Source organism: Silurus meridionalis, chromosome 11 (assembly GCF_014805685.1).
Source record: "Silurus meridionalis isolate SWU-2019-XX chromosome 11, ASM1480568v1, whole genome shotgun sequence".
Taxonomy (NCBI): domain Eukaryota; kingdom Metazoa; phylum Chordata; class Actinopteri; order Siluriformes; family Siluridae; genus Silurus; species Silurus meridionalis.
In genome coordinates this window covers 16409825-16554003 of record NC_060894.1, presented here as the reverse complement: position 1 = coordinate 16554003, position 144179 = coordinate 16409825, and the positions used below count along the sequence as shown (strand labels likewise).

Sequence of the window (144179 nt, the reverse complement as noted above, 5' to 3'; positions counted from 1 at the left end):
AATTCCTAATTTAACAATCTGAGGATACATCCAGAATGCACTCTATCTCAAAAATATGTATAAGGATTATAATATAAAATGGTGAAACACCATATGATACTAGTAGCCTATTGTGCTATTCTGGACATGGACATTACCACGTCTGCAATCCCATCATGTACAAGCAAGTTAGAACAAAGAGCAAATGTGAAATTCTGCGTTAAACAGGGCAAATCTGGCACAGAGACGCTGCTGCTATAAGTTGTTTGAGGTGTTTTGAATGGCATGTGCACTTCAAGAACCGAAGAACATCGCTGGAAGACGACGAGAGGAATCAGGACGACCTTCATCAAGCTTAACCCCAGAAAATGTCGAAACCATTCAGAAACTTGTACATGATGATCATCACCCACCTTACTTGCCGGATTTAGCTCCTGGGGACTTTGCCCTCTTCCTGAAAATGAAGATTCAGCCCAAAGGTTGTCGTTTTGACACCAAGGTACTTGAAATGCTTCGAAAAAAAGACTTCCAGGACACATTCCAGAAGTGTCAGGAACACTGGGTGCGCTTTATTGCTGTGCAGGGGAATTATTTTGAAGGTGATTTTTTGAAGGTCTATAAATGTAGATAAATGAAGTAAACAGAGCTAGTCTTGAAACATTTTGCAACGTAGCACACTCCACATTAAATGACATTAAAATCACTGGACATTACAGTGCTGGTATCTTAGAATAAACAAGAGGACATCCTCCTATACAAAGCCTTCTGAAAGTTCTGACATAATTGCCATGAAGTCTCCCACCCCCTCAGGAGTCTAGACAGAGGGCGATTTGACCAAGCTTTCCAAACTTTTACTTATAATGAGGCAGGGGCCACCAGAAGAAAGGATGAGTTTAATCATTCAGTAAAGCAGCAATTCCCTTTGATATTTCTCTATGGGGACAACACAGCCACTCTTTTCCTCCACTACAGGTAGGGAAACAGTTGCTACTTGCTCTTTTAAAGAAGATTTGTTCCACCAGAAACAAAAAAAATGAAGAGAAGAGGAGAGCAGACTTCTCTAAAAGCTGTTCATTGGTTTGTGGCGGTGCTTTTTTGACTGGCGGTAATAGTCTCATGTGCATCATCTTCCCCAAGCAAAAGACATATTAAAAGCTAGAATAACAACATTGCTGACACAACTCGTAAGCTTTTTCTTTCACAATTCATGGTGATATAATTGGTGTAGTACACTGTAGTATACAGATCACACAGAGTAAAAAAACAAGCAAATATAAAAGCTATTTCTGGTGCTAGTGTGAGATGGAGCATATTTACTACATACATACTTCTGATGTTGTGATTTAAAGCATCAATGCTGTTGGACATGCCAAAATCGTATAAATCTTATGCTCTAGAATTAGCCTTAAGGTTGCCAGGGATGCAAATCTTTGCTGAGATTTAAGGTGCAGCCACACTACACGTTGTGTCCCACTGACAAAAGAGAAACTGCCTGGTTTGCAGTGTCACTGCATGAAGGAACAGATGTCTGGTTACCAACAACATTTGCTGCAGGTCTCAGAAGAAATTTTGCATGTTTAAAATCTATTGTAACCATAATTATTACTGTGAACAAGGTCAGCAGGTGTTGCTAATTATTGCTACTTAACTGCAGAGATGGAAAATGTGGGGAAACTATTTAGTCGATAAAAATACAATTAAGCACCTGAATAAATTAAATTAAATAAAAAATACACAAAACTTTTCATGCTCTGATCAAGTAAAGTAAAAAAGCTGAACACTTAAACGTACAAAACATATACTGTAGCTGTCAGGAATTAGATGAGAATGCAAGAGTAGACACCTGATGGTTTTACTCAGGACAGAATTGTAATCTAAAAGCAATGACTTGAATCGGGCAAATGTCAGGAAAATCAGCAAACAACATGACCTTGTCTAGGCAGAATCACAAAATGAGCAAACATGAACTAGGTTAAAACCAGGAAGGCAAATGGTGAGGAATTGGCAGATGCACAATAATTATAAGAACTAAGAGTCTTTTTAATCTAGGAGTGTGTTGGGACGACATTAAATGAAGTCCAGATGTGTGTAATCAGTAATTTGGTGAGTGGTAAGAACATACAGTAAGTGGTTTGGGTGTTGTATTCAATGGCATCCATGTTCGCAATTTGCGCTATTTGACAAGACACTGAACAATAGAAAAAAACTGCACACTACATTAATGCTTCTTTCACCAAGGAACATGTAATGTACAGTTAGCTTAAGATTATTGTAAAAACATTGACTGAAAAGGATTTCATTCATTCATTAAAAAAAAAAAAACTGACTGACTAAAGCTCAAATTTTACCCTTTTATTTACCATTGAAACTGATTAAATGGCATTGATCTGAAATATTAATTTAAAGTAGGTATAGAGTTATATTTTATATATCTGCATGCAAAAAAGTATTGGTTAAAATGTTTGCCACAACATCTGTGTTGATGGCAGTAAAAGAGGAATCCTCCTTCTACAATGGTTTTTCCAGTTAATTTCAATAGTTTAATTAGGATCTTTAGCCAGATCATAACTTACTGATTATGGCCACGTGTACAGTAAACTTCATATAGTGTCAGTTTTCCAGCATGACCCTCAACAATGAGAACATATACATCTATATTTATATCTAGAAATTCCAAAGCACTTAACTAGAAAAACGCATTCATGTCTGAACATTTACATGACAGATGCCATGAAAGAAATCTTTCCCTAAGAGCTACACAGCGAGTGAAGCAGAAGTAATTATTTTCAGTGCAACATTTCCTAACATGACTCATCCTCAGAATAATAAAAAATATATTCAGGCTATGAATAAAAGTACACGTCGAAGGAATACTGGTGTGTGTATGCGTCCTTTATCTGCATGTATATTTAGGCTGTATACAGACAGAAACACAATACTGCCCTTGAGTTTTTAACACAATGTTCAAAGGAAGAGATGATACCTTGTCATTTAATTGAACTCCCTTTATATATATATATATATATATATATATATATATATATATATATATATATATATATATATATATATATATATATATATAGTGCACTGTATATATACATACAGTGCAACCTCAATACTTGGGGGTTATGTCCTATGACCCCTCGCAAGTAGCAAAAAATTCCTCTCTTTCCTTTTGATGGTTTTGATGGATGAAGGGGAATTGTACATGTACTGTAAACGTAACATAATTTGTGAATTACTTGTCATAAATGTTTTATTTACTACTTTAAATGAATAATACCATAATCAATTTTTTTATGTCATTTATTAGTACAAATGTACGATTTTATTGATCCAAGACAATCTTATACAGCTAATATATGTTTATGGCTACCCACCTATGACCAGGTAGGCTTAAGTGGGTAATGTAGATTTTAAATGAAGTGTAGAAACAACAAAAAAAAAGGATGTTGAAATTCAGCGTGTTTCCTCCTCCAACTTCTTGACCCAAAATATTTTAAATATTTTCGATAAAGACAATAAAGGGGAAAAAGTGAAGCTTTACTGGACATTTAAATCCTGTTTACATCAACAAACAGCTGAATTTATTGAACAAACTGTGATTGGACATGGTGTGTCCATTTTTATTGTTACCTTATTTTTAATCATCTGCATATGCATTTGGTTTCATCAGCTTGAGTTAATTTTATAGGATGCATGATTTTGATGAGCTAAATCATCAATGAGTACATGATTCTCACATCATTGACTACATGTGTTTAATTCAGTAGCTAAATTTGTTAAATGTCACCTCAGCTGCATTTTCATCTACTACATCTGCGATTAAGTGCAAAAAATATTATCCCCATTAGGCTGCCAAGTGCACAGTGTGTCCTCCCAAAAGTTAACGGAATTCAGCAAAAAATAAGCAGCTGTGTAAATAATTAGTCATGTTTCTTTTCTTTTGCAGATAGCAACTCATAAGCCACTTATGGTTGAAAATTGGTCTTGATTAAACACGTTCAATGCCTCATGCGTCACTGGAAAGTATTGAGCGAGATGAAGCATGCAGCCATGACTGACTCACTCCGTTTATTCAGCTCATACATTTAGTCATTGTTTACTAATTGGGAACTTAATGTTCTGTACATAATATTAAGCATTAGAGTAGGACAAATGTTTTTTATATCAGCACAAATTTAAAAACTGTCAGAAGGAATTTAAGAATTCAGAAAAAGATTTACAGAGATAAAGAGGTCATAACTACCTATAAGTTTATACTAACGAGCAAACCAGTGGCAGGGAAAAACTCTTTGAGATAGTATGATGAAGAAATCACAGAGTGATTTCTCAAATTGAAGATTTGAAGAAAACTCCATCCAGAGGTAGGGCATCTAGATGAATATCTAAATATCCAAATAAATATTTCATATTTTTAACAATGAAAGACAATGTGATACACAAAATGTTTGTAAAAATGTGTTTAAAAACTGAAGTGAAATGAATGTAACAAAAACTAAACAAACCGGAAAGATGCTTTAGTATCGGAATTGCTCACCTATCCTGGATATGTGTGTTAAGGTGATGTGTTGTATATATGAAGCTTGGTCACATGGATTATGTGCATGGATTATATTTTTCCTCAACAGTACATTACAAAAGTGTTACTCTACTTATACCACAGCAATTTGCCAAGGAAGCATCTTAATATAATTACCAAACAGCAAAGCCACTCAGGTTCTTTCTCAGTCTCATTTCTAGACTAGTCCACTGCATACCTCTGATAGATATTTGACTTCTGCAGCTGATTCAAAATGCAGCCTCACATCTTATTTTTAACCTTCGTAAGTTCTCCCAAATGGCTACGGTTCCTCCAATGGCTCCCTGTAGCTGCCTGCATCAGATACAAAATGCCGATGTTTATCTTAAAAGCACTGCACCATACTCTGATGGCTCCTCTACCACTGGTCAAACAGTCCCACCATCTCTTAGGGTACAAGTCAGCTGAAGATTCTTGTCTGATCTGGCACCTTGGTGGTGGAATAACCTTCCATTTAAGTCCAAACAGCAGTTTTCTAATAGTGTTTAGAGATCTGCTGTACCACTTCCAAAAGTACATATTTTAGCACTACTATTTAACTAAATATACATTAAAAAATTACTTTAAACTTTAGTTTCTCTGTAGTTTTGTTACTGAATGTCTATTAGTAAAAATTATTGTAAAGGCGGATTTATATAATAATCTATTATTAGCCATTGTTTATGTAAAATGTCACCATTATATCATTAAATTAATTCTTACTTTAGAAACAATATCTTAATGAAACATAGTTTTTTCTTCAAAAAGTGCAGCATGATGGTTTCAACATCCCTAATAAATATACATAGTTAACTGTTAGCTATATTCAATCTAATGCTATCTGTTGTCTAATTAAAGCTGTGTTAGCTAGTGTAGGTTATACAGTCATGAACTCAATCCTCTTAATTAATCTTGAAGAAAATAAAGGAAGGCACATATTTCAGGCTAAAGACTGAGAATGTGAAATGAGAAAAGGAGGCGGGGTTTATTTAACATCAGAGATTTTAAAACACTTGTTCACAACTGTCAGTCAATCCAGACATCTTTGTTAGATCCTTGTGTGGTATTTATTCTGGTGGAAAAAAAGAAGACTATTTTTTATTTATTTTTTAAAGTATTTTGAGTGATGACTCACAGCAGTGTACTCAGACGACAACATGTGCAGTTCCTCAAAATGGAAAATGTGTAAAGGTTGACAGCATGCACTTTGCCCAGTTACCTTCAAAACACTAGTGTTGCTGCATTGTTTATAATAATCATTATTTATATTATTTATCTTGGTATGAATCCCAAAAAGAACAAGGCCCTTTTTACATTTTAACATTTTACATTTTATTTTCTCTTCTAAAATCATACTTATTTCGCACATTGATACATCCTGAATTCCAAAAACATTTGTTCTGTTTGTCTACAGATTTAATGTTTTTGGAATTAAGGATGGTTCAATGTGCGAAATAAGTATGATTTTAGAAGAGAAACTAGCCACATTTCACTAATCCTTTAGGTTCTTGTCAAGATAAAAGATACTCAGTAAAATGATCAGCTAATCCCCTAGACAACAATTTTACCTCATCAAACTAAAATGAAGCAAGCAATGGGGATTGGGCCCATTTATTTTAGCCAGCAGCAACCGGTGTGAGAGTGAGAGAGAAATAAAGATCAGGAAACGAACAAAAAAACAATCCATATAAGACGTATATCATTAATAAAGATATTTGCACTAAACACAAAAAACCCTAACATGCTTTGCTGTATTGAATGATCATACCTAGTGTAGATTGCTTGAGAATGTATACAGGTTTTAAAAATAGGAAGTGTGTGAGATGAACTAGGGAGGATATGTTCACAGTTGGATGAGAATTCATTAAATCACAGTGTCAAGCCCAGCTGTGGAAGGTTGTTTTGGGTCAGCCTGGGGACCCCCATGAAGCTTTGCTGTCAGAGCACATCACTATGCTCTCGGACAAAGACCATAATTACTCAGCATGAGGAACGACAACGCGCTTCAGTGAGTTCAGATCTCTGGAAAAGAAAAACGTGAGTAGATTCCAAAAGTCATCAAACAGTGTGCACGATGACTCGCACATGATAATACTGTTTATTCAAAATCAAAATTAGTCTAATTAAATATATCACATTCATTTTAAATGTACACATAATATGTGTACAAAGCAATAAGAACCATGTTCAATATCATGCCAGTAATAAAAATAGCATCAATGATTAATAATAAATTAAGAATTCTAATAAAAAGACTACATTTCAGACACTAGTTTGGTAAGGAAGAGCTCCTTAGCTTTGAGTCCCTCCCATCAGGGAGGGGTGGGGGGGTCAAATTGTTTTTCTAAGAAGCCTCCATCCCCCACGCACACCAAAACCCATAATCATTCCTCCACCTCGATCTTTTCTCTCTCTTTCTTTTAGACATCGACCTCCCTCATGTACACACTTAGACACACAAAATCCCTGTCATCAACCCCCCCCATCTCTGTCCTTTCCTCAATCTCTCTCATTGTGCTTGATTATAGCTGTGTAGTGGCTCCCCTAGCATTGAGATTTCTCCGGCCCCACCACTCAAGCACCATTTTTATACACATATGTTTTCTTGCTCTCTTTCTCTCTCTTTCTCTTTCTCTCTCTCTCTTTCTCTCTCTCTCTCTCTCTCTCTCTCTCTCTCTCTCTTTCTCTCTCTCTCTCTCTCTCACACACACACACACATACACACACACACACACACACACACACACACATGCACACACAAACACATGCCTTACTGCCAGCAAAAACATACCTGCCTCATTTTTAGTAATGATGAAAATCAAAAACTGAATATATATTTTTTTATCTTAAAACAGGTACTATGTTGATAGAAGGCCCATAATAATCACCTGAAATGCTAAGAGATATGTAACTCCAAGGCAATATTAATGCGCATGAATTTAAAAAATACATTACTATATAACACAAATCTACATTCTGTAATGCCAAAGGAAAATTTGTGCTGGTAAAGACCTAGCAACTAAATCTACAGGAAAAGTGATGCATAAATGCATTGGTTTTAAAAATAAATAAATAAATAAATAAATAAATAAATAAATAAATAAATAAATAAATAAAATACTTTTAAGTTTCTAGGGTGGAGTAAGCAAATTACATTTGGGCTGTCACTTGGGTCGTCAACAGTGCCTTAAACAGATATAATATCAAGATATTTAAAGTATTTGTTAATGTTTTAATATTGTTAGTACTACAGGATATCGCTGCTGCTGTATGTTCTGCAATCCGATTGGTCAAAAGGTTATTTATTAAGAACAGCACAACTTGAGAGCAGTGTTTTATGTAATGTTATATGTTCTAAGATGTTCTCATTCACATAGTAACAACTAAATCACTGGGCATTTTATGGTGAATTCTTAACATAATGTGATAAATGAATAAAGAAATGAATGTAACATGCTGATAACCGAATATTTGAATCATGTTAATAACCAATTTTTAAATATGTAGACACAGAAGAATCATTACATTTCGGGAATTACAAAAATTTCAATTCTTATACAGAGCAACTGTCATGTAACTAATTTTATAAAGCGAAGCAGATAAGGGGTTAATTATTTTTCTCCAACAGTGGCTTTCTCAAACAGTGTATCTTTGATACACTATATGTTTGAAACACATATAGTGTATCAAAGATAGTGTGCCCAAACCTGTTCCAGCATGACAATGTCTCTGTACACAAAGAAAACTCCATGAAGATATGCTTTGCATATATGGAAGATCTCCTGCTACAGAGACCCGACCTCAACCCAGTTGAACACCTTTGGGATGAATTGAAACACTGACTAAACCCCAGGCCTCCTCACCTCATCTACATCAGTACCTGACTTTACTGACACCCTTGTGGCTGATGAACACAAATGTCCCCAGAAATGTGGAGAAAATTATAGGAGCAAATTGGGACTAAATGTTCAATGCGATTCCAAAAAATCCACATACCATATTTATGACCATGTGTCTATAAACTTCTGACAATATAGTGTCTAAGCAACTTTTACTCTCTACTACATTTATGATTCAATATCTTTTACATTTTGCTCACTATATTTTAATTGACAATGATCAATATTAATTAGATTTTGCATGCAGCTTTATCTGCCGTGGCTTCTTTATTCTGCAGATGAGGCAATATTTACTTTTATTTTAATTTGTCCTTTGAATACTAATGGTTTTTCTACTTTGTGACATGATACTGTAATTTTATTTGTTAATTGAATATACCTTTTTGAAGGATTGCTGTATACTTTAATTTCTTTTTTTTATAAACTTGTTTGATCTTTGTTTCATTCTGGCATGTTGAACAAGCTGCGGTGTTGATCTTGGTTATTGTAGTGTTAGGTGTACAATTTGATTTGTATTTTAGAAAATAAAAGCTTTCATTAATGTGTGTCTTGTTGAGGACTAGTGCATCTTTGAGAGTACCATAAATATGTGTGAAATACTCAAGTATTGTCAAGATAAGATACTCTTAAGACTTTTACTCAAATCGCATTGAAACTGGCGACTGAATTAATCCTAGCCGGGATGCCGGCAACCACAATGGCTCTTTGGTGCAGGTGTTAAATGTTTGCAAATAGAATAAATTAAAAGGGACAAGTGTAATCGTGACAAACTATATGTCATTCTAAAGGTATAAGCCTTAAGCATCGATGTTAGATCGCCTTTTTTCAATAAAACATGTAATAGAGTAAGTTTTGAGGTAAGGTATCTTTACTTTTAATTAAGAATGATTTTCAGGTACTCTTTACACCTCTGGATTGGGGGGAAAGTGGCTTAGGGGCAACGACTGTACTGCAGCTGTTACTAAGTGGGCCTAAGCTGTCTTGCAGATGTTATATAACATTATGTTCTATGCAACATTTGCCAGATGCCCTTATTCAGTATGACTAACAGCCATCAAATTTATACACTAAGCAGTTGAATAAAGGCCTTGCTCAAAGTCCCAGCAATAGTGGGATTTGAACTCACAATGTATTACTATTAATAAAATGTATTATGATTGATTATTCTCTTATAACAGCAGTCTTTTTTCCATGTTACAGTATGTTCCATATAAAGATTATATTAACATGCAGTTGTTGCTCCAGTGCTGCTTCAGTGTTGTAATGATTACAATAATTGCTGATTGTTACCATCGAGACAAGGGAAATGGTATAATCATAGAGACTGTAACACGGTGTTTATGAAACACTACAAACTGCAGTACATACAAACTTTCTCATGGCTCTTTGGGGATTTGACCTTATTAACTGATCAACCTAAAACGACATCAGTATTTTAGAACAGAGCGCAAAGAACAGATTTGAATTTCAAATGTACAGTACTTCCTTGTTGTCTGGTCAAAGTATATCAAATGTCTTACCCCCTAAATGTCTTTCATGCTAATATCACCTGGTTTTTGGTATAAAACTGAGCGTAGATGCTGATTTCTGACACCCCCTCCCCATCACCCAAAGAAAGAAAAAAAATGCAGCAGAAACCTGACATTCTGGTGAAACAAATTGCCTTAATTTCGGTGTACTTATATCTGTCATAGGTTTTGCATTTATAATGTAACAAGTTGCAAAATTAGCATTTTTCTAATGCATTTAAAACCCAGGCAGTGAACACTGTAATTTATGATTAGTCAGAGTTCTTAATTGCTTTAAGTCATTTGGCTTGAGTTGTTTATCTTAATTTGGTTACAGGATGTAAATGTTAAATGTAAAAATAATGTTCCCACATCTTAAATTGACTGCATAGACTTAATTGGTACGAACTTATCACCTGTACAAGTTACTGCCTCTGTGTATTATATGTGCATGTTCTCCTAGTTTTTGTGTTGTTTCTGCCTGTAGCTGCATATAGTACCACTTTTCCACTGACGTGATTATTTCAGTATACGTTTTTACTCTTATTTGATATAAATGTCAATTCTTAATCTGTTCTATGTGTTTGCATTACAGAGAAACGCCATTAGAACTCCATAAGCAGATGTGATGCAAGCATGGTGGAAATAGTGCAACAACAGTTTCCTGAACAACAATAATAACAGTTGCTGGCTACGGTACTAACAAAAATTTATTTGTCTGGAATTGTTCTTTGTCAATAGTTTACAGAGGAAGCATTTATTCAACTGTTGATATGTTCTTCAATGATGATCCGAGCCAAAGTAGAGATTTCAAAAAGAAAGACAAAGGAGATACTGCAAGAGATGCTCATAAATGGATGATCGAGTAAATCATAAACAACTTTATGATACTTAAGAAGGAGTACAGGAATCAGAAAAAAGAGATGAGCAAAAAGGCAGTTCAGTTTAGTTCAGTTTATTAAATTATACCCGCAGGGGAAGTGTGTTTGTAGCATACTCACACAGACATTTAACAATTCACAACTGCCATGTTTAAAAATAAATAAATAAATAAATAAATATTTAATTTAACACAGATAAATAAAAATTGAAATAACCAGTCTAGCTGACCATCTGTTACCACCCAGAGGAAGAAGAATTTAAGAATTTATTTGCTTGGGGTATAAAATTTATTTTGACCTGTTTACTTGCTATTGTTACCACCTAGGAAGCCTTTCCATATCAGCAGTTCATGTCATAATGCTTTCAATAAAATCCCTGTAAAACATAAAAAGCATTCTAATTTCTTTAAGACATTCTTTGTTGACACTTCTTACTTACATAATCAGTCCATGCATTCCACCTTAGTTCATAGTCCATCTTAAAACGTACAAAGTATTTGTACTTTGTTACCAATTGTATTTGCAATGTAGGAGTTCAGTTTTGCTCTCTCTCTCTCTCTCTCTCTCTCTCTCTCTCTCTCTCTCTCTCTCTCTCTCTATCTGATAAAGTCAGCTACAGACCATATAAGAGGGGTCTTTCTGCAGACAAGCAGATTCTTAGCATGTAGATTGTGGATTGCCATCTCCTCCTCTTTGGAGTCCTCTGGTCCTCAGTTTCTTTGCAGGATATCTGCAAGGCTGCGGCTGGTCCACCCCTCTTACCTTCGTCAGGTCTTCAGCCTTGACCTTAGCACCACTCCTGGCTCCTCAGTCCTTTGACCTAGCTGTGACCATCCACACTAGGCAGGGATTTGTTGTACTCTTGTTCCCAAAGTGTTGACACAACTCGAGTTCCCAAAGGGGACCGTGTCTAGGTTAGGTATGTAACCCTGGTTCACCAAAGGCATGAGACGCTGTGTCTTGGTGCCACACTCCCTGCATCCCTGCAAGCGCTTCATTCCCTCTTCGAAGCTAGCGCCGTCTCCACTGCATGTGCGTTTATAGCTTTCTGGAAAGACGTTGCTTTTTACCAGAATCTGAAGTAATATTTGAGTGCCATTTAACGACATTATTTTTGCAAACTTTTACATTTCAAAAAATGTATAAATAAATAATCCAAGGAACGGACTATGGGTGGTATAATTAGCATAACTGGGAGTTTGTAATCCTGTTCCAAACATAATTCAGAGTTTCATTTGTACTTTTAAAAATGATTACAGCTGTGTATTTATAAGTTGCAGGCTCAGGACAGAGCAGTCCGCTGACACAGAGACAGATGAAGTTATCTAACACAGTAACACTGTCGTAATTATATTTTCTGCTTACTCAGTTTGCACTCTATTGGCAAGCTCTCATCACATCAACCCAGTGGGACAGTGCTCATCTAATTAAGAACAACATCAGTTATGCTGTAATTGTTTGATTTAAACATGTGGGAATTGCATGATAGAGTAAAATGGGTTAAGACTAACATGGTTTCAACCAAACATTCACAAAAGCACAATTTGATTTGGAAGTGCAAAGCAAAAAAAATCAGCAGAGTTCTGTGACAATGTACGTGCATTGTCAAAACAATTGGCTTAACACTTATTCTCAGCAGCACAAATGGATCAAATGGACATTTCCCAACAGCTCTCATCAAACTGAAAAAAGAACAAGACAGCATGAAAAGCCACACATTACGAACAGAATAATGGAGAAGTGTGAGTAATGTACACTGCACAGACTAAGCTGTGACAAGAGTGTTTTGTTAAACCTTTCCTCCATATGTGCGTTTTAAATTATATATTATTAATATCAGTGTCGGCCTGTACATTTCACACCTAGGCCTTAAGTAGGGTCCTGCCTGAATCAATCCACCTGTTAATACCATCATTATGAAGCCATGGTTATAGAAACCATCCACATTATAGAGAAATGCACTATAACAGAGCACTGCATCACAGACAGATATCTCATGCAGTGAGAACGAATGCCATTACTAAAGAAAGAAATGCAATTAACAAAATTCAACAAGTCTTTTTTCACTGCAGCCACAGCTATACCACCTGCATACATAATCTCTAGCAGATGCAGAATATTAACTACATAAATGACTCCAAGTTTTCTGTGTATTTTTGTGCACTTTTTCCATTCATTACAGTTTTTCTGGGGATTTGAAATCAAGACAAATTGTGTGTTTTTGTACAAAGACTAAAGGAAAGAAAATGCAAATGTATAAATGGTTTATAAAAAAGCTTTACAACTATTTTAAACTGTTTTGATCTTTCTCTCAAAATGTCCAACATTTCTAGAGAAATCTGTCTTCTTAAATGTATATCTGCGACCAAATAAATTTCTTCTCCTCTGTCAGCTGTTGTGGAATCAAAAACAGCTATTAAATCCACACCAATATATTTGAGCTTGTGAAGTTTGCTACAGATGCGGTTTGTGAGCTCTGACTAGTGCGCTTTCTGACCATCCAATCAAAGGATGTGAAAATGCTGATGTTATTGGATGCCTGCTAGATGGCCCCAATAGCACCAACTGTAAATCTGATTAGTTAAAGCAACAGTTTATTTCTCATGAATTTTATGCTACCAGGGGCCGCAATGCCGATTTCTGAAGGCCTTACAGCAGGGATACCTTTGACCCCGGCAACACGTGTGTGACAGCTGAAATCTGATGGGATAGAAACTCTAATGTACACAGACACTTCTTGTAGCAGCATACTAGAGAAAAACACTATGAATTAAAGAGACTAAACTAAATAATAGTAATAATAATTAAATAATTATTTAATACATATTTATTGAAAAAAATATATTAAAACGTAAGTCTTCTGATTTTAGATTTTAGACCAGCTCAGAAGGCCTTGCTAGCCCTGATGGCCCACCAGTGAAATGTATATATATAATATATATTACATTATAAAATATATTTTTTATGTGTACTATCTATCTCAGAATAGGGAAAAGACAGCAATCTATTTCTTAACGTTGTTTAAACTAAAGAGATGATTGTGTACTTCAGGAGGACCATGCCTAGCCAGAAAGGTCAAGTCGCACCTCAATGTCCTGTGGAGCCTGATGGGAGGCAAAAAACCCTTACCCTTGCAGAAAGTGGTGAGAATGGATTCTCACCACTTTCTGCATCTTCTATAGAGAGCATCCTGCCCAGCTGTCTCACCATGTGGCACAATAACTGCACAGCCTTTCTACCACAAGGCACTATAGCAGATTGTGAGAACAGCTGAAAAGATCATCAGAGTCTCTCTTCTGACCATCGAATAGCAACCGCTGCAGAAGCTGAGTCACAAGCACTGCGGAAGACTCCTCTAACCCCTCAACCCCATCACTGATCTTGTGGACTCTTTGCCCTCCTGACATCTGGCAGACTCTGGAAATGTTTCTTCCCTGAGTTGGTCAGATTAATCAACACCCTGTCAGCATTTACCTGGACCAGTAGAACTCAATACCACTGCATTTTCCAAAAAGCTGCATAAGACACTTTATGGATCCTATAACTGTTGTTGCTACAGATACAGTTCTTGCAATTACACATACTGAACTGGTCTCACAATGTTGTGTATTTGTATAGTATGCATTTTTTGTGCATTGTGTTGCACAAAGGGCATAATAAAGGATATTTCATTCCAATGTATACAAGTGACATAAAATAATTGCAGTAAAAAACCCTATTGATTGACTTAATATAAGATCATAATGTTCAAAACACGGCCACTGCTAAATTGCTAAAGATCAAGGTTGTGCGTTCAATTCCCAGCCACACCAAGTTGCCACTCCTGAGACCCTGAGAAAGCCCCTTAATAAAGGCGTTTACCAATTGTCATAAATGTAAATGTAAAGATGAGTTAAGCATAAGGGGCTTCAGAGGAGTGAGCATCTTAATTGGAGACATTAGTTATTTATTGGAGCAAAGTTTATAGATGAATTCAAAAACACTGATTACATGGAAGTGAGCTTTCAGTGTAGCAGATGCGCAAAGGCTCAGTCAGATTATCCATCGGCAAAGTTTGAATAAAACGCCTACATCCTGCACACACATTAGAATTCCACGATGTGTCATAGCAACCTTAAACTGTATGAATGCAAAGCAAAATAATCAGATGTCATTTTCTAAGCTAATGAATACTGAGGGCGTAACCCATTTCGTTAAACTAAATTTGCTAATTTTGCTCATTACGACTCTGTCTTTTCATGCAGAAGCACAGTGAGACTCTAATTCCTGCCACTTCTCATACTTCTTAGATATTATATCAGTATTATTTATGTATTTATTTCTTTTCATTTGAATATTTTTGCTTACGTTCTATGCTACAGAATATTGCATTCTTTACTCTGTATTTTTGATACCTGCGGGAATTCTTTTGCCTAAAATCTATTTGTTTTAAAATCTATAGTATATGGAAATATGCTATTTCTATTCAACAAACAATCTAGCAACCTTAAAGTAGTGAGATACATGAAGATGATCTAAATGCTGCACTCAGACCCTGTAACCCTTCTCTGAATATGTGCATATTGACAAAACTTTTGGCCAATCTATGTTGCATAATTATGGTTAAATTTGAATATTCTAGTATATCATTTGTGAGCCTTCAATGAATAAGTATTTCAAGAAATTGCTAGCTGCGGGCGAAAAATTCAAGTCTGTGTTTTTGAAATTCGCAACACATTTGGGCAGCCTATGGCAAAAACATTTAATTTACATTTATAGCATTTGGCAGACACCTTTATGCATAGTGACTTACAATTATCTTATTTATACAAGTAAGCAGGTGAGGCTTAAGGGGCTTGCTCAAGGACCAGGTCCAGCAGTTGGGTCGCTGGGATTTGAACTCGCAAACGTTCAATCATAAGTCCAATGTCTACCACATTTTCATTCAATGAAGCAATCACGTCTGTTTTTGGAGATTCATAATGAATTTTGGATTTTTGTCACCTTTTATTTATTTATATAAAGTTATTCTTTATGTGCACAAAGAAAGTTGAACATGTTAGTACTCTATATTGGCATAAGTTTGGAACACAATCTAGTCATGAACATGGCATGTGGTTTTTGAACATCACATTTCACATTTAGTCCAAATTTGCTCTTATAATTCCCTCCACTCTTCTGGGGAACATGTTTCACTAGATTCTGGTGTGTGCTTGTGGAGATTTGTGCTCATCCAGACACAAGGGTGTCAAAGGTGTTCAATAGGGTTGCGGACAGAGCTCTATAGCAGGAAATCTTCCACTCCAAACAAGGAAAAGCATAATTTCATGGAGCTGTCTTTGTGCACAGAGGCTTGTCATTCTGGAACAAGTTTGGGTCTCATAGTCCGAGTGAACAAAAGGTTTAATGTCACCTAAAGCAAATTTGTGTTAACAGTTGCAGGAAGATTTTGGAACAACAGTGGAGAAAGCAAATAACATTAACAACAATCAAGTTCACTTACAGTATGTTAGTTATATGAGCTATAACTTTAACATTAATAATAACCTTTTCACCACAGCAATTAGTGTGGTCAGTGGTATAGATTTAATCAAGTACTGTGTTTGTGTATTAATTGATTTGATTCCAATATTGCAATGAACTACTTTGAAAGCAAATAGTTACAGTGTACACAGAAAAATTTGCCTTAATGTCAATCGAAAAAGGATTAGGTTAGGATTCAGTGCTCTCACCGCCGCGGCCCGGGTTCGATTCCCATTAGGGTTGCACAAGCCAAATTAACCATCACGAATACTGATGATCTGCTGTGGTGACCCCTAATGGGAGAAGCGAAAGAAAGTTTTAGTTTTAATAATGTATTAAAGTTAAGTTCTAGGGTTTAATTATCATTAAAAATATCACTACAGTGAACAAATATCTATAACAGAGGTATATGTAGTTCATTTTTTTCCAACTCCACGTGGCTGAACAACGGGATTCAGTCAGGCAATCAGTCAGTGAGAAAAAATTGCTTTGCTTTACATTGCCCTGAATTTGTGACTACAAAGCCTATTACTCAAAAGGAACTTTGGTCCATAACTCTGGATGATGCAATATGTGTAAAAAGTGTGCACTGCTGCACAAGCCTTGATACCTCACGACTTGACACCTCAAATCCCTGGCTTTGTAGCTGTGACATAAAATTTATGTAAAATATGTTTACTGATTGTTTTTTGTATCTGTAAAGACTGGGTGACAAATGTTCCCATTATTGTTTTGAGTTTGCATTTTTTAACCTTGATAATGTTTTAGCCCTAAATGACCATGAATCCAAATAGAGCACTGAATGGCCCTGCTTTTGAGCGGGAAGAATGAAACTTCTTTTCTCATTCCCATTAGTTTAAATAACACTTGTTATTTGCCTTAATTGCATGTCAAGCCTTATATTTGCCACAGGACATTCTTACATTTTTAATTGGCATATTGTGCTGCCCTAGCAAACACCAACACTAGCATATGATGAGCATATGTAAGTTCATGCATATGCAAGAGAGTAGATAGCATTTTCTTTCAGTGTGTTCATCTTGGTGTCTGTTATTTAAGTGTAACTGTGCAGATTTCAAAATTCTAAACTAATACAGTGTTATGGTGCAGATTTTTTTTATTCTAAACTATTAGTGTGATGGTGCAGATTTCTAAGTTTTAAATGATTACAGTTTAATGGTGCAGATTTCTAAATTCTAAACTATTACAATGTATTAGTGCAGATTTCTACATTTTAAACTATTACAGTGTAATGGTCTGGAGTACTGAAGACTCTGGTATAAAATACTCTGATGAGTAAATCTACCAATATAGAGATCTAAATTCTAAACTTTTAACAATTAAGGTGCTGAATTCTTAACAATTACATGCATAGTTCTTAATTCTAGAGTATCATAGTATAAAACCAAATAGGTAAAAGTTTAAAGCATGTTCAGTGTATCAGTGCATAGTTGCATAGTGCAGTGCACTTAATTCTACAATATTACATTTTGTAATGACATAGGGGGAACTTAAGAAACGTAAAAACTTAATGTACTTACACAATGCTTGCATAAAAAAAGAATATCAAGAACTGTATCATACCATACCATCGCTGACCCTGCGCTCTGACCCCAGCTTTGTGACAGTCTGGAATATGCAGAAGGGGCAATGGTGACTAAACAGTTACTAAACAATTCCTCTGAATTACTGAGCAGAAGGTTGGGGCTTCACAGTTAGGCTCTTGGGCAAGGCCTTTAACCCTATCTGCTCCAGTGGTGCTGTATCCTGGCTGACCCTGCGTTCTGACCGAGGGGTTTATTTACTAGCCTTTCTCTTGAGAGAAAATTCTTGACAGTTTACAGAGAAGGTCTTTTGCCCTCAAGATGTTCCTGGAATGGAACAGTTAGAAAGTGCTGACACTTGAGACATCTTCCATAAATATTAAATAAATGTCTCCTTGCAGAAAACTTTACTATATTAGAGATTACGTGTTTTCCCCTGTTAGATAACATGATTTGTTTTCTTTATGTTCTAATCAATAATCTTTGATTATGTATTTTTTTCATGAAACTACTTCCTGTGAATGAGTTGACTACAGAACAATAAACATTTTTGAACTATCGCAGTAATAAAAGCTTGTAATGTGAATTACAGTCAGTGCTACTGTCAGAAGTCATTTTATAGATAATTAATAAAACCTTCTGACTAATCAAAATTTTAAACATTTTTAAAGATTTTAAAAATATACAGTAGCATAAACCCTTTAAAACAACTTCCACCTCACTTGGCCAAACTGAATGTAGGAAGATTTGGTACTAATATAAATACACCTAATATAACAGAGAGAAGGCTAATACTTTCGGACAGAATGCAAAAGTAATGTCTTGAATAGTTCCCTTTTATGAACATGTGATCGAACTTGACATACTTCTTGCACAGCCAATTGCTTTGCAACTTCATTTCCTCTAGAAATTTGTGTATGACTTTATTGAATCAGTGTGTTTGATTACAAAGGAATAGATGGATTAAATAGACGGACAGGTATTTCCACATATTGCTGTATTTACAATGTGCACTCAGAAAACAATCAGTATGGAAAATGGAAATTTTCAAACGTAAATTGGTGAAGCAGTCTACTGCACTTAAACAACCCTGGCCATGATGTGGCACACAGCTGGCGGTTTAGCACTTGGCTTTGCGTTGTGCCTCTCCGCCGAAAGCGGCGATAAGTCTCTCGAATTTTGGAGCATTGTCAACGTCATTATCTTCTTATTTTCTGCAGATGAGCTCACTGAATTGCTACACACTTTCACGGCGGAGTTATCATAATAGCGCCACTGTCTATGGCGCCCCTTACGCATTCTACCATGAATAAATTAAGTCAAGTTGAATAAAGCCTGTTCAAAACCAAACACTTGGATCAATTTTTCAGCCATGCTTATCAGTCAGCTCTTTTACAGAATATAATTGAATATGAAGGATTTTTTTTCCGCTTTTGGAATGTTGTGGAAGACTGTAGGCATCGTGACAGCCAATTCTACAAAATGTTATTTGTCTGAAAATATGGATGAGTTACTTACTGGTAATTTCTTTGTACATGCACACTAAAACAAAGTTTGCTGCACAATTTGAATATTCTGATACAAAAAGTTAGGGCGGTTTTTACCCTTTCAGGTCTGGCAGATCTATTAACAGAACGGTGCCTAAGCTATTAATTACGTACACAATGAAAGAAGCTTAAAGTGCTCTCTGATTATACTGAATGTCACTTTGAATAAAGCAGGCCTAAATAACCATGTGTTATGTGTATAATGGTGAAAGGGAAAGAAATAAAAGTGGTTGTGAACACTGAAGACTCACAGCAAAAAAAAAAGCACAGCTAATCAAAGCTGAGATTTTTTTTTTTTTTTTTTCGGTGCAGTGATATCCCACAGTAGATAACGTGCCTTAGAAAACTCTCTCTGCAATCAGCTTGGTGTATTGTTCATGGATAATACTAGGTTAGTGTTTCACACACACACACACACACACACACACACACACACACACACACACATACATACACACACACACACACACACACACACACACACACACACACACACACACACACACACACACACACACACACACACACGCATGGATCATAAAAAGATAAAAGGAGCATATTTATTGTGGTGTGTCACTGTCATTAATGTATGTTAGTCCCTCACAATTTCTACAGCTTGCATCATTTCTTTGTAACTAGCAATTATTTTAATCAAATTTATTTGTGACTCTTTCTGCTGCTGCCTACAATAATCTTGCAGCTTTTTGTCTTTATAATCAGTAAGAGAAGCTTTAGTGTTGTGCTTGTCACCTCTATTAATAGATAAAATGTTTTGTTGACATTCTGCCGCAGTTCCACAGAAGTGATTGTGCATTAAAGTTCATTACACCATGCGGAGATTGTGAGATTAAATCTCAACAATGCCAGTCACCTGTTGCGAGGATTTCATAAGAGCAAAATTCTCCACGAGGGTTCAATCATCAGCCTCACTGAGTTCATATGGATGTATATGGACTGCTAGAGAGTTCTGATCTCAACATCTAAACTCTTCTCTGTTTCCAATCTAGCGAATCAGTGTTGATTTATTCATTGATAGAGATTTAAAGCACTTTTGTTTGTAGCTCTGGATAAGGGCATCTGCTAAATGCTACACTAGTGAAAAAAAACAGCATCACAGTCGGACAGTCAAAAAAGCATTTCACTATATGTTGAAATCTGTATGAATGAGTATATGACAAATAAAATTTTCATTTGAATTTGAAATCTGAACACATTTGGAATGCTGACTGCACCCCAGACCTCCCTACATCAGTCCCTGACTTTACTAAAGACCTTGCGGCTAAATAACAAATCTCCAAAAGCACACTCCAAAATCTAGTGGTGTAATAGCAAATGGAGTCTAAATTTTAAATGGGATGCTCAGCAAGCAAATTCGAAACTCATCATCAGGTGTCCACGAACTTTTGTCCCTGGAGTGTATAAATGTAACTTTTATAGTGTAGCAGGTAAAGTTCCTAAATTCTAAACTATTATAGCACAAGATATAAAATGAACCATTATAACAGTGTAGAGGTTTTCAATTAATGAAGTATTTACAACTTAACAGTGTAGAGTTCTGGATTCTAAACTGCTACAGTGAAACAGTGTTGATATCTAAACTATTACAAAATCACAGTGTGGAATTCTAAATTCTATACTAATAATAAAAACATTAATATTTGGCAGTAAAAATTTTTTTTATGAAGCTATGCTGTAAGATTTACTTCAAAACAATAGGGGTTTTAGTTTTATCTAGGTAGAAGTATCTTCTCTATACAAAGAAGAAGACAATCAAGAATAACTCATTGCTGTTGTTCAAGATTCCATTCTAAATATTTCATTACATTTATGGCATTTGGCAGATACCCTTATCCGGAGCTAATTACATTTACTTAAATCACAACTGAGCAGTTATGGGGGTAAGGGCCTTGCTCACGGGCCCAGGAGTTGCAGCTTGGTGTGGTTAGGATTTGATCCCATTACTTTCAGATCCAAAGTCCAAAGCCTTAATCACTAAGTTACTAAGCCTCCTCACATGTTGTTTGTCTTTATTGAAGCACCCTGATAAAGCTTGGAGACGTGTTTAATAAAGTATTAATTCTATGTCTTTCTCTAGTTTTCTGAATAAAGTGAAGATCCAAATCTGTATTAACTTAGAAGATGATAGGTCAGATCCCACCTCTTCTTCTGCTTCCTTTTATGGTTTCCTTCTTGTGTCATCTCAGGCAGTTATTTTTTCTTCCAACTGTCGCCTCCGGCTTGCTCATAGGGGATTTGATCTTCTGGAGCTCTGCAAAGCTGCTTTGGGACAAAGTCTATTTTTAAAAGTGCTGTACAAATAAAAAAAATGTAATTCACTGGTTTAATAGTTCATCTCCTGCATTGTGTAGAGAAAAAAAATTACACTTAAGATGACAAACAAGTAAGATGACAGACATATACATTAGTAAATATCTTCATGAATATGCAAATCAGAGGAACTAACAACTTGCAAGATACAGAAAACAAAGATGTACAGATCCAATGGTTTCTGACTACTAAAATCATCGTAACAAATTAAATCTTTGCAAAGTCTTACTGCATAAAACATCTACTTACTTTACTGTCATGAACCTTCTACCATTGATTTCAGATTAAAGTTTTGAGCAATGCGTATAAATTAGTTGTTAAAAGCCAAAGCTAGTTCAGTTTCCTTCCAAGAAAGTGCTACTGAAATGGTTATTGGTGTGTGGATCCGATCTGCTCTAATCCTGTCCTGCATAAATCTTTTATATATATATATATATATATAATTTTAGATATCAAAGATGATTTCATCTTCATCATGCAACCCAGAATCCATAATTTTGTATCTGAATGTTCATATCCACATACAAACATATAGAATCCCTTTTTTGATTAATATACTTGTATTTGTGTCGATTTTTCTTTGGGTTCTTTGGTCAGCATGCTGTGATGGTCAGAAACAATAATACATAGTTTCACTATGTTTTTGTTACACTTTTAGTGGAAAAGATGCCAATTATAATCCTGTTTAAAAGACAAAAAATGGTTGATGCTTTGATACTTTGGTGTTTTTAGATAATCTTTCTTCATCACAATACCAACACCATGATTGGATGGTGTCATTAAACACTGGATTCTGACTGAAAGGTTATGAGTTCAAATTCAAGCAATACCAAGATGATTACAGTAGATACAATTGTTTGCAAGGATGCTTGTTCTAACTTCAACACTTTGCTCCTAAGTATGAACTAGGCTTGTGGAGGCACTGTATCTAAAAATAAGCCAAAGAGGCATTCCTAATCAACCCCTAAATATGAAATGTGGCTTAACTAAAGATTCCAAAAGTCAATTACATGAATTATAGACTATTCCAAACTATTTAAAAAGCCAGCCAACTTAATGCATGTAAGAGTTTGACTAATTTATATTTAGAAAATCAAATCTTAAGTAAAATTCTGAAACAAAAAATAAAAAATAAACATCTAATTGGTTTGTTGTAAATCGACACCTAATGTGAAAAAAGTGAAAGGCTTGAAAATCAGCTGGTAAGTTTCTTGAAAAACTTGCTGCAGCTTATCTGGAGCAGTTTGGTTTAGAATTGTGCACAGGACTTACTTTTAAATAATGATCATAATAACCCACTGGTGACTGGGAGAAAATTCAAGTTATTTTTACTAGTATTTGTGACTTTCATTATTATTTGCAGTCAGTGAGGAGCAGGTAGTGTGAAGGATGTGGATAATAAGCACAGGTAGCTTGCATTATAGAGAATTTGCTTGTGGAAAATGTATTTAATTTAGTTTAATCAGGGGCAATGTGAGAAATGGTCAGCATAGCAACGCTTGAATATTAATGAATATTTGCAAATGGCACAATTCAACATTGGTCTCACAGAAATTATTCGGGTTATAGAAGAGAAATTAGCATATTCGCTTACAAAAGGCAGAGATAATATGTGTTAGTTGGGCTGATGAACTATTGATTGAGATTAATGCCTATGCTTTTGGGAAGGAGCCATAAAACAATAACCTATTACGTGAGGTAATTGCTCGTATGAAAAATGTATTATATTTCTATCCCTTGGTCAGAGCAAATGACTTTGTAATATTTATCAGGACTCTCTGAAACAAAATTTATTAACTGAAAGTACAAAGTCTTCCAAAAATGAAGTTGGAGACTAAATGTATTATTATAAATGCATAATATTATTATATAATAGATTTTTATTATATTACAATAATGCGCTATGGACTTGTCCGTGCATTTAATTGGTTTATTTCATATAAAAGAACATTTTGAAAAACTTAAGAGATCATTTAATGGCAAACAAAATGTGATTTCGAAGATAGTGTATTGTAATCAAGATGTGATGTGATGAGATGTGAATACTGAGTCATGTCTAGTAGGCAGCACTGTGTACGGACAATGCAGAAAAGGTGTTGAAGTTTTTTATTGCTTATTTTGGCACCTGTTTTCTCGACTGAAAAAATCGATCTGGATTGGTTGAACAGGCAGAATTGAATCGAACCGAAAGTATTAAATGTGATGTTGACCTATGGGAAAGTACATTAATTGATCCGGGCGCTTGTCCTCGGTTATTCTTTCTACGTCAATAAATCCTCCCAAGACAGGCTGGAAATCTTTTAAGGCAACATGTCCTTTGATTATTTGAGGTAGATCAATGCATGAATGTTTGCATATAAATTCTTGAACATTCTTCAAACCTTGTTTGGTGTGTACAAACAAAAAGGCTCATCCATCTAAGTAAATGTCATTTCTAAAGACAGCCATAATAGGCTCTGATTGCTTTTTTTTTTATGTCTATTTAGTGTATATCAATGCTGTTCACTCATGCCCGACTCACACACAGCTAATTTTCACATCAGCTGTTACTTCTTAACTGCATTCTTGAATTTTCATCATTTTCAAATCAGTTGCACATATGTTGTAAAAAAAATAATAAAAAGCACCTAGTGCTTCTCTTAAGCTCATTAAATCACTACAAATAAATACATTTACACACCTGGTGTAGTTTAGTTCACATTCTGTAGTATACAAAACTGATCTAGAAACAAAAGTCCTAGATCCTTTATGGATTTAAATAACTGTGTAATAAAATATAGATCGGATCCTGAAACCGCACACCATCAGTAGAACTCTGGTCTCACATTCTTTGAATATCTTTGGCTTTATCATTCTTTATGTGATCACTCCAGATTTCAGCATGGGACCTTGATATTTCCTCCAACAAGCCTTTGGCTGTTTCCAAGGTTACTGAACTCCTATTCTGTTTTATTTTTGGAAACAATTAGCTTTCTACATAAAAGTGTTTATTTCTCAAAAAAATAATTCCATCATTTATCCCAAACTTATTTGACATTATTTAGAGACAACTACCCCACAAATTGTATACACTGATGTGCCCAAGAAAGTAAGAATCCTTGTGCACAAGTAATAAAGTTTATTTTTGTAAAGATGTAAAAGTTTCTAGAACAATGAATGTAACAATGTTATATAAAAATATTATTAAAAAAAAATTTATATATATATATATATATATATATATATATATATATATATATATATATATATATATATATATATATATATATGACATATAAAAAATGCTTCCATCTAGAAAATGTCTTTTTCAGGGACGGCCTTGCATATTTTAGCAAGACAATGCTAACAGCATACTGCATTTATTACAATAACATGATTTCATAGTAGAATAGTCCAGGTGCAGAAATTATTTAAAAACATTTGGCACATTATGAAACAAAAAACACAACAAAGGACACTCAGAACTGTTAAGTAGATAGAATCCTGTAACAGACGCATATGGGACAACATTTCTCTCCCAAAACTTCAGCAACTGGTCTCCTCAGTTCCCAGATGTATACGGACAGATCTGATGCTACACAGTGGTATACATAGCCCTGTCCCAACTTTTTCTCAAATTTAAAATAACCTTATTTTTTCGTTAAAATTTTATATATTCTCAATTTTAACATTTTTTTATTTTACTTAATTGTGAATAGAAAATAGTATATTTCAGCCAATCAACAAATTATGTGACTGCAGTGCAAGGCAGGATATCACATAAATAGTAGTTAATCCTCTTCTTTTTCTTTCGGCTGCTCCCGTTAGAGGTCGCCACAGCTGATCATCCATCTACATACCTCTCTACCCTCTACATCTGCCTCTTTTAAACCAACTGCCTGCACGTCTTCCCTCACCACATCCATAAACCTCCTTCTTGGCTTTCTACTTTTCCTCCTTCCTGCCACCTTCATCTGCAGCATTCTCCTACCAATATACCCCATGTTCCACCTCTGCACATGTCCAAACCATCTTAGTTGTGCCTCCCTCACCTTGTCACCAGCTCCTTATATACCTTTTCTGTTGCTTTAGCCACATCCCTCTTTACCTGCTGTTGCATTTTCTTGTTCTCCTCCCAAATTTTCTCATCACTCTGCCGATCCCAACTCTGTGTCGTAAACCTCTTTCTTTTTATGCTTTCCTGCACTTCCTCATTCCACCACCACGTGTCTTTGTCTTCCTTTCTATTTCCAGATGTCACACCAAGTACCTTCCTAGTTGTCTCCGTTATCACTTCTGCAGTAGTTGCCCAATCATCCATCACCTCCTTACCACCACCGAGCCCCTGTCTGACCTCTTCCCTGAATCTCACACTATAGTCTTCCTCCTTCAGTTTCCACCATCATATTTTTTTTCGGTCCTCACTCTCCTCCTCTTCTTCTTCACCACTAAAACTATCCTACAGACCACCATCCAATGCTGTCTAGCTACACTGTCCCCTGCCAGCACCTTACAGTTTCTAATCTCTTTCAGGTTGCATCTCCTGCATAGAACATAGTCCACCTGTTTGCACCTTCCTCCACTCTTATACGTCACCCTATGCTCCCCCTTCTTGAAATAAAATTTACCACTGCGATTTCCATCCCTTAGCAAAATCCAACACTATTTGCCCTTCCACATTCCTCTTTTTAAGGCCATACCTACCAAATGGCCATTGAAATCTGCCCTAATCATCAATCTTTTTTCTTCTCCTCCATCTCACAACCCACTTATGGAGCATAAGCACTGGTAACATTTATCATCACCCCTTCAACTTAAAACTTCACATTCATTACTCTATCAGAATCTTCACCTCCACTACACTCTTATCGTACTCTTCCAGAATTACCCCTACACCATTTCTCTTTCCATCCAGACCATGAAAGAACAGTTTAAACCCACCTAAAGTTTTCCTGACATTACTCCACTTTCTACTTGTTCTCCTGAACACAGAACATATTTCTCCACTCCATCATTTCAGCTAACTCTCTTCCTTTACCAGTGCTGTAGTACCAACAATTAAAGTACCAACCCTAATCTCCACTCTTCTACGATTCTCCTTTCCCTGCTAACTGTTTGGCCAACAGTAGCCCAATTTCCACCGGTACCCTGTTGGCTAACAATACCTGTGGCTGTGGTAACCCGGGCCTCGACCGATCCGGTATGAAATTCAGGTTTGTGATCCGCATGTTTGATTTGGCACATGTTTTACGCTGAATGCTCTTCCTAACACAGCCCTCCCCATTTATCCGGGCTTGGAACTGCCATTAAGAGTGCACTGGTTTGTGCAACCTTAATGGCTGGCTCCAGTTAATGTTCACGTTAAACATCAGAGCTTTTTCACCATGCTATTTTTAATGATTGCTTAGACTTTTTCCACTATTGCACTGTTTAGATTTGTTGAGCTTCAATTTGCTTTTGTGTTCTTCTGCTGTTTAGCCTAAAGGCCAGACATGCTGTGTATTCCAAATTGCTTTTCCATTCAACCAAAGTTGCAAAGAGTGATTATCTGAGTTATTGTAGTTCTCTGCCAGCTCAAACCATCATTTCACAATAGTTTCACTAAATTCTAGAGACTGCTGTGGGAGAAAATCTCAGATGGTCAGAAGTTTCTTAAATATCCAAACCAGTCTATTTGGCACCTCATTTTCCCCACATTTTTTAGAACACTTTATCGCTCCCACTGTACACTTTATTGAGCCTATATTTGTATGTATCTCCCAGCGAAGTACAGTAGGAAGCTTGGGTCAGAGCACAAGGTCAGCCATGTTATAGCTCCCGTAGAGCACAGAGGGTTAAGAGCCCCAAGAGTGGCAGCTTAGTGAAAAAGGAGCATGAACCCCTGACCTTGTGAGCAGTAACCCAGAGCCTTAACCTCTACCACCTCTGGCATTAACTGAGGAGACAGACATATGGGATATTTATAGATTGTACTAATGTCTTATGATTAGCTTTAATTGGATATGTGCATTAATTAGAAGGAGTGATTGTATTCTTATTAAAGTGGCCCATGGGTGTATTTTTACATATCTTTAATTACATCAGACATTTATTTTAAAACAATTCAAATCAACAAGACATAGACATCTAGACATGCTGAACATTTATTCACACACAGAGACTGTTGCTGTATGGATAGAGCCTGGTTTGTTTTTCTTATTCTCACCCCCCCTTTTTAACGAGATACGTGAGTTACATTTAAGACCGCATCATGGCCAGGAAGGTGACAAGGTGACCTTATCTAACACAAGTGTCAGGCGCTTGACCCACTCTGTTATGCTTGAGCAGTCAAGGATTACAGCTCCTCACACATCCCAAAATTATATTTTTGAAGAACCAGATTGAAAGTGAGTCAACAGTTTAGGACAGTTCCAATAGAAGGCTTAAACATACAATTAGTTTGTCGGATTTTTGTCTGTATTTCACATGACAATTAAATTAAAATAAAATGTTTTCTGGATGAAAGCATTTGTATAATATATATTTATATATTATTAATTACAAAAACAAACGAAACAATGCATTAACTTGAATAGTTAGTATTTAAGCACTCTTTAGACTAGCATATAGTCAAATGTTTTTGTAATTTACATAAGATCTAAGATCATATAACTTTTCTGACTGCAGAAAAGGTTTAAGCATTAAAATGAAAATCTTCATGATGTGAAACCAACTTCCTTGCCATGATATAAACACTGATTTCAGACTCCAACTTTAGGATGTAAGCAAAATTACTGCTAATGTTCTAGGACATAATAAATATTTTTACCAGTTTGTCCTGATAATGTGTATATATTACACTGATGGTATATTTTACACCTAGGCTTTCAATGGTGTCCTTCTTGAATCATTCCACCTCTTAACACCATCATTATGAGGTAAGGGTTATAAAAAAAGCATAAATATGACACATCAGACAGGTCACTCAGGCAGTAAGAATGAATGCCATTACTAAAGCAAGAAACCTAATTACGCAAGTCAACAAGTCTCCTTTCACTGCAGCCACAGGTGCACCACTCAGTTACATCATTTCTATTAGAAGCATCAATATTAACCTCATAATATTACCCCAGGATTTCCATGCATTGCACTTTACTATTCTACAGAAAAGAAAACACAAAAAGTATTAATAAAAATAAAAAAGCTTAATAACTGTTGATCGGATGCCTTTGATTGGCCAATTCAAAATCCAATTGGTTAAAACAACAGCTTAAAGCAACATGGATAAATGCTATGAAATGTATAGAATAGGCTGATGAAAATAATTGAATACATATTCATTGACAAAAAATATATATATTTAAAAAGCCACTAATTCTGATAGAGTTTAGGTCAGAGCAGGTCTTGCTGGCCATGGTAGCCTGCCACTGATAATTTAAAACCCATATTGTTTGTTTAGCAAATTGTATTAAAGTGTGTTGACTCATGATACTTTGATTAGCTGGGTTAGCATCACTGCTGTAGGAGAAAGTCTTGACGAAATACAAAATCAATCAAAGGATGGGAAGGTTTGCACTTTATTCATTGACTGATCATTTTTGCCAATCTACTTTGCAGTTGATACCCAATTTAAAATGTGGAGGGTTAAAGGCATTTGCTTAAGTTGGAGCACAAGTTGCGGCTTGGTGGTGCTAAGTAGAACTGATGATCTTCTGAAAAGCAGCACAGATCTGGTGGATGACCAAGAACAAAATTTTTTTTTTTTTTTTTTTTACTCACTGCAAACAATTTGTTAATTAGACATAGGGTTGTATCAACAATTTTGATCAAATTTATTTAAAACACACTGTTTTATGGTCTTTAAAGGGTTATTGTTAGAAGCTGGTACATGTATACAAAATTATACGAAGAGCCAGATTGTAGTGTTATGATCCTAAAGCTTGTGGCCAGGAAAATGTATCAGCATCACAGATGCATTCTAAGTACAGTATCTGAAATTGAGACTGTTATTCTTTTGCTTGTGTGATTTTATGTACTAAACATAACTAAACCATTTCGAGTGCATTGCTCTTCAGTGGTTTGGTTTCTACCTACAAGACATTTTTAGAGCTATATTTTTTAGAGGTATAGCTGAGATATTCAATCATTGTTGGTTTGATGAGTTTCAGCAGGTGGTATGACAATAAAAGGATACACATATTGCTCATGATCTCGCCTAGACTACAAACACTACAGCATTGGTAAAGAAGGCACAACAGCACTTCTTTAGGATTCTCAAGAAAAAAACGTACAAGAGGATCTGTTGTTGCCTTACTATCGCTGGTCCAATTAAATCACTTTTGATGTATTGTATCAATGTATAGAATGCTGGAAAAGCCCTTCAGAGGATTACCAACACCTCCCAAAAATCATCAACTGCTTATGTGATTCCCTCATTAATCTAACTCATTATAAACTAACTAACTAACTAACTCATTATCATATTTTTTCCCCCTAAAACTGTCTTATTGCCCCTACATTTGGTACAAAATGGGGCTGCCAGGGTTTTAACATGATCAAGAATAAAAGATCACTTGACTCCAATATTAGTGTCTCTATAATGGCTTTCTGTGAAAATCAAGATTGATTTTAAAATCCTGCTCTACAACTCCAAGACACAATTTTGGTTTTCTGTGGTAGGTCCTAAACTCTGGACCACTCTTCCTTTATATGTAAGATCAATACTACAATTACCATTTTAAATCTTCCTTGCAGACGTTTTTATACTTTAGCTCTGTCATTATTTTTTACTGTTATATACCGTATTTAAAGTCTACTTGGGTTTTGATTGATTTGTAAAGCACTTTGGGTCAACTTCAGTTGTTTTAAATGTGCTCGATAAATAAAGGTTGACATGACTTGACTAAACACGGTGGTTCTGAAACGTGCCCCGAGCACAATGGCAAATGACACAGTGACGTTTACTGTGAGCCTGTATAGTAAGTCTAGTTGTGCTCTGTTGGCATAAGGAGCCACACTGGGTTGAGCAAGCTGCTGAGTGTTGCAGTGCTCCAACACAGACTGTTTTTATTCCTAGTCTGTCCTCAGCTATACCGCAGCAAGCCTCTGGGGTTCTGCAACACGTACCCTTTTAAATGCCATTGTGCCTGTAGAGGCAGAGGATGCCTGTGGCATGTTTCTGAAGAAAATACAAAACACACACATTTGTCTTGTTGTGAGGATCTTCCACTGACATCATTATTAATGAAGCTAATTAATGTTATGTCAAACCCGAATTCTAATCCTTGTGATGCCCCCACGACACTCAAAGCCAAATGTATGCAGAAGACACCCTCACACACCCTCACGCAGTTCAGGAACCACTGTGACATATGAAGCTGACTTTCAGTCTCTCAGCATGCATATTGCATAGTGCATCTGGGCAGCACAGTCATTAAAAAGCAACAGATGTTCTGCTTAATGCATTGCTTCTTCAGAAAAGGAAGATTGAACTGTAAATATGAAAGAGGACAGAATAAGGCCATTGAACTATGGAAAAAATATGTCTTGCTTCTATTGATGCCTTATAGATGTAACAAAAGTTTTTTCCCTATTTATTTATATCATTATCAGTTTTCACAGTGAACAATACAGAAGTCCTAAGAGGCCATGCATTATAATATTTTTAATATTTCTTTTTTTCTCATTATCACAACCTCATTTTCTTGCGATCTCAACATAAGAATTGTTTTCCCATGATCAGAACAACCGTCTCACGATTACAAAAGTTATTTTTTTCGTTATCACTACTTCATTTTCTCATGATCTCAAAATAACAAAAGCTGTTATCACGTTATCAAGACAAATATTGTTTCCTCAAGATCAGTAGATAATCTTTCCGTGTATCCGGCAGTATATTTTATTTTTTAGAGTATAGAGTATGTTTTAGAGGCAGCAACATCGCAGCGTTCGGGATGATCGCATGATATGCATCAGAAACATTCACAAGGTTTGAAATTTTCTTGCAATTCAATTCAACTCAATTTATTTTTACTTGTATAATGTTTTAAAGAATGAATATTGTCTCAAAGCAGCTTTACACAGAGAAAGTGGTGATAAAGAATGAATAAGATGGTTTTATGTGTAAGTTTGTCCCTGATGAGCAAAGCCGGTTTATATGCGATAAAATCACTTTGTGAGAAAACAGGTTTTTACATTGAGATCACAAGAAAACTAAGTCAACATTTGTTATCTTGAGATCACAAAAAAATAAAGTTGTGATATTGAGAAAAAAACTTCTGTTATGTCGAGAAAATTAAGTCATGATCACCAGAAAAAGGGAAAAATTTTGCATTGCCTCTTAGGTCTTCTGTATACCAATATAATAGTAGAAGAACTTTTTTTTCAATCTCACCATGTTAAGAACTATGTTAATAGAAGTTTCATTTAATTATTTTTCATATTGACAGTAAAGCAGGTAACAGTGTCAGAGTCCCTGAACTCAAATTGCTGTTTTTGTGCATGTTCTTTCCATGTCCACATGGATTACCTTCACCTTTCTGGTTCTCTCAACCTTTTAATATTAAGAGAAAGACTCTTTGTTAAGCAAAATTGCCTCTAGGGTTGATTGAGGGTGTGAAAGTGTGTGTATGTGCGTGTGTGTGTGTGTGTGTGTTTGCATCTTATTATGGGTATATTCCCTCTTGTCCAGCGTTTAAGATCCTGACAGGTTAAAGCAGTTACTAAAGTTGAATAACATTTTCTGCACATTTTTTCATAAAGTTCATAAAGGCTCTTACTGCAACATTTTTAGATGTCAGTCATGTTACAGCGCACCTGAAACACAGAGGGTTAAGGGCCTTGCCCTAGGGCCCAAGAGTGGCAGCCTTTTATTGGGGGGTGGTAGCTTAGTGGTTAAGGCATTGGACTTTGGATCTGAAGGTCATGAGTTCAAGTCCCAGCCACAACAAGCTGCCACTCCTGGGCCCATGAGCAAGGCCCTTAACCCCATAGCTACTCAGTTGTATAAATGAGATAAAAATGTGAGTAGCTCTGGATAAGGGCGTCTGCCAAAATGCCATAAATGTAAATATTGGGGCTTGAACCTCACCCTTCTAATCAGTAACCTCACCCTTCCAATCAGAGCTACCACTTCCCATACAAATCTAAATAATTAACAATAAAAATAATAGAATTATTAATTCTAATAATAGGCAGTAACAATCACATAATGACAGTAACTTCAGCAAAAACCTTTAGAATGTTGCAGGAATGATATTTCTAGAATTTTACACTTTGACCTTTGTAGACAATTTCTAATGTCATTTACTCGAAATTCTGATATAATGCATGAAATCTAAAAAGGTGAAGGTGCTTTATACTTGTCACATTACAGCATAGTGAATGCATGGTGGCTGCATATTATCATATCGAAACACACACAAGCACGTGGCCATGACAGAGCAGAGCAGAGGATGAGCACAGAGTGTCTTCAACCTGTGAGTGGCTGTAAACAGGCTGTCATTCCCTTTCACTTTAGCTCTTGTTGATGGACTGCAAGGTCAGCGTCTGCCGACATCACACCTTTTAGATAACACAGACACACACACACACACACACACACACACACACGGTTGTGGAGCTACTATACCCAGTTAATGCATTTAGACTCAGAAAGCCTGTTTGTGTTAGCAGTGACCCAAACCAGCATTTTACTTTCACTTAACATTGCGAGGACACTTTTTTTTTTTTTTTTGAGTAGAAGTGAGGGCACCCTTTGTGTGTTACTTAAATCTTAAAGTTCTGCTCCAGGTGAATAGATTTGGGAAAGGCACAGCTTTTTAATTTGCCCATCTGTCTTCATATAGAGGTCTCTAAAACACAAGGCCAGCAGTATCGATCTTGTCATAAACCCAGCGAGAGCACAGTAATTTGGGTCTCTCTACAGTGCAGGTAGTTTTCACCTTTCATTTTGGTTTGGGGCTGTAATATTTAGCAGCAGTAATCAAAGTCTCCAAGCGGTGGAGCATGACGAGGACCACTGCTAGCTATCTCTCTCTCTCCTCCCTCACTCTCTCTCTCTCTCTCTCTCTCTCTTTCCTCTCCCACTCTCTCTCACTTTCACTAGGATTAGGGACCCATTACCACAGCCATGTCGAACCAAAGCAAACAGGATCCAAGATTCACCTCACAAGCACCGCATCCATCTTCACACCAGCCCATTGTTCTGCATTCTTGCACTCCAAGCGTGCATCAATCTAAATTGGACAGTACTAAGAGACCCCTCACTATGTTCGACCTCAGCTTTGCACTTGACTGGACTGGATACAAAGAGAAACAAATTAGGGATGAGAGAACATAACTGTTTGTCATTTCCCATTCCAACTCTGCTCAGACCCAAGCTCCTGCTGTGGCCTTAGAGAAAACAGAAAAGCAAGAGCGCCTAAAATCAGCCATGCCAAACACACACAGACACACACAAACGCACACATGCACACTCTCTGAATGCAAGCATTATGTGTTAGTCCAATAATTGGATAATGGGCTGAATAGCTTAAAGAAGCTTTCAAGTCTTGGTTGAAGCCAGCATTTCATAAGTGCTGTTGTTTGCAATTAGATATTTGAGAGGTTTGAGAGCAGCGGACTGTCTCATGCTGGAATGAAAATGGGAAACAGTGACAAATTGAATCACATGGGCTATCAACATTCATATACTTTTTCTTTAATATACTTTTAAAAATAATCAAACATTTAATTTTGTACATATTAAACTGACAGCTGAACATATGTCAGTCATGCTGCAGTGCATCTGGAGCACATAGTGGTAATAGAGATTTATTATATATATTAGGAATGTGCATCTCCATAACTGAGGCCGATGCGATTCGCATCTCAAAGCATAGCCAACGATACGATACATTAAACATACATATGAAGCGGCTACCGATGCGATACGATTCACCCCATTATGATGCAGTGTGATCCGATTTCGATTTGATTCAACACAATGTGATTCAGTGGAAAAGAAATATGATGCCAAGCAATTTAATATGGTACAGATAATTCGCTTCTATGTCTTTGGTTCAGACAGAAAGCAAATTCTAAATTTACTTAAGTGCCTTCTGACTTCTAACACAAACCTTTGTAGTGCAAAAAAAAAAGGAAAAAAAAAAAAGATGAGATAAAACCAGATGTTCTTTTTCTTTTTTGTCTTCTGGAAGATGCAGCTCTACCTCTGCCATGTTCATCTATATTCTATGTGACTTTCAAGACACGCCTCGGTCTCCATCGTGCTGTGATATTTCATATTCACATTGTTTAGAGAACGCTCTTGAGAAACAGTTTAGTGAGGTGAAATCAGTCTACACATAAAATATTGGTCACAAGTAATATTTTTTTTAATTCAAATAAAACGATGCATCATTGTGTTTCAGCGAATATTACCATTCCTAACATATACATGTGTGTGTGTGTGTGTGTGTGTGTGTGTGTGTGTGTGTGTGTATGTGTGTGTTTGTTTATATTTTAGGACTGTCAAAGTTAGCACATTAATGCAATTTCATTTTAATGCCACTATTTTCATTACCACACAATTAATGCAGTGCACATTTCTGCTTCATTTATATTAATAAATAAATAAATAATTAAGACAGTCAATGCCACACACATTTATTCACGGATCCACAGATCCACAGATATATATATATCTATATAAAAATCCACTGATAAATAATTTTTTATCAGCAAACATTTGTTTTACTGATGCACCAAGTCTCCGATCAAGAACCATGACGCACACATCCGGAAATTAAAACCGTCCGTGTGCAAACATAGCATAACATAGCATAGCATAGCATAACATGATTAACGTCATTTTAAACACAGTAATTACTTTAAAACATTTACAAGAGTATTTCTTTGAGCTGCTTTGCCATCTAAAATTGTGAACAAGCTTGTCTGTTTGAGCAACTGGCTCAGTTCAAATAAAGAGAAGTAATGGGAGTCTTTAGTTTATCTATATGTGTGTTTTATAGACATGAAGTTCTTTGAAAAACATGTCAGTCTATGAAACATGTTCTTTATGCTCTAAGTTGATGGTGGTTTCAATAATAATAAATGTAATAAATATCATTTTGCATGTTAAAAAGAAGTGAACTGCTCTGTCGTGTAAAAATGTAAACAGGTTAGTGTAAGTAGATCGCTCCGTGCAAACAAAGAGAACCTGCTATACTATGTTTTCATTCCAACCAAGCAAAATCAACACTAATTTCTACCTGTTTAAATCTAATGATTTTCATGTTCAATGACTATCAGGTGTTCCCTTGATTGGTTGGAATGTAAACCTGCACCCACACTGACACTTTGTGGAAACGAATGGACACCACTGGCATAAAGCATCCATATTTGTCCATGCCTATGTTGATTTGAGTATTAAAAACTTGAAAAGTATTAAGTTAAGGTATATTTAGAACAGTAAAAAATATGTGGTTAAGTTGCGATTAATCACAAGTTAACTCTTGACAATCATTTACTTTTATTTTCAGTGCAACAAGCTCATCTACACAGCGTAGTTCCATACATCCGGTCCAGCACAGAATTAACCCTCTTCCACTGCCCTATGTCCACTCTAATCGAAATTCATATATTTATTCAGATAAACATGTGTGAGTATAATTATTGTATGTAACTAAATAGGGGGAATTCATTTTGCAGAAACCTAAAAGTGTGTTTTGGTGGGACCCATCCACCTAAATGTAACTCAACACTGACCCCATGTGGATCTACAAAATGTAGCATCTTAGCCGGGAAAATGTATTAATAAATAGTCAAATTACAATATCTTGCATTATGAGATTACAGGGAAAATAAAAAATTTAAAATAGAATTTAAAAAAGAAAATATATATATATATATATATATATATATATATATATATATATATATATATATATATATATATATATATATATATATATGTATATATTTTCATAGACATTTGTGTTTTACAATTTTTTTGCTCTTAGTCCTGTAATATTGACACAAAAATAGCAATATAACTATAATTTCCAATCAATTATTTATAGAAATAAAATGTAAAACAATATACAATATTGTTATTTTTGTATACGTCATGTGATTCATTTATCTGTGTTTATTAAATTGCACTTGAATTGTTTTTATTTTATTTTATTTCTTTGCTGTTCAGATATTAAACATTGGTTGGATTAGCAAAATTCACTTTACAACCTATAATACAATATTAGCTGGGGAAGAAATGAAAACAGAAAGTAGATATCCAAACAGCCATCTCTCACTCTCTCTCACACTCACACACACACACACATACACACACACACACACACACACACACACACACACACACACACACCAAGAAAGTGCTTGAGGTGCTGAGAGCTTGAGCTTGTAGAGAGAACAGACTCTCTCATGCCTCAAGAGAAGAGACTAACACATAGTAGAGTTGAGTACATGAGAGAAAGAGGGACTAGAATTTGGCCTGAAGTAACTTCATAATTCATTTTTTCATCTCCAGTAATCACTTTATCCGATTCGGGGTTGCTGTAGATCATGGGAATCCTGACTGTCAGTCTATCCCTGGGTACTAGTCAGACACATTTAGAGTGCTGAGCAACTTAGCATAGACAGAGTGCCTTCTTGCATGTTCCTAGAAAGTAGGAGGAAACTGTAAAACCAGGAGGAAACCCAGGAGCTGTGGTATAGCAAGTATTAACCTTTTAAATGAAATCAACTGAAATGTTATTACTTTAAAATAAGTGTTTATTTTCCAAATCAACCAAATGATCAGTCAGCAAATGGAACAATGATGAGGTCTAAGTACTTCGAGGAATACAAGAGGCAAAAGTTAGAACATGGAAATGGCAGCAACATAGTAGAATAAGTGGGAAATTAACTGTATGACTCCAAACATGGGACAAGGCTGCATTTAGAGGACTTTTTAAAGAGGTTTATCCTCCTTATTATTGCTGTAACTACTAAAAAACATGTCTCGCAGTTATTACTTCTGTCTATATGTAGAATGTGGCTATATATAGAATTCTCTCCACCCATAGCAGCTGACATCTAAAAGACCAGCTATGTAAATAGAATAATTTTATATCACATTGTGTATTCACACAAATCAGGCTGTTTATTTAAATACACCATATTGGCAAAATGTTGTGAGCTCCTGACTATGATTTGTATCTGCTTTTTGAACATCCAAATCCACATTTATTCTCCATTTGCTGTAAAACTTCTCTCTTCCGAGAAGATGTTCCACAAGGTGTGGTTGTAAGAGTTGTGCTTACTGATTCACAAGGGTGTTATAAAAGTCATGTACTGATGTCTCCTACTAGAGTTTGGTCTCCTAGTTCAAATAAAGAGAGAGTTTAATGCAACTGCATCCAAAGAAAACCTATACAATTGTGTGCTTCCAGCTTAATGGTAACAGTTTGGGGAACAACCGCATAGAGCTGAAAAAGATAAGTGTAACAATACTTTTGTCTGTATATTATATGTGTTTAAAGAGGACAGTTAAGTCACACTTTGTGTGTAAATGATATACAGTAGGATGTTTTGGAGCGTAGGTGGAACTTACTCAGAATTCTGTGAGAAAATATCCTGTCCACCTTCTGAAATGCTTTCACCACTTATGTCTTCACCACGTTTGAAACTGTCATGTGTTAAAAATGTGTTATATAATTGCTTGCATAAGAAACAGATCTTTTCTAAAAATGTCACACTGCAGTTTCTCAACAGGATGTCTATTGTGAACTATGTGTGCTAAAAAAATCTTACCAGGCTGCATGGAGTGGTTAATGAATTACACACACACACACACACACACACACACACACACACACACACACACATGTTCAAAATTATTCAACCCCCAATGCTGTAAATGGTTTTAGGGAATTTAGTGTACATTTGTAATTGTATTCAGAATGAAATCCTACAAGGACTTCTTAAAGAACCATATGCAACTAAAATGACATCAATTAGTTTTGTAATACAGTAGTAAATGTTTCTTTTGTGAATTCTTCATTGACATAATTATTCAACCCCTTAAAGACTACCACTCTGAAGAACAGAGGTTCAATGAAGTGTTTTCAATCAGGTATTGAAAACACCTGTGGATATCAGGGAGCAGCAATAAAGCCTAATAAGCACCAATTAGGCAGCTTTAAAATGACTGTGATACTCAGCTCCTTGTAGACATTTACTGGTGTGGTTACAAACATGGTGAGGTCAAGAGAATGGTCCAGGAAGACAAGAGAACAGGTGATTACTCTTCACAGGAAGGGCAATGGCTATAAGAAGATTGCAAAGATGTTAAACATACCAAGAGACACCATAGGAAGCATCATTCGCAAATTCAAGGCAAAGGGCACTGTTGAAACGCTACCTGGTCGTGGCAGAAAGAAGATGCTGACTTGACTGCTGTGCGCTACCTGAAGCGTAGAGTGGAGAAAAGTCCCGTGTGACTGCTGAGGAACTGAGAAAAGATTTGTCAGATGTGGGTACTGAAGTTTCTGCTCAGACAATACGGCGCACCCTGCGTAATGAAGGCCTCCATGCCAGAACTCCCAGGCGCACCCCCTTGCTGTCCCCAAAGAATAAGAAGAGTCGACTGCAGTATGCCAAAAGTCATGTGGACAAACCACAGAAGTTTTGGGATAGTGTTCTGTGGACTGATGAAACAAAATTAGAACTGTTTGGGCCCATGGATCAACGCTATGTTTGGAGGAGGAAGAACAAGGCCTATGAAGAAAAGAACACCTTGCCTACTGTGAAGCATGGCGGGGGGTCAATCATGCTTTGGGGCTGTTTTGCTTCTGCAGGTACTGGGAAGCTTCAGCGTGTGCAAGGTACCATGAATTCTCTTCAGTACCAGGAGATATTGGATGACAATGTGATGCAGTCCGTCACAAACCTGAGGCTTGGAAGGCGTTGGACCTTTCAACAGGACAATGATCCCAAGCATACCTCCAAGTCCACTAGAGCATGGTTGCAGATTAAAGGCTGGAACATTTTGAAGTGGCCATCGCAGTCACCAGACTTAAATCCGATTGAGAACCTCTGGTGGGACTTAAAGAAAGCAGTTGCAGTGCAAGCCTAAGAATGTGACTGAACTGGAGGCTTTTGCCCATGATGAATGGGCGAAGATACCCGTAGATCGCTGCAAGACACTTGTGTCAAGCTATGCTTCACGTTTAAAAGCTGTTATTACTGTAAAAGGATGTTGTACTAAGTACTAAGATTGAATGTCACTTGGGGGTTGAATAAAACTGATAATGATGTGAGCTCAGAAAAGACATTTGTGGTTATTTCATTATAAATGTTATGTTATATTTGTCTGACCTACACGTGCCTCTTTGATTTAATTGTAAGCAGGATGACTGAATGATCATAATCAATGTCAAACCGACCAAAACAATCAATTTCAGTGGGGTTGAATAATTTTGAACACAACTGTATACTGTATGTATATATATATATATATATATATATATATATATATATATATATATATATATATATATATATATATGTGTGTGTGTGTGTGCGTGTAATTCATTATATATTCATATATATAATGTATAACATTTGTAATTATCTGTAATTTATATATATTATAATTTTTTGTAACATTTGTAATTAAATATAGAACATTTGTAATTATCAACATTTGAACTGTTTACATTTATAAAACAATTGTAAATAAAATGCCAGCTTAGTTCAATAATATATAAAATATTATTTTATAAAAAATAAAATACAATAAATCAAATGAATGCAATGCACTTTTTATATTGATTAAATTGAGTAATTAATTAAATTGGCCCTAATTAAACTTAAATAAAAGAAATTAAATCAATAGAAAAAAATCAATTTGTTACTTAACATTCGTTAGACCCTATTTGAAAAATACAGATGTGTATGTAAGAATGTGTGTTTGACATCTGTTTACTGATCTACTTAACTGTTCTACTTTAGCATACTTTATTTTCAGCATCCTCATTCCTTCCATCCCTCATTTATTTACTACCTCGATATGTGGAATTATCGAGGTAGTATCTGTAGAATCAGTGGAAGTGTGACAATAACTGTGCCAGGGATTTTGTAAAGGCTTACATGATTTCCAGAAACAAACAGAACTATTAATCATTGATCATTGACTTATTTTTGAGTCACCACAATCTTTAGAGTTTATACAGAATAGTGTGAAACACTAACAGTGTGTAGAGGGTCTGTAGGGTGAAACACCTTGTAGATGAGGTATGTAGAAAAATGATCAAACTGGTCTGAACTCACATGACGTCTATATATTAACTCAAATATTTCATGTTTTGTGTATGCTAATGTTATAGTGGTTTTAACCCAGTTGAATGATAATAGAGAGATTATTTGAGTTACTATATACTTCTTGGCAGCATAAACCAGTCTTGCTGTAGTATATGCATTGCATTGCTGCCACATGATTGGCTAATATATGTCTGTGTGTGTGTGTGTGTGTGTGTGTGTGTGTAAATGTGTATTTATATATATGTATGTATGTGTGTGTGTGTGTGTGTGTGTGTGTGTGTGTGTGTGTGTGTGTGTGTGTGTATGCATGGAAAAATAATCATGCACATGGTTAACTTAGCAAAAATAACAAAATGCTCCATGTAAAAAACTGCAGCTGATGATCAGATCTGGTGTTTTTCAATGTGATACTAAAACATGTTTTGTTTCCCTCAAACAAGAGCAAATCAGATTATGTGTTTTGTTTGAAAATCCCACCCTCTGTCTTTTTCTGGCTGTCTGTGTCTCAATAACATGACTAATTGTGTCAATTTGACATCTTGGCAGATGCCTGGAATTGATTGTAATTATGAGTAATGAATGAGCTCAACAAAATTATTTGTCAGTTACTGAGGAAGGCTGATGCTTTCCATTCCAGACTGAACATGTTTATTTATAGATTAGATGTTTAAAAAAAAGTGGAAAAAAAATGTTAAAATTAATTTACAAACCACCAGTAGAACTTTTTCATTTTTTTGAGTAATAGTTATAGTCACATACAAAATACTGCAAAATGTCTCACACACACACACAACCACACACACATACACATACAAACACACGCAAACAAACACAACAAAATGATTTATAACATATACAGAAACATAAAACAAAACAAAAATGACGAATTTCATTCTAATGGAGGCTTTTTGAAGACTTTCTGGACATGCGTGAAGCATTTTGTTCTACAGGGACAACCAACCTACTTGATCCAGATAAAAGAACTGCCAAGGGACAAGCTCTTTTAATCAATTCGGTTTTGTCCTACTTCTAGTCTAGATGGGGTGTGGTTAGTCCACGGTCATTATGCCTCGCTAACAGCGATGGTTCAAAGGACGGCTTACCCAAAACAACATGATACAGACTCCTCCAGTTCATGGTAGCCCTGGTGGTTATGTTCTGAAAAAGACAGAGAGGGCTGTTAGGGGGATCAAACCTACCATGAACTGTTTTCTTCTCAAGCCTCCTTTAGAATGTTTATATTTAACAAGATTTTGAAACGACAAAAATCTATCTTATACAAATAACACAAAAGGGTACTATAAATGATAACTCCAATTTTGCATATGTTATATGGTAAGTGTTCACTTTTCAAACCTGTCTTTTTTCAATCTATCCTACACACAGAGCTTAATTATCTCTAAGCCTTTTATTAATAATGCATTGAAGGAGAGATCACTTAATTATTTTCTGAACATCCCATATAATATATACGATTATGCCCACTATCAGGATGCCCTTTAGTACACAGATGAGACTAACTGTACCGATTGTCATGTTCTCCTCCACCAGAGGGCGCTGTTCAGGGCAATTTACTACATTCCCCCTGGCTGCTCCAAGCATAGTCATGATGTCCACTAGATTGTGTTTCTTTTCCTCTCTGGCCTCCTGTATTGCCTCCGCCAGCTCCTCAGCCTCTTCAGCAGCTTCCTCGATCTGCTCCTCTGTCAGCATGCCCTTACCCCTGTGTAAATGAGGTGGCGCTAGTGAACACAAGGCCTTAAGTCGACCGTACGAGCGCAGATGAGCTACATTAACACGCAGGAAGAGGAGAAGCACGTTCAAGTCGTTCAACGGGCAGCCAAGCTTCTGACCACTGATCAGCCCCAGAGCAGGAAGCACCTCATAGAGTGAGAGAAAGCTGGTGTCCCAACAGAAGAGGCGCAGCAAGCTGAAAAGGACAATAGGACCCAGCAGTACATAGATAGCCCCGTTAGCTATGCTGATGATCTGGAAGACCATCAGGCCACTGATCTTGCACTGCACCAGAGTTGGAACCCAGACTTGATCTTGGAGGATTCCTGTACGCATCAAGCAGCTAAACTCATCCTGAAGGAAAGCTGAGAGGTGAAAGTAGACCAGGTAGAGACAGGCTGCTGACATGAAGGTAAGTAAGAGGAACCCACGCAGGAACAGCATGCTGACCAGAAAGTAGGAACCATGCTTGTATTGCATGTATCTCTCCAGCAGGGGGTACTCAAAGTAACGCTTCCTCTTGGCTCTGACAACAGAAAGGCAAGAATGTCAGTCTGTTCATGTTTTTATTTTATAATCCAATCAAAGAGTTAATCAAACTACAATTACTGTGCATATGATTATCTCTAGGGACAGTACACATTGACACAATAGTACCTCTGATCTTGATTAGTTTCCTTTTTCTCACCTCTGCAACTCTGCTTGAAATTCATATGGGTTAGTATTCTCTTTAAGCTCTACAATGCTCTGAGCCAAGCGCACTGAGCGGTTGTAAGACTTGTCCAGCTCATCAATTATAAAGAGCAGGTCAGAACCCAGAGTTGGCATAGCTAGAAACTTCCAGATCAGAGCTGGAAGGTACATAGCCATCGCCATGATAAGCAGGGAGTAGGGGAACATCTGAGACACACAGAGACACACAGTCAGCAAAGGTAATCAAAAAGGTCATCACTTTATTAGCATTTATTTATTGCGTCATAAAGTGTATTAACTGTATTGTATTTAGAAAGGAAGTTTAGCATGTTTTCTTCTGAAAGCTATTTATCATGAATGCATTTATGGCACTGTTTTCATTACAGTACAGTATGTAGAACACAACCACACCTTATGAACCCACAGGGAACGTTCTTCAGAGTTTCCATCCGCGTCAAACTCATGGTGCATCAATGAATCCCAGCAGTACGTGTCTACGTATGCAGCCTGCTTCACCGTGAAGTTGTTTGGAGGAAAACAGCTAACTTGTGGACCTTAAAAAGCATCAGAAAGCATTACAACAAACCCAGACCTAAGTTTAAGATTAAATCAGAATCAGAATCAGAATCAGAATCAGGTTTATTGGCCAAGTGTGTTGACACACACAAGGAATTTGGTTCCAGCTGTTTGTTACTCTCGAAAGTACAGACATAAATAAAAACCTATACATGACAAAACAGACACAACAAGACAAAAACAGACTATACAAGACAATACAGACAAACAACACTGAAGTGTAGCCCTGGTTGACTGACTGACCTTTTGCTCTGTCCCTAACATCCTTAAAGCTGGGATACGCAAGTAAAAGGATTTTACTATACTTTATGTGGATATGTAACAAACGAAAACTTATTTTATAGTAATTTTAGTTCAAGTTATAATCACAGTGTTATGCTCATGCTTTCATCAGCTGAAATGAGAAAAAGACTGGGCGTCAGAAGCAGACTGGCATGCCTGGTCTATAACTACTTTTTTTTCTTCCCCAGAGCACATCTGGTGTAAACCACAGCAGCAAGAGAAACACACTGTAATATTTCAGCTGAGGTGGAGCAGGCCAACAGACAACAAGGGTGGGTCCCTACCACCGAGAAGAGCCAAACACATGCTTTTTATAGAACATTTAAACACTAGCCTGTCCCTCTGAACCTTACAATCAACGTCCAGTGTGCAAACATTCACCACAGCAATCCTTATTATTGATATATATTCACTGTTTAATGCATTTTTACAGCAATTTTCTTTGGGGGAAAAGGTGGTACTTTTTTAATTACAAGAAATGTCTCTGCATTTGCAGCAAAAGAGCAAAAGCAGCAAAAGAGATTTTTTTTAAATCAATGATGTAAATGATGTGCATGAACATTAAATTAATTGGATTATAATGTCAACAATTAGCATGGGGAAAAAATACACTCGAATAGATGTACTATATAAACACGCTTAAATATCATATGCGACGAGGGACGGAATTTTATTCGACTGTAAAGAACTTAACTTGCGCCTCACGTCTGTCTCTTTAATTAGCATATCCTCTAGTTAGACTGAAATAGAGACCTGGGAAAGAGCAGGCTGACTGTAATTACAGACTCTTGTCATCTCTTCACGTCTCTCTTAATCATCCTCGTGCCAATTAACATCTGTGTGAACTGATTGCAGACCAACTCCAGAGGAACTGATTGCAACATCAGCTGCCTCCACTGAAACTGACAGCTTCGTTTAGCAATTGACTTTCTAGGGAGCTCAGGCAATATAGCGATGTTTCTCCTTAAACAACCACATGCCTGTCAGGCTAGCATTCCTACAAAATATTGCCGACGGGCAAAAAGTTATTAGAATATCTCGATTTACCCTCCACACCTTGTCAAATCAATTTCAATAGTGTGCGTGAAATCAAAGTTGACATTTAATTAACTTTTGCATCAGATTCGTTTTATGGGTCTGTGGGCTTTCAAGGCAGCTTAAGCCATATTAGTCAGATAGTATGGAATTTGTACTATTTGGAGCTCAAGATTCAACCTAAGGTGGATGTCAGCACAGGAAACACACTGATCACATTAGACAACATTGTTGTTTAGAGGAATCAAATTCCTATTCTTCAATTCTAACCATCAGTTCAGTTGTTCATTTATTTGTATTTTTAGTAAACAGTTTATCCTGTTCAAGGTTGTGGTGGATCCAGATCTCATTCCAACTGGGAATCAAACAAGACCCCATCTATTGCAGACATTTTATACTGTACACTTGCTATACCTAAAGTATAGCTGTTGCTGATTGTGAGCACAGTACAAGAAAAAAAGAAAAGAAAAAAACTTTACTCACCGACTGAAATCTCTCGAGCAAATGCCACAGACACCAGCATTAGAGGAAGTCCCACAGATACAAATTTGATGACTTTGTCTAAGGGCAGCTCCAGGTTCAGGTGTCGAATGCGGTCATCTATATTACTGTTCTGAAGCAGGGCGTCAGACAGTATTGCATGCGCGGCCGTCTTAGCAATTGACATGTCTGCAACTGTTGAGCAGAAGACCCAATGTAGTCTTTGTCAGCTTTCAGGGTATGGTTCAATCAATTTAACAAATTGACATTTTGTTGTTTTTTTGCCCACCCTGGAACCCCAGACTTCCATTTTATTCCATTAAATGAGTTCTCTAACCCATACTGCATTAGAAATGAAAGTGATTTAAAATACAGTACCTTCAGTTCTCCTCCTGCAACGAATGTTAAGTTTGTCATGCAGTGCTGACGTGGTCCTGAGGCTGGGGAGGATCAAGATGCTGGCGAAGACTTTAAATAGTGGAAGAGGGCTGAGCAAAATGGGAGGCTGTATGGGACAAGGGTTAAGGGGTAATTAAAGGGGTTATAGAACTCTCTGGAGCCTGATGGAATGGCAGTGAGATACAGAACAGGAGAGCAATTACGGAGAGAATAAGGAAGGGTGGTGCCCGCAGGCTGCAGATCCCTAACGTGCTCATCAAGCAGGTGGCTCCCTTCCACTTCAAACTTGGCCAGTCCTGTGGCTTTTCCTGCCTCTGTCATTGCCCTGACTATTTATGCAGTGCCCCTCCAAAGTAGACCTACCGCTTCACTGCACTAGCATGAGAAACCTGGAGAACTGCCACAAAGAGAGTTATTTCAGTGCTGCACCATGGACTTTGAATAAAAGTTTAAAAGCGCTGGTTATCCAAGAGCACATGAACATTCGTGTGAAAACATCAGCCAGTCTGTTTTTTCCTACTGAATGTGTGCCATGTATTTTCTTTTTTGTTTTATGCTTTCTTTTTTTATATAATAAAAAAACAATGAACCTCACAGTTATTCCTGTTAGTTAGTAAGTACTATAACACTGAGCTCTTGTAGGACAAAAAACAACAATGGGCTTCATACTGAGTCATTACACACTGATTAGACATTTGTTAAACAATAACATTTCTTTAAATTGTTCATTATTAGCCTTAGATTGTATGAGCATCCTCATCCCAGGGAACTAGTTTTTACTATAGCAGTAACAGTAAAATATTATATATATATATATATATATATATATATATATATATATATATATATATATATATATATATATATATATATATATCTTTTTTTCCCCATGTTATTGTTAAATCGGTTCTTCCTTTACAATGCTGAATCATAACCCTGAATCATAACCCTTCTGTACTCATTGCATCACCTTCTTTATTATAGTCAAGTCCCTAAATTGTGTAATGAATGGATGCTAAAGGCACTTTGAGTAAAATTGAAAATTGTCCACAACATAAATATATTTACTTGAAATATATGAAATAGAAGCTTTTTTTGTCCAGATTGTTATAGTAGTGCCATTGTGGTCTCTTCCTGGTACTGTTTTTTTCCCTTCATTAAGCCACACCAGGACACAAAGAACATGCTTCCAATTTTGTCTTCAAGGAAGTATAGTGTTTCATCCCTATTGTCCAAGTAAAAGGCTCTGACCTCGAAAAAATCCAACTCGGAACCAAAACAGTGAGAGATCAAATGTCACTTACAAACAGGAAGTGATGAACCACCCTAAACACCCTCAACTAAAGCCACCATATGTTCTGAAATTAAAAACAGATTTGCAAAGTGTAGCCTGTAATTCCTGAGGTTTAAGAGCAAATTATAGAAGAAATTAACCTGATTACTAACATCATTTTGAAATAAAGAAATGCACTGTGCTGATAATTATTTTGAGTGTGTTGAAATGATTTACAATTCCAGGAACAGCTAAATAATACTTTATAAAGTATTATATAAAGGTTTGGCACAGGAAAAACACGTGATTCATCAGTGACTTCTAAAAGAGGTTTTTATTTTTTTATAGCGTTATAGAGAAATCAAGGAGGATGAGCAGGTGAGTGTGAGCACACATGTGAACCCAAAAGGCTGTTTAAAATCCTTTGAATGACAACAAAACAGAGAATAGATCTTACCTGAGTACAGAATGTGTCCTGCTTTTGCATTTTCTCAATTTATGGTTAAATTAGAAAAATGAAAAAAGTCTGACTTAATTGAGGAAATATATTTGTAAGCTTGTAATCTCTTGTAAGTGGGAAAGTGGTAGCTGAGTGGTTAAGATGCTGGATTTCAGGGCAGACGGCTGTTCAAATCACAGGTCTGCCATGTTGCCACTGCTGGACTCTTGAGCAAAACCTGTAGCCCTCAAGTGCTTAGTTCTATAAATGAGATTAATGTAAATTGCACTGAAAAAATGTCTCCTGTGCCATGAGGTGCATTCAGTGGCAAAGGCCTGATGGCTTACTTGCCATTTGCATAGCAGTTTATTGTTATGGGGTTGGGTTGCTAGCCCAACGCCCGGTCTCCTCCTTTCGCAGCCAGACCTGGGACCGTAGGGCATCTAATAAATGACATAAATGTAAATGGTGTAATATAGTGATCTAAGATCCAATTTCCGAATATAAGACCAATATACAAATTTCCAAATGCAGTAATTTTTATCTTAAAATCATGTCACCTGCAATTATTCTGGATTAATCAAAACTGTCCTGTTTTTGCTCTTAAGTTTGCACCTTGAACTGCAAACAAAAATATTACAGGTAAAAAATGTTCAATATCTAAAACGTATTTAATAGTATGGTTGTGATGACCCGTAATATCCTGCAAACCATTCATGAGGTGTATGCCTAAAAAATCTTAGCATAAAATCAGATTAATTGTATTTCCTTTTGTGAAAGTAAGACATGAAACATAATTAGCAATAATAATTGTGTTATTCTTCTTCACTATTCACTCTGTACAGTATGTTGTAAATAGCTTGCTTTCCTAGCCCATTACTTAATGAACCGTTAGAAGAATGCACAAGATACACAAGAAGGCAATGCTACACCACATCCACTAAAATTATCTCTTTTAATTATCAAAAATGGTCTATTGAAGCACAATAGATCATGACAACAATGTGTACAAACAAAATAAAAATTTCCCCCTATCATTACTTGCTCTGGAAGAACCATTTATGAACAACCAAAAAAAAAAAAAAAAAAAAAGATAATGAGAAACATACTTCACAAGACCAACTTCAATAACATTCAATAACAGCATTCTCTCATCTCTAGACATCACATCTGAAAAAGCTGCTTTATTCTGGAGACTGATTTACCCCCAACTGAATATCTTCACAGCTCCTTGTCCTTCGCAGTAACATACGCAGAAGGGTTTCCAGTGGATGAAATGCTGTCATTAAAACTGTCATCCTCCTGCAGTATTTCTTCAGTAAACATCACAAGGAAGTTTGAGGGCTGGAAGGACCCATTGGGTTATTTTCCTCCATAAATGAATGCTTAATGTGCCATGTTTTCTCTCTCTCCGTATTTGCCTTTGTCGAGAGGAGAAAAGTTTATAGGCTGCAAGTTCCAGGCAGTTGGCCTTCAGTGCCATTCAGAATTGCATCATCCAGGCAAATGAGAATTCTCCCAAGTGCAACGTTGTTGATCGAAAACCTAAAACATAAATATCGAGCAACTGCGCAAATGCATCAACGTCTAAGGTGTGTGTTTTGTGCTGTCAAATCTTTTGCAATTTTTTTTTCCTTTTTTCTCAGTTTTTTTTTTATTATTTTTAAACTCAGTATTGAGTATTGATGCTAGCAAAGTATCATCATGCCCATAAAACCACCTGCAAAATATGGATGATTGCTTCCTGTCAATGAAGAGTAAAAAAGACATGCTCTGAGTTTCACCTGAAAACAAAAGAGATGCGTGGGGAAAAAATAAGGTATGGACACATGAAACTAACATTATGCCGAGGATTTTGTTAATATAACTAAAACTTCTATTTATTCTCCCAGTATATAACATTTAAATGCATGGTCAATGTGTGTGCATTCATTCTTTTTCCTAAATTGTACAAATAAATTCAGTAATTATTAAAATTCACAGCTCTTTTTTTTTTCTTTTTCTTTTTTTTTCTTCTTGTCTAATTCAATGCTCCAAAGCCTTGAAGTGTCCAATGGAAACCTCTGGGGCATGTTTAAAACGTGTCAGGTCAGTGATGTCATTTCCTGATGCCATTATCTGTTTTTACTCCAGTCCCTCGCTGTGATCAAGGCGCAAATCTCTCCTGACAGACAAGTGCCTTTCTTCTTCTTCATCGTCCTCCTCATCCTCCATCCCTTCTTCGTCCTCTTCTTCCTCTTCTTCGTCGTCTGTGCCGTCCATAGAGTCCTCAGCTCCTGCCAACATGGCCTGCTGCATGGCCAGAGTGGCCGAGTCGGAGGAGAGAGGCTGCAGGCTGTCCATGCCCAGGGAACCTGACAAAAACACACATACACAAACAGATGGATCAGTGCATGCCTACAAGACTAGCCTCGAGACACACAGGAATAAAAATTGCTACTTTATATACCCTACTCTGAGCTTGCATGAGATACTACACAGATAAAAAATAAAGAAGTAGAATATAAATTTGCATTTTATTCCAACAACTTTTCATTTGTTTTCCAGTAAATCTGTCCATCTGGACAGTAAGTCCAGTAAATCTCCTGGAAGATGGGAGTGGTTAAGGCATTGGACTTTGATACGGTAGGTCACAAGTTCCAATCTGAGCATCACCACGCTGCCACTACTGGGCCCTTGAGCAAGGCCCTTACCTTTCCCCTGCTTAGTTGAGAGTAAGTTGCTCTAGATAAAGGAGTCTGCCAAATTCCATGAATGTAAATGCAGTGACCACTTTTCCTGGTCAAAGTTAAGGTGGATCTACTTTCTATTTTCTATTCAGAAATACTGGGTGTGAGGCAGGAATACACCCTGGATTGCTGCATAGGCAGGAATACACCCTGGATAGCTGCATTCACAGCTATGGACAATACAGCATTGCCAATCCACCTACAAGCACTTTTTCGAAGGTCTAAGGAAACCCCAAAAAACCATACATAGATCAGGCATTACATTATGACATTATAACATTATAACTGGTGATGTAAATAACACTGATTATCTATTCATCACACCTGTTAGAGGGTGGGAAATATTAGGCAGTAAGTGAACATTTTGTCTTCAAAGTAGATGTGTTAGAAGCAGGAAAAATGGGCACGTGAAAGGATTGGAGCGAGTTTTACAAGAACCAAATTGTGATGGCTCGATGACTGGGTGAGAGCATCTCTAAAACTGCAGCTCTTGTGGGGTTCCTGGTCTGCAGGCGTAATTATCTTTTGAAAGTGTTCAAAAGAAGGAACAGTGGAAGGAACAGTGGAAGGAACAGTGGTGAACCAGCGGATCATGGGTGGCCAAGTCTCATAGATGCATGTGGGAAGCAAAGGCTGGCCCATGGGGTCTGATCCAACAGATGAGCGTGTGTAGCTGAAATTGCTGATGAAGTTAATGCTGTTAATGTTTGATGGATTGGTGGTTTGATGTTTTGGCAGCAAAAGTGGTCCAACACAATATTAGGCAGGTGGTCATGATGTTATGCCTGATCAGTGACTATAAAGTTCTGCCTGATTGGTATATATATGTATATATGTATATATGTATATGTATACGAAAATTATGACAGTGAAACTCCAGAACAATGTTCCTCACTTTACCCCTGAACTTCCCCTAATGCCAATTTGTAAAACTCAATTTGATATATTTCAATGGTTAGAGTAAGGTTTATGCAGAGACCTGGCATCCAAAACATTTCTTGTAATGCAGTTAAATGAATTCACCCATTTGTGTTGAATGTACAGTATGTTCGAACACTAATGCTAAATCCGTTATCGTTTCCAATGTTCTTAAAGAAAACAAAAGCAGCCATTTTATGACTGTGCACATTGGGGCTTCTGAGCTGGATCCACTAAACAAACAATCAATTGATTTCCTCATGATAAGGAACAGAACCATCTGTTCGTTACCAAAAAATAAACAAAAGAAATCAATTAAAAGCATTTTAATGGGATCTGTGCTTTATGCCTGCTGCATGTACAGTGTCAGAAGCACTAACTGTCTGAATTGTTAGCAGAATGAGGGCCATGTGTCTGCAGCACACCAGCCACGATGGAGTCAGGCCAGAAACGCTGCGTAGGTCTGTGCTGTGACTTCATCTTCTTGGCTTTAGGAGCAGGATCAGGGTTACTGGCATCCAGCATGGGCTGTAGGATACGCCGGCGCGCGTTGATAAACCTTAGGCAGAAAAGATATGAGATGGGAATTTTGGATTACTGCATTGACATGGACACTAGATGGTGCCACATTGCTGCATATTACTGTCAAAGAATCCACAATCCTAAAACATAGCGAAACACAATGCTATAAGGAAGCAGATGTTGGTACGGAGCTGAGTTGCCTTTACTTTGAATCTTACCAGTTGTTTACTTGTAATAAGGTGAGGTTGGTCTGTGCGGCGATCTGTCTTTTCTCGTCTTCTGTAGGATACGGGTGCTAAAAAAAACAACAAATATGAATGTTTTTATCACTTAATTATGTGTTTATTTAACAGAAGAGTCGACTTTTTACATTGTCTGATCTTCAGGTTTTCTCATTTAATTCATGATTCTATTAAAGCTGCAATTCTTCCTGAATGAAATCATTTGCATGTGAAAGGAGAAGACAGTGTGAAATATTTGCTCGTCGCACCATGAGATGCTGGAAGAGCCAGGAGCGCATGATGTTCGTGGCATGTTTGGGAAGGACACCCCTCTTGTTCTTTGACTTCTTATCATCACTGTCCAAGAGTGAAGCGAGGTCCAGATTCACCTGAGGTTTAAGACACAGAGAGAGAGAGAGAAGGAGAGAGACAGGGTTAGAAATGAGTAAAAGAGAAACAAGTGAAATAGGGGATGGGGCGGGGGGGGTAAGGGCACCAGAGAGCAAGGAAGAGGGAGAAAGAGACATACAGTAAAAGAAAGACAAAGAGAGAAAGAGAGCAAGAGAGAGAATTTGAAAAGGGAAGAAAAAGAGATGGAGCAGGAGAGAGAAGGAGGGAGGGATAGTTGTTGCCACGGAAACAAAGAGTCGCCACTTGCAGTTCCTTTGGCAGGGGCAGAAATGCCCTTAGTCACCATAGCAACGCAATCGGAGTAATGATACCTAAAATTAAAGGCGTAGAAGGAGTGAACGTTTATGGAGGCCTTTCATCACAAAGAGTGGCTTGACAAATCTCCTTTAAATCGAACCTCAAAAATACATGACTGCATCAGGTACAGGCTGCACAGGATGGAATGGCACGTGTGTGTGTGTGTGTGTGTGTGTGTGTGTGTGTGTGTGTGTGTGTGTGTGTTTAAAAGACTCACCCAGGCCAAAGGTTTGCAATGAATTAAATTAATATTATGCCCCACATATTGTCCTCAGCCAGGGTGAAATATTATCATTTCAGAGCAGTTTTGGATGCATAATCCAGCACAGCCTTGCATTTTAATAAACAAGCAAATAAAAATGAATAGAAGAGAGAAGAAAAAAAAAAACTTGTAAAGAACGATTCATTTTTTTGCCACCGTTGCAACAGAAAGTTATAAAAAGCTAAAGCCTCCTGCTGTTTCCAAAATAAATAAATAATAATCAAGCCAAACAAAAAATCTCCACATTATATTTGCAGCTGGGTGTCACGTGACTTCATTCCCTCCCCCACATATAGATACACACACATACAGGCATGCACACGCACCTCAGCACTGGGAGTGTGTGCTCCAGGAAGCAGGGTGAATTAATTGGAGGCTCCACGCAGGGCTATCATTACTGAGAGCTTGTTGGCGATGTAGTTAGTGGTTGAGCATTTTTTCCCAGCCTATGTGTAGAGAAAACTGTGTGGCCTACTTACTCCAACTGTCTGAGAACATCTTTCTCACTTGTCTCATTTGCTCTAAGCACTCTCTCTCAAACACACAACAGCACTCTGGCTCTAGAACCAACTGTTGTAGAATGAGATCTATTACTGATGAAATCTTGTGCATTGGAACTTCAGCAACACACAGCTGATGTGAGTAGCTAGCTGCAAACGGTGATGCAACTAGCTAATCTAGCTAAGAATGTTTGAGCAGCAGGTTTGAGTTTTTCTCAGCAGTTTTTCTCAGCAGCTTGGAGCATAGCTAGCTGTTTCATTAAAAAAATCTTTAGAAACTTTTCTCCAACACTTTGTTTTTTCATGAAAATACGAAATCACGTTTTTCTTTTTGAAAATACAAGCAAACACTATTGGAACACCCAGTTTCTTAAAAATACAGGGAGTTCCCAAGTGACGATGGTTGGATTTTTCGTTAAAACGATGAGGATAGTGATACAAATGTTTTTTTATATATATTTATATTTTCGCATGCCATTTTACCTTTTAAGTTACAATGGTGTCACTGTAACCTATCTCCATCGTAACTCGGGAATTACCTGTATGTTAAGTGTTGGACGTGAAAATGTCAACATTATTCGGTAGCCCAGACCCAGCCCAGACCAGATAGCTAGATAGCTAGACAGTGCTGTCAACTCGAAATCTAAAATCTAATTGCTTAAGGCAGATTTCTTTCAAGTCAAGTCAAGAAGCTTTTATTGTCATTTTAACCATATATAGATGATGCAGTACACCGTGAAATGAAACAACGTTTCTCCTGAACCCTGGTGCTACATCAAACAACAATCACAGAAAATGTGTCCTCACCACATAAAGTGCAACATGTAACTGCCCAAGAAACACTATGAAATGAAGAGAACAGTTCATTGTAAGTAACTAAATACATATTCATGGACAAAACTATTTTGAAAATCGCAAGTCTGAGAAGAATTTGCTGGCCCTGATGGCTTGCCACTGCAAACTAGCATTTGTCTTGATACTTGTTCAAGTGGCAACATTCATGAAAGCTACTGTAGGAAACAAGGATGTCAAGCTAGGGGCTTAAAACAAAGCAAGCTAGGTGTCTTCAGTACAGACAAAATATGTTTGTGTAAGTAGATACAAGACAAAATAGCATTGCTCATAGCTGTTCTAATAAATAGAAAAGAACAGACTTGTTAATGGCATGTATTATGTCATGTCAGTGGCGGCTGAGAACTACAACAGCCAGTCAAGACCTGCATTCACGTTCCCCTCATTACAGATCACCTACTCATGGGCTTAATTACACTCTCATTGCATTTAATAAAACACTCTCACTGCAAAGGGTATGCTCTATGTTTACATTCCATACTATAGCGAGCCACTGCATTTTGAGTATCTTTCTAGTTTTGCTTTTACCTAGTTAACTTTGTTTATTTACTGAATGAGATTAGCCTGAATATCGAAATTGCATTAATATTACCTCTGTTTTTTTCACTTGCGCCTCTACCTTCCAAATGACAAAGTAGCTTCATTATCATGTAACTAACTGTATCAAGTAGCAGTGGCCACAAACTATAACAAGATCATGTCAAGAAGCATGACACATTAATTCACCTGGTCACGAATACCCCAAGACTGTCATTTACATAAGCGCTTCTCGGGAAAACAACTGTGTGTGGAAGTAGCATCTGAATTAGACTACGGTCTGGAAACATGGAATTTTGGTGCAACCTAGTTCTGATTTTTCACATCTGTAGACATCTCAATGGAAGTGACTGTGTAAGACGTGTATATACATGTGTGTGTCTGTGTGTGAGTGTGTGTGCATATGTGTAAACTGTGTATGTGTGTGTGTATGTGTGTTTGTGTGTGTATGTGTGCTCCTCTCACCTGTGTGTTCTGGAGCTGGATGGTCCCCTGCTGTAGAGTCTGGGTTAACACCTGCCCTTGAGAAGTCACCATGGCAACCGGCTGATACAGGGCCCCACCTGCAGAAAGCATACACACACACACACACACACACACACACACACACACACACACACTTCTTATTCTTTGCCACTGTTGTCTCCTTGCTTATTATGAATAAAATTAAGGTAATTCAGAAGATATAATTTTTTTAATACTGTACAAAAAATGTATATTCCTAATCTGTTTATTTATGTTAAGTTGATTTGTGTCAATGTCCATTGTTAAACGTGTATACAACAGTGATAAATAAACACACATAAATTGTGCTATACAAATAAATGACACTGAACAAAACTATAAAAAGACACCAGAAAAATATTTCTTTGGCTGGAATGTGTTTCACAGGAGGAAGAAACATGGTGATTTAGGGGACAGTTTATTCATCATCATCATCATCATCCCCTCAGCAAACCTATCATATAAGTTTAAAAAGAGTCCTTTATGGAATTCAGCAGACATGTCTAACTAGCTTTATGCCTGAGTTGGAATTCATATTGGGCATGTTACATGGATTATTGTGTACTCCTCTCTGAGAAAGACTCTTAATTAGTCAGATTCCTTTAGTTACAATGGAATATTTGCATATGTGTGTGTGTGTGTGTGTGTGTGTGTGTGTGTGTGTGTGTGTGTGTGTGTGTGTGTGTGATTCTCCTTTACTAGCCATGTCTGTCATTCTCTTGTTTACAGATGGACAGTCTTTCCATGTGCCCTCTCACCTGACACCACCTGTGAGTTGATGCTGGTCATATTGACATTGCTCTGAGGCAAAGAACAGGCTGCGATGCCTGAAGAGTTCACTGAGCTCGACACAGATGAGAGTGAGGAAGAGGAAGTCTGCATCATATCCTACAAAAGAACAAAAGGCAGACAAAGCACAGAGAGAGGGAGTGTGAACTGATAGAAGGTTGAGGCGACAGTGTTAAGGGAAATCGTTGTTAATGAATCCACTACACACGAAATGAACGCACCGTTCTGTGTTTTGTAAAACCTCATGTTTGTGTGTGTGTGTTACCTGCTGTAGGCTGGTGTGTGACGGTGAATATGGACCACCCAGGTCATTGCGTAGCAGATTGTCGCTGTGCATCTTAGTCTTGAGGCAAGTGATGTAACGGTTGCAGAAGTCTTTACAGAGCTCGTTCACCTTCTCCAACTCCAGCAGGTGGATCCGTAACACCTGGATCGCCTTTACCATCTGAAAAGCAATTCATTTCGATTCGAGTAACAACAAGATTAAGTCTAATAATAATTCAATGTTAAGGTACTTAGCACTATGCAGGAAAGTAAAAAATTGCAAATTTATGTAAAAGTTTGATGGCTGCAAGTGTGGATGCCACTCTGTTATTCCAACATTAAATGCTCTCTTTTCAGGCAAAAGAAATATAGTTTCATGATTGCGTTCAAACAAATGAGCCTAAGGCACGTGAAAATCTGATTACACAATGAAATCACGAGAAGGCTTTGGCTACTTTGCTCTAGTATGTGCAGTCTTCTGTGGGAAAAGAAAACTGTTTCGATTAACAGTTGTTTCTCATTCCTTTTCTTCCACTTGGATGTGGGGGGAAAAAAAAATTGTGCATGCCTAATTTCCTGTTCCCACAGATCGTGTGGCTTCAAAGTCAGCACTCAAGGACAACCAAATGGGCTAAAAAGCGCTTTGCCCAGGACGAGATAAATCTGTCAATTACTGCAGCTCGTTCTATCAGGGCTCCGTGCCATCTTCTGCCCAGTGTAAGCGTGGTGAGGACAGGGCCCAGTGCCACCGGCCCGTCGTAAAGCACACAGATGCAGAGTTAATTGACTGAGCTTCACTAGTCGGCCGAGAGCCCTGGTAATGACGAACATTGACCTTTCCTCCACTTTCTCATTTGCCTAATTTCTAATTACTGCTAGCTGTCAGGCATGGGAGAGAGGAGGTGGTGGAGAGACAAAATAAGATTTAGGGCTTTAAAAGAATATTGAATTAAAATTGCTTAAACTTCTGTCATAACCCTGATTGCCTCGTCCAGCAGGAGGTGCTGAAGCTGCAATAAAAATCTTGTAAGCATGACAAGAAGCAGATTGTACAGCTTGTGATGAAGATACACAGTGGTTTCCAGTTGTATATAGAAACTGAAAGCCCGATGATAAGTATGGACTGAGATAGATACCAGGTTGTCGAGTTCAGGATCCTCGCTGAAGAAAGGTTTGCGTTCCTGCTCCTGCTGGTGCACAAAGTTCTCAATGTCGACATCGAAGCTGGCTGAGGTGATGCACTCTGAGCCCTGTGTAGCCTGCTCACACTTCTCAAACAGCAAAGCCAGCAATGGGAATAATGGGTGTCTGTGGGGAACAAAAAGATAGAGAATAGGGTATGGCATTATATGTTAATAAAAATTCTGCCTAACTGTAACTTTTCAAAGAGTTGATTTTAAAAAACAACAAAAATCTAAGGCTGATCTTTTGTACACGTACACACGATTTGATATAGCCACAAGAGGGCAGGTCAGAGTCAAAACATTGCTTGTACCAGGCAAGTTTAAATGTCAATTTAAAATGTTAGCAAGTGTCAACTATGCATATTTGCCAGGAACAAGATATACAAGCACTGACAAGCGCGTTGTAGTTGTGGTTGTGGTTGCTGGCATATCCTGTCATATGTTTGGAAACACTAAGTCTTAGAATTTTGGAAAGAAACATGCATGTTCCTTTTATGTCTATGCAACAAACTAGGTAACTGTATGAAGATGTACTCTTATCAAACAAATATCCAAACTTTTTTTTTTTACATTGAAAATTAGCATGAATTACAGCTTTACACACTTTTGGCATTTGGCAGTTTGCCATGCCTCTTGTAAAACTTGCCAGAGCTTGGATATTTCATTCCTTGTGATCCAGTTCATCCCTGAGTAGTTCAATAGGATTCAGGTGCAGGGACTGGGCAGACTATTCTACGTTAGATAAGACTCCAGCTGTCTGTTTGATCTCTAAATTGTCTTGTTGTATTGTGAAATCGGTTACAATTAGACGCAGTCCAAAAATATATAATGGCAATTATAGTTATGGAATGGTAGCCATGTTGGTTCAGTATTCCTTTCTCCCAAAAATAAGTCTACAACCGTCCCTGCTCCAAAACAACCCCAAACCATGTTTGACTAGTGGTGTGAGTCAACATCTCTCCATCTTACATAAATTCTTCTCTTACAGACAAAAACATCAAATTTAAATTCATCTCTTCACAGAACTTTCTTCTAAACCTTTTACAGGCACTCTAAATGATTTAATGGCTAGAACCTCCTTCAGTAGTGCAGTACATATACATGTCTTTGTGTATGTATTGTCAGGTTAAAAATTCATGCGATATTAATTAATTCATTAGTGTATTAAACATTGATGAAATGTAATGTCACATCACATCATGCTGCTCTAACATTTTGTTTCGGAATTGATGATGGACATGCACATATAATTCACATACAGTATTCACTCATTTTACCAGCCCAACATGATCAATGACCTACAATCAGCTAGTGTATTTTACTGGTATGTGCATTTTGGTAACAGTTGCCTTTATAGCTCTAGGCTTTTACTTGGCACAAGTCCCAGATAGACTAATTACTTTAGATAAAATTGGCAAGTATCAAAATAGTTTTACTAAAGTACTGAAATTGATGAAGGATCCTGCATTACCCAAGAAAAAAAGTCATAGGTGAAGTGATCATAGGCCATGTTGATTCGCATGGGAGCGTATTGGACATGTTCAAGCACTCATTTTTCAGTAATAGCTTTCTATATGTCACTAGAGTTTAAACAGCTTAGTTTATATTCAAGGGAAAAATAAGTTAATTATCTGATAAAAGTCTGACAAAGAAGTTAAACATTTTATTTGATCTTTTATTTTATCTAATTTATACAACTGAACTAATGAAAGTTATGGTTCTTGCTCAAGGGTCCAACAATGATAACATGGTGGTGCTGGGATTTGAGCTTATGACCTTCTGCATGGAAGTCCAACACCTTATCCACTGAGCAACCACTTTCCACTGCTTTATAACTAGTTTCAAATACGGATTAATCTTTACCATGGTCTCATATTTTAGACCGCACTTTATGCTTGGCTATATAATGTATTTAATAGAAGTTTAGGTTTATTAAACTTATATTGTATAAAGAAACAATATTGAGTGGTAATATTTTCTGCCAAACAATGCTAACAAAGTTGTCATGAATGGTGTCACGTGAGCTCATAGTTTTTCATAACATTTCCATAACAATACTTGATGTCCAGTAATAAATCAGTGTTATGTCTCCATTATCAGTAACTGTCATGATCGATGTGATAATATTTGATCCCATAACAGATTATAGCATATACTTACTTATTTTTTTCTTACCTTAATTTTTTTGCTGTAGTTTACTTCAGTTAGCGTATGGCACCCTAGATTGCATGCTATATACATGCACGTTCACACACTCACTCACACCTTGGGTAAATTTAGCATAGCCAATCCACCTATTGACCTGTTCAGTGAGTGGAAGGAAACCAAACAAGGGAGAGAAAACGCAAATAGAACATGTACAAAAACAATGAGGGAGTAACATTAGCTGTATATATTTTATTGTCCAGATTTCACTGTACAAAGTAAAGAAATGGTCATTAATTAAAAAAAAAAGAAAAGCATTATTTAACGATAAATTATCGTCCATATTTAATGGAATACTTTGCTTTGTATATAATTGTAATAGCCAGTTTCGAATGATAATTATGAGGTTATGTTTTTCTAAACAAAATTGCAACACTATTACATCACTGTAAGTGCAGGTCTGTTTACAGCACTGTTGTCGACGTAACCTGTTTTGCATTGATCGTTCCTGATCCCTATTTTTAGAGGGGCTCGGTCTCATCCTCGTCCCCTAAATGTTTGAAAAGCCGCAATGCAAATAATGGCACTAGTGTAAAATGTCAATGTGTCATAACGGCTATATTTTTTATATTCATTTTCTTTTTTTAGACTCCTAGAATTAATGTTAGAACATTTTATATTTCTAAGTTATTTGAAGGTGCACTAGGAAATGTGTCATGAAATCAGTTAATGAGATGATAGCCTGACAATTTATGAAAATAGTAACATGCTTTATGCATTCAGTCAGGTTTCAAATGTTATCGTTTCAAAACCAAATGACTTGCTGCTTTAGGTTTTTTAGTCTTCCTGCTCAAATGTGCCATTGTAATGAAATTTACTGCAAGTGCATTTCTAATTAGCAGCTTGTTTCTCCAAATGATTATTTAATTAACCAGTTCTTAACTCTTTCCCCTCACACACACTTGCTTGCTTAATAGCTCGAACCTGCTTGGCATTTCAGTTCACTTTAGTCCAACATTATTGGTATTTCCTATCATTTTACTCCAAAAATATATTAAGTACTTGTAGTATCATACACTAGTCCAGTTAAAGCTCACTAGAATGTGAACAATGCATGAGTTGTATGTTTTGTTAAGATCCATCATTTTTTTGATTCTCATTTTGTGAATCGTTTCATTAAAATTTGATCTTGTCAACATCTTAAGCCTAAGTTTGTCAATTGGAAGAGATTCAGATCTTGTTTTATTTTTACATGTTACAAACTTTTAGCAGAACCAGTCTTACACAACACTTTCCAAGCCTGTGTGTGCATGCTTAAAAGTGTATATATGTTTGTGCATAGCTACGTTGTGTTTGTGCAATGAGTCTTGGTCTACAGAGGTATTGCAGCTGGGTGAGGAGATCCTGCTCCGGCTGTAACCCACCGCTCTCATTTGCAGCCTTTAATAGCCCGCTATATTAGACTCTAATCTGCCTGATCCCAATTTAATGCGGCTCCCTCCAGCCGGCGTGAGGTGAATACTAAACAGGCTCGCGCAGAGCACACAGACATTCTGCGCTCCCCCTGGGCTTGTATGGCTCTCCTCGACCGCACCATCCACTCTTCCTCCCGCCTCTTCCCAGCCACAGTGCACCCTGGAGGCCATGGCTGCGTTTATCTCTCCCCCTTCATCCCCTCTCAGCTCTGGATCATAACCCTGGCACAGCCTACAGCCAACTCAATTTAACCCCTGGAGAGCCTTTCTTCTTTTATAGCACAACCAGTTCTTACATGAAATTTTTTTTTTTGTTTGTTTTATTTGTTTTTTTTAAGAACATGCTTTTTTTATTATTGTTTATTATGGTATAATTAAGAGCTGACATTTTGAGAAGAATCAGGTATAAAGGGTTGAATGGCTTTTTTTCTCAATTTGTTTATTCTCTCACCTTTCTCTAAATTTTTTCCTGTACTTTCAGGAATTAATAAGGATCACGGTATCGGAGATGGGGAGCCCTAAATAGTGCCGGGAATAATCAGAACACATAAAAATAGCATTCTCATTAAATGGGATAAAATCTTAATAACTGCAACTACAGTTCTGAGTGCTAAGTAGATCTCCAGTGTTAAAAATGTAACAACAAAGTAAAACCATTTAATGCTATTTATTTAACACATTTTCAGAACATTTATAAAAAAAAAAAAAAAGCATTCTCATTAAATAATATAACAACCTAATAAGTGCAACTAGAATTCTAAGTGAACTCCAGTGTAACAACAAATTAAAAGAATTTCCTAAATATTTGACTCAATATTAAATATACATTGTCTTAATGTTAAAATGACTTCAGGGTAAGATTAAGGCAACCTTTCTTTTTTTTTTTGAACACATTTTTCAAATAAAAGGGTTTAATCCGTGAAACAATCCATTCTCAATTCTCAAAACATTCTCATCTATGGAGTTACTGAGCTTTCCAACTTTGCTTCCAATCTTACCGAAACATATTTCATAGTCCAATTCTTTCATATTACAGAGACATTCAAATAAAAGCAGATACTCTAACCAGAACCCCGCAGTTCAAGTTGAGCAACGGTGTATGAGGTGTTCAAGCTCCTGGTAAAAAGCACCAAACGGGCCACATCTGCAGTGCAGGGGGCTGGAGATGTACTTGCCCCTTGGGAACCATTACCATATCTATAAAAAGTGCCATTTACAGTGGCAGGAGTCAGCAGAATCACTCAAACTCGGACACAGAAAAGGAGACAAGACGTCACACAGTCCAAACCTAAAAACTGGGGTTGGATGTCGTTATTTAACAAATATGTCCTGATGTACAGTGTATGTATTGTAAATATAACCACTATACATAATGTTAGCAGGCTCGTTTTTTATGTTTTTAAGACATGATCTTTTTTTGGAATTGAGTGAAATAAAAAAAAACTTTAGAAGAACAAGAAAACCATGAAGACAATTTAACTTGAAAATGAAGCTGGTGTTTTCGCAAATGTTTGTTTGGCTACTACGGTGGGCCACCCACAGACTGTGGGGCAATGGGGGTGTGCACACCCGGTGTGTTTGCCATCCTAATCAGGGCGAGCCACTGGCTGCTGCCTTTATTAAACCAGGTCTGAGATGCTCCCACGCTGAGACTGCGCCTCACTCACGCACAAACACACACACATTTTCATAGGCAAACTCCATCCCCCAGGCTACATGTCTGGAGCTAGGCTTGCACTAGAGGCACACATACAGTGTTCACCTCACGCTTTATGAGGACCCCTGCTGCTATATTTCAATGAGTTCTACACTTTTCTTTCTGCCATGTTTTCTTTTCGGCTTCTGTTTTCCTTTACTCTCTATCTTTCCTCTCTACCTCTCACTTGCTTTCTGGGGGTGGGGGTAATGGCCCATAGTGATACCTGGTCAAGTCTCATTGCTGCTTTACACACATAAAGAATTAAATATAGCAAGCGTGTAAGAGGGAGTGCACGAGCGAGAGAGAGAGAGAGAGAGAGAGAGAGAGAGAGAGAGAGAGAGAGAGAGAGAAAGAGAGAAAAAGAGAGAGTGAGATGTATATAGATGGTCCGGAGAGAAACGTTTTAACACAAGAATAAAGGAGTAGGTTTGAGGTGATAGAAGAGTGGTGGGGATGGGGGTGATGGAGGAGTCCCCACTGTACACCTGGGCCTTTATTATACTTTATTTCCCTTTTACTTTGTGAAGGCTGATGAAGTAACTTAGCTGGCAGCGTAAAAATAATTCTTCTTGATGCAAATTGAATAGGTTCTTGCTGGGTTCTTATATCATATTCTGCAATGAAAGCAGGAGGCGAAGCTCTCAGGTTTAAACTCCCTCTAATATTTTATGACAATTCCAAATGCTTATTAGCAAACTGTTAACATAATACACATCAGGGAAGCTGATTATATACATGTCAGCATTGTCCTGATCTGTAATTGGGCTGTAATGATGTTCAGAAAAGGTCAAGAAATAATCATTACGATTACATATTGAACCTCCCAAAATGTCAAACGAATGCATCCCTTAGCTTGTTGGAACACAGTTGTATTGGTTACAATGAGGATAACGAGAATGATTCACTCAGGAGCATGTATTCTTCTCTTTTCTGTTGGCTCTACTTTGAGCAGATGATTATAAAAATGACAGCTGATGAAATACTGCAGCAGGAGGAAAGTCAAGAGTTGATCTAGTTCTATATGATAAAATCTAATTTGGCCCCTTTTATTAGCATTTTCCTGGATTACATGTGCTTTATGGGGACATTATTAACGCGAAGAAATTGTTTGATTATAATTGGTCGTGCCTTCAAGATTAAAATAACAAATGCATGCCATCGCAGCTCCTACTACTGTCTGGCACACAAAATGCATAAGCATGTCACACTTATCCATATAATTATACGGATCACACATTGATTGTATTTAGTGTATTTTCTCAACTCGCTCTGATATTAATGTCTGGCTGTGCCACCGAAGGAAAGTGTGCAACACTTTTGTCATTATGTGCAAAAGGAGAGGTGTGAAAATCGAAGATACAGTGCGAAAAAAATCAACAATGTCATTTCTCTTTCAAACATGGCTTTGTAATAAAGATCTGCGTTAAGGTTGAATCAAGGCTTTTATCACATATGGCTAATCCCAAAATAAACCTGGAACAAGAAAAATTTAACTAGCGCATATTCACAAAAAAAGTGTTGCCACCCACATGGAGAAGACAACCAGCCTCGCTTAGAGCATCTCTCCTGGTCTCTGCAAAATGTTAATTATAAAGGCTGCACATATCGCAGAGCATTTAATCCTACGCCTAGAGCACCAAACCAAACGCTATTTACCAACTTAACATATTAATAGAACAGTTACATACCACACTGTCTTATGTTAAAGCTGTTTAAAAAAACTCTATTCATTTGACATGTTTTGTCTTCTCGCTCGTTATTCCATATGACCGCAATATTAGTTTTAATATAATCACCTGAGCTTAATGTATGATTTAAATCTTTTAAAAAAAAGTTACAATGATACACTATATTGCTAAAGGTTTGCAGACACCTGGTCATAAGTATGGTATTTGCTTTTTAAACATTGCATTCCACATTTATTCCCAATTTGCTCTTATTATTTCCTCCACTCTTCTGGGAAGATGTTCCACTAGATTTTAGTGTGCTTGTAGACATTTGTGTTCGTCAGCCATAAGGGTGTTAGTAAAGTCACTCTATTGAACATCCCAAAAGTGTCAATAGGGTTGAGGTCAGAGCTCTATAACAGAAGATCTTCCACTTTAACCAATGCATAGCATATCTTCATGGAGTTTTCTTTGTGCATAGGTGCGTTGTCATGCTGGAACAGGTTTGGGTCTCCTAGCTAAAGTAAAGGAAAATGCTACTGCATCCAAACACACCCTATGCAGTTGTGTGCCTTCAGCTTTGCAATAACAGTTTGGTAAAGAACCACAACTTGTTGAGAAATTCAGGTGTCCCAATACTTTTGTCCATATAGTGTATATCAGGCCGGACTGACACTATTGTGAAGTCCGGAGGTCGTTATAACCTGGGCATAACCACCTGGAATGGGTGATTTGGGCATTTCGATGATGCACACATCTCAAACTGCAAACCATTGCAGTTCTACAAACCGTTCGATGCTGGGTTCGATGAATGGCGGCAGGAGCTTCCCAGCAGTGAATGTAAACAGACTTTATGGTGCATTACCACAGCTGGGAGCTTCTGCTTCATCGCTTCCCCTTGTGCTATCAAATTAAAAGCACTACGCTGCTATGCCTGCCAGTGCTGGGACTCTAGACTTTGCTTTACAAAGGTCTCTCTCTCTCTCTCTCTCTCTCTCTCTCTCTCACATGCACACACTCTCTCCCCTACTTGTTCTACTTATTCTATTACTCTGTCCCCTACTTGGTTTCTCCCTCATGAATCCTTACATTCACTGGGGTTTGATGAGAACCAGCACGGCCCTAAGACCCAGAATCATCTCTCAATGCATATACACTCTGTACCGAAATAGAATAGGACAGAGAGAGAGAGAGAGAGAGAGAGAGAGAGAGAGAGAGAGACAGTACCAGCGGTGGTGAATATTAGTGAATATAAACTTCATGCAGAGAATAACACTGAGCCATCTGCAGGTGGCTATATATACACATCCATAACATGCTGCCAAAACACAGAGCGCAAAACAGCACAGAAAGAAATTAAGATGATGGACTGTAAATAACACCCAGCAGAATATTACAGCATATCTGCAGTATTCTGAATAAACTGCAATGCTATTCTTCTTCTTCATTTATTTTTTTTTTGGCTTCATTTCAGCAAATCTTAGCCTGAGCTGTTATTATATATTTCACTTTTGTTTCCCGAATCAGAGACAAAGTCTTAAATCTGAACACAACGTTTTATTAAGATCGTGGAAACTCGTTAAGATAATTACTGAATCACACTTCTATTCCACTGTTAATAATTAAGCGATTTTATCCGGAGAAGAGTCGAAACACCACTACACACCCACAAACAGTAAACAGCGCCATAAACTCACAAAGCTGGCAATTAGACCTATGAAAAATTCAAGGGTTTACACTAAAGTGTAAACAACCTGACAAGATAAATTACACTGCCACCAGATTCCTGACATATTAGGGTAACAATCAAAGTCTTAGCAAATATATAGACAGGTTTGAACCTTGCACCAATCTGCCTTTTTTCACATGCATCCTTCTGAAAGTAATCTAAAAGTCTGGGTTCACATGGCTTTACGTACAGTATTTCTTCCTTTCATTCATTTCATTTCAGTATTTCTCTCCTTTTATTCCTTAAATACTGCAAAACTTAAGTTTAATGACTAGAATTACAATATAATTTCCTTATGCATTCAAAACAATCACATGGGAACCCACATATGGTACCATGGTTGCTGTGGCTAGCTCTTGACCTTAATTCAAATCAATTCAGTTTCATTTGCAGAGGGGTTCGGGGTTTTGAGGGGGGGCTTGGAGAGAAAACCAAATTGCACTGATAGAGGGTTCTGGAAGTCCCCCTGAAAATCCATACATTAAATAACCAGAGCTCAGTATCAAACCAGTTGTGTAATGTACTACTTCTTGATGCATCACAAACAATTTTAACCATGAAGATGATTATTTATTCCTGGTAGTGGACGATTTTTATTAAGTAACATAGATTCTGAAACAGACCTATTCATTATAGATCATGGAGAAGGTCAGTCTAGTTCCCAGGTCAACTGTGGAATACAGTATATTCCCTCCACTTAGAGCTCTGATCAGTAGTACAGCTCTAAGGGGGGTTGGCTATGGGGTTATCCTAAACTGGTTTCTCTGAAATCAGCAAAACAGTGGTTCTAATCTAAAGCTCTTGTGGATATTCGAGCGCCTCACACTGCCATGCAGAACAACCTTAGCAACCCGGGAGAGAAATTTAAACTCTCCTGCCTGTATTTACATTGACCTTGCAGTCACTACCAACAAATTATGGCCATAGCTATAGACAGAGACGTACACTTATATAGACATGGCAAAAGAGAACTTTGTGCTCTATTTTAGCTCTTGATTAAAGTGTTGGACTTCTAAACGGAAAGTCGTTTAATTTCCAGCACTACCCTCAACTACTCAAGTTGTATAAATTAGATAATTGTCAGTCGCTCTAAATAAGGGCATCTGCCAAATGTCATAAATGTTAATATTTATTTGTTGCACATGCTTTGCTTTAGATGTAAAAAAAAAAAAAAACTGCTCTAGATAGCTTGAGGGGAACTGGCTGGCCTTTAACGCGAGTGTTAATATTTGGCACGACAACTGTAGGATCAAAATAAGTAGAAAATGAATGTTGTTTTGTTGCTGTTGTTTTGGCCAAAGACATTCAAAGCATTTATGACATTGATGTCATCTAAACGGATGATAGACAGGAGAGAGTAGAAGACTACACATGTGCAAGTGTATATGTCTGCATGACTGTGAGTTTCGGTAGAGACAGGAACCAAAGAGCAGTGTGTGTGTGTGTGTGTGTGTGTGTGTGTGTGTGTGTGTGTGTGTGTGTGTGTGTGCATGTATGTGCATGTTGTCCATGCGTGTGTGTGTGTGTGTGTGTGTGTGTGTATGTGCATGTTGTCCATGTGTGTGTGTGTGTGTGTGTGTGTGTGTGTGTGTGTGTGTGTGTGTGTGTGTGTCTAGGCCGAGTTTATGCTTCAGGGCTGCCTCAGGCAGGCTGCTCACATGAAAGGCAGCCCTCTTTCTCTAGAGAAGCTGAGAGATCCTGCCTCAGGCCTGCCCAGGCCTTCACACACTCGCCTGAGGGCCTAGCGGCTCTCCTACAGCGCTACCACAAACTGCTAATCACAGCCAACTCTGCAGCCCTCACACACACATTCAGAGGATAGTGCATGTGGGATACGATGTTATGCCTGCGTCCAGACACCACTGTGTTATAATGAACCCGGGTGGAGCTACGAATGAAGCGTTAACTATTAAAACAGTCAGAGCACTGTATTATTTAGACTTTGAATAAGGTAAGAAAGCATGTTTAATGCAAGCATGCTTTTCTTCACACTGTGTCGGTACAAGGCATCTGCATTGCTATACAATTGCTTTAAGTTGCAGGAAGCTGTTTTGCGTTAATTGCTTGCATGAGAATTTCAAGAATTGCAACTTTTTTAAACTATGAATAAAAGGTGCTTACAGATTTTTGGTATAATACAAGAAGTCCTTTCATTTCATTTAAGAACAGCAAAAAAAAAACAGCTACCAAAAACTAAACATTTCATAGAGCTAAGAACTAAATGCTAAATGGGTTTCTAATTTTTATGATTTAGATTTATCATTTACTGTATGTTCTTTTATTGGAATCCATACTTAATTCATTTGCATAAATATTCCATCATTGGTTTTAAATAAATCAATAATAAAAAAAAAATGTCCTCAATTTAAAGAAATAAACAAAATTTTAAAAAGGTGTTTGTTGTTTAGTGGTATATTTTCATTCCTATTATATAAACCCAAATTCAAAAAAGTTGGGATGCTGTGTAAAATGAAATGTAAAAAAGAATGCAATGATTTGTGAATTTTATAAATCTATATTTTAGTCACAATAGAATGTGTAAAGTGAGAAAATGTACTATTTTAAGGAAAAAAGAGACACATTGCAGGCATCAAATTTAAAATTAAATTGAAAATAAAATTGAATTATTAAAATTTAGTTTTTAAACAGTACGAAAGATTACATTTAATATGATTTCTATGTTCTATTGTGAAAAAAATATGGGTTTATGATTAAGATATGAACTCTGTTTTTAATTGCATTTGACATTTTTCACAACTTTTTTTAAATCAAGCTCATATTTAGAAGTGTAAAAGCTGCAGTTGTTTTAAAGGTGCTGGTTTCTTTATTTAAGTCTTCTGTTTACATTTTATTTTGATTGAGAAAAAGAACTATGTGTCTACATAGGAACATGTGACATGTAATACATTGCAAAACATCGGACTAGTCAGAAAGTCGAGAGGGTCTGATTACACTTGAGTTCAGCAAGTGTCCGATCAACCCAGAATGGGCAGTGAAAATAAATCACTAAGCTTTATATACGAGCATTTGCTTTAAAACAGTCAATGTATATACATAGTGTTTAATTTACTGTGGTTTTCAAGAGGTAGACCTACATTGCATAAAGTTAATTAACAGATTGTATCTCATTTACATGTTTTTCGCCAACACCCTTATCCAGAGCAACTTACAAATATCTCATTTATAGAACTGAACATTTGAGTTTTAAGAGCCTTTCTCAAGGGCCCAGCTGTGGAATCTTAGTGGTGGTGGGATTCAAACTCAGGCTCGTCTGCTCAGAAGTGCAACACCATAACCACTGAGCTACCACTTCCCCATGCTATTTTGTTACTAACAAAATGCAAACATGCTACATTTATACACTTATTCCATTATAGTATTATAGTTTAACTAATGCCTGGAAAGATTCAGCATATAAAGATCTGCCATCCTGTATAATGGTCTCTGAACTGGCCCGTGACATGTACGCCCCCTATCAATAATAGGACACACTAGCCACTTACTTGCTACTACTGTGTGTAGTACCACCACTCTAGCATACATTTCCATACATGTAAAATCACCGGTTTGTCTTGAATGCCCTCATACTTGCAAAACATATTGTTCTGCAAAAACGCTCACTGCTGCTTTAAACTTTACTAAGCAACTTTGAATAAAAGAAAATTAAATAAATAATGAAAAATGAATATACATATACGTTCTGCAGAACTGCTTTCATCGCACATTGTATTTAAGCTTTCTATTACCACCAAGAGTTTGAACTTACCTGTAAACAGCCCGTTTGTCTGATTCCAGCTGTGCTTGGGGGTCAAGGGTCACGCTGAGCGGGGCGGCCCCTGCGCCTGACGACGCCGAGATGTGGACCTGCTGGGCCTTGGAGTTCTGTTGTGCAGTGCCGGTCATCTAAGGTCAAAGACACAACAACTCTAAACATGGCAGCAACTAGTCCTACATTTCCACACTCATAACAAAACAAACTATGTGCTTATTTCCCCTCTTTGCTCTAAATATTGCATAAATACTGCACATGCTCTTACTAGATCACTGCCAGTTGCTGTCTTTTTATTAGATTAGTTTTTGCATCAATGTGGATTATTTCAAATGGATTAAGACTTTTTATCCAGTACAAAAGGGAATATGGGCATAGTAATATGGTTTGTCATTATTTCTAAGAAGAAAGGAAGAAAACAGATGTTCTGTCTTTTCTTTCTCTCTCTCTCTCTCTCTCTCTCTGAAAAGCTCAAGGCATAAACTAGAATAAAATGTTTCTCAATGTGCACACTTATTCAGAGAGCTAATGTTTCTGCCGCTGTGTCCCGTATGGACAATATAACATCGTTGACAGCGGCATATGGTCTAATTAAATCATAGCAGGTAATTTTCACCACTCGACCCCTAAATTTTAATGTAGGTCAAACTTTGCATTAAAAAAGACTTTTCCTTGTCTTAGTCATCACATAAATCTGCAGTACCGAACTTGGCTGTTGTCAAACCTTTTGTCGAATGTAGAAAGACATCTGTTTATCGGGAGTAACTTTGCTTGTTTACGATGCTCTTGTCCTCCACTCACTCCATTCACTTCCTTCCTGCCCTCTTTCTCTTGCTCTCTCTCCCGATGAGGTTCTGAATGCAACCCCCCCCCACACCCCCCTCCTGCTCTCCCTCTTGCGTGCTTCCTGGTTTTTTTTTATGGGCTTTTGGTGGGTGGGTGGATTGATGGAAACGGAACGGGAGGGGTTTCCTGGGTGCTGGAAGTCTTAATCCTAGCCTCAAATGGGAAATAAATTAGCTTCTTCACACTTAACTAGCTCTCATTTGCATGTCTCCATCAGAGTGCTGCATTTCAATCTCCCCCAGCACTAATCCTCGGGGTGTAGGGATGCACTAGTTAGACAGGGTAGAGGAGCAGGGGGGGGGGGCGGTGTTATGCGGTGAGGAAGTTTTCTTTCTTTACACATGCTAGAATCGATGTAGGTGATGACCTGATATAGGAAAGGTCATCCCTGCGATGGGCTCTTTACCTGGAGATGATGCGAGTTCTTCGATCTGGAGGGCCACAGCTGTACAGAGTCTAGCATTCTACCTCATTTAACACACTCAATTCAGCTCATCAGCTAATTACCCAGGGCCAGCATTCGGTGTGTTTGAATAGAGAAGCACTCATTAGTGCAGGGCTGTGGCCCTCCCGGACTTGGGATTGACACACACGTGATGTAGCGAAACGGAGGATTGAATTTCTTCTCATTTGTGTCTAACAAAAAGTGTTATAGCTTTGAAATGAGCTTGGCCTGGTAAATAGCCTACGTGAGAATGACCTGAGTCAACTGGGAGTAGATCAGTTTCCCTGGTGTATTTTAATGCTGACGTTTCTCCCAATTGGGTCATTTGCCAGTTTCCACACACAAACTAGACCCTGACCAATCACACAACAGCACACAACCAGGATTGGCATGTGCTCATCCAAGAGAGCCACTGTGTCTTTTCAAACTGCTGCTCATATTTTACTTTGAACGTACTTAAAGCAAAGCACCAACTGCCCTCTTCTGCATATACTGTTTGACTGGCACATGATGAAGATGTTCGGCTAATGTCACCCTGACAATGAGTAACGTATGCCATCTCTCCAACCAGGAAAGCATGACTAACTCTCAAATTGTATTCCCAAATGTAAAATATTTTTTTTGGTAACACTTTAAATAAGGTCAATGCTCTCAGACCTGCATGATTTTATTCCTTTAATTAAAAGAAATTATTATAATTCCTTAATTTCTTTCTAAAATGTGCCTACAAAAGTTTTAATTAAACTAATTCATAAAGACCCTTTTGATCTTAAAGTCCTACAGTATAACTCCTATGCCAACTTTCAGGCTGTTGTTGGTGTGTTATCAAAGTTATGTTGTGATATATGTATTAAGAATTGACATTGCAGCTTAATATTGCCAATTTAAGTAAAATTAGTATCATATCAGAATTTATTGCCAAGTAGGTTTGCGCTTACAAGGAATTTGTTTTGGTGACAGATGCGTCCAGTTGCACATTTCTTTTTTTTATTATTATAAATAAAAATAAACATAAAGTAATAAAAATGATAAAAATGATTAAAAAATAATATACATTATATATTTATGATAATATAAAAAAAAAATCAATCATGTCATGTATGTTTGTTGCAACAAACATTTTCAAGTAACGTATATAAGCGGATTATCAACATAATGGGAAAAATAAAAAACAAATTACTTTTGTGTCAGTATTTATATTCTACATATGTACTTCATTTGTGCAAAAGATTTATATAATGATTTGTAAGTTCTTGGTTTAATCTTTTTTTCATAGAAAAAGTGCACATTGTTTAATGGCACTATGGGGAAACCTAATTCTGCAGCTAAAGTGATCAGTGGCACAGAAGTCCTTTAGTCTGCTTAGCTCTTTCACCTCATCATCTATACACGCTGCTTATATCAGCTTCTGGACATTTCATGCTTATTTTCATACTGCCATCCTCAATTCATACCACTGTGCTCATCATCTCGTATATCTGCTGCATTACATGGTTCTTTGGCTGCAGTGTTGGAGGTCAGCAGGTCTATATTGTATATTTTTGTGCTCAAAATTATTTTGAACATAGCGAGAAAATTGTGAACAGGAAAATATTAATTATTTGCTAACAGTAAAACCTGCCGGTGGTACTTATTGTTTGCGATTGATAACTGAACAAAACAGCAACACCGGATACATTAGAATTTATCATGCATACATATTAGCCCCCCATTCACCAGAAACCAAGTGCTGTTTTCATGTTCACATTATTATTATTACATTTTTTATCATTTTTATTTTTTAATGACTGACCTGTTGACTCTCTTGATAGGATGGTGGAGGGACGCTCTGTGTGGCCATCATTGTCAGTGCTGGTGCTGGAGGCACATGTTGCATCATGGGAAAGCTTCACATGGAGACCCTGCAAGAGACAAATCAAGACCAGATCAGTATCACCTCAACAAACAATAATAAGTGAGTGTTTTCATTCCAACAAAAGGTCAAATAACTGCTAGCAAACTACTGGACCTGAAACTGGATTTCAAAGTCAGTGAAGCATAAAGTCAGTTATCTGAAGCATGTCCAATGAACCAAGTATTCAGGAGTCACCACCAGGTGCTGCTGTACTTATAAAAGAGCTGTGTTTTTAAAGCTCTTGCTCTCTCCTACTCTCTTAATCCACCTATCTGTCTGTCTGTCTGTCTGTCTGTCTGTCTGTCTGTCTGTCTGTCTGTCTATCTATCTATCTATCTATCTATCTATCTATCTATCTATCTATCTATTCATCCACCCTTCTGCCTGCCTGCCTGCCTGCCTGTCTATCTATCTATCTATCTATCTATCTATCTATCTATCTATCTATCTATCTATCTATCTATCTATCTATCTATCTATCTATCTATCTATCTATCTACCCTTTCTATATATTCCTACACACAAAATAAGGTCTTATGTTTTGTGATTGGAATATTCCAGAATAAACGGCTCTGTGAGTTCAATAAATAGCCATAATATTATTGCACACTAAATAATGAGCCTAATCTTGGATATTATCTGCATTGACTGAGGCACTGATTTTATTCCAGCTGCAAAAAAGGAGAAAAGCTCACTGCCCTGGAGTCCATATATTTTGTTTTTCAGAGTTTAATTACAAGCCAACTGGCTGGCATTAAGTTATTCTCTTTAGATCAGTGGCTCTCAAAGTGGGGTCTGGGGATCACCATGAGTCTGTTGATCATAGCTAGGGGGGTGGGTGTGTGGGTGGTGAAATCATTGTGAAAATCACAACGCACACAAATATACACACAACTACACTGTAAGTCGTGTTTATTATTACATCCTTATAGCTATTGGCTTGCGAATAGAATTTTCAAGGACGATTTACTCATAGAAAGCTATATGAGTCTAATAAATATCTAGAAATAATAATGAAATAAGCGTATTGAGTGAGTCTGTAGAATGTTGTTTACAGTTATAGGGTTTTTACTGCAAAAGGTTTTGATTGATACTACTAAAATACACACAATGCAAAGTCTTTAAACTTTTAAAAACAATCAGAGCCTCGTATATTTCTTCTGTGACCATGCTAATCCAGAAAGAAAAATAGGCGGTCTATTTTAAAGCTTAAATAAAGTGCGTGTTTTCTGCAGGTAAACATAGCAGCAACAAACCAATCAGGAGCTCATTAGCTGTGTTGTCGTTGGAGTATTTGCTGCAGGGTGTGGCAGGACAGGCTCAGGGGATGGTGCATTGCTGCAACATCCCTGTTGTAGATAATTGGGCCCACGGTGCCCCATATGAACCCCCTGCCCCCTACATGATACACCCATTCAGAGACTTTCGCAGCACTTCATACTGTATGCCCTCAATCTGTATCTATACATGCACACTCTTGTGAGCAGGAGAACAAGTTTCCTGATGTTAAAGTAGTATTGATATTAGCATAAAGCTGTCAATTTTATTATGCGTGTTATGAATGAAGCAATACGTAATCAAAGTGGCTCTGAATTTAAATGAAATCATGAGCTAAAATGAACTGGTATGAAAGACTTGTTCCACACAAAATCAATATGTATCACATTGTTTTTATAAATAAGGTAGGTATGAATTATAAATATATATAAATATAAAGTCTTCTGACTTTGGTCTTTTTTGTCTTCTGAACAACCTGCAATTAGTAAATACGCTCATATTTCTTTAAATAGGGTAACGTTTTTACCTGCATACTACTTAACCCAATTCTACATGTCCTTAAATCAGAAATCCCACAAACATCTCTTTTATGGATGTGTAATTGTATATATTTATGTTAATTTGTCATGTAAACATTACATGGACCACTCCGTTTAAAGACCTCTATATATGTACCATATTGATTTTTCCGTATAACAGGAACTGTCAATGTTCAGTCATCAAATAGAGTTCAGGGTTGTACAAATAAACACACGGCCTATAACCACATCCAGAGCTATAAACGTTTGCACCTTCCATGCATGGGCCTTGTGCATTTACTAAACCAATAACTTCCTACTCGTGGAAAATGAGTTCCCCTAGTTTTAAAGTCTACTTGGATCCTAGTTTTAAAGTCTACTTGGTTTGTGATGCAGCGCCTAAACACGGCCTTGTGGGACTGTGAGACTAATTGTGTGCGCAAGATAAATTAGAGCGCGCAATTTCCACATCTAAAAAAAGCAATGCCATGTTGGTTTGTGGTTTATGCTAAATAAGACCCAAGACTCACAGGATCACCTATACAGGCGGCTTGGAAGAGTCAAGGATATATATAAAAGACTGAAAGCTTTATATTCCTCTATGTTCTTGTGTTTCTGAATGGTTGCAGTGGGGATTATTATTTGGAGTTTATTTACCTTGTTGTCAGAAAGATGACGGTGGGAAAGTTGACAAATGAGATGAAATAGAAAAGCACAACCTTCTTTACCGTGCGTGGTATCTGTAATTACTTTAAAAGACAATACAGTTAGCTATAAATTATGACCTATATACAGTTTTGCTTTTGCAAGGCCCTCCCATGAGACAGGTTTACTGGCACTCTGTAGCTCAGGAACTGCCTTTGGCTGTCTGTCTCTTCAATTACTGTCAAAGAACAGAGCAAGTACATGATCCAGATAATTCATATCTTAAAAAAAAAAAAAAGTTGTGCACTAGGGAGTGGAAATGTTGAAGAAAGCAGACCTGTGAGTCACAGCAAATCTGCCAGACAAATCTGTCTCTCCTTAAACAACAGTGAAACAGCATTAAGACCATCCCTTTCTCTCTCTCTCTCTTGCAGTCTTACTTCCCTTCTGCCTTTCAGTCGTTCTCATCCTGGTCGCCATGCATGGAAAAGCACAGAGCGATCCAATGCAAACTTTTAGCTATTTATGGATGTCTTTCTCATACTCTCTCTCTCTCTCTCTCTCTCTCTCTCTCTCACACACACACACACACACACACACACAGTTGGGACAATCACTATCTGTATGTACTCGAACTGTTTTATGTAGGACTTTGTGGAATCTTCCAGCCCAAATTAGATTCTGGCTCAGCGTTGCATATTTTATGAACCTCATCCAAATCATACAAATTGAGGATGTTGTGTGTATGTGTGATTTGTATACTGATTACACACTAAGCCTGTGTTCTCATTCCAAGTGTTATCAGCCAAAAGGCATCTTCACTGTTATCTCTCCTCATTTTAATTGCAAATTTTGGGAGCGAGTTGGTAATTAAATGGAAAATTGCACATTAATTGATGAGACTAAAGATAAAGCTATTCCAATTATTGCGCCGTACTTTAGGAGGCCTCTCAAGTCTCACTCCCTTGAGGTAACGCACTACCTAACACCGCAGCTCTGTAAAAATACACAGCCACCAGTGTTTTCACACACACACACACACACCCACACACACACACACACACACACACACACACATAAATACACATGCACTTAATAATGAGTTAGGAGATCTCCTGGGTCCAAAATATTCCCCCTCGGAGTAAAGGGTGTGCCCTGATTAAGCTGTGCAGCCCTTTTCGAAATGTGTCACAGCTCTCCTGGACATGACACACACATTATTGATCTCAGTTTACTGACCGATAAGAGCATCTCAACCCTCTCCTCTGACACACTGCAGCTATCACTCACCCCTGCTATTACCCTTATGACATGGGACATGACTAAACAGACATGTGTCCAGTGAGAACCCTGTACACATGAGACTCTTCCCTGTAAACCACCATACACACACAGAGGCACCGCAAGCCACTATATCAAATACACGAGTACATTGTGAGAACACAATACTGCAGGGAAGCACGAAATATTGCTGCAGGACAACCTCTAGATCACTTTATGCATGCTACATAAATCCACTCGCTGTTCATTTTGCCAGAGAACAGTGTGTGAAAAAAGAGGAAATAAAGAAAAAAGAATGCAGAATTATGCATGGAGGAACATCAAAAGCTCATGAATGTGGAGCAAAGGGAGGAAATTGGGTGCCTAATCAGAGTGTTGTGAATGGCATTAAAAGCGCTGGAAAACTGGCTGACTCACTTGCTTCATGTTTATGACTCCCCCCTGTTCTGTAACAGCTCATTGAACGTAGTTTCTTGTGTATGAAGCTATGTTCGGATGATTTGTTCACGCTACACGGTTCAACGGTCCTGTAAAGTCACAATCGAGAACAACCCTCTAATTTAGTTTAATGAGATTTGATTATTGTTTTCGTATTTTACTATTTTTTTTTTATTTAGTTCTGGTGAAATATAATCGGTAGGATTTGATACGGATTCAATTTGAGAACAATCGATTTAATTAGATTAGATTCTAGATTGTCAGTTTGAATCATTTTGCTTTAATTCGATTCTGTTTGATTTACTTTTACATTGATGCCATGTTTTGTGGATGCCCTTATCCAAAGTGATTTACATTTATCTCATTCACACAACTGAGCAGCTAAGGGGTTGAGGGCCTTGCTTAGGACCCCTGGAATGGCAGCTTGTTTGGTTCCTGGGATTTGTACTCATAACCTTCAGATCCAATGCCTTAACCACTGAGCTACCACCTTCCCATCATTTATAGGATATACCCCAAAATAAATTAAAAGTTTAATGTGATTAACCCTAATTTAGTTATCTTTCACTAAGATACTCATTAGGATAAGGATTGTGGAATTTGTTACATGGTAAGAGGCATGGTGAGACATTTATAGGGATGACTTGCTAAAAGTGTCCGAATGAGATGCTTTAAGGAGAGTGACCAGCCAAACTGTATGGCTGCCGGTCAATAACGTAGCGCCACCTGACCCTTCGGCGCCAATCATTAGCCCTGTCTGATCACTGAAGATCATTCAGATGAGCGACTTGGGAAGAGCAGCTATCGACAAAAGTAATGAACCAATGTCTGGCTGTGTGTATCAGTCTGCCGCTCGCTCTTTTTTTCCCCCAGCTTCTTAATTAAACCGTAATTAAAAAAAACGACCATGACTACTGGGGTTTAGCTGAACATCTTGTCCTGTCTCTTCAATCTATACTGAATATAAAAAAAGATTATATACTGCTTAACACTGGCAAATATTTTTTCGACTGAATGTGAAACAAACAGCATAAAGAGGACTGATTATCTCGAAGGATAACAAGGATCATATGCATACAGGAAAATCAGGACCTTGCTCAGAGTAAGAAGCAAACTCCTGTGGTGCCAATTAAGGATTTGTATCCAAATAAACATAAATCTGTGGATATGAGGACGCTAGGTCTTAGATTAGCAGAGATATTCAATTCCTCTGGGCCTTTGGGCTCCCTCTAGCAAAAAAGGAAGAGCAGCAGAAACCCGAATCCATCTGTATCAGGAAGAATGATAATCTCGGTCCCACTCCCTCTTGTTCATATTATCATATTTATTGAGGCATGAAAGGCAAACACTTATCTTAAGTAAGTTTGGGAAGTTCGCTACACAGGAATCCTGGAGTGCAGGAGGAAGTGGTTTTAGTGTTTATAGAGCCTGTTTATCATGCGCAGTCCGTCTCTCTGTCACTGCGCCAAATTTCACATCTGTCAAGAGCTTTATATCTGTGTACTTGAGCACAGATGGACAGATTATAGCAACAACAGAGATCAATGTGTTCTGAACATACTCACGGGCTTATACAACGGCCGAATGTTTGCAACGTTTAATAACGACAACTACAACAACAACAAAAATACTTCACTCATCATCTGCCTCGAAGCTGAGCAGTAGACACAATCTGATAAATACAAGGATCATAGCTTTAAGGCGTGCGCCCGCTAAGCCAGAAGTGTGTCCGATTGCTATTTTTCCGGCTCTCCTTTAGCGTAACCTGCTCAGAAGTCGGCCAGCTGCAGATCCTGCGGGGGGAACGCAATGAATAATATTAAAACAGTGAGTGTGTCGCAAACGCCCAAATATCATGAATCTTAATGTCTCGAATCAGGGATTCTCTAAAGTGCATAAATAAAGCAGCCAGTCTGAATGTATCTGCTCCATTAGAGGCCAGAGTGTGGGCCCATTTGTAGAGCGCACGGTGCGACGTAGGGGGGCTGAGTCAGGAACGGAAAAAAAGAGAGAATTGTTGGGAGGAAAAAGAGGAAAAAGAAAAAGGAGGGAAGAGAAAAGCCTCGCAGACCTCAGGCCACACACACACACACACACACACACACACACACACACACAATCACAGCACTGCTCATTAACCTGTATGAGTTGCAGGTAAGGGATTAAATTTGCTGTACTCATAAAAAAATCCGCACACAGCATAAAAAGCATAAATACACCAAACAGATGTGCATAATGGATGCATGCAGCCACTCGTGCCATGCCGGAAACATAAAAAAAACCAAGCTATTAGTTATAAATGAAATATTTCTTGTTTCTAAACAGTTGCTAGCATCACTGATCTGCAACTCAAAAGACATTCCAAAAAGTTCAATGCACGGGTGTAAACTACCCAGACAGCACGGAGCAGATCGTGGCACGATCCATCCAATCTATCTCCAATTTCTGTTTCCTTTGTGTTTATGCTAATGATTGTTTGGATGTAGCGGATCTGGAAATGATTGTGCTGCGGCCTGCTTTTTAAAATTAGATTAAAGTCTTCGTCGAAAATGGGTGCCTTCGAAACTTTGCGTGTAGTGAAATTCTGTAATTCCCTCCAGCCTGATGGATCGCATGCAAATGACCTCATTAGCATAGCTAAAAGCTTTTATTATAATTAGCATTTCCTCAATAGAATGCACAAGCATTGCGAGGATGAAAGTAAAAAAAAAAAAGAGACGAATTTGCATGTTTACTATTAGATTTCTCTTGTAAAAACTTTAAAGCATACAATGTGTATTGTACAAATGGATAGAGCAAATTAATGAGGTGCGTTCAATAAAGTCGTTTCATCCAAGCTTTTTTTTTAATGCTGTTGATGAGGCAACGGGAGCATTGAGGATATCCTCTGGTTTATTTTTAAACAGCTTTCCTGGCACCCTGCTAGAAGGAAAGAGGCACACAGAAACATTCAGGACCCATCGGCTGCCATTGTTGGGGTTCTTCCTCATTCACGGATTCTATTCTCATTCACTAGTTTCCTTCTGGAACAATTTTTAGGATCCAGCGGAATAGCTGGAACACTGTGAGCTGCAACACTCTCAGACATACTGTATGAATCAGTTGGAAAGAAATGCTTCAAACTAAACAGTGTATTAGGCAGATAAAAATGCCTGACACAAATAAAGTTCAAATGTGATGTAGTCTATACATTTGATTTGTCTGGCAGCTTACATGTAAGTATACAAATGTGTATTTGTGTGAATAGCAAAATGATTGCACTGTATTTAATATTCATTAGATAGATAGATAGATAGATAGATAGATAGATAGATAGATAGATAGATAGATAGATAGATAGATAGATAGATAGATAGATAGATAGATACTGTACATGTACAGCATGTAATATATAATGAAATATATGCATGAGCTGCTAAGTAAATATATAAACATATATGAACAAAGGTATATTAGTGCAGAATGTGCATAAGGAACAATATGTGTAGAGAATGTGGTATATAAAATTTGATATGTATAATGTATGTACAACTGTACAAAAATACAGTAAGTGTGTGTGCATGTGTGTGTTAAAGGATAATCTAGGATATACAGATGATATATAGACATGAAGATTACTACTTTAATACTTTGAGATATGAGGATATAATACTTTGGTATTAAAGCTGGTAAAGGACATGATATTTGAGGTCTGACAACAATTAGGAGTATCCAACATCAAACAAGGCTGTATAATAAAATAAGTAAACAAATACATGGCTTCACTCCTCACAGGAGCTCATTTTAATTGCTTAAACACAAAAATGCCGAATAAGCCAAGGTTACATACTTATTAAATACTCGCTGTTCCCTAAAACACAATGCCTTTTATGTCTGTCCTGCCATGTCAGTCCTGTGGCGCAGTATGTGTGTGGGTCTCCGAGTTAGAGAGTGGCGCGTCCCAAGGTTGACACACACAGCGCTCACATTTCCTCTCTGAGCTGATAAAAATCGGAATATTGAGGGCTGGAATGCCGCTGAAATTGGAGCTCCAGAGCTCGCATAGAGGGAGGGTAATCTTCAAGAGTTTTGCTGTCAAATCATTCCCCAGTGCTCTCATGTCGAGCCGAGATACGGTATGGGGACGGCAGTTGCTTTATCTCTGCCTTAATCGGCATGGTCTTTTTTTTTTTTTCTTTAATGGATACCTCCTAATCTTAGCACCAGCATGCCAGCTCCATGTCACTTAGCCAGATTTTTGGCTCGACAACCATTAAATGGTGACAACAGAAGTGGTTTGTGTTAAACCAAGCACAATACCGAAAACGTCAAAATGTAAACCCGCTCCAACTCATCATGCCACCGAAGATGGCTTTTGGTTAGTGACTCACTGACTGATGGAAACAGAAGCTCTTTTCCGACAGATTTTCTACCCACTTAATTTGCCATCAATCAATTTCCACTGCTTGGATGTTAATGGAATATGGCGCCTTTGCTGGGAAATGGGCCATATCCGAAGGTCTGCTTTCGGAAAACCATGGGTCTGAACCGCAGAAAGAGAGGAGTGGGGGTTGTGGGCGTGAGGAGGTAAGACAATCAGGGCTGGTACAAGAAAGTGGGACAGGTAGGTAGGGACAGAGTGAGAGAAAAATACATGAGATGCGTGCAGCATGGGCTTGGCAGCAGGGCACAGTAGTGCCAGTAGGATTACGGAACGGGTGCTTTTCATGCAAAGCATTACTGTCCCATTCCTCCCTTGAAAACTTTGTGTGCATCTATAAGTATATGTGTTTGTTTAAATGGAGATGGAGAGAGACACTGCACGAGAGAGAAAAAGAGAGAAGCAATAGGGGGCTAATGAGAAGAGAGATTATCACACAGAGACTTTGAGCGCTCTGATTGTCAGCAGACTCATAATAAAGAGTTTAGTGTTCGGTTTTAGAAGTGAACATGTCGAAAACGCCACATCAGGCGTTTACACATGGACCAGCCAAGAGGATCAGATAATAACCATGGAGCACATGTGGGAAAGCGGTAAGCACTATAGATGCCTTATAGAACCTTATGTGTATAACAGGGTTCAAGAGAGAGCGATGAAAATTCAGAAAGACAGGCAAAAATACTCGTGTCAATAAGCATTGCCGTGAGGCAGTTTAAGGTGTTATAGTTGGTGAGACGAGCTCTAAGGCACCAGGTTAGTCCTAAGAGGAAAAGGAATCTAGATGGAAAATAAAAACATTACAGTTTATGTAAAAACAATGACCAATTGCAATACTTTACCAAAATAAATATTTTATTTTTGCTCGAAACACTACTAAAAGTCAAACGTACATGCATTACAACCACAATGTTGTTCACCATGTTTTAACAAGATTTAACTAAAATGAATATCAGCAAAATATATATTATTTTATTATTATTATTACAAAATAGTAAGAATAAGCATTCCTATCCCAATCGGTCATGTATCCTAATCTCATTTAGATCTTGAACTGACCAGGTCAGGGTTAAAATGGATCCAGAACAATGGGAATACACCTTTGACACAAGCACACATACACACACACACACACACACACACACACACACACGCACACACACACACACACACACACACACACACACACACACATTCATACACTTATTCACTCCCTGGGTCAATTTAGCATAGCCAAATTTACCTCCTGGCATGTTTTGAAGAAGTGGGAGGAAACTGGGAGAACCCAGAGGAAACACACTGATACAAAACTACAAAGAGACAGTAATCTGAGGACTGTGGACACAGGGATCGTTGGGGTTGTGAAATCGAAATGTAAGCAGGATTATTTTCAACATGGGTTAAAAGGAACTGTTTTTAGTGTCACTTTTAGTTGAATTGTATCTGCAAATGTATATGCGGTATAAAAAGTTGTGAAAGTCTTCGAATACACAGTTTCCATTGCTATCCTTGGATTTATTTTGATTGGACACCTTGTTTAATCAGACAAAGCATTTCACATATGGATTCTACATCAGATGGTTTACACTTGTGTATATGCATGAATGTCTTCCCGTCATTAAAAGCTTATTAGGCTGCATGTAAAACTTGCTAATGTGGGACATTAGAGGGGCTATAATCAAATCCATTGTGGATCATTTTACACATACGATGGCCTTCTCAGATAGACTTTAACCAACATGTATTGATCCGCGTGAACTGTCAGATATTCTGCCGATATTACAAGACAAACATGTTAATTACAGATCAGTGAAAACCTTCAGGTCCTACATGCTCACATGCATCATCATTTTCAGTTTCCTGAAAAGTCAATGAGCACTGACATGACCTCTTATTTTCCATTTTAGCTGCTCTATTATAATTTGACTAGACAAGAAAAGGGGCGAAGAACGCTAAGATTATGCGTTTATGTTCCATTTACGTTACATACAAGAAGTGAACTTGTACGCAGAATTTGAATGCTTAATTAGTCAAGGCAGAAAGATTTACCCACTCCATGGTACACTTCCCACCCACAATTTTCATGCCATGTAGGAGTTCATTATCTACTGTCTGTGTGCTTTAATAGAAAAAAAAAAAAAATAGAATAATTAAGTAATATCCTACAAGCGAGAGTGCTTTTGTATTGAATATCAGCACGGCATCAGTCATTACAACAGCATGATTGTAACCATGATATAGCGTTTAGACAACAGTTCTATGAAAAATACATGAATATCAAGTGGTTTTTGACACATTGTGGTTAAATATTTAATAAAATCTCATTCCATATAAAAAAAAAGTTCCAGAACAAGCCATAGTGGGATTGATGACTGGACAGACTGACTTGACAGAAATACAGGGTAACATACTATTGCTAGAATTATATAATGTAGTAAACAAAGACAAGTGGAGTGGTACAAACAGTGAAATGTACAAGTGCTGTTATATTACAATCGGTACTCGTTTTCCAATTAGATTTGTGGACCAGAATTAAAGGTTACATAACATATATGGTGATCACCAGTGTGATGGAGAAGTATTGGATTTATTGAATCTTAGATTAGTTTTCTGTGTGGTAAAAATTCAAGTGTAAAAAATATAGAGGCTTTTTATTAAGTATAATGATTATACAAGGCACAACTTTCTATTATAATATTTGATATTGACTTGACTGTCATTGTAAACATTACGACTATATACAGTATATATATATATATATATATATATATATATATATATATATATATATATATATATATATATAAAATATGTCAAAATTGAGGTTTTTGAGCTTCCCTCAAAATTCTATAAAAAGTGTTGAACATGTGCGACTGCTTGCAAAAAAACAAGTTAAGGAAGAATGGTATCACCTGGAAAAGAGGAACAAACAATTAGAGAAAGAGTCCAACATAGAGGCAAAAATGAGCATGGCAAGATAATGAGACTGTGTTTGCTGCTCTTGGCCCCTGCAGCTGATGTTTGTCTTTGTGCACAGCCCGAAGCTTCAGTGAAAGGAATCCTTGAAAACTCCAAACAATCCAATATTAAATTTCCTGTGCAATGCCACAGGGAGAGAAGGAAGCATGCACTGGGGAAAAGGAAAGATGGCGCAATGGAGATAGACAGAAAAAAGAGGAAACGGAGGAGAGATTCCAGAGAATGAGAAAATAAAGAAGAAGGGGAGGGAGTGTGGTGGTGGAAGAGAGAGACTCAGAGAAAGGAAGTGTGAATATGGACTGGGAATTGGAGAGGCTGTTTTGAATGGAAAGCCCCGCTGTCCATCCTCGGCTCGGGGCCAAGTCTCCAACCTGCAGGTGCATCAACAACTGTGTCTGGCCAACTAGCTCCCTCACATCTAAAATTACCCTGAGAGCTTCCATGTGGACCTCGGGCAGAAAGACACATTCCTCGGGGTATCTTTAATGTTTTAAATAACACCCGGCCCAATTTAATGATTAAAACCGTTGCTGAATATTTATTTTGCTGAAAATGAGGAATCCTTTCCATCTACAGAGTTGTGATTCATATTTCACAGATCGAATTTTACGGCATGTGTGGTTGTGTGTGTGTGTGTGTGTGTGTGTGTGTGTGTGTGTTTTAAATGATTTTCTTACTTTGTAAATATTTGCTAGTGGAACTTCACGGATGAGCTGACTTCTTTTAAACTCAGAGTACTGCTGTAATACATATCTGACTGAAGACTTTCAAGCAAACGAAACATACCAATGTGTACACAAATACCTAATTATCCACCTAAAGTTGCATCTCCTTTCTAAAACAAGTGTCAATTCCTTTACAGATCAATAAAATGTTTTACAGACATGACAAAAACATTCACTAATGCTGTTTTGAAGGTTGTGGAGTTTCAAACACTTCTAACAAAAATAGTCAGACATTCTATTTGGACTTTCCTCTCCTCTTTCTGTCTTTCTTTCTCTGTATCTCTCTCTCTCTTTCTCTCTCTCTCAGTGTGTGTATAGAGAGGGCATGTCCAGCACAGTGCTCTGTCTGGGCCATCTGGAGTCAATTAGGCCTAAGGGATATCAGATCCCTATGCTGAAGCGGCCTGGCTGGGTGGCCTGGCTGCACACACTAACTTTCAGCAGCTCGGGGTGATTGATAGGGGCCTCGTTTGCTAACTCCCAGAACAGAACCAACATACACGCGCACACACAAACACACCCACACTTATACACACAAGCTTTCCTTCCTCTCAGTATCGCTCAGACCTTTATACAGACACACATATGGTCACTCAACTACTCCTGACGACTGAAGTCAAATACTACTACACACAGTATACTCCAAAACTTCATCATTGCTGCAACTGCATAGTAATTCCCTGCTGAGAACTCAGCTCAGCTACCATCTGCCACAACACAGACCAAGCTAGTCAAAATGGTAGCCCTTCATTGCCAGGATATAACCTTTTCTGATTTTGCTGCTACTAATGCTATATTATTCTTTTAAGGAAATACCACAACAGTTAGAAATGTATGCATTAAAGAAGTTAGAAAATAACTTTCAAGTTGGCAAAGATGACAACTTTTGTCAAAGCAAGCAGGATTTTTTTAGCAGGATTTGCAAACAGTAAGCCCAGAAAAAAACAAATAAATATTTGTATGTAAAATTATGGCTAATGAGTAAAATATTTGTATTTAATTACAAGCTTATTACGATCTCAGAACACATCAGCGTCAGAGGTGGCATACTGTCTGGCTGGGCCAGCTCCTTACTAATCTTTCCATCTTCCCTACACCTCTTCTAAGTACATAAGCTGCAGTCTCTATTTCTGATAGCGAGCTGATTAAAGCATTAAGATGTTGCATTATTCTTCTGTTTTTTTTTAATGCTACTCTAAAAATGTTTCTATTGTGCAAATAAACATCCAGAGAGTAAAGATTGAGTCGGTCTTCTGTGTCTAATACATGTTTTAATTTGGAGTGAAAGTTTTTTATTTGAAAGGATCACCAATCAACCTGCTGGTCACGTGTATGACTAATGCTACATAATATGCTAAAAATGATTAAAAATTTAAATATCATTAAATTAAACAACATTTCCTGTTAGATACAATTTGATGTGCTGTTAAGACTGTTTATGCTAGCTACTGGTATAAACGATAGTCTAACCAGGAATTCACAAAGAAATCAAGCTAACTTACTTCAATCTACCAGATAGAGTTCATGCCTAGCTGTAGCATTCGCTGCACTGTATTGAATGGAAAGGTCACAGCAGATATTTGAAAGAAAGGTCACAGCACAAATGGATGTAATATTATTTTTTGTACACTAGTAAACTTGCTAAACTAAAATGATTAAATGCTAATCGAAACCCATTCAAGTGATAAATAGCATACTGAAGTATTATTAGGGCAAAATTATATTTTAGTAATCTAAATAATTCCACCCCTATTACTATACACTATTTACTATACATTGTACAATATGTGTACAGAAGGATTGGGTCGCCTGACTTTTTTAACCATATGTGGCTTTACCCATACTGGTACAACAAAGTTGGATGCACACAAATATATAGGATGCTTTATGGTAGCATTCAATTTTCCCTTCACTTAAACTTCTAGAGCCAAACTGGTTCCTGTATGACAATCTTGAATGGCCTGCTTTTGAGCCCTGCCCTCAACCCTACTAAACACTTTTGGTATGAACTGTAACGCTGACTGCACCCCAGGTCTCTTTGCCCTACATCAATACCTGACTGTACCAACACCCTTGTGGCTGAATGAGCACAGGTCTCCAAAAGCACACTCAAAAAGCTAATAAAACTTCCTCACAGAAGAGTGGAGGGTATTATAAGAGCAAATTGGTATCAAATGTGGAATGGAATGTTCAAAAAGCACATAGTAGCACCTTCCACAAAAACTTTTGTGTATATAGTTTATTTATAATTGACATTTGAAATTTGAAATACATTAATACTTTATAGATAATACATTGGTTAGCACTTTGTTTTTGCTGTATCAAAACTCATCTATTTTTGTTTTTAAAATCTAGAAATGAATTGTTACATGGCCACACTGAACTTGCAGTTTGGGGTAATTTTAGCTAGGACACAACCATTTGCATGTGTGGCATTTAGCAGACCCTCTTGTCCAGAGCAACGTATAAAAAGTGCTTCTCTGCAAAAAGTTAGTCTCTATTAATGAATAAATCTGCACTGGTATGCTAGACTACAACTAAAGATAAATCAGCCTACAACTCTGTTGGTTTATTTTTTGATTTTTTTTTTTACTTGGAAAGTGTTAGTTTAAGTGTTTCAGGAAGAGGAAGGTCTTCACCCGTCGCTTAAATCTAGCCAGGGACTCCGCTGACCAGACTTTCCCTGTGAGAAGAAATGGATAGAAATTCTCTGTAGACTTATCAAGAGCAGCACATTTGACTTGTAAACAGAACATGAACAGCAGCAGCTTCCAAATGCATGACTGACTCATCAGGGAGGAAATTGAGACAAAGCAATAGGAGGCTGACCTGTTTCTGCAAACCGTATGACTGTCTGGTTGCTAGCTTACAGGCATATCTAAGAAATTTCTAGTTTTATTAAGCTTTAGCATTAAACAAAAACATAAAAATAATGTACTGACATCATTGGGGAAGTACAATTAAATGAAACCCACAATGTTAGACATGCAATAAGCATTAAAATGATATATCATCTACCGCAATTCGTAATTAGCTAGTCAGATCTTTCAAGATATTAAGGCATGGCAAGTGTTTTTATCACTATGTTTATTAACCTGGTTATTTGCCTAACAATATCTTTATATGAAGATAGTTTTTGTTATATATTTATGATTATTTAAATTTTAAGCCATCAAATAATGGTAAGCCCAAGTTCTTTGACTAAATACATATTAGTTAGTTATGCATCAGTTAGTCATCATTCTTGGTTCTTGGTTCTTTAATGTGGCTGTGGGAAATGGTGAGGTCAAATACTAACGTTTGGCCCTCCACTGGGGTGCAGTCTACATTCCGATTCATCCCAAAGGTGTTCGGGGAATTGAGATCAGAGCTCTATGCTGGCCATATCTTCCTGGAACTCATTATATGCACCAGAACATGCTGGGATACCTTTAGCTTTCTTCGTTTAAGTGAAAGGGTAATGTACAGCATAGAAATCCATCCTACACTACTGGTGCAACAACTTGGATAAGGCTCACATATGGGAGTTATGGTCAATAGTCCACATACTTTTGGCTATCAAGGATATATCAGTTTAGATATAAGGTATATATAGATTTCTCATTACAAAACCTTTGTTAATCAGGAACACCATTTAGTCTATAATTTATCGTAATACATATATTTTTTTTATTTTGAGATTTTTTTCAAATGTATTTATTAATTTTTAATCTAACCTAACATTTAAGGCTGGATTTAATTTTTTTCAGCTTTTATTTAGTTGTGGAAGATAGACAAGAAAAAAAAGTTTGTGTTCTTGACAATCACATAGGCCAGATGTTATTCATTTATTTTTCTCGATTTTCAACCATGTGAAACACATAATCATCAATCTAGTAAAGCATTTGTGAGCGAGATATTTATTTCAAGTTTATAGAAAGGAGTCTCCAGTATCAGCGTTTTGTGTCAAGAAAGTCTTCAGATGAAATTAAGAAGTAACTTGAAATGGAGCAAAAGTATAATCCCACTCTATTTGTGGCAGCATGTAGCACATCCCCACTCACAGCACTAGCATTCACTTCAGGGTTGATGGAGCCACGTGTCTTTGTTTTTGTCACCTACCTCTTGTGTTTGTTTTAATCATGTCTCCGACCCTGTCTCAACTACAATTCTAAACAGCCAGACATAAATTAAGGATGTACAGACAGACAAAGACAAAATAAATAATTGTACAATTACAATTGCACAAAGATTTTGTATGGAAAGGTGTTAGCCCCGAGTTCAAGCCCCGGGTTCAAGCCCTGGGTTTAAGCCACAGCATCACCAGGCTGCCAGTCTTAGGGCCCCTGAGCAAGGCCCTTACCCCTCAGTACATGTGACAACTAAAGAGCACCGTTTCTCTATTTAGTTTTTTTGCAAAGTAGCTCATCCTGTTCCAGTAACTATTCGAAGCCGGTTATGTTCATGGTTCATGTTTTCCCTGTTTTCTGATCTTGTTTCAATTTTTTCCCCACAGTTTTACCTTGTTATTGTTTGCTAATCGCACAACCTTTTACGTTTCCGAGTTTGCCTGAGGATTTGCATTCACTTCTGCAATTGTGCATTAATTGCCTTACGTGACAGCGACTAGACTAGTAGCCATTGTTTAATGTTTAAAACACAAAGAAATTACATAATAAATACTAACTCACCAGTTTCAATTATGCTTTCACAATATTACATTGATCCACAAGTAATTTTAAGTTCACTATATTTAAGTAATCAGAAACTATTTACAATGACTTGTGATTTGCTCGAATATAGTAAACCTCAATCATTTTCAAAGTAACCCATTTGGATAAACTGAGCACACAAAATGGGCACACTACTTTTTCTTTCTCTTGGCAAATGAAAAAACTTAAAATATTAAGCTTATGTATGCATGTCCATCACAATCTCGCACAGTATCACAATCTGAACCGATCAGGAAGATACATCATGCATCAGGGCCTAGCTCCCCATCTGTGCCCCAGATTCAGCTCAGCTATCTAGACGGGCTGCACAATGCATAAAAATAACATTTTGGTAACATTCTAAAAAGTTGTGAAAGACAACTGGAGAACTTACAAAGCAGCTAATAAACATTGTCTAAGTGTGTGCCTGCATGCACTTCTGTGATGAGCAAGCGAGAGACCTGTAGCTTCAGGTTAATCCTTTCCTTCTAAATGAGCAGAAAAGTGATGGTGGGAAATGAGGAAATGTGACAGAGAAAAGACAAGACTTTTAGAGACGGGGGGGGATGAGAGAAAAGGCGACATTTCGAGTAAATGGCATCCAAAACCCACTCCAATTATCTTTGGCAGCCATGCCAGTGAGGCTGACTTAATTAAAGAGAGAGAGAGAGAGAGAGAGAGAGAGAGAGAGAGAGAGAGAGAGAGAGAGAGCGAAGGAGGGGAAGGCATAAGGAGAGTGAAAGAGAGATGGAAAGAGAGAGAGAGAGAGAGAGAGAGAGAGAGAGAGAGAGAGAGAGAGAGTGATTGAGGGGACAAACTCATGCGTATCAGGACTGCACACAAAGACGAAACGTCCACCACTCTCGTCTTTTCAATTCCACCTCAAAGGCAGTCGGAGAAATAATAACGATTATAATAAAATAGCGGAGACGGGGGCCATTTTTCATGAGCAGCGTAATTGCGCAAGTTATAGCCATTGTTTCTCTCGCTTTGTTATCATTCAGATAGGACAGAAACACCTATAATAGAGAATGGAAATGATTTGATTCCACGTTAAATCCCCAATAATCCTCTTGTGCCTTTTCCCTGTCTGCCTCCAACGTTGACCTTTTCTGCAGGAAGCCTGTTGCCATGGAAACCAACCCCCCCACACACACATGTGCACACACACACACACCCCAAATTGTTGTGTAGTGAAATACATGCATGCATTCAGCATAACACAACAAAAATACTTCATATATACAAACGAGTGTTGGTAGTTTGGACCTTCAACTTTCGCTTAACACTAATTGCTTTTCAGGCATTAGGTGCTCGAGGAAAGTCTATCTGGAAGAAAGTTCATTTTTAATTAAGCGAATAATAAGGCAATTAAGGAAAAATGGTAAAACTCTGGAGATACGCAAACTTGTTCTTTTGTACTCGTGCTTAAGTTGGAGTGTAAAGTTCACAGTAGTCATTAGTGTAACTAACCGGCTAATTAATTTCATTCTTAACACAACATGTAGTAAGACTCCCCATAAAGTAATATCTAAGCGCATAATATTAAAAGTTCACATTTGTCGCCTTGAACAGCAACGTTTTTTTTTTTCCCTCCTAACATCATTATCTTGTTCTTTAACTTGCCATTTACAAGAACAAAATGTCCAACTCGTTTTGTATTCAATTCAATTCATTTTTACTTGTATAGAACTAGTATGAACATTGTTTCAAAGCAGATTTACACAGCTAATGCGGTTATAAAGTTGTATAACTACTTCTACTATTAATACGATGATGATGATTAGGAAGATTATTAATATTATTATTATTATGACATCTAATATATATTCATATTGTCAAGGTTTTATATCATTCATAACCAATAATCTATGGTATGCATTAAAAAACACTATTCATCATATAAAATAATCGCACTTTCCCTGCCATAGAACTATAACTGTTACTCTTATGCAGGTTTTTTTTTCCTTACCCAGTATTTTAATGAGGCTTCATTTGTCCTTTATCACCTGCAGGAGGACATCTGTTCTGCTCTCCAGTAATAACCGCACAGGTTGTACGAGGTGAAACTAGTTCATATTCAAATTAGTCGATGTTAAAAGCATAAAATGGATTTGCTTCGGTTCTGACATTTTAACAACTAGCAACGCTAACAGTTCTACTATTAATGCTATGTCCATTGTTGTTGATGTGTGGTGCCACTCAAAAAAAGGAGAAATTGTCAATTCCTGATGATCTAAAGGTCCTCAATATAATACTCTTTCCTAGGTTTTGCTAATGTGCAGTTGATTGCATCTCTTGAAGGAGACACAATAAACAATTTTAGCACTGATAAATGAGCAGTGATAGATGCTAATCCGGCCTATACAGTGATTTAAGTGGCTGTGATTTTTATTTTAATCTTACAAGACTGATTACAAGAGTAAGTCATTTTGTTGCAAGACTTCTGACATGCCTTATATTTTTTTCCACTAGAAAGTCAATCAAAATGTAGTGGTGTCAGGATCATCCAGCGGACTGCTCATACCCCCCTGGATCAGTGGTCTGTGTGTCTATTCTCTACATATGCCATGGCAATAACATAATAAATAAAATCTTAATATAATATAATATAAAATAATTTTTATCTTTATCTTTCAGATTTTCAAAGGAAATTGTCATGGCTTACTGTAAATGTTTTTGTTCTGGAAAGTATGAGTAAGCATTGGAGAGTTGGACTGGAATATGAAGAGTTTAAGAGTATATAAATAAGAATTTGAGGCTATAGGTTTATAAGAGATGGTGATATTCCAATACAAATTTTCTGAATAAATTGCCTTGTCTAAAAAGGTTTTACTTAAGCCATCTAGAACATTTTAAGGGTAGCCATGTAGCCATAAAACGTTATATAAAAGTTTGTACGGGTACACCATGTTTACATTATATAATTAAACATTAATGGCTTTCTGTCCAGAAATCTTATTTGCCCTAACACGTTTTAATAGTTTATGGGGCAAACTGGGTTTGTTCTCGAAAAGTTTTTTAAAAACCTGTCCTGGCTAAAGATCTGTTACTTCTAAAACGGCATACAGCCTGACTGTCTTTTGCCAGCAGGATAAACTGTCACCAGACAAATCTTAGAACATGATCTTACATGGCCAAACTCACCACATATCTCAAGGTGGGTGAATTTCAGTCTGCTCCCCAGCTTGCTCTTTCTACTTGGCAGGCTTATCTGGAATACGGAGCAGCAATATGTCTTTGACTGGTATATTCAGAGCATTTGAATAGTGCCTTGAATTCCTTGCAATATGTTTAGTAGAGTCGCTGCATCTGAAGAAGATATGATTTTGAAGTGATTTGCACTGCTCTAGTGAGCTACCTCTAAAAGTCCCACACTTTTTAAGAGGATGAGGTTTGCAATGGACTGTTCCGATCTGGACTTTCAGTTAGTTTCTATGACTGTTTGGACTGCCGGTCTAATGTTCGAGATGACACCTCTGTTTGATGTACAGTTACAGATGTCTATCTGCTGGATTTGCTAGGTTTAGCTCTTAAAGCTTGATTTTCAGAGATGGAGAATGAGAAGCTAGTGTTCATATTCCTTGTTTTCGCTTGACCTCTCAGGAACTATGGTTAAAAAAGCTAATTGTGGGAATGCCACCTTATAATCCTCCTTGTATTTGGACCCTGGACTATCCATTTGTCCTGGAGGCTTGTGGTCAATGTCTTCAATATTGGGTTAACCCCTATATATATATATATTTTTTTTTTTTTTTATTTTATTTTTTTTTTGAAAAATTCTCAATTTTCTTGAGAAGTGCATTTCCAATCACTTCAGGTGCTCCATAGCACTCTTCTAAGCGCTGCCAATCCATTCTGACTGCTGCAGTTGCATTGAGAACATGCACAGATCTTATTTTATTTATAGTTTGCTATATATATATATATATATATATATATATATATATATATATATATATATATTTTTTTTTTTTTTTTTTTTTATGAAAAATAATAACCAATTAAAAAGTTACACCCTGGGACTTTATTCCAAAATGTTTACTTCTGGAGCAGTCATGTGAGGGCAGAATAGTAAAAAGTCAACACATGAGTGGGCTAGGCTAACATGGTTACTGTATGAACATGATCGTGTATGAACATGATCATGATGAACATGACTGTATGGCATGATCGTGCCAAGAGCATTCTTCTTATGACTGAAGATAAGGAGCAACTCACAATGAAGCAACAGCTAACTGTGGAACAGGAGCACATCTGGCAATCTGCCAGCTCTCTTCAGTAGATCGAACAAGATCTCCATCCTCCAGATCATCATCATCAAAAAGGTCCAGCACAAGCTCAGCAGCTATGAGAACCAGAGCTAATGCAATCAGACAATATTGCTCCTGTGATGGGAGTATAACAGCATTCAGGAGCATTTTACACAAAACTCCCATTTAATGTTAAGCCATTAGAAACCATTATTAACTCACCAATACCCTCAGTTACAGCAAAAGTTGACAATGCCGCACTTGTGCCAAATAAATAAATAAATTAATAAATAAATAAAGGATAGTGAGTTTTTTCCAGACCAAAGGACTGGTCCTTAAAAGAAGAAAGCATAATATGAGAATGATGTCAAACAAAACAGCTTTCCATTTTGGCATTCTTCCTATTATGTTCCAGAAAAACATGTAGCAGCAGATCTTACTAAATATCCTATCAACTTAATTTTTAATATTTTACTTAACTTTATAACTAATAATTATATTTTTATGAATAAATGTTTTTATTTCAAACAATTGGTCTATCGTGCTATCTGCGAGAGACCGGAAAAATCAGCAAAACAACAGTATATATATATATATATATATATATATATATATATATATATATATATATATATATATATATATATATATATAAAATCATTCATTATGATGCAATGGAAAACATATGATGCTATGCAACTCAATATGGTACAGGTAGTTTATTTTTATTTCTTTGGTACAGACAGACAGCAAATCATAAATTGAACTAAGTGCTGCAGTGGTGCTGAGAAAAGGTGCTTGAGAAACTGTTTAGCGAGGAGAAATCAATCTACATATAAAATATTGGTCACTTTTTAAATAATAAATGGGAGTTTTGTGTAAAATGCTCCTGAATGCTGTTGTACTCACATCACAGGCTGACTTGGCTGACTTCATGTCAGGAACTGATTTTACACGAAGATCACCAATTTCAATATCTTTTTCTTCTTCCTCATATGCTGCCACTTCTGCTGAACTACTCACTACTGCTGGATAATTCTCTAGTGAGATATAAAGCTTCGCATCCAGGTCTCCAGGTGCTTGAGAAACTGTTTAAAGAGGAGAAATCAATCTACATATAAAATATCGGTCACAAAATATTGTTTACTTTTCAAATAATAAAAGTATAGCGCATCTACAAAAAATTATATATATGTAACCCGCGTGGTGTTATAGGCTAGCTTTACTGTTCTTACAGCATGTTTGTGGGTTCTTGACTTTGTTCTGCTGATCAATGTTTTTACGAATAAAGTTAGGACACAAACAACTAGCTCAGGAGATCACTTGGTTTATGGAACATCAGAAGTTGAAACCCATATATTAGCCACAGCAGATTAAAAAGCAGACTGTTCACTCTGTAGTATCTTCTCGCTGTATTATCTCCAGATTTTATTTATAGTTGTAGTACATCATATATAGGATGAAATAAAACACATAGTATTTTTTTTATTGTTTGAGTGATTTAGTAAACAAAGCAAAACTCTTTACAAGTTCTCACTTTTACTTTTCTGTTAGCACTACGTGCCTCGCGTAATGTAATTTTTAAAAGTTAAACCTCAAGTGTATATATAAGATGTATCAAGGCAAGCAGGAGGCATCTGGCTGCAAAGGCCCCTCCAGACGGAGTGTGGGAGGCAGATCCATAATTCAGCTATAACGTGCGATTACGAAAATAAACACTTTCACGACATGACAATGGCCATCTCAGCTATACTTACAAAACAGGACTTACATACTTACAAAACTCTATAGTTCAAAGTAGTGTAAACTATATGCACCATGGAAGATCAACTAAGCAAAAAATAAATAAAATCATGAGGCAAACACTATAGTGCATAGCATTATGCCGATACATGCCAACAGCTCCAATTAAGGTCACATCGTACATGGAGATGGGGAAAACGTGGTCTCTGTGACTATGTCGGTGCCAGATGGGCTGGTTTGAGTATTTAAGAAAATGCTAATCTCCTGGGGTTTCGGTTCAGAGCGATCTCTACACTTACACCAGAATGGTGTGAAAAACAAAAAACATCAGTTTCACAGAGCAGCAGTTCTGTGGGTGGAAATGCCTTGTTGATGAGAGAGGTCAGTGGATAATGGTTAAACAGGTTTGAGCTGACAGGAAAGCTAACTCCAGTAAATATTCTTTTGGACTGTGTAGTGCAGAGAAGATTCTAAGAATTCACAAAATGTCGGATGGGCTATAACTGCAGAAAACACATCAGGTTCCACTCCTGTCAGCCAAGACCAGGAACCTGAGGCACAGACTCAGAGAGAGTAAAAAAATAAAAAATAAAAAATTACCTTTTTGTTTTTCCAACTGATTTTCCCTTCAAATTTGCATTTGGGTTTTTACATCTACCCACATCATATACACCTGATTCTAAGATTTACCAAATGGCTTGCCTGCCTGACAAAGATACAACAAGGAGACTGTAAATAAATCGGGTATAATGTAAGGGATTGTTAAAACAAAGAATAAATTAAAATGAGCAGTGTCAACCATGGGAATATTTAGGGAGGACATATTTGGTTAATATTAGACAGCAGTAAAATTTAATACTTTGAAACCTTAAAAAAATTAAAGAATTATGCTTTCTTACATACTTTCGGCTAGTAGTTTATAATTGTTAAATTTGTTTCTACTTAAGATTAACAAGGAACATAATGTGAAACAAAAGCAAATTTTGTTTCATTGTCAAAACCCATGAGCAGAAATGAGTTTGAAAGCGGACTAAGAGAGGCTTACGCTGAGCAGATGTGTCTGTTGAGCAGAGCCGAGGCCCATACTGAGCGCTTTGGGCCAAAAGCACTGAGGGTCTGGGCTGGAGCCGAGAGATAAGACGGCCTCCAGAGGCCTCAGTGCTGAAAAGAGAGAGAGAGAGAGAGAGAGAGAGAGAGAGAGAGAGAGAGAGAGAGAGAGAGAGGTGCAAAACAGACAGACAGAACTGCCTGAAGAGTCTGTGAGCCCATATACAAGTTTTCTCTTTCTTTCTTTCGTTCTTTCTTTCTTTTTTCTTTCTTTCTTTCTTTCTTTCTTTCTTTCTTTCTTTCTTTCTTTCTTTCTTTCTTTCTGTTTCTCTTTACTCTAGGTGTCTGCCTATTTCTTTCTTTTTCTCTGCACTGCTTCTTACTTCAATTTTAATATACACCCTCTCTCAACCATTTCTAAGCCTCACTTAAAATGTCCAATATTCCTTCTGCCCTCATCTATCCCCATCTCTCATTTATTTAGGACTGTCTCCATACCCTTTCCATACTACGCTGTTTGCATGCTGTTTGCTGTGTGCGTGTGGGCATGCATGTGTGTGTGTGTGTGTGTGTGTGTGTGTGTGTGTGTGAGTGTAACATTCCACTCTATTGAGATCAGACTGTAGTGTTTGACTCTTAGGGGCAAGATTGTTTGTGCCGTGCGGGCCTAAAGCCAGTTGCCACGGAGACCGCCATACCAAGGGTCTGACCCTGGAGGACCATGGCTCTCTTCCTCAGCAGGAGATACTGGCAGCTGCAGCACAGCTGCTCAGACACATGCATACACACACACACAGATTACACTGTCCAAAAGTCCAAGCTGAGCAAACCTTGTGGTTCATAGCTCAATGAACCGAAATCGAATGACTCAGGTATATCCTCATACTCATGCGCTGATACATCACAGGCTTTATTTAAACTCTGGTTAATAGTATAAACAACTAGAATTGAAGTTGGTGAACACTGTCTTATCTTGCTTATATTGAAAGATCTTTGCACGCTTTTAAGATATTGCCTTATCACCAATATGTACATAAACCATACATTTACATTTACATTTTTTTTAGGAAAACTTATAGTCCAGGCATTATTTATGTTTGAATTTGCCTAAAATGTCTAGGGATAAATATACATTAGACCTAGCCCTAATTGAATTTGCCAGCCAATCAGAATTAGGTATTTTCCTTGGGTTGGGTATAAATTAAAATATATATTTACTGTCTTATTAGATCAGACCACATGAGCCACCCTCCCAACGTGCATCAATAACCCAGTCACTGGTTCACCCCTGTTCTTTTCTTGGACCACTTTTGATAGATAATGACCACTTACCAGGAACAAAAGATACATATATGTATATATACGCTTAATTCAATTATATATAAAACAATATTTTATAATATCTGATAAAAATAAAATAGAATAAATCAAATGTATGCATATTATATTGATTAAATTGAGTAATCAATTAAATTGGCACAAGTAATTTTATAGTTACATTTGATAGACTCAATTTTGGTAATACAGACATGTATGTAAGTGTGCGTGTGTGTGTGTGTGTGTGTGTGTGTGTGTGTGTGTGTGTGTTTTGTAGTCTGTTATCTATCTGTAGTCTGTTATCTATCTTTTGTGGTCTGTTAAATATCATCGATTCTACAGTATATATATATATATATATATATATATATATATATATATATATATATATATATATATACATACAGTATATGTATACTGTAGAATCGATGGTATTTCACAACAGACTACAAAAAAAAAAAACACAATATGTTTTCAAGCAGATATGATAGCACTAAATGACTACAGATACAGGCAGGGCCATCACCCTATTCCCCGTGTACACTCACACACTCACACTTGTTGCATTACTGCTGTGACGACTGGAATTGGGCTCAAATGCCAGGCTCTTTAAACCAATCACAAATCCCTCTTCAACACACTCTAACTTGCAATCATTCACTTTCCCATACCCTTGCTAATATACCCCTCCTCTAACTCATTTACTTACTCGCTCATTCACTCTAGTACAGTGCTAAGGGCACTCCACTAGGGCTTCCAATAGATTCTTAAAGTTCCCTTCTGAGCTTAGTTGGTCTCTAAACTCACTAAATGATGAGCTAATACACAGACAACACAGACATACTCGAAAACACCCGCGTGCAGCCTACAACGAAAAGCAATATAAAGATTGAAAGAACAGCCTGTGGTACTCCAAAATATATATTATATTATATTTTCCTCATTTTCATCCATTTCTCATATCTTTACAAAAAAATACTGTTAAAATTGCTTCTGATGTAAGAAAAAAAGCAGTACACTGACACTAGAGTGAGCGATCTTTTCACAATCACACTCAGGACTAAAGCCACATACTGAGGTTTGAAATGATAGCTCCAAGTCGCTTATTTAATCTTACTGGAGATTTCCCTTCCCCTCACCTCTGGTGTAACATGATTATATGGTGAAACTCTGACTGAAAGCAGTTTAACAGCTTGCTATCTATACTGTTCAATACACTCATTGGGGGGGTTAGTGGGGCTTACTTTTATTTCATGTGTCTGGTAGCATTGAGCGTGTTGTGCATTTACTGATCTTTAGGTTGGAGGTAGCTGGGAGCGGTCAGGGTTAAATAGTTCCATCAGTTGGCGCTATTTCTCTGTCATGTTATTGGTTTGCTCTCCTAATTAGAACTTGAAATAAATGTATTAAGTTAATTTGTTTATTTTTACACATTTTTACACAATAAGCAAAGGCTTAGGGGGCAATACTTTTTTTTATTATTATTATTTATTTATATACCTAGCTTTCTTTTCCCACTTTATGTGTAAGTTTCTTTGTCTATCAAACTAAGTTACTGATTAGCAGATTATCTGCTACAGAAGCCCTGATGTTTTGAAGACTATTTTTTTCTTCATACCCTGATCAGTTGTTCTACAGTATTTCTCAGGCACTTGGTTCAATATGCGGAAATACTTTGCTAAGTCCACATCCAGGCCACAGTCTTCCAGCTGATGACCCAGGATCTAGGATGATCATTTCGCTTGGTTCGCATGGTTGGAAGGAGAGAGCTTTAGGTCCTGCCATGGTGCGGTAACCCTCGAGCTACTTTATTGTAAAAGCGTCAAGTAGATCCAAACACAATCATGCTTGATCCAGAGGTTGTCTCAGTGGAAATATATAGTATGGCACCCTTTAAAACCTGAAGCTTTCATAAGATTATCAGTCTGCTCTTACTGAGAATAAGAGCAGTTAAAATAGGCACTCTGCTACTCCCTCACCCATGTAAGGTTATTTGCCTCACAAGTCTGTAGAGCTGTTGTAAAGCTCACTATTGGTTCTCTCTTTTTCTTTCTCCTCAATTCACAGAGAGATGTGACTGTTTTTAATTGAATAAACTCTGAAATATTCTTCTAGTACCGACAGTGCACTGAGCGATCAGTATAGTTTTTCCTTTACATGCATATCTGCTAAAGTGAAAAGTGCAGAATAGTTTATCATATGCATAAGACCACTAAACCTTCTTAAATTCTCATAATGAAACAGAATTTCAATGAAGTAGAAATAATTAGCCCAACTCCCTTTTGCTGCTGGTTATTTGGTCATTTCTCGCTCACCGCATGTACCAGTGCACTTCAGTCCTGAAATCACCAGTACATTCACTGCTGCACTGCTATGATTAGTGATTACATAGAGTACACATCAGCTTGGCTGCCAAGTCCTGCAGAAAACCTGAACCTTTTCTTGAGCATTGCTTTGGCACTTCATACCTTCCATGTGTTCATATTCATTTATTATTCTGAATATGTTAAACATTTTTCTTCCTGATAAAATTCAAACATAATTCCTTGTAGTGCCTCGGAGATGATTCGGTCTATTTCACTTGAGCTCTTGAGTTTTATCTCACTTGTACTTTATATTTGTTCTCTTCCTACTGATAATCCATTACCATTTAACCAGACGAGAATGGGTTTTTCCTTTTTAAATCTCAAGTAAATTTCATCGCGTTTCCCTGCAACTGCTTCTCAATGGGCATTTATTTGATTATGAAAAATCTGCTGTTGACTGCTTTGCCCTAAACTATGGTTGAAAAATTAACATCTGTTGGATTCCAGATCTCATGATCACAATTGTCCATTAGTCAGACACAGTCATAAAGTGTCCTATAAATGTTCCCTACATATGCATCATAGTTGGATGTTTTATATGTGAAGTACTTATATGACAATATTCAGCATTCAATAACCTAATAACATCCACAATGGATTAAAATGTAAATCTCAATATTCTGAAACTGATAATAATAATAATGATATAATAGTATTTTTTTTAAAAAATCAGTGAATTGAATACATTTGGTTATATTAAAGTTAAAACATCTTTTGAATGGAATTTTTATATATATATATAATATATATATAATATATATAATATATATATATAATATATAATATTGTTATATATTAGATATATTACAGTCTTATAGTCTTATATCAACAACAGAACTTCTCTAGGTGTGTGTGTGTGTATGTGTGTGTGCATTATTGCCCATGTGTTAACAACAGGGGCTGCACATTTGTTTCCTTTTCAGCCTGTAAAAAAGCAGCGGTGGCCGTGGCAGCAGCAGAGGCAGCCTATCAAGCTCTCCCTGCTTCTTCTCCTCCATCTGTTCTGTTTTTCCTCCACCTCTCCTTTCTGATGAGCCGGGTCCTCAGTCCCCCCAATAAAATCCCATTAGCTCTTAATGAAGTCGAGCTCGCTGCCTCGTGCCTTCACCTCATTTAGCACAATTGTCTGGCGGCCATTAGCGCCGAGGCAATTACAGCCGAACGGTGAGAGTAATTGGAAATGCCGACAGGGACCCCGGGAAAATGGGAATAAATAATACAAAAAAAATATTAAAACTAATAAGCTTCCATCGAGATGTGGGGGGGGGACTTGCGGGGACACTGAAGCTAAATCAACATAATTTTAATCGGGCCTGGTGAGGTAGAGACATAAAGGTGAGGACCTGGTAGGCATGATGATAATGATGATAATGATGATGATGGTGATGAGGGTGAGGATAGTATTGGCTGAGGTTAAAATGAAACAATGAATAAAACGGTGCAGAGAGCACACCTATATACCTTTCCAAAAAAAACATATTAGTACACCGTTTCATAAAGTATACATTGATTTCACTTTAAAAGAGTTGATTAGTATTGAAATGGATATGGCGCACAGGCTGATAATATAGCGGCCCTCTTCTCTGCTGTGTGAAAGAAATACTGGCAAAACTCAATGCAAACGAAACCTTTTTAAAGCAATGGGGCTGAATAGCTGGTCCCGAATGGTATTCAGTGTTGTGTGTATACTCTAATAGTGCCAGATGCCAGGGCATCTCACTGGACACCTCACCCCTCCCAGTGCGAGGCAACAGGTGGCAGAAACCTGATCAGAGAGGGCAGAATCAGAGGGCACCTTTCACAAGAGACGGCAAAATGCCCAACAGGCAGGGTACTGCCAAGGTGTGTGTGTGCATGTGTGAGTGTGTGTGTGAATACTGGGGAGCAGGGATTAGTAGTGGTTATTTATGTGTATGTCTGAGAAAAAGAGAAAAAAAGGAAAGATGCAGGAAAAGCAGCTTGGCACGAGTTACCCTAAGTCCAAATGGAAAACAGAAGGTGGAGTCCCACAATAAGAGAGTCTCAAGGGGCATCCATAATAGCAGCCCAGTGCCTGCCGTCAACAATACTTTTTGAAGGCCTCTTATTTGGCAGGCTTAATGGCGCGGACCCACCCTGCATCACTTCCCCACACAACACAACACACATGGAGCTCGACTACACCCGTACATATTTATACACCTATATAAATGACAATATGGTCTCTTCAGAGAGTGATTGCTATCTCAGTTCACCACAAACCTGAATAATAGCAGTCACAATTTTCCAAAACTTGGTTGCAATATTCTAATAGAATTTGATGTTTATCATGCAAAACTAGCAATTCAAGTTTATTTCTATTTGCGCTTTTCACAATGTACATTGTTTTAAAGCAGCTTTACAGAATTTAAGAATTATAGAACAAAAATTTTAAATAGTTTAAATAATAGTGAGCAAGCCTAGGGTGACTGTGGCAAGGAAAACTCCCTTAGATGTTATGAGGAAGAAACCTTCAGAGGAACCACACTCAAAAAAGGAACCCATCCTCATTTGGGTGACACCAAGAGTGTGATCATAAACCATTAACGCATTATAAACCCCAGACAGTGAGAAATATCATGATAGTCGGAGTGTGTGATTATGAGTACTGCCCTTTCTGCAGTCGTGAAATCTGAAAAAAAAAAGATTTTGAATGCAATGTACCTCTTCATATTTCCATACAAACATATTGTTCTCTGCATGCATCCATCCATCCATCCATCCATCCATCCATCCATTTTTTATGCATAAATTCCTTATGTATCCATTCCTTATGCATTCCTTATGCACTCTAAAACTATTCTCTTTTATACTGTAACATCCAACGACAACAACGAGAAATAAAACTTTGTTTCATAGAAGTCACGGAAAACCTCCAAAAAGTATTAAAGAATAGAAACAGCAGTGACAAATACAACAGTTTAAAGCCTCAGCATGTTATTAAAGCGAGTGACATGGAAACTAGCTCTCTGTTTCCTTCTCCCCATGCCTTCATGATGAAAATGTTTATTTGTCTAAAAAGATCTACAAACAATCACTTCTCCCGACAGGAGCAAGAGATTTCCAGCAAGGGGAGATTTAATTAGCAAAATCTCGTTAGGTTTAACAAAATTAAGCGTAAAACAATCCTCAGCAGGGCGCAGGGCTCGGGGAAAGAGAGAAATCGGGGAGACTGGGGAGAGGTGGAGGGAGGGGTGGCACTGCGAGAGCGATTAGAGCCGAGAGGATATTGAGACAGTCGCTTCTCTGCTGTTGAGGGGGAAATGGCTCCGAACACCCAGCTGCTTTCACACTCAATTAAAGAGCCTTGCCTGTCTTTTACCCCCTCTAAAAAGCAGCGAGTTAACCTTGCTGCATTTTGCCGTCACACACACACACACACACACACACACACACACGCACATACACACTTATCCCTCTAACCTCCAACCGCCTCCATCCTTGCCCCCTTTCATCCACAAAACACGGAATTGCATCCTGAGCCGCCGAACCATTAAAGACACCAAATTGTGTTTCTGAACGAATTTGCATTCTATAAGAACGCCTCGTACGAAAGTGCCATTAAAGTGAGGAAATAAACGCTTAAGCAACCCAGCTGGAGTGATTGGAAAAGAAGAGCAAGCACTCAAACTGAAATTTGCTGATCATCTATCAAGGCCCAATTGCCACTAAAACAGCAAGGAATAGCACCGAAATTCTCAAGGAGAGATATTACGATGACAGGATCAGAAATTTATTTTTTAGATGTGATCCAGTGACCTTATGTCAACGGAAAGTCTGTGGCAATCAACTGTCCTGGTAATTATTGACTGTGATGTCAGTCTTCCAGTGCAAACGATTCTACTTTGTACTCAGCATTAGAGCAGTGAAAATTTCCAGTTAGCTTTGGCTGATAAACACAAGTCCAATTTCTGATAGTCTGCAGAAAAAAGAGACAGAGAGCAGGAGGATCAAATAACAGAATGAATCATCAGCACTGATTACCATTTTTAATAATGTGAAATGATCTTTAGGTCCATGTGGGCAAAAAGTTCTTAATTTTCAAAGCGCATCTGACAGTACATGATGTAAAGCTGAAGATTTTATGTATAATGGGCAAAGTGTGCATAAGTGTTCAATAGGGAATATGTGTGTATGAGGCAAAGAAGATCACAAAGATGGAGATGGTGCTGGAATGGAGGAATTTCATGTACACCACCCACACACCACCATCCCCCCTTATTTCACAGATTCTAGAAGGTTTGTAGTGGAACCTCCTCGGGTTTCCTCCAGCACTACAAAGAAAACATTTTAGCGCTGGCTAATCCCTCCTGCAGACTCCTGGAGACACTGAGCCTTTAAATGGCCAGCGTGGCCTACCGGCCCTATGTCCACTTTATATTTCCCCCCTGAGATCTTGCTTGACTTCCTGTTGACGTCAAAAAGAATTAAGGTAAGGAGTGAGCAGCAGCTCCCCCCGGGGGCAGGAGGGGTAATCACTAACCTCGGAGGAAACATTAGCATTCCTGTTGAAGCAGTCACACACATCTGCCCACACAGGCAGCCAGAGACCTGGGCCCCTCCACAAACAACCAGGCCCTTTACATACATCCTCACACACACACACACACACACACACATACACACGTTTAAGTAGATATGCATATGCAAACATACAGGGTACCACACCGAATGGTTGTCAGCTGCACATATGTGCACAGACATGTACACATATGCAAACGCCCAGTCTGGTCAAGGTGCCAACCTTGACTCTGCGAAAGCTTGACTCAGAATGTTTCATTCTCCAGTGCTCGTTGAAAACCAAGATTTTGGCCACTCGATGGCCAAGACACAGTTACGATGCCTAACACACAGAGTGAGAAGATTACTGGTTGTCCTTTCTAATCATTTCACTGCACTGATGACTACTATTCAGTCTACTATTCAGTTCTTCTATATTCCCAGTACAGCCAGGGAACACAGGATTTTTCCTCTATCTTCACTGCAGTTCAGGAGTGTAAAAACTCTCCACTCCCTTTGTGTCTTTCTGCACTGATTCACTCCCTACAGAAATGAAACATTGTTGTTTTGCTGGTGTTTCCAATCAGAGAAAAGAATATAAGGAATAACGGGATGATGTTTCCTTTCAATGCCAAACTCGTTCTATCACAGTGCATGTTGCTGGTTGTTACACAATGCCTGAGATACCAAATCCAAAAAATCTCTAGTTCAGCCATGGACTAGTGAACATGGTTATTTCCCACAATGCTTTGCCAACAATAGCCCCGAGCTGTTCAAAGGCTGTGACAACAACAGCTGTTGCCAAGGTTTTCAGCTTCCTGTTACCATGACAATGGCAGAAATGATTCATAACATGCATAACATCTCTGTTCTAATAAAGTCAGTCGCATTGTTATAACGTAATTAGAAATACACGATAAAAAGGCACCTTATAATTCTCCAGGGGAAGATCGAAATGCCTGATTTATTTTTGCCGGACTGCCGAGCAGGCTGTCTGGAAGAGGCATTTTTGCTCACTGACTGACATCTTGAATGATTTCCATTGTTAAAACATACAGACACATAAGCATTTCACTACCATCTTCCAAAGAAATCACACATTCTGCACTCATTTTTTTTCCCACTGCAAGTGCTAGAACTGTCTACTTCCCATTTATAAAAAAAAGTTCACCATTCTCAACAACTAAATCAAAATGGTGGATAAAGCAGAGGAGATCTGTCAAACAATGGTAAAAAAAGTGTCTAAAATCTTTAATGCTTCTCAGTTTCAAATGATTTATTAAATCATCTGCAAACGCTAGTTATCTAAACCAGGCTTGGCTCGTTTTGCTCTGTTATTCCAACCAAATGTCCACTGCACTTTCAGAATCGCGAAAAAAGTTTTCCACAGAAAATCTATGTATAGCAGAAACAGTGAAATGGTGGAAAGGGTGGAAATCATTTGCTGGGACAATAAATACATTTAGTGTCATGTGAAGATGGAAAGAAAGCCACAACAGCTAATGTACAAATTTTTCCTTTCCAATCTGAGACATTATTAATTTATGTAATACATATTAGAGCATTAAACAAATCCAAAACTGCAAGCCACACCCACAATTCTATATTTTTATTTGTATTTTATTTTGTGTGTGAGGTGGTGAATATTAGTGAACCTTATTAACACATTCAGTTTTAGCTTAAATTTACCCTTTGCTAAACCAATACTAGTGTATACAAATAATGTGGTTTAAAAGCAAATAATAATTCAATATTAGAAAGTAAATAATTATTGATTAATAAACATTGTATGTACATGTACACTGTCAATGTACATTTTTGTAAAAAAAAAAAAAAAAAAAAAAAATGATTTGCTCATTAATTAATTACTTTTTTGACACAGGTCTAAAAATCCAAAGCCTGCACCAAAGCTTTCTCTTCTGTCCTAAACGAATGTTTCTAAAGCTAGACTGGAGTTGAAAATCAAAAGCAGTTAAAAATTCTTTCTAATTAATTTACTGCCTACTGTTGAATAATATATTAAGCAATTTTAAAGCATTCTTTAATTAGTAAGCAATGTAGGACTTGCCCATTAATAGTTAATTACTGAACCTTAAATTAAAGCATTACAGAACATCCCAATCTAACAGGGAAATTAAGTGGGATAGGGTCTAAAACTATTGCGATGCTAACTATTAAAAGCTCAATTTACAAATGCACACAAAAAGTGTTATTACTATATTTATTGGTGTATAATAGTAGTACTTAGATGCTAGCAGTGAATATAACTATCAAACACACGCTCTATAAGCGCCGTTCCAATAGCCCTTGTGGTCATGAGTTAAGTGAGGCACAAGCCAGACAATTTAAGGAAAGGAAGGCAGAATTTCTTGGATTTAGAGAGGGATTTCAAGCACAATAGCAGGTATTCCCACTAGTGTAATGGGATCTGATTTGGCGTCATGAAGAGCTTAAACTTTGCATTAAACCAGGAGGGCAGCTGACACATGCAGCTGTAGTAGACACAACACAAGGCACACAAACCAAAACACACACACAGTGTGCCTGTAGCAGTACAAGCAAACCGTATTTTATCGGTATACTCTCTCCGGACAAAGCTTTTTTCTGTTATTCGATATAGCCACATAAATCCTAGATAGTTTTGTCCAGTGTCATCAACCTTAGAAACCCAAATCCGAACTAAGAGAGTATTTTACAGCTGAAATTTATCTCAAAACAAAGCAACAAAGGTTTTAAACTCAAACTGCAGTTAAATATTGTAACAACAAAAATTGAACAGTGAATGACTGTAAGAAAGTTCTGATTACAGATCAGTTACAGATGCATCCACATTTGACATATTTCACTAAATGAATAACTTATCTAAAATAGAGAAAAGTAGAGAAGGTGTTAGCAGATTGCATCACACCTACAGGCAAACATGGAAGTGAAAGATTAATGGTTTGGGTTGGTTAGAGCAACCAACATTGCTACCATTTCATATATTAATGCCATACAATTTTATCTGGAATGCAGCTAATTCGGACCAATTTCGCCATACAACAAGAAACCGACCCCAATATATTTATACATCCAAGTTTTGCAAGTGTTATTCAGAAAGAAAACAGTTGGTTGGAGTGTTATCATGAAATGGTCTGTTGAGTCATTACACCTAAATCCTATTAAACTGCCCTGGGATGAACTGGATCACAATTCCAGAATAGAATATACAACTAGTAAAGGACGGTTTACAAGAGGCATGACTAAATATTACAGGTGAATGTTTAGAGAAACTAACTGTCTGGATGCAAAGAGTGTGTAAAGCTGTTATTCATGCTAAGATAGATGTTTTATTGAAAATAAAGTTCAACTAATTATCATTATTTTATTTTTTTGTAGCATATCTGTACATTTATATATTTGTTAGGTCAAAGTAGAATTTGTTGCATAAAACCAAGTGGAACATGCACCTGTCTTTTGAAAAATATAAAAGTATAGGTGTTTCCAAACTATTGGCAGGTACTGTCAAAAGTTTTATATACTGTATAGCACCTATATATAACAACAACATATTGCAGTATATGCATGTTATTATATAGAACTCAGTTTACTGTTTTATATTGAAAGTTAGCCAAGAAGTGATGGCTCGTTTCTGAAGCTAGTTGAGACAAAGCCAAAGATTGTAAAACTGGGGAGTGGTAGCTCAGTGGTTAAGGCAATGGGTTACTGATCCGAAGGTATATCCGATCGTATCACCAAGCTGCCACTCTTGGGCCCTTGAGCAAGTCCCTTAACCTTCTGTGCTCCAGGGCACTGTATCATGGCTAACCCCAGCTTCCGAGCATGCTGGGATATGCGAGGGAAATTATTTTACTGTGCTGTAATGTATATGTGACAAATAAAGGATATTCTTAAAACTGTAATCAAGAATAATTTGAAGGATCTGAAATATAAAACACTCATGGTTTATAATACATAAATTTATAAATAAAAATACATTTTTGAATAAAATTTTTTTAAAGACTTCCTATAAAATGTCACTTAAATAGCTTAGCTATTAATAGTGCTTAGCTTTAGCCCTGCAAAATTATTTGGAGAAATAGTTATTCGCCAGAAGCTGATAAATGTGTAAAACTCTAGCTGCTATTTCCTAGGTTACAGCATAGACTAATCTCTTGGCCAGTACAAACAAGAGATGGGGTGTCCGCTTCCTTTGTGCCAAACCTAATGTGACTAAAACAGGAAGCAGTGAAGCCCATCTCTCTCGTGTATGTAATCCCCAGCAGAGAGCTCATATGCTCTTTTACTTCCCCAGGCAGAGCAGCTTTCTGGCCCTGGCCCAGTCCCCCCAATCCCTGCTGCTTACCCAGCTTCCTGTCCTGGGACTAAAGGAATGAGAGCAGCCATGTAGGAGAGAAATAACCTCCTGAGCTTTCATCAGGCTCACCCTTATTCCCCCCACGCACTCTAAATCTGACAGATTATACACATAGAAACGTATGCATACACATATCGTGAACACTATGGTATGCGCAGGTATGTGCAGAAAGGCAGTATGTGACATAACATAAACACACAAACTCATGCCAAATACACATAAATACTGTGCAAAGACTGCTTTCCTTCAAATTTACAGTTTAACTGTTTTAAACTTCTCTATTTAAGATTTTTAAATTAAATGCATTTCTATATTTAATGGTATTTCAAGGTTTGTTTTCATTTACATACTTACCTTAATGTTTTGTAATATTTTCACACATCATATACATATGAAGAAATCTCAACTCAATGTAAAAATGGACCATTTTAAACCTGTCATCAAGCAGGATGGTTCTTCTAAACCCCCTCCAACCACCAGCCCCATTCCACTGACATTCACTATATATATTCTCAACATAGGATATAAGAAAACCACAACATCTGCATGGAACTCTTTCAATTAACCATTATTTTAGCAAGTATAAATAAAAACTTATACAATGAACATTACAGTCTTTAAAGACACATGCAAACTGTTTTATACCTTTTGTGAAAAGCTTTGCTGGCAATACAAGTTAGCTTTCTTTCTGACATTAATTTGTTTGAAATGGTATCTCCTTTTGCTTCCGAAGTTACTTAAATCATAAATACTATCTCCTGTAACTAGCTATAATATTATTATTGTAAGGGAATACTATAGTTACAATAACTTACTGGTCAGCTTGCTAATGTGGTCCAGTTTGTAATATAGAATGAAACATCATCTGTGTAACCTTCAATCCTTCCACAGGACTACTCTGTTCTCATGGCACATGATGGCAATCGATTGAGTCAGTTTCAGCTCTTCCACCAGTGCCATGTTACAAATTTTTACCTTGTACAAGTGTCTGCATTTTCTCCATCTGAGCTAATTGCTGCGTGGGAGTTCACTTTCTCACATTTAATGCAGGCAGTAAATGATTTAGTTAATTTGTCCCTTTTGGCCAGATGTTCCATTTTAGCAGTGCATAATAATTGCATTACTTGACTACAAATAACAGTGTCAGGGTATTATTAGTATAATTTTTTTGTACGTTTTTGTGTATTTCATTGTTAATGTTTGTAACAAATGTAGACAAATAGACTACCTATTAGATATGTTAGATATGTATGTACTTTGATCATGAGTTTTACTTTTGACATTGTATATATATATATATATATATATATATATATATATATATATATATATATATATATATATATACACACTCGTTAACTAAAATTCATATAAACGGCACAAATTTTATTTACGCACGATTAATGCAGCGCACATTTCTGTTTAATTATTTTAATTATATATATATAATTAAAACATTCAACGCAACACACATTTATTAAAGATGTCCCTTCTTTACTTAAATATATATAAAAAAACACAGAAAAATGGTGTTTCACTGACAATAAACATACATTTGCATAGAGCATCCAAATTTGTTGTTGATTAGAGTATCAAAAACTTACAAATGCATTATTTTTGTATTAAAGTATGAGTATTAAAAATTTTCGATTAAGTTAAACAATAGTTAACTCATGACAATTATTCTACTAATTGTTATTAAATATTTGAATGTATAAATATTACGGTGTAATGGTACACATATTGGCTAAAATTTTCCGGTACAGGTACCTAATGCCATCCTGATGTGCGGAATATAGAAAGTTCAAATCTGCCCCAGGAACGTATTAAGTGGCAGACCGTAAGTTTGTTTAGTCTCTGCATTGCACTTTTTTTATTATTAAACATGAAAACATACAAAACAATGCCACTGTGGTTACTCAATCCAAGTAAGATTTTTTTTTGCGCATGCATGAAAAAACTAAAGAATCTATAGCACTGTTTAACTGTTAACCAGGAAGGGGATAACAACTAACACTAGTGCTATGGATTCTTAAGCGTTTTATGTACAACTTCAAGAATTTCACTTCAAAGAAGAAAATCCTGACAATTCCACATATTGAGGGAGTGAATAAATGAAGGATACACACACACACACACACACACACACACACACACACACACACACACACACACATTACTTTACCCATGAGGACAATAGAGCAGCGCCTTGGGTCTCAGGCCACTGTAACCACTCATGATGAGAAATGTTAGTTCTCATTTAATGAGAAAGGCATGAATAATCAGGTGAAAACAGGTGTTTATTATTGTGCCTGTGTGTGTGCCATGAAGAGGAAAATTTAGCACCATCCAATGTTTGTAATGTATTTTAAATAGTGCACTTTTAATTCATATACTTTCTCATAGAGCAAGTTACATTTAGCTTAACCGAAAGTGTTAATTAATACGTTAGTTAAAAAACATGTACTAACGTAATTAGGTAGCCGTTGTTCACACATGAATTCATGTGACTCGTGGTGTAGTTAAGGTTAATTCTCAGGAGGGCATTTGTTCAGTTCATGATAACTTCCTCAACAAGGATTTTTTTGTTACAATTACCAAAAGCTTAATATTTTGCTAATTGAGGTAGGTGAATAAAATTCAACAGATTCTTTTTGACAAGGGAAATAATTTACATTGAAAATGTTAAACACTTGAATGGTAGGAAAAGTAGCCTTAGCAAGACCAAAGCTTGCAAGAAAATCCATGTTCATTAACACACGAGTGTATTAGATGTGGTGAATTGCTTATATTACAAATGTGAGCAAGAGGTTGAGTTTAAACATAATTTCTTTAGAAAGAAGTAGGTTTTGGAGTTTTAAAAAATAAATAAATAAAGTCCCACAGTCACGTGTACAATTGTCATTTCATGTACTTATCCCCTATGTCTAGTTAATGCTTGTGTAGATTCCAGTTTTACGTTTTGTTGTCTTGCATGTATGTTTGCATTAGTTTGCGTTAGATCCTTTCTCTTTAAATATTAATTGCATTGTATCCGTTGTCTCATTGAGTTCCATGTATTAATTAGTTAAACTGAGACAACAGTATGATGGTAGCTTCTTTTTTTCCCCCATTAAAATTTAAATAAATCTTTACTGTTTTATATTTTTATATTCTTCGGCACGGTTTACAATGTACTGGGATTCTATGTCTAACTTTTTTTTAAATATTTCTTCCATTTAAAAAGTAAAAACTAACAATTAATATAGTATGACATTTTATTTCAATAAATACAATGACTATTTTAAAAAACTTTACAAAAAAATGTAAGTTACTGTAAAATTAACGTCTGTTTCTCTGAAAAGTTGCTTACAGTAAGATTTTACGATTTATCTAGGTTACGATTCACCACCTGGAGAATTACTGTAAAATAATAGCAATTATCAGTTTTTCCAGAAGGTTAATGACTGTAATATTTTTTTTACGGTTTATCTCTGTCAATTTTCCACATGGTAAATTACTGTAATTTAGTTTTATACCGGCACCCTTGTTGCCATCCTTTTGACTATTTTCTTTTAACGTTTTAGCATACGGAGCACTATATGCTTAAAAATTCATTACTTGAAATTCAGAAACAGGAAAATCATGACCCCAGTACATGTCTATTGCAAACTGTTAATCGGTGAAAACTTGGACAGTATTTAAACAGTGAAATTCTGACAGCCATAAAGGATCCTTACATAAACAAAGACAAAAGTGTTTAAATACCCAATGACACCAAACTCACTGATTGAAGCACAAACTTAGTGTCAACACAAACACAGGGGAACAAAGAAACGCATTGTGGTTCACACATAGTGAAGGCACAATTATAACAATGCACACACAAATACATTTGTATAGGCTAAGTAGGATAAATCCAGCAGCAATCGAAGACATACTGTATACATAAAGCTATACTCAATGTCCACTTTAATAGGAACACCGGTATGACTGCTTATTCTTGCAATTATCTAAATAAACAAGTGGTAGCAGCAGCACAATGCATGCAATCATGTAGATACAGATCAAAAATATATTTGGGGAATGGCTGTTCTATCGATGGAAGTTTAAAGTTGATGGGAGAAGAGAGGAAAAGAATGAACAGATTCAAGCTAAATGGGAGGCTACAATAACTCTTTACAACTGTGATGAACATTAAGTAAAGCTATTTAAGCTTAAGTGAAGCTATTTAAGTATGTTTTTAAGAAATGTACTGGTGCTTGATTGATTGCTTTGATAAGTGCAAGAAAGTGCAGGTGTACCAGTGTGTTTCTAATAAAGTGGACAGGGAGTGTATATGCATGTAAATACAGGTAAGGAAAAGGAAATGAATATGCGTAAGTGACACACACACGTTCATTTGCACATGCACACACAGACATTTAACATTTTCTTTTCTCATTTGCCAAGGAAACAGCGTTAGAGTCGTACCAATATGCGTCTATGTGCCCACCTAAAACAACAGTATGAGGTACAGCAGCTCTACTGACAGAAACAGTGGGGAATTCCCCTGCAGTATGATGATTTTTGACCTTTCACCCCATTTTTCCAGCCAAAGCTGAAAGGAAAAGGTTAACTCTTTCCTCGTTCACTCAGCCCAGCTGTGTTTTTGCAAATATTGAAAGGCGAGAAGCAAGTTGTGATTGACTGTATTACATGTCCTGGGCTGTTTATAAATACCTCAGAAGAGTGCTACGAGCACTGCTTCAGAAATCTCACAGCACCGCACCACCACTCAGAGGCAGGTGCAAGCCTTTTACAGCATTCCTGCTACCTTCCAGCCAATATCCGTCTCCCTTTCTATTTTCTGACCACACTGAAGCAAGATGACCTGGGCCAACACCAAGACTTTACTGGCACGCCCGGCACACCGGAGGCTGGCAGAGAGGTCTCTTGTACTCCTTTTTTTCAGTCTCAGTGTCATGCTACCCTGACTATGGCTATGGGCCATATCCACATTTACCCCAAGCTGTGCGCCTGCAGCTGTTTATTTTTCACTTTTAGCCTCCGAGTTGTCATCAGAGCTGTCTGAAGGGCAGTATTATGAAGTTATACTTGAGATCATGGGAATGTTTTTCAAGCCGCCATAGGCTTTGAATGCCTGGTGATCAGTTGGTTCTCACATTGAATCCTGCCAAGGACGTTCCATTAGTTACTGCTGATCTGTCGTTGATAAAAGCATCGATTTCTGCATTCTGGATTATGCAGCCCAATGAGAATTCAAACACACGATTGCAGGAAAAAATGCTGCAAAACTCACAGCATGGTCACCTTGTTCATGATATGTGGAAATTGATCTAATAGTAATCACTGTACCAATTTGTACACACACACACAAAATAACTAAACAAAACCAACACACCTATTATACACTTGTATACCTTAAAAATAGTAGTCTCTTTTTTTCTGTAATAGATAATATAATAAATACATTTGTTAAATTGTATTTGTACAAATTCAAGTTTAATGAAGATACATCACATACAGGTGGGTGGGTGTGGGTGTGTGTTTAGCCAGTGTGCAGCCAGCGTGCAGCGTTTCTTTCTGACTAGGCCAAAGCTTTTAAACTACAGATCCTGTCTCCTTATCAGATTACACCAGTCACCATGGTCATAGAGGAACTGCTATCCATCCGCCCTGTAATTAGTTCTGATGGAAACAAATAACACCTGGAGCACTGTCAAAACCGTGTTTCATGATAGCATGAAAGCGGCATCAAAATAGAGATAATATTTTATGAATACAAGACGGCTTCAAAACTTCGGTAATAAAAGCCTCGGGACATGCTGTGTGCCAATCTGCAGTGTTATTGTTGAAAGAAAAGAAACACCTCGATTTGCCTTGAGGCGGAAATCATTTAGAAAACCAAAGGTATGTTTTTGAAGCCTGAAATAGAACAACTTCTTAAACCAGAGGCAAAATGAGATTATTCATATTATGTTCATATAACGAAAAAGCCCGGTGTGTTGGCAAGGATCCTGTCAGTGTACACAAAAAAAAAACTCTGGTTAAATGCCCCAAAATAAAATACCACTAGAGTCATAACAAGCAATACATTCACACTAAACCAAATATCTCACTTCTTTATGAACTCTGGGAAAGATCCATATATTACATATTGTATTGTATACAACATCATTCCCCGTAGCTCTGTAGTTCCATAGTAGTAATTTGACATGGAATAATGATTTGGAAGTTTAATATATATTTTTCATGCTGCAGGTCTTGGATTTTATCTTTCCTGGATTTTGTGCCCGGGAATGAACAACAAACCAAAACAAAGTTTCCAGAGCCACAGAAATAAGCAACAGAAGTTAAGGCCTCGGCAAGCAGCAAGGTAAACGGATTCACATCATTTACACCATTGGAGGTTATTCGTGCTAAATCTGTCAGCGGTTTCTGCAAAAGTCTGGCAGAAGGAATCTCTGGCACGAGTTCTAAAGTAAAGCAGAGTCGGATTTTTCAGATGCTGAACTTTGTGCATGCTGTAAATCACGTATTATGTCGAAGCCAGAGGAAAGCCACAAGCTTTACGGTCTCCCTGGGATGAGGCCGTGCTGATGCTTTATATCAGAGGGATAAAGTATTTGGCGTATAACAGGCTAGTAAAACAGGGAAAAACACACCACTTAGCAAATAAAATGCACATCCATTTATTTGAACCGAAGGTAACAGTGCTCTTAAAGTAAGTGATTGGGACCTCATTCAAGAGTCACTTATGTTCCATATAAGAAAAAAAAAAACACATGCCAGTACATTAACACAGGAAAGAATTCTATCCATGCTGTTAAGTGATGCTGCCTTGGAGTAATGCTATTATGAAGAGGTTTTCAAGGCATACAGCTAGCAATCAATGCCTTTAAATGGCTCTGCAGTTAGAAGAAAAAAAAAAAACGGTTGAGATGTCTGGGTTTCTTACAGAGAACAACAAAAGATTCTCAGACAGAAGATCTGCAGGGGAGGAAAGAGACAGATACAACAAAATGTGCAAGGGCCAACTAAAACCAGGCGCTCAAATCAATGGCAGTCTGTGTCCGACCACTCGGGGTGGTGAAACGGGAAGTGTGAAACCGAGAAAAACAAGGCTTTCTCAAAGAATGTCATTCCAGCGGGGCCTAAGAGCGATGGCACTCTTTACTCAAGATGGGTTTTACAGTAATAGATGGGAATTCAGGGCAGCTCAAACAAAAGCCAGCATCCTGAGAACAGGCTTCCTGAGAAGCAAGTGGAAAGATTCCCAAGGCTTTATCAAAAAAAAAAAAAGTGAAAATACCAGTAGACAAATCCAAATGTCTGCTTTTTATCAGAGTGTATGTTGCACAAATTTAGGAAATGGATAGAAAATAGGAATAAACCTATTGCGCATTCAATCTAAGGGAGAAAATATTAACCGTACCGCTCATCTGTGAGCTTTTTGTATTATTATTATTCTAATACATATTCACACATAGCATTATACATTTTGAGATGAACAAAAAAAAAGTAGAAAGCTCCTCTCGCTCTGCATTTTCAGCTTTTTTTTTTTTTTTTGATCTGCAGATGAATTCGGATCAGATAGTTCGCCTGCTCAGCAACTGCTTAAAAGTATAATAAATTCAGCGTTTTCAGACAAGGCCTGTTTTTTTTTTTTGCTTTTCCCAGCTAGGCATTGTTCATTTAGTAGGATTAGCAGCATACCACCAGAGATAAGAACAAAGGCAGTGTGACGTTTTTAACAGTCTTGTTGTGGTTTTTTTTTTTTTTTTACATTCAGAATTAATAATAAGCGACTGCTAATTTAAATCTGCTTTTGATCCTTATGTGCTAATTATTTCTTACTCATGAATGAGCTTTTCTTTCATTTGCATGTGGGGAAAAGCTAGTGATAATAATCATCACCATCATCATCATTATCATCATCATAAATTTGTGAACTGATTTGAATCCCCCTTTTTGTTTTTTTTTCTCTTATTCATCTAAACAAAGAAACTACAGGTATAACACTAATACTGTTTATTTCTGTTGTTAAAACCGGATTTGGCATTTTTCTTTCAGAATTCATTAACCACATCCAAAATCCTGACAGCCCACTTTACTACTGCCTTTCACAGATGCTATAAATAATATCTTCTCATCTTCTGATGCATGCTCCTGGCGTAATGTCCTTTCATCCCTGTGCACACACAGGAGCCTGTGCAAACTCTCTGGCCGGCGATGTGAGCACTATAGGTGATCGTTAAATACCTGCATAAATCAGGCAAATCTGCCTGCACCTCAAGTTTCCCCAGGGAGGAAACTGGACTGTTATGCCAAGCAGCTGAGAGGCTGAGTGTGGAAAGAGGAGAGTGTGGCGAGGTTGTTTGGACATGCAGCAAAAGCAGACCCATGCTCCTTGGAGAGCAGTTGGGATCAGCAGGGCTTAGTGTATGCGCCTCGAATCCTGCCTCGCTGCATCAGAATCATCTGGATGTGTGTTCTCAGGTACATCCGCGTGCAAAGCCTTAAATCGACTCGCCAAACTCGACAAAGACCTTGACTACGCAAAAAAACAAAAAAATGGATATGTGCAGCATCTAAAAGATTATTGATTCCTATAGCTACTTTAAGTGCAATTTAAATGTGCCTCTTCTGAATTAGAAAAGGTCTCATTTAACGATAATTAACATTCCATATAAGAAATTGCACTAATAAGCAAGAACAAGGTGTTAGTATATAAAAAAACTGGGTTATTGGTGCAAAATAATTGGGATGTATTTGAATGGTTTTTCAAAACAAGGAAATTAAAAACGCTAAATTTTCTCAATAGCTTTATAGCTGTCTGAATGGCCTCATAACAGACAGCATTTCTAATCTGTTTGTCTCTTCTCGAGCTAGACCAACTCTATATTACTGATTAAATGCAAAAAAAAAACACCAACCAAAAATGCAGGACAGGACTGTAGCTTTCCCCGCAATTTGCTCGTGACCCACAGAATAGGAATATGCAAATAAACTCAGACTGTTCTGTATCTGCCGTTTTGCCCAAAGGCAGCTATTCCCATGACACAAATCATCAATTAAGATCACAGTGGGGCTCTCAACATTTAGATTGGCACCACACCACAACTATCTCCCCCACAAAATATCACAGCCTTCTGATGCCCTAACCATGGAAATACAACACCTAATTATGAGAGGCTTGTGTCTGAGAGGACATGGGGACATATACGTACACACACACACACACACACACACACACACACACACACACACACACACACACACACACACACACACACACACACACACACACTCACTCTCTCATGGTGAGAAATTCTTTATCCAGCTTTTCTGCAACACTGAGTGTCAGAAGGCATGGCCTCTCATGGCTCACATGTCAGGCACAGAATGGCACGGGAAGACTTTCATGGTTATGTGCGCAATGCAGTCCACATGTCAGTACCACAGAATTATGCCATGAGCTTCATTATAATCGCTTTTTAGGCTGTAGGGTGGTTTGACGTTTAGGTAGCACCTGACAAATGAGTACATGGGAATACAAGGTTTAATTCACTTTTGAACAAAGAACACTAAATCTCGAACATGGAGAGACAAAAGCTTAATGCTGAGCTCATTTCACAGCACATAAAGTTATGTGTAAACCATTTACTTGACATAACTTTCTAATTTGCAGACATAATGGAATTATCTCATAGTGTGCAATGCGTGTGCGCGCATGTGCGTGCAAGCTGCTCTAAGCCTTTATGTGAAATTCCAATTAAATTAAGAATAAGAAGAACTTAGGTGTAAGAAGACATTAGAAGAACCCTGTAATAAATACCAAAAATTAATTTTGTGTCGACTGTTTCATATTGTAACGATTAGACCATAAAAACAGTGGACAGACTTTAAAGTGTTTCTTTTCTATCCAGCTGGACTTTACACTAAGGTTTTCGTAGTTTATATACAGTAAAATTGATGTTTGATGTTTGCCTAAATTTTTTTATTATGGTTACAAAACATATACAATGTGTTTATGTTAATCATATATGTTTTAACAATACTGTACATGGTTATGCCAGTAAAGCACATGAAATCAATAATCAACATTACAAAAATCAACATTTGCACGCTTAGTTTGTTGTTTTGTTTACTTTTGTGAAAGTGTATTAAGTAATAATTCAGGTTTGAATGTCAGGAAAGCAAAGATACAAAGACAACAACAACAAACAAATAAATAAAAAATAAAAAAAAACACCACATTGCAAAGTTCATATGCCATGCTGTATAGGTACCAAATATATTTAATGCACAGAACATGAAAGCAACATACTGAATTTTAAGAATATTATTATAAATAAATAAACAAACAAACAAACAAACAAACATGCATACAACTAAATACTTGGAGAGTTAAATGCAACCTTTCTTAGTGAAAAGTAAAATGCCCAAAGTATTCTTTTTTTTCTAAATGCAATATGGTCGCATGATGGAATTTTTCACTCTCGATCTCTTCGTTGTCATTCCTACATTTACTTTTTTCCCCAAGTCGCAAAAAAAGACGATGAAAGCCATAAGAGCTCATACTAAGCACTCAAGAGACACTAAGAGAAGAAAACGCCATCAGCTCGATCATTTCACACCAAAATCCACCTAACAGTAGAAACCCAAAAGCGTGCACTCCTGTGCGTAAAATCAAACGCCAAAATATAAACGCACCCCTGCTCAGCTGTGTGTTTCTCACAGTTTCACAGCCATGATCTTTGACATTCTACCACTCCAGTGTTCACACAATGAATGAAACAATAATGATACCCGAATAAAACATGACGCAAACACAGCGCGTAATGTATCATAACAGTGGACGGTTCCGTGCGTTCAAACACGCGAGCGCCTCGTGTCTCTTTGTACACGCGCGCGCACACACGCGCACGTTATTTCTCATAGTGAACCCAATTACCCCAAAACGCGCACTAACGCACAAACACACACCAGAATCCCACATTCCCACATATCCTTCCACATCCTTGGTGGTGCGCAAAATATGGAAATAAAATAACAATAATAAAGACACAGATCTAACAATTCCAACGCGCCTCCGACATCACGTCTTCACCCGGGTCTCTCTTTTCCTCTCTTCCTATTTCCCTCTATCTCACTCATTCACGCTCTCCTCCCTTACTCCCTCCCTCCCTCATCTCTTCTGCTCTCTCTCTTCCCTCTGTCTCTCTCTCTCTCCCTCTCTGTCACTCTCTCTCCCTCTCTCTCTCTCTCTCTCTCCCTGTGCATGGCCCTGTCTGGATGAATAATGTCCTGCCTTTTGTTGAGCAGGACTCAGAGAGGGGGGTAAAAGAAGAGGCAGAGAAGCCGGAGTGTTCGCTCCTGCGCGGCTCCTGACACTGAAAATGAATGACAGCTTACCTGAATGCCAATCTTCATCAGACTGACACCGGGCTGACAGCACAGCCCATACTCCCCTACACAACTAGTGACGTGAGCCATGTCAGACCCCGCCCACCGCCCCCCCAACCACCTCTCTATCTCCCTCCTCCCTCCATCCCCCCACACTCCCCCTCTCCTCTTTCCTTCCTCTTTTACACCTCCGTCCGCTCCTGTCTTTCTCTCTCTCTCTCTCTCTCTCTCTCTCTCTCTCTGTCTCTCGGTGGCCGCGCACAGGAAAGCACCCAGCGGGCGGGCGGAGCGCTTCTGCGGGGAGAAGTGCGGAGTCCGCGGGCCCCCTGTCGGTACGCACCGATATCTGACACTGATGACTGATGGCAAGCTGGCGGTAATGGCTCAGGTGTAAGACGTGTGTTTACCCTCCAGCACTCAGTCCATTCCTTCACTTTTGCTAGGAGATAGACCTGGATGAACTTTTAAAATTCCTGTAATAGAGGTCTCATATATTGATATCAGAGAATATAACGAACGAGTAAACAAAAAATATCTATCTATCTATCTATCTATCTATCTATCTATCTATCTATCTATCTATCTATCTATCTATCTATCTATCTATCTATCTATCTCTGTCTGCAGTGATTAGTATCTATCAAAAGTGGTCCAAGGAAGGAACAGCGGTGAACCGGCGACAGGGTCATGGACGGCCAAGGCTCATTGATGCACGTGAGGAGCGAAAGCTGGCTGTTTTGTTAGCAATAAAAACACTGACCAGGCATAACTTTATGGCCACCGATCAAGCATAACATTATGACCACCAGCCTAATATTGTGTTAGTCCCCCTTTTGCTGCCATAACAGTTCTAACCCGTTGATGATGAATACTGACAGATACTGATCACTTTAGACCAGGAACACTCCGCCATAGCTGCAGTTTTGGAGATGCCCTGACTCTGACTCTGACGTCTAGCCATCACAATTTGGACCTTGTCAAACTCGCTTGATTCCTTACGCGTGCCCATTTTTCCTGCCTCTAACACGTCAGATTTTAGAACAAAATGTTCACCTGCTGCCTGATATATTCCACATTCCAAACTACAAACCGGCTCCATGGGTTTTACACTGACTCTGCCATTGAGCCCAGAATGGGGACGAGCTGCAGTGATGGTTGTCCTCCTGGAACTTTGACCCATCTCCACACAGGATCACTGGAGCTCTTAGTCACCTGTCTTATTAAAGACCTTCTCCCCCAATTGCTCCATTTGGCTGGGCAACCAGCTCTTTCCTTTGAGATTTATGCAGGCAACTGTGATCTTTGGAATCTTCAGTGCAGCAGCATTTTTTTTGTAGCTTTAGATCTGTGCCTGGCAACAATCCTTTCAGGCAGTTACCTTTGAACTCATGGCTTGGTTTTTGCTCTGATGAATTGTCAGCTGTGAGGTCCTCTATAGAGACATGTCTAAATCATGTCCAATCAATAAACCTTTACACAGGTAGACCCTAGTCAAGGTATAGAAACATCTCAACAATGGTCAAGAGAAATGAGAGGCCACTTTGCAAAAACACATTTGTAAGTGTAGTTGCAAAGGGTCTTAATACTTATTAACATGTAATATTTCAGGCTTTTTTAACATTTTTAGAATTCTGCTTTCGCTTTGTCATTATCTAGTCAGGCTGCGACATGACAAGATTTAAAAACATAAAGGGGGTTTGCATACTTACTAAATGCACTGTATATATACATGGGTTTAATGTTATAGGAAAAAAATCACTACCTCAAAAAGGCATTTTGCATTTTTATAAAATGTAATTAAAAAACACACATGCTTTCAAAAATGTCATAATTACATTTAATGTTGTTCAAACGTCCGTGTGACTTTTTAGTTGCCTTTAATACTTTTCTTCTCTATTAAATGTCTTTGTACTTTGTTTCCACTGTATTTACATGTCTTTGTACTCAGAAGAAAACCGTGCCTAAAGACTTTGAAACACAGGGACAACATGCAAACTCTGCACAAACAAAGAAAATATTGTCTTTAAACCACTTGTTTACCACAAAGCAACCATGCCCCTTTACAAAAAAAATCATCCCTTTTTTGACCTTCTGTAAATGCAAAATAAATATAGAATTTTTTATAGTTCTAAATAAAAAAATAAAAGATTTATGATTATGATAAATATCCAAAACAGTGACATATTACCTTAATGAGCTTAATTATAATTTTTTTAATCATGGGTAAACTAATCATGCCTCATGGTATACAGAGACATGAAAATCAGAGACATGTTAGCGACATATATATTATATACATTTAAGATCCAGGGTCTACATTTCCTCACTATGTTTGGAACCAGGATCAATACTATAGAACAGTTCACAAAAGAGGAAGTCATGTATACTGCATATGTCAGCACTCACATTGTACAGGTAGTCCCTAAGTAATGATGCTTCAACTCAACTAAAAAAATTGTAAACATATTTTAAGTTTTGCATGGCAGAGAAAAGTAAAAGTACTTGGGAGACCACCTTGTGAGATGCCTTACTCTTTTTCAGACACTAAAACTGAGCGAAAAGCGATCTCCGCCCTCTATTTGCGAACCAGTGCTCGTGCACGTGCCCTCTGAATCAGAATCAGGTTTATTGGCCAAGTGTGTTGACACACAAAAGGAATTTGGTTCCAGCTGTTGGTGACTCTCAAACGTACACACATAAATAACACTAAATATTTAGCTTGGACAATACAAGAAAAAAACAGACAATACAAGACAAAACAGACAATACGATACAATATAGACAATATGAGTATTAAATAGGACACAATATACAGAGTACAGTAATCACCCGCTTTACCGCGGTCCGAATCTCGCACCTCCGTTTTATCGCGGAATTGCATTTACCACATAACTAATTTGTTTAGCTGATTTTCTTGGTCTCTCGCGGATAGCAATAGCACAATAGACCATAAAACTTATAGGGAATTGTTTTTATGGAGTTTAAATAATGAAATGTATTAATAAAAATTGTTATTAATTAAAAAATAAAGTAAAATGTTTCTATAGTACAGTACTGTATACATAAAATAGCATTATTGGGGTGGCGTCCGTTTATCGCGGTTTGCGGTTTATTGCAGGCGGTTTTGGAACGTAACCACAGTGATAAACGGGGGATTACTGTATATGACAAATCAGTAATGTACATAAAGTGTGAGAGAGCATAGTAGTGCATGGTATGTGCATGGCATGGCTGCCACAAACATACTGCACATGCTGTAAAGTTTATACAATATAGTAGTTTAAATTGCTCTGTTTTGCTAAATTATGTACTGTCATTTGTTAAATTAATACCAAATTACAGTTTACTACACAATACGGATCACCATTCTTTAAGATTCCTGGGTAGGCTAGGCCATATTTTTTGTAAGTTACAAAAAAGTTGTCAAAATAATCCAAAATATTAAAAGCATGTGCTGTAATAGTTCCAATAGTACCAATTTCGGCTGGTGATTTAGTGACAGTACATTCGTTTGGTGATCCTGTTTATGTCTCCTAATCTTTCAACTCAATTAATTTTCAATTCTAATTCAAATCGTTTCCAAAATACCAAAGATTTCCAAATTTTTTACGTGATCTGCGGGAAAAAAAAAAATCATTTGTACTACAATTCCCAGAATTCCTACGAAACGAAACGGCTACTCTGATTGGCTGGTTTGCTGTAACACAGGAAGTGAAAACGGACAACACGAAGTTGTATCTAGGGACAATAATATAACGGGCGCTATATGCTCCGTCGAAGCAAAAACAGTGTGTTTGCTTTTTATTTTATTTATTTTTTAATAATATATTAAATTTAGACTAATTTCACTGCAGGGACAGACTATAAGCGGAGGTAATATTAGCCTGTTTGGCTAACAGGTAAGCAGATAAATAGGGAAATGGATTTACTTTAAATGAACATTCAGCTTATATTACAAGCCGATCTCGATATTCTGTAGGTTAATGATTAAATTAGGCAAAATAGATGCTACTTTTTATTTTTTACCTCTGTTCCTTACAATAATGTAATCTGATTACATTTATACTATATTTAGCTGTAATTGCACTGTCTTTTCTGGTTGACCCTGTGTTGCAGAATACACGCTGTAAAGGAGAGTGATGGGTGGGGCGATGGTGCTCGGGGTGGGTACAGGCGTCTTCATCATCATCATTACATGGATAGGGACCCTGGTCCTTAGTCTCATCATGTCCCGTGCTGCTGGCCCGTCCAAGTAAGTCTATCATTTATTATAATTTTTTTTTTTTATAGTTCATGGACGTACTTTTGTGGACACCTGACCCTTGCAGTCCTATGTGCTTGCTGAACTACCCGTTCCTGATTTTGATGTTTTTCTCCACTCTTCTGGCTTTCCATCAAATGTTAGACTCTGTAACAAGAGCATTAGTGAAGTCAGGCACTTTTATTGGAGGAAGAGGCTTGGGGTGCACTCCGTGTTTCATCTGGTCCCAAAGGGTCGAGGTCCGAATACTTACAATAACGGTAAAATTGCACTACTACAGTATTCAAAGACCTTTTTAATAACTGTGCGTTTCCAAAACACCAGATTTGGAAAGCTTATGGGTATGATGGTCAGGTGTCCACAAACATTTGACCATATGGCGTATATACACCGATCAGGCATAACATTAGGACCACCTGACTGATATTGTGTTGGTTCTCCATTTGCTGCCAAAACAATCCTGAACCATTGAGCATTAACAGGATTAACTTCTTCAGCAATTTAAGCTACAAGAGCTTGTCGTTTGGATCGGACCACACGGGGCTTCTCTGCTGACCTGGAACACCCCACAAGATCTGCTGTTTTGGAGATGCTTTGACGGAGTCTTCTAACCATCACTATTTGGCCCTTGTCAAACTTCGCTGAAAGCCTTAGCTTGCCCATTTTTCCTGCTTTTAACACATCAACTTTGAGGATAAAATGTTCACTTAATATATCCCACCCACTAAAAGGTGCCATGGTGAAGAGATAATCAGGGTTATTCACCGGTCATAATGTTATAATGTCATAATGTTCTGCCTGATCGGTGTTAAATGTTATGCCAAGTAAACTGCTTACATATACAGTACGTTGCAACAAGTACAACATTTATTTGTGTATTTTATTTAATTATTCACTGAGTAATCTTTTGTAAAAGCACTGTACCCTGACCAGGCATGCACATTCCAATTCATCCAAAAGATGTTTAAAAAGATCGATGTCAGAGATGTCACGATCTTCCACTCCAAGCCATGATACCATATCTTTGTGCACAGGGGTATTGTCATGCTGGAAGAGGTTTGGGTCTCCTAGTATCAAAACTTCATCAAAGACCAGACTATTAACACGTACAATGTGTGTTATTTTTTAAGAAAAGTAAGAAAGTAGCTTTGGCAAATACAGTGTCTCACAAAAGTGAGTACACCCCTCACATTTCAGCAACCATTTAGTAAGGGACAATCCTATAATAATATTTTACATATTTTTATAATTTCTATAATATGTTAAATGTTATATAATATTTTAGTCACTGTGCAGCTGAGATAGCAGTACAGATTTTCTGTCCTCTGAAAAGAACTCTGTGATAACAGCTGTACGTCATTAACCATGCAAAGCCACATGTCCTGTTCATCACGTTCATGTTTTTGTCTGCTTGACAGGACCATACACATTTGTGTATCTTTTATTAGAGCAGTTCAAATTTGAATGTTGACATGGCACCTCATGGCAAAGACTCTGAGGATTTAAGAATTAGATTTGTTGCCCTTCACAAAAATGGCCTAGGCTGTAAGAAGATCGGTCACACCCTGAAACCAAGTTACAGTACTATGGCCAGGGTCATATAGAGGCTTTCCAAGACTGGTTCCACTCGGAACAGGACTCGCAAGGGTCCATCAAAGAGGTTCTGCAGATGTCCTCGTGCTGTGTGTCAGGTGCAGAAGCTGGCTTTAGAAAACAGATGCAAACGTGCTGCCAGCATTGCTTTAAAGGTTGCAGAAATGAAAAGTCCGACAAGTTTTTCAACATAATTAAGGCCTCAAACACACCACCAAAATTAAATCGCCAAATCTGTTATCTTGCCGTCACGCTAACCCGTAACTTGAGCAGTCCAACTAATCGATGATGGCATCATTTCATTATCGAATTTATCGGATAGTTGTTGCAGCCTTAATAAAATGTTTGCTAAAATGTAAAGGGGCGTACTCACTTTTGTAAGATACTGTATCTAAAGATGATGTTATTGGAAAATAATCAGCATTGGGTTAGTAACTCTGCAAATTGGGCCACATCCAATTGTTGAAAAGTTTCTTAGACCAGAATGCTATAAATGATGATATGATCATCATAAATCATATAGCAGAAGGTTCTAATTGCTGCAGCTGTCACTAGCAGATAACTCAAATGTGTGTGTGTGTGTGTGTGTGTGTGTGTGTGTGTGTGTGTGTGTGTGTGTGTGTGTGTGTATATATATATATATATATATATATATATATATTTCTATGTTATTGCTACATTATTGATATACTGGCATATTATACATTTTTGAAGATCATCTTGCATTTATTTAAAGGTAGATATATATTAAATAAATAGTAATCTCTTATTTGGTCAGGCTTGGGATCATTCCCTTGGTGCTGTTGGCTCTAACCATCACCTTCATCCTTGTGTTCTTCCCTCGAGCCTCGGAATTACCATCTCCTACTAAAGAAACACAGGTTAGTACGCTATCTACATCATTAAGTGCACCCATGCTCCTCACCTTACACTCATCCGACTCTGCATCCACCGTGACCCTGACCAAGATGATCTGAAGAATGAATCAATGCATACAGAATTCAAATCTGCTCAACCAGCTCACCTATCAGACCTTGTAAACCTCTTTGACTATTTTTAAATTATTATCAGATTGTTTAATGATTAGATCATTTCCACTGGCTGTCTTTCTTATTTTTTTCGTGACCTCTGTATTATAAGGTTCTGGTGGGTATCTGGATGAACATCTGGGTGTTTTTAGAAATAGATCATCATGCAAGCAAAACCTTGAAATACTGTAATCAATTTGTACAGCTCAGCTCAGTTCCTCTCTGAAATATTGCGATGCAAAGGCCTCGTTTGTTGTTTTCACTACACATTGAAGTCATTTGGGGTTTCGGATCAAAAGATCTGTGAAGACGATGGATCAGAAACTTGGCTTTCATTTCCTGACTTTTACATCGAGATGTGTTAAACAACTTAGAACATTGCACCATTGATGGCAGACCATGAAACGGATCAAATTAAATGAAAGTAAATAACATGTAATGTTTGATTCTAATCCCTAGCTTGCAATAACTGCATCAAGATGGAGACCCAGTGACATCACCAAACTGTTGCATTCTTCTTTGGTTCCACTGTTTGTTTTTAGGGGCTTTTTCCCTTCAGTCCCCTCTTTAGAAATGCTTGTTGGATTAAGGTCTGGTGATTGACTTGACTAGTCTAAAACATTCCACATTTTTCCATGATTATGTCCTTTGTTGTGTGGGCAATGGGATTCAAGTCATCGTCCTGCTGCATGATAGAGGGCATTTTAATTAGACTGGATGCATTTCTCTGTAAAGTGGCAGACAAAATGTTTCTGTAGATTTCTGAATTCATTCTGCTGCAATCATCAGTTCCGTTATCAATAAAGATTACTGAGGCTTTTCCTTAAGCAGCCATGCAAGCCCAGACCATGACAGTTCCTGATGCTTGAATGATGAGTTTCGGATCATTAGCAGATCCTTTCATTCTTTACACTTTGGCCTCTCCATCACTTTGGTAGAGGTTAAACTTAATTCCAGAACTTTTCTGGCTCCCTTGTGTATTTTTATGTGAATTCCAATCAGACCTTCTGATTCTTACTGCATTTACATTTACATTTACATTTGCGGCATTTAGCAGACGCCCTTATCCAGAGCGCCGTACAAAAGTGCTTTGAGTCTCTAGTAATGAATAAATCTACACTGGTACGCAAGATTACAAACTTAATACAAATATAACCCTTGAATTCTACAAGCTTGGAAGTGCTAATTTAAGTATTTCAGGAAGAGGTAGGTCTTCAGTCGTCGCTTGAAGATAGTCAGGGACTCTGCTGTACGGACATCTAGGGGAAGTTCATTCCACCACCTCGGTGCCAGAACAGAGAAGAGCCTTGAAGTGTACTTACCTCTCATTCTGAGAGAAGGAGGTACCAGTTGAGCAGTGCTGGAGGATCTCAGACAGCGTGGTGCAGTGCGAGATGTGATAAGGTCACTAATGTAAGATGGTGCTGGTCCATTTTTGGCCTTGTAGGCAAACATCAGTGTTTTGAATCTGATACGTGCAGCTACTGGAAGCCAGTGAAGGGAGTGCAGCAGTGGGGTGCTGTGGGAGAACTTGGGCTGATTGAACACAAGTCGTGCAGCTGCGTTTTGAGGGGCTGATGAGTTGTATACGTTTTGTGATGTGGACTATCTCTGCTTGTAATCTTGCCCCTGTCTTGTAGAGGCTGTTAGTCATGTCACTGACTGTCATTTCTGGGTTTTTCTTTATAGCTTTCATAATGCTTTTGCCACCTACTCTTGTTTTTCTTGTTCCATGTGTGGTTGTCAGGGGTTTCTTTATTTGTCAGGACGTTACAAAGTACTGGCTATGCCCAGTGCGTGCGCAACGGCTTTTACCAATTTCCCCTCTTTTCTCAGCTTTAGAATGAGTTCCTTTTCTCATAGTCATCTTTTTGTCATAGTTATCTACCCTTTTCAAGCAGATGCAGGATTTCAAATTAAAATTCAGGATTTAAAAACCAAGAGTAGTCATTCGAAGCTATGAATTGTTTAGACAACAATTAGTCATGTTGTTTAAGTCAGTCTTGTTCCAGTATTGCTGATCACTATAAAAGGATTGTGTTTAAACAGCTCCTGTTTGCTATTCATTACATTTAATCTCTTAGTCATTGGTCGTAGCTTATCTGGTGCATTTAGTCCCTAGTGCCTAGTCCCAAGTGAAATTGGTAATAAAATTCAGCCGATCAAAATCACAATTTAGAGGTTCTGATACGTTTGTTAGCTACCTGCTCCAGAAGTGACTTCCATTAGACATTTAGCTCCGTAGTCACCTTGGAGAATAGTTCCAATTTTTTTCTTAAAAGAACTGCAAAGATGAAGGTAAATGCGAGCTTCATTAGTCTGTTAAAATGTCCATGCGAAGTGTAAAAGCCGAAGCAAGACTCTGTTTAGTTAGCATGTAGCTGCTGTGGTTGCTGCTCAGGTATAATAAAATACAGTAACGCTGGCTATAGGAAAGTTTATGAGCCTTGTGATTTGTAAGCAATTGCAATAGCAACATTTATTTATTAAGGAAACATAACACTTTTTTTAAATTTGTTTGCAGTTTCATTTAATGTTGCAAAACATCCACAAAGCAGGTTCTATTAGCTATAAACATTGTTCACTATAAAGTTAATAAGACAATGAAAATTAGTAGGAGTAAGTGGAGTGGTGCGGTGGAGGAGTTCAGGTACCTGGAATCAACAGTGCAAAGTAATAAAGGGTGTGTTAGAGAAGTGAAGAAAAGAGTGCAGGCAGGGTGGAGTGGGTGGAGAAGAGTGATAGCAGGAGTGATTTGTGATAAAAGGGTCTGCAAGAGTGAAAATGTTTATAGAACTGTGGTGAGACCTGCGATGTTGTATGGTTTAGAGACAATGGCATTAAGTAAAAGACAGGAGGTGGAGCTGGAGGTAGCAGAGGTGAAGATGCTGAGATTTTTATTGGGAGTGACGAAGATGAACAGGATTAAAAACGAGTTTATTAGAGGGACAGCGCATGTAGGAAGTTTTGGGGACAAAGTGAGAGAGGCCCGACTGAGATGGTTTGGACATGTGCAGAGGAGGGACATGGGGTATATGCTAGGGATGTAGCCACCAGGAAGGAGGAAGGTTCATGGATGTGGTAAAGGAATATATGCAGGTAGTTGGTTTGAAAGAGGCAGATGTAGAGGACAGAGTATTATGAAGACGGATGATCCGCTGTGACGACACCTAATGGGAGCAGCCAGAAGAAGAAGAACAGGAAGAGGAAGACGTTAATAAGACACAAACCCATGTAGATTGTTGCAGAGAAACAGAAGCCAGAAACATAACATACTTAGGGGTTCCTGTGATGTAAAATGTAAAATGCTTTTAAACTCTTTCTGTAAATGTTAAATAAAAGTCTTAAAAAAAAATCATCACCAGGTAAATGATTACATGTCATAAACTAGATACAGCTATAAAGTAACTCATTACACTACATAGGCATTCTTTACTTAACTTTAAATGGTACAAGATTTGTATCTATATTAAGAACAGTGAAGTAATGCTATTGTTATAAGTTTTATATGTTTGCTTACACTAAGGCAAAGCTGACCTTTCAGACTGTAGTTCCAGCTGTAACATAAACAATATGTTTCATTTGGTGTGCTTGATCTAACATTATTGTTTCTATAGTAACAGCTCATACACAGGGATTTGTACAAAGGACAATCCATATGGTGTAATCCAAGACTATTAATAAATGGGTGTAATAAAAAAAGAGTTATATTCAGGTGCTATTAACTAATAATTTTTCACTTTTAAATGTAGTGTAGTTTTTTTTTTTTTTTTTTTTTCAATTTACTGTTTGCTTTTTCTTTATTTACATAGTGCTTTGCAAAGTTTCCCATCACAGGAACATCTGCAGAACTGGGATATTTGACTTTTGGAAAGTTTTTTACTTTTTGAGTGAGAGAGAGAGAGAGAGAGAGAGAGAGAGAGAGAGAGAGAAATACATTGATTATCTATTCTTGTTATAACATACGTAATAACTTGTCTTGATCATTAAATTGAACTAGAAAACCATTATGATGTACAGTGTCATTCATTAATTCATTAAAATTCGATTTGTCATGGTATAAGCCAAATCACATTAGCATATGAAGCACCTACATCACGTATCCGTTATGTAATCATGATGTATTGATGTATTGGATTTCTAATGATGGCTTTGGACCGGAGTGCAGCTATTTTTTTTACACCCCAACAGAATTAAATGTCAGGTTTACAAACCGAACTTCAGGACTACAATGAAAGGATGTGACTAATAGCGCAAAACTGCAAGATGACCTTGTTCCCAATTTACATATTCTGATTGCCATGCAGCATGCATTGTAAGGTGTGCATGTGTGTGTGTCTGTGTGTGTCTGTGTGTGTCTGTGTGTGCTTAACACAAAGACCTGGTTTGGTTTATCTCTCTGGAGCAGCAGAGTAGCACAAACACCCAGCAGCATATCCCCCTGATGTGTTTCTGCCAAAACCTGTGTCCTCTTTGCCAAACTGCCCCTTGCAGAACACAAACACGCACTCTAGCACACATGCACAATCACACAAAATGTCACAGCTAGAGTTTATTCTGCCTTTTAGCCGGAAATTAAAACAGAATGCATAGAATAAATTCCTAAATGTTGTGAGAAATACACAAAACTTTATGTAACCAGTAAGTGTCTTATCATACAATAGAGTTGTCACTAAAGACACTGTACTGACTGTACTGTCACAATTAAAGCATCTATGGAATGTTCATGAATTACCCAGCCACAGTGGCTTTCCTTGTTAATTAGCTCCTTGTGTTAATGAAGGAGGTGATGATCTCAGATTTCAGCTCCAAGTGAAACTGTTAAAAAATGTCAAGGCTGTGATCATGCCGAAAAGTGGGCGTATATACAGTACTATGCAAAAGTATTAGGCAGGTGTGAACCAATGCTGTACAGTAAGAATGCTTTCAAAAATAGAAGTGTTAATAGTTGATTTTCATTAGTTAACAAAATGGAAAGTAAATGAACAGAAGAGAAATCGAAATCAAATCGATATTTGTTGTGACCACCCTTTTCCTGCTAAACAATTCTTCTAGGTTCGCTTGCATACGGTTTTTGAAGGATCTTGGTAGGTAGGTTGTTCCAAACAATTTGGAGAACTAACCACAAATCTTTTGTAGATTTAGGCTGCCTCAAATACTTCGGTCTCTTCAAGCAAACAACTTTGGTCCTGCTTCAGCCAAATTTTTACAATTTTGACTAATCAGTCCAGAGCACCTGCTGCCATGTTCCTGCACACAGTTTCTATGTTTTTGTGCATAGATAAATCACTTGTTTTCCTGTCGGAGGTATGGCTAGATATATTTCTTCTAGGAAGACCACTTTGGCCAGACTTTTCTTGAACAGCATATCTTTAAAAACCAGTCTACTTTAAAATCTTTGCCTGGGAGAGATCTTGTGGATGCAGTTTAATTACCTTGTGTCTGGTTGCTGTGTACAGTCTTGTTATCCTGTGTGACCTGTGACATGGTCCACAACCTTACCTTAGTACCAGAGTTTAGCTGTTCCTCTCCCAGTTTATGCCTCCTATACAACTTTTACTGTTTTAGTTAATGACTGTGTTTCAACCTACATGTGAAATTGATGATCATTAGCACCTGCTTGGTATACATTGTTACATACACCTGAATCTAATCCTACGAAATACAGGACTTTTTAAATGTAAGAATTGAAATTGAATGGACATTCGGTGCAAATCAGATAAGGATGGATTCCCTTTTTTAGGTAGATTCCTCTCAAGGTTTCTTCGTCATGCCATTTCGTTGAGTTTTTACTTGCCACAGTTGGCACTGGATTAGGGATCTTTTTTTATTTTTTTTTTACAATTATAAGAAACAAATGTATAGGAACTAAACTTATACACTATTTTATACAACTTATAACCGCTTTATCTCTGTCAAACTGCTACAAGACCATGTCCATTGTTAAAAGTGCTGTACAAATAAAAATTCATTAAATTGAAAGCCAAAGGATGGTGACAACAAATATTGATGTACATTTTTATTCTGTTTTCTCACTGTCCATTTTTTAAATTTATTGATTATTGATAAAGATTTTTTGAAGAAATTCTTTCTTTATAGCATTTCATTGCACCTGCCTAAAACTTTTGCACAGTACTCTATATGTGTATTTATATATAAATATATATAATCATATCCATTTACAGTATCAAATATGAATCTGTTGTAATATTGATGTTTCAAAGTATCTCAAGTGCTGTGTACAGTGTGTGTGGGGGAGTTCTGGGTACTGGGAGCTAGGTAGGTAGGCATGTGATCTGGCTAGTGTTGACGTAAGTTGAATGGCTAGCCTGCTTATTTACTCAGTTGTGATACATATTTTTCTCAAACGCATAGCTGCGATTTTGTCTTTAAAGGACTCTCAGAAATAACGCGTGTCACTGTTCCTTTTTTGTTCAAATGTTAAAATATTGATCAGCAAAAAGAAATATAATCGCAATTTAATGTTATGAAAATGTAATCTCAGCACTGCTTCATACACAAAGCATGCCTTTTTTGTGTTTCAGTGTGCATGGAGAACGAGCCACCAAGGACTGTGAATTGAGCCTCGCTCTGTGCTCGTGTTCTGCTGCCTGTGGTAAAAGTTTGAGCAGATCGTCTGCTTCTCATGATAAGTGGCGGTCTGTTGTATAAGAAATGCTGGAGCCTTCGCTGTTGTACAAAAACATATCACAGTGCCAATTAGGGTGGCCCCCAAACAGGATCTGGGCACGGCTCACTCAATGCCGCATTAATAAAACATGGCCACCGCTCCTTGCTTCGCTAGCTGGCTAATTGGCAAATTAGAAAGTGAGATGCGTTAAACGAGAGAACACTGCATTCACTGGAGACGATGCCCTCCCCCATTCGTGCGGCACTCACACCCGCACACATACACACTCACAGAGTGAGAAACACTTTTTTCTATATTTCTCCTTGTCAGGTCTGTCACTCTTTTCTGCACATTCACTCTTGATTGTTTCTCTCTCTCTCTCTCTCTCTCTCTCTCTCTCTCTCTCTCTCTCTCTCTCTCTCTCACACGTTGTCCTTATCATATCTGAATGCCATTAGGGACTTGTGCTTCTTCACTTCATAATTGCCTAAACCTTCAATTCAGCATGTACTGTAAAATACATACCTGAAAAGGTTTAAATATAATGATCCTGAGCACTAAAAGCACACTGTGGAAGAAATTTATGTGATTATGTCTGTTGATATGTCAAGGGCAAGTTTTCTTTGTTAATAGGCATTTATCAAAGATATGATCAGATAATGAGCTGGATTTTATAAGTGTATATAGAAACTAATAATGGAAAAGCAAATGGAAAAGCAAATGGAAAAGCACTGAAAGAAACTAGTTCTGGAAGGAGAAGGAAGGAGTTCTGCTGACCTCTAGTGGAGAAATGAGATTGCAATCCAACTTTACATTCGAAGCATCAATGCTGTCAATTTTATAATGCTCTGTAATGATCTGCTGTGTTTCAGATAGTGGACACCTTCTTCATCGGCCGCTATGTGCTCCTGGCAGTAGTGAGTGTGGTCTTCCTGATGTCTCTGTTCCTTCTTTTACCATTCCACCTCTTGGAGCCGGTGTACGCCAAACCCCTGAGAGCCCACTAGACTAGGGCCTGGCACATGCCAATTCCCTAGTGGACCAGCTAACATCAATGAGACTGACTTCAGATGAAAGGCTTCAGTGTTTTTTGTCTGCAGGCCAAATGTGCTCTTTTGGACTCTCTTTGACTTTACTCTAGAAATAAATCTTATAGGTAGCTCTACTATCTTGAAAACTGTGGTGCATTATTCATTCAGGTTAATGACATCAGTAGCTGCATTTTCAGTTTTTTTTCCAGTGTTTTTTGGTTAAGGCCTGGAATTACTGAAAAATCCCAGCACTCAAGACTCTTAAACCTCAGCTGCTCTACTATGGCTCTCTCAGTTGTACATATTTTTGGATAAAAAGTGTCCGCCAAATGAGCATCTAGAAATGTAGCTTCTCACTTTTGTATCTGCTGGTTGTATTTTTTATTTTTTAATAAAACACTATTCTTTACTGATATTCATGTGCGTCATTTGTTTTTAATGACAAGCATCTGTATTATCAATGCACTCTATGCCACTCTATTAACTGGTGACCTGCTACCCCTTTATTGTCCACCCAGACACAGCAATGCAGACATTTAATCAGCTCTGCACCATTTTGACATGCTAATTTGGCAAGAAGTGTTCTTTAAGATACCGTCTCTTTACACAATGTGACAAAAGCGCTGGGAGCAGAATTGGGTGCTTCAGCAGAACGTCAAGCTGTGCAAGTTGATTATTTTCATCGTAACAAGGAAACACACTGTGTGGACTTTTTCTTGCATCGCGTTCTTCAGGAGTTCATATATGTTTTAGAGAGACGGGCATCATTACAGCAGGTTTAATTCATGTGAATGTTCATGTGTATACTCTTCACACTGAATATATTAAGAAGCTTGCTGAGATCTAGTGTTTGCATCCAATAAAAGACAGTTTGTTTAGAGTCTGTAAACAATTTGGCTGGTCCACATCTTTTGAGACACTAACTTGGGCTCCATTCATTCTCTTTGTTGCTACATGGTTCTAACTGCCTAGAGCGGTTTTGGCAGATCTTCCACAGATTATCGTCTTGAGTCGGTAAACAACTCTCACATCCTTTAAGAGTCTTTCAATGTTATTCGCCAACTAACTTGAAATGAGAAATGGAGTAAATAAAAGTCTTACTGTTTGCACTTTTAAGGGAAAGCTGCTATGTTATCCAACTATGAAAAAGTCTTTGCATGAAACAGTAATGTTTTAATAAATAAATATTTTACAGATCCCACGGTCAATAAGTTCATGTTAATAGGACGTGGGCTCAACAGGAAAAGGTTTTTCAGATCTAACGGATGTACCACCTGATCCAGATATCTTCAACTATAATAGACCTGTGCTAATGTGTTACATCTTATCTAATGGAAGTGGTAAACTTTTGATATTATATATTTGGCCTTGATAATGTGATGTCCCACATATCTAGATTCCACAAGGTTCTTTTTGTTTTTTTTTTGTTTTTTTTTAAGAAAAATTTGAAGGAGATCAGGGAGCTGGGAAGGACGTGCAGTGAAATTCCAACCAGTCTGATGAAAGAGAATCTAATGAATCAAATCCAATCCTATTAGTTCCAGCCCACATCTCAACACTGAGGCTTTCTGAGGGCTAATGGATGGATAGATGGGTGGATGGATGGATGGATGGATGGGTAGAGCAATGGTTAAATTGCAGAATAAGAGTAGGAATAGATTGATGGAGTTTACTCCATTCCAATGGGATCACATCATAATAAATGAATAATTTAGGAATAATTCAATTATTCCCAGATGCCAGATCTATAAATTAAGACTCCATCATTTGTGTACACATTTCTGTTTATTTAACAGCTACAAAAAAAAAAGCACAGGATGCTGATCTGCAGAATGATCTCCAGCTCTAGTCTTTTCTGGTTTTTCCCCTACCATTTTTCTTTCGGTTTCTTTCCATGTTTCATTCTCCACAGTGAGACTCGGGTCTCCGTTGGTTTTCACGCTGGTTGTGACTTTGTGCTCTCTCCAGGGAGTGGGAAAATGAGTCGAACAAAGCGACTAGGGCAGCAGCGCTCATTTGGAGTCTGAGCGGGAGCTTTTGTGATGCAGCCAGCTGGACATACAAAGAGACGTGAGAGAGACAGAGGAAAGGGAACAGAGGGAAATGGAGATCCAGGGATAGAGAGGTGTTAGCCTAGGATGTGGGTGTGGGTGCTGGAGTTTGGGGTAGGAGTGTAAAAGTGGGATAGAGAGAGGGATAGAGAAAAGGGGCGGGGATGGTGGGAGGGGGAGAGGAGGAGATGCTCTTTTGTGATCCACTCAAGCAGAACTCCTGCTCCCACCTCCTCCTTTTGCTTTTGCTCCTGCCTCCTTTTTGCGGCATGTCAGTGACCTTTTAGTCCTAATCCTAACCCTGAGAATCTGTAGCTATGGATCTCATGTTGACGGCTAAGAGAGCAAATCTAGATTAGTTATTTAAGTTATTTACTCTTCTGTATTAAACAATTATCTAAATGACACTGGATCTACCCAATGCACATGCTGTAAATGTAACAAAAGAAAATGGTACAGAAGATAATTTATATATATATATATATATATATATATATATATATATATATATATATATATATATATATATATATATATATCGACCAAGCATAACATTATGACCGCTGATCGAGCAGAATATTATGACCACCTGCCTAATATTGTGTTGGTCCCCTATTGCTGCCAGTCGAGCATTACCAGCATTAACTTCTTCAGCATTTGTGCTACAGTAGCTTTTTTGTAGGATCTGACCAGTCTTCGCTCCCAACTTTGCTCTGACCGAGTTTTCTAGCCATCAAAATTTGGCCCTTGTCAAGGTCAAAATCTAATGTTTGCCAAATTTCATGCTTTTAACAAATCAAATATAATGACAAAATGTTCACTTGAAGAGATAATTAAGTGTATATAAGTGTGTGTGTGTGGTTGTGTGTGTATATATATATATATATATATATATATATATATATATATATATATAAAATAACAATATTTACAAAATTTTAAGTCTTAGTTGGTATACAATACAATACAATACCACATTACAGTAAACGCAGATTGCAAGGGCGGGGAAAGTTTTAGCGGGGAAAGTTTCTCAAGATGAGATTACTTTAGTGGCATTCCTTCATTTAAGGCTTAAGGCATGGGCATGTAATGGTTACCCAGGCAATCGCTGATGTATTTTTGGCAATACAAGTGTGGATTTTCTCACTGCCTCTCAGGCCTGCACCATTACTCCTTTTGTGTGAAGTGTTGAGGTGCTGTCACAGCCTCATACACCTCCCATCTTCAACCCCCCAACTCTTTCTATCTTGCTCCATCTCTTTCCACAGTGGGGATTATCTCAAAGGCCCAACTCCTGGCCTTGTTTAATGGGTCAGTGAAGGCAGCTAGAGACCCTCTCTGCCCAGTCCTGGTGTCCTGAGGTGTCTTGAAGCGTGGCGTTTGACATTTTTAACAGGGATATGGTGCTCAATGTAGACCAGAATTAAGTGGTCTTCAATGGAGATTCAAAGGTAGGGAGGGTAGTCAATGTACAAATGATGCTTGATGTTTAAATATTTGATTAGAAAAACACATTCTGTTTCTATTTTCTCTAATGTTTTATTTAATTAATGAAATAAGATTTAATCAAAAGCAACCTTTCCCTAGTCTTAACCCTTTCTATCATTTCATATTAGATGACTGGTTCAAATCAATTTCTCACTTTACTCTTGACACTATGTGGCTTTATCTCAGTCTGTGATTTGATAAATTTTTTGAGAGAAAAAAAATGCTTCAATCTTGAACCATTAATACTTTTTTGTCCCTCTGGAAAACTGATAAAAGTTCAATGTATGAGAGTGAGTCAAACAGAAAAAAACTTTTTAATAATGACCTGTAGAGGCATGGACTCCACAAGACCTTCAAAGCTGAGTGAGGTGGAGCCTATATGGATTGGAGTTTTTTGCCCAGTACATCCCACAGATATTTTATCAGATTAAGGCCTGGGGGTTTTGGAGGCCAAGTCAACACCTTGAACCCTTTGTCATTCCACTCAAGACGCCAGCTGAACACTTCCCAAAGCATCACACTGCTGACTCCACCAGCTTGCATTGTTCCTGTAGTGCATTTTGTTTCCATGTCTTTCGCAGGTAATGAACACTCACCTGGACGTCTACATGATGTAGGGTATAATTTGACTTATCAGACCAAGGCAGCCTCTTCCATGCTCATATGCCTTTTATAAGTGCATGGTAGTGATGCAGACGATGCAAGATGGTGTGCAGGAGTCAGCATGTCCGCTCTGACTGGTCTACTACACGGGCCTATATGCAGCAAGCTGCGATTACTATCAAAGCCAGCATTAACTTTTGTGGCAGTTTGTGCTACAGTTGATCTTTTGAGGGATCAAATTGGGCTGGCTAGCTCAACACATGGATCAGTGTGTCTTGAGCACACATTACTCAGTGACCAATTCAACAATTTTATAGGTATTAACCGACCAATTCAACAATTTTATAGGTATTAACCACTGCATACTGTGAACACCACACAAGATTTGCTATTTTGATAGATGGATGGATGGATGGATGGATGGATGGATGGATGGATGGATAGATAGATAGATAGATAGATAGATAGATAGATAGATAGATAGATAGATAGATAGATAGATAGATAGATAGACAGACAGATAGATAGATAGATAGATAGATAGATAGATAGATAGATAGATAGATAGATAGATAGATAGATAGATAGAAATAAGAATTTGTCATTACATAGTACACAGCTTGTTAATGTTATTTCATTCTTTGTTCATACAATGTATTTCTATATACCTAGAGTTTGTAGCAACATGTGTGTGGTCTCCAGCCAAAAAATAATTTAGGAAGTTGGGGAGTTTAATAAAAGAACAGGTCAGGCATGTTGCCCAGCATGGTCCTTGTGTTCACAGTGAAGCAAATCAGCGGGCCCGCAGAGAGTGACACTGGGTCTGTCTATATGAGCCTAATCGCTTTCTCCCTCCTGTTTGATTCTGGCCACTCAGCCACGATGATGTTTGAGCTCCATACTGTGTGAACAGACAAAAACAAATTTCTCCTGGCTCTTTGTACCAGTGCAAACCATTCCCAAACTGTTTTGCGACTAATGGGGGTGGCAGGGACAAAAAAATGGCTCCTTTGTGCAATTGGGCTCTTTTCGAGCACGTCTTTCCCTCAGCAATCAAAAGCCACAACATTCTTGCTGTCAGATTAATTGATATGTTTGGGCTGAAAATTAAATGGCATTCATTTATGGTGAAACAACTTTGTCTAAATAAGTGAAAATGTTCCAGTTGCATTTGCGATTTCAGCTTCTCAGCCCAACGTTTTCATTGCTCCAAGAAGATAAAAGGCGAGTTTGAAATCGAGAAATAGTCTGAAAACACTGAATGGGGCACAACAAAAGCAGTGCCGATCATGCAAGGCAAGCCACTAAAGACTTTGGGGAAGGTCAGTTTTGTTTGAAAACACTCCCTCTTGGCCTCTATATAGTGTTTCTGAGTAAGTGGTAAGCTCCCAAAATGAAACAAGAAGACTGTCAACTTGTCCAAGGTGAGGTTTATGGGCAGGAAACATTTTGATGTTTTAATGGAGAAAATGTTTGTAGATTTGATCACTTGTAGACCTATAATATATTAAACTGATGCTAATCGTTTAGGGACCCATCCTTCCTTCTTTTCCTCGCATCGCCTATCATACCCCCTCCCATCTCCTCCTGGCCCCATATCCCAGCCTTGTTCTCAATCTGAGGGACGTGAAAAACGAATGACACAGATGTTGTTGGAGGAGACAGCACCCCGTCCCTCTCCTTCTTGCTCCCGGTATGGGGTCTCAAACTTGTTTTTCAATCATTGTGTCGTCCAACTTCTTTACCAAAAGAGAACAGAGAGGGGGAGAGAGAGGGAGAGAGAGGGAGGGAGGGAGAAAGAGAAAGAGAGAGAGAGAGAGAGAGAGAGAGAGAGAGAGAGAGAGAGAGAGAGAGAGAGAGAGAATGAGGGAGGGAAAGTAAAAAAAAAAAAACATTGGTGGAACATAAAGAAAATTCTTTATAACAATCCCCAAAATGCTTAGTACAAGTCTGCTGGTAGCGATGAGCAAAAGCTTGATTTAGACTTGTTCTCTGCTAGGATGGCACTCTAGGGAAATACTGAGCACTGCAAGAGCAGAAAAGACAAGCATTCCATTGGGGACAGTTTCCATGTAAAGATGCAGCTTTCAGCATGGCTGCTCTGGCTGGCATTCCTGTGCACCTGCACGGTGCAAGCGTCAGGTCACTGCAAATGCCACTGCATGTGTTTACCAGAGGAGCAGCAGCTACAGGTAGCTAAGAGGTCAGAGAAGCCAGAGGGCAAAGGAAATTATCGCCATCGTCTGGCACATGTACATCCGTCACGCAGAGACAGGGGTCACCGCAGGAAAGGTAAAATCCAAACCATCTGTTACTTATCTGCTTTCACTCAGGGGGTCTGGAAACAACATCTGAAGATTTGTTCTATTGTGCGACACTTTAGTAAGATTCTAAATATTTAATGTAAAAAATAATTCCATGCAGTGATGCAGTTCTGTGATTAAGACAGTTTTCTGTTGGTGCTCATTGTAATACGGTGATTGAAAAGATGATCGGTTATGCATGGATTACCAGCTGCTTGGTTGTTTCTATTCAGGATATATTCCATTTTCCAATCTTTGTAAAGAATGTCACGGTTATGTTCATTCAACAGCTTTAAGAAAAACACTTTTTTTGTGTGCCAGCATGGGGTCTAGTGCATGAAATCAATGCTACTTGTTAAACTCTTTTTCATGATGATTTTTTTTTTTTTTTTGCTTTATGCCTCAGAATTACTACATGAAAGGGTTTGTAGTGGCTAGCATGGCTCAATTACAAACATAAATAATATCTCTTTTAATGCTGTTAAAATTCTAAATCTAATCACTTGTATGTAAATAATAATAAAAAATATTTAATCCCATTTTTTGGTTTAGACCTTGAAGAAATTGGGGGTTGTGAACATGGGATTATGCCAAATGAATCTTAAAATCAATAAAACAGTGAATAAAAGATATTCATCACTAGAAGCATGTGAAATATACAATTATTACATTTATTTATTCTGTTAAACATTATATAGGTTTCCTTCTCTCTCTATCTATCTATCTATCTATCTATCTATCTATCTATCTATCTATCTATCTATCTATCTATCTATCTATCTATCTATCTATCTATCTATCATCTATCTATCTATCTATCTATCTATCTATCTATTTAACTTGACCTTGGTTTTCGTCTGACCTGTGGCATCTTTATTTTTTCCCATTATTATTAATGCCACAGATAAATTCAGTGATGCATGATTAATTGTTTCTTTGTTGGAATAGTTTGATTCTGGCTGGTTTAAGAATAATATCTCAGTGTTTGTATTGCTGTCATGATGTGTATAAAATTTGCTATTATTAAAGAAGGCATGTTGATGTTATTTACATTACATACGTCTGCTCTTAATTTAAAATATAATTACGTTAAACAATACCAGTAATATATTAACAAGAAAGTGTTAATATATCAGCTTCTTTGTTCTTTGAAACTTAAATAAATAAATCTTCTTTAAGTCCAGTTGGGACTCTTTTTTGTTCAGTGGTCTTCTGCTCTTTTGTTGCTTCTGAAGGCTGCTCAAAGTGCTGGCCATCAAGGCCATGATCTCTGGATCAATACACGTCTATCAATGAAACTGAGGCCTTTTCAACTTACAATAGACAGCTCACTAAACACTTTTTTATTTAGGGCTTTCTCAAAGGAAAATGAACTGCCAATGCCTATTTTTTCTTCTGACACATTTATGCTTTCTATTCTCTCACTCAATTCTCTCTCTCACTTGATCTTCTCAGAAACCATATTTATAACAAGCTCAGGATCTCAAGGCTTGAAAGTATTAGAAATAGTTTTGTGCTCTCACTGATGATGTAAAAGCATTACAATTCTGTTGGTTGTCATATATATATATATATATATATATATATATATATATATATAATCTTTTGTTTCTTTTTTTTTTTTAAACAGATTTTGATGTT

The 144179-nt window shown here is 37.5% G+C and overlaps 2 protein-coding genes and 1 long non-coding RNA gene across 3 annotated transcripts; 2 read left to right on the top strand and 1 right to left on the bottom strand.

Moving 5' to 3' along the window:
• Positions 1-42028: 42028 nt before the first annotated feature.
• Positions 42029-121635, bottom strand: LOC124393876 (homeobox protein PKNOX2-like). The gene is made up of 16 exons (XM_046861920.1): positions 121559-121635; positions 73484-73592; positions 70398-70534; positions 57869-58040; positions 56734-56913; positions 56438-56567; positions 55641-55738; positions 52586-52705; positions 52314-52390; positions 51954-52132; positions 50055-50280; positions 45819-46036; positions 43854-43996; positions 43438-43649; positions 42542-43275; positions 42029-42173 (listed from the first exon to the last, which is right to left on the bottom strand). The coding sequence occupies exons 2-16, from the start codon at positions 73568-73570 to the stop codon at positions 42115-42117; spliced, it is 2772 nt and encodes a 923-aa protein (XP_046717876.1). The 5' UTR covers positions 73571-73592; positions 121559-121635; the 3' UTR covers positions 42029-42114.
• On the top strand, positions 91792-93089 carry LOC124393877. Its single transcript, XR_006927399.1, has 3 exons — positions 91792-91941; positions 92573-92620; positions 93033-93089. It is a non-coding gene; the product is annotated as an uncharacterized LOC124393877 (long non-coding RNA).
• Positions 121636-125261: 3626 nt separating the features above from the next.
• Positions 125262-136508, top strand: tmem218 (transmembrane protein 218). Its single transcript, XM_046861952.1, has 4 exons — positions 125262-125448; positions 125666-125801; positions 128182-128284; positions 135935-136508. Exons 2-4 carry the CDS (start codon positions 125689-125691, stop codon positions 136067-136069), a joined length of 351 nt encoding a protein of 116 aa, XP_046717908.1. The 5' UTR covers positions 125262-125448; positions 125666-125688; the 3' UTR covers positions 136070-136508.
• Positions 136509-144179: the final 7671 nt, after the last annotated feature.

Coding starts and splice junctions, on each gene's coding strand:
- LOC124393876 (XM_046861920.1), bottom strand. CDS start 73,570: ATGATGCAACATGTGCCTCCAGCACCAGCACTGACAATGATGGCCACA. Junction 56,568..56,733: donor CACACACCAGCCTACAGCAG/GTAACACACACA, acceptor GTTCTTTTGTAG/GATATGATGCAGACTTCCTC. Junction 43,650..43,853: donor GTTCCCTGTGGGTTCATAAG/GTGTGGTTGTGT, acceptor TGTGTGTCTCAG/ATGTTCCCCTACTCCCTGCT.
- tmem218 (XM_046861952.1), top strand. CDS start 125,689: ATGGGTGGGGCGATGGTGCTCGGGGTGGGTACAGGCGTCTTCATCATC. Junction 125,802..128,181: donor CGTGCTGCTGGCCCGTCCAA/GTAAGTCTATCA, acceptor TTATTTGGTCAG/GCTTGGGATCATTCCCTTGG. Junction 128,285..135,934: donor CTCCTACTAAAGAAACACAG/GTTAGTACGCTA, acceptor GCTGTGTTTCAG/ATAGTGGACACCTTCTTCAT.